Genomic DNA, 121,896 nt, shown 5'->3' on the forward strand with positions numbered 1-121,896 from the left:
TCATCTATGTATGTATAATTAACATACCTTTATGTAAATGTCACATGTCTTATATCTCAAAAAATAAACATATTTTCATTTTGTATCATTATTTATATTCTTTGCTTTGTCTGATTATTATAAACATCGAAGATAAAAAGAAAAGATGAAAAGAAAATTAATATGAAAGCCTTAAATATGAATAATTTCAGACATAGTTGTTACAGAGTATAACAAGGAAATGACAAACAGTAACTATATCTTTGTTATGATGTATGAAAACCATAAGATTTACTTACTATTAAGTTGCAATAATGAGGATGCTGTTCATTTCAAAAGCGGCCTTGAATTCATGAGGACAAAAAAAACCTTGCATGTCTGAGGACAAAAAAGAATTTGACATTATTTAAAATCATATCAAGTTCTTATGGTCTCTTCCATAGTTAAATGATTTTCTATCCATTTTTTCATGCCCTGCCAGACCTCGGAATGTGACTTGGGTTGACTTTGAATGTGTCTGAGTTGAGTGACAGGTGGGGGAAAAGGGCAGCCTTTTGATTTCTGCTGCTGGGCAGATTGCCTCAGAAGTTTGCCTGCCCCTGAGGCTCATGGCTGAAATATCACAGCTCATTGCGCACTTCAGAGAGGCACGCCAGGGCAAACAAACAGCGGTATACACGCTTTCTCGTTGCACCCTTTTTTTGTATTTGCTGAGGTGCAAAAATGGATTTGGGACATTTCCATCATGCAACCTTGTGAGATCAAACAACAGATAGGACACACACACCTACAGAGGCAAACAAACTCCTTGGGAGTCCTCCGGTATTACCTGATTTGAACTTCGGCATTGATTCGTCTGACATTGTACTGGGTCACGATGGCGCGTTCTTGCTCTGTTGGGCTTTGCTTTGGAGTTGTGTCAGCGCTGCTGTTGTCTGCGCTGGACCTGGGCAGTGGAAGAGAACACCAGAAGAAAGACTCTCTGACAGAGAAGTCCAGAGAGATGGATGCACCATCTCAGTGTGTGCTTAGCTGCACTGCGCAGACCTATAAACAGATGTTGGGCCGAGGAGATGCACGAACGGTGCGGTTCCACACTTCAGCCGCAGGTGGGTACTTTAATAATTACTACCTTTAATAATCAATTTAGGATTTAATACATTTACAGAAATCTGATTGGGGCTGTACCCTTGATTTCAGTTGTTATTGTAATGTGAGAGACATGAAATGAGATGGAGGCAGCAAAATTTCAATCACGTTATATACACTTTTCTCCATTTTGCATTATATGTTGCGAATTGCAGTTGGTTACAAAAGGGCAACAACCAAACTGTCCAACCTGAAGGCTTAATAACATGAAAATGAGGGATAATATATGTGGAACGTGTCTCTATAACGCACAGTTTTATGTTACTATCATATGTTAAGATTTAATTATGTGGTTAAACTAAAATGCTGACACCAGAAAAAAAATGATTACAAGACAGTTTTAATATCATCAGATTAGTTTAGGCTTTCAACCTCCAATAATGCAACGGTATTAGTGACTCAGATATTTTATTATTATTATTTGCAATGTTAATAATGCCTGTGAAGTGTCAGAAAAACTGATATGACTTAAGCCTTGGTCTGTTCCACATTGTTCTGCAGGCGAACTTGGAGAGCACTGCTGGCACACGCAAACAAAGCATGGTTCGGGCGAACGGCTGCAGAGCGCCTACGTTGTGCTACCTGTCGACGTGGCGCACGCCGCAAAGGCGGCTTTCGGACTGCAGCCCACCGTCCCGTTCCGGGAGGGCAGACTGGAGCCGCACAACGGCGAGTCGGCAGTCAGCGACGAATGCGGCCTCCGCTTCGACGCCACAGGATCCTATGCCTCCGGAAAGAATCCGTCGACGTTTTGCGCAAAGATTGTCCCGCAGCAAAACGACCTTGTAAGAGATTTGAGGTGCCCGCCATTCCTTGTTACTGTCTGGTTAAAACAGCATCACGCTCCCACCTCATAAGGAGGTGACAGGTAGATCTGAACAACGCACACAGGGCAGTACGCAGAAAGTGAAGGGCGCATATGGTTAAGTGTAAATACTGTTTCTTCGTGTTCTGTTTTGACATTATGTCCATAGATCCTTTACAGACACTAATAATAAGCTACATATAGGCCTAACTGACTCGGGGTGACCGGATATGACACCTTGATGAGAACACGACATCAAGGTAATCTTTGTCCTGTATACGCTTGAGCAGGGGAAAAAAGCTGTTTAGCTCGCTGTGTAAAGTGTGAGGTTATTGTTGTCAAGTAAGCTAACAAGTTGTCCCTACATTTTTGCTGAATATCACCTGTCATCCCACATTTAACCAAAATGTATTCCTTCCACATTTATTGCATTTTCAGTTGCAACACTAAATATCTAATTTATCTTCCAAAGGTATTATAATTAATGTCACAAAACAAAAACTATAAAACTATAAAAAGAGTAAAAACGTCAATGTAGCCTTTTGTACTGAAGAGCCTTATGAGGTTTTTATTTATGTAATCTTGAAAATTTTATAGCAAGTAACTGTATGTGTATCAAAGGCTTCTGTTTCAAATAAACATTCCATTTATTTTGTTAATCTTGATATGTGTGGTATCGTTTTGCGCCATGTTCACTGAGGAAATATCACATGACGTCAAAAAAAGAACACATGTAAGTAAATTATTAGTTTGCCTATATATGTATATACACAGGAGGGAGGGAGGGAGAGAGAGAGAGAGAGAGAGAGAGAGAGATGCACGTCCTGAAAGAGAGAAAAAAAATGATATCATGATGATTAGACAACAGACTTTACAGACTGCATTGAACCTTTTTCATTTTTAAACCCAAAAATGATGAAATATGTGCACTTTCTTTGTCATATCCACTTTTTGGTTGCTGTTTAAGCAGGGGTTATGAATAAATATTGAGGGCACTACGCCATATAGCTGTAATCTTATCTGCCTAAAATACTGTCTGACTATAACTGTATGTGACATTGAACTAATCAGACAACCTGACACAAGTCCATACATTCCTTAATTGCATTCACTTGCTAAATATCTTTGTATGTAGGACTGTAGTCTTACTAAAGCGTAAGGTTGCATAATAAAAAGAACTGAACAACCAAAACAGCAAACAGGTATACATGATAACACTGTATATGAGATAAATGCTTAAATACGAGGATAGACAATTCGTCTGAGCAATAGACAAAGTCAAAAATGTAAAATAAAATTGAAGATAGATCGAAACTTGCATCATACTGAATTGTATGACCAGCAGTTATTTATTTGTTTATTTTTAAGTATTGCTAAAGTTCATTCCAGGCAATTATCAATAAATTCTACAGCGTTATTTTTTTCTCAAATGTTATTATTTCTCAAAATATAACAGGGGCTCTCGGGTCAGTGGTGAAGGTATGTGGGTTTTGATCGTGTTTACATTTCCATGTTTACACTGGTGCAGCAAATCTGTTAAACTAGGACATCCTCTACCACTAACACATAGAGAAACGCTGATAAAAATGTCATTCATTATATACCTTTTTTGAGTTACACACAACCAAACATTGTTAATGATTCTACAGCCAAGAAAAAAAACATTTCACTCCCTATTTGTTATAAGAGGACATTAGAATTTTCAAAAACTATTTTTCCTTCTATTTCATTCCACAGGGTTAGGAATCACATAATAAGCAGCACGTAGAAGTATACCGCCGTGTAACATTTATTGCCTTCTGTAGAACCGTCTCATATCTTTGCAACAGTCGGAGTTGTTTAATTGGTGGCCACATGATGGCGACACAGGTACATGTTACATGCTGCGTTTTACCATCCATTGCTCTTAGTCTGATGTCTGTTGGATTAGTTTTTCTGTCTCTGTTCAGCAGTGTTGAACCTTCCTTCCACTGGCACCAGAGACCAATCAAGTTAGCTGAATGACTGCAACTGAGGCTGTTGATAATAACTGGGGCAGAAAAAAATGCAAATAGGTGTAACAAAAAATATATAAAAATTCATACATCTACATGCAATAAAGACTGAGGGTGAGAAGGAACAGGTTAATTCAGACTTTCTGCCATTTAATGGCGAAGGAGAGAAGAGAAGGTTCGGCTGTGACAGACACACTGACAGACATTAAACCCGAGGGGCTCAATATTGCTGATACACGCATAGTAATCCTGATCACTAACATCTACAAAGAGCAAGGCCAGTAGCCTTGCAATAGCAAGCAACAGGGAGAACTGATTTATGATTAGCTGAGGTGAACCCATAAAAGATAAAATGTTATGTACCAAGATAATCCTCAGAGTTCACTTCCTATTTGTACGGTTTCTGTAAGGATGTTTGAGTAAGACCAACAAGTAACCACTTGTCGAGATTAAACCTCTGATTTAAACTTTTGGTACGTAACCTTTTGGTACTTTTCTTCTTTACTTTCTGATATCTTTTAGACGCTTGACTAAACCAAATATTGTAGTGTTTTGTCACCAGGTGTTACAAATACCGCTGAGGTTACCGAAAGCCTTGCCTTATGGTAACATGTGTAAAGAAAATAACATCGTAAGGATGGAAATATGTGGCAGAGTGGTTGAAAAGTTGATCTTTATCATTACAATCCATTTTCCAGCACGAGAGAGAAATAACTCTCAAAGTGCCGGCCATATGATTCTTGACACTCTACATTGTTTCTGTCCCAAAAATATGCTGCTAATTTCCCTTTTCATGTTCATTCTCCTGCCTACTTGCATAAAAAACCTCAACCAAATGCTCCAGGATTCCACTCTAGAAAAATACTGTTTTCATTTTGCATGTGTAATACAGTACAAATTAATCTCTCAGTTCTTCTTCAATGTGAATTTCTTTGGGGAGTAATCATAAGCTTAATTTGCAGGAATGTACAATATCTGTGAGAAATAATATAATCTGCAATGTTCCTTCCTTCCTGGGAGGAATCTGTATCTGAAGAGGGGTACATTTAGGGACATGTGAAAGCACCCCTATCCTGAAAAAGACCCCAGGGAAACCAGGATACACGTATTTGAAAATAAGTGTTTGAGATAAGCTTAAAGCTGCTTCAGGAAGACCTATGCATGAAATATTTGCATTTCAGTGCATCTCTGTCTTCTACTCTGATTGGATAAAAATCCAGAGTGCAACACTTCCTGCTTATTGCTACTGCTGAGGATATTTCTTTGTTAAAAGAGCTCCTATCTCTGAAGACAGTTAGTCTTCAGCGACAGGAGGCCAGGTTTTATTGGAGCTGTTTTCAGGCTTTCTGTCTGGACACTCCCACTTCTCATATTTCCTGCTTTCAGAGATTTGCTTTGGAAATATGAATATTTTCCTTCAACAAATCTTTTTAAAACTGATACAATACCTGAATCAGTAGGTACTATGAGGATTTTATATTTTCTAATATGGTTACAGTAGCCATCTAAATGTGGCTAGGACATAACTGGACACTGAGATATTGATTTGTGTGTTTTAATCAAAGAGAATTAATTCATTTTTGATTAGCAGTAAGTAAACTATTGCATTGCAATCAAAGTTAATTAGTGGTAATTTATTGTATGTGTGTATGATACTATTATATCTACAAAAAGTACTTGAAGGGCCATATATTTTTATAGACTCTATCAATATTCAAGTTTACAAGAACAAATAAAGAGCAACTTCTGCTGGTACCAGGTTTTCAGTCATAGTCCTAGCTATGTTCTGAAATGGGCATAGACACACATGCTATGTGTTGCATGCACAGTGCTATGAAAAGTGTAAAAGAAATGCGACGGCAAATAGAAACTCCCCCAACAAATCCCCAAACCATTTAATCAATAATCCTATCAGTGATCAGGACCTTTAAAAATGCATCCTTGAAGACACAACAATTGTCAATAGGAGTATAGAGGATTTGTTTGGATCTGTAGTCCTATAGGACTTTTCTGTGAGTAGAAGCTTGATTGCATCGGAAGACTTTACAGAAGTGCATTCACGGCGTGCCAACATTCTCGAGAGAATACAGTGAGCCAATGCACGCTTTCAGGATGGATCAGAATCTGTGGACATGACCCAAAGCCTTACAAGGGGAGTCTTTAAGGACAAAGAGCAGGTCGACATTACAGGGAGGTGAAAGGGGGAGAGTTGAGGGCCAGCGTGAGAAGAGAGGAGAGGACAGGAGAGGAGGGAGTGTGGGAGAGCTCAGGGAGGAGTGTATTATGTTTACATTTTGCTGCTTAGCAGAGGCTCTTATCCAGAGTGATACATTTAAGAATGTATATTTAAGAACATTCATATTGCTGACTTCAGATACACAATCTTATCTAAGCTGTGCAATCTTTTGCAGACGGAGTACGTATAAAACAACATTTACAATGTTGACATCCAGTAGATGCTTTTATCCAAGGCGACTCCAAAAGTCAAGCGCAAAGGGCATCCAGAAAAATGACAGAAAATATTACACAAAAAAAGAAAACCATCATCCACATGTAAAACACAGAAATGCACTGCAGTGCAGTGAAGGGGTCAGCAATCCCACAGAGAATCACAGCAGACTTGGAGCGGTACAAACAGCTCAACAAGGAGGCACAGGTCAGCCTCTGAGGTGATCGACCTGGGGCTCCTGAAAAGACTTTCACAGTAGTAAACAGAGACAAGAAAGACATAGTTATAAAATTACCGCGTGGGTAGGGACAAGTCCCCCAGTTCTTCAGTTATGAAATGATCATGCATCCACAGCTTCTCCTTTTAGGAACAAAAGGCTACAGTGGGCCAGAAATGTAAATCGGTGAACTCAATCAAGACTGAATCTTGAATATCGTGACCTGACTGGACAAGTCAGGGTAAAGAACTTCTATTTGTGATGCACCCTCAGTGGATAGGCAATGGAGGAGAACCCCCCCCTCCCCCCCACCACACACACACACACACACACACACACACACACACACACACACACACACACACACACACACACACACACACACACACACACAACACATGCACACTTTTTTGAAGTGGCGTAGTTAAAAAGATCCTGGCACCCTTTCACAATCAATTTAGAGTGGCAAAAAAAAGGAGGGCGGCAGGTTTTTTTCTGAGAGGAAGGTTGGTTTTCTCTTTCCACTTGGCCGGCTGCCAGAGCTCGGGAGAGTGTCCAGTGTCTGACCTTTCTCCTTGGCTGAGTCACTGCCGTATTAATGACTGCACGTGTCGGTGCCCATGCCTGCTCTGGCGGGGGCCGCCTGACATATTCGTCCTCCTCAAACCAGCTGAGGCCAAAGCCGGTTGCTGATTCGCTGTCCGCGTGCAGAGGAAAAACAAACATTGAGCAGAACAGGTTTTACCCAGCGATTGCTTTGCCTTGTAATCTGAATGCACATGTAACAACATTGAATGCAGCAATCCAGCACCAGTCAAAATGCAGTGCTTCCTTTTTACTGTGTTTCAGCTCACAAATAATTACTAAAATTACTGAAGCTCTAACATAAATCTGACTGTCTTTCAGGAAAAGAAGCCTATTGTTAACTTTGCACAGGAATTTCATAAAACTTTGTTTAACTCATTTTAAATGTTCTAAGTCCCCAAATGCATCCACTGCATCAAACAGTTCATGCTCTAATATACTTCATAATAAATTAAAAATCAGTCTACAAAAAAGGTGTACAGATTACACTGTCTATCTTCAGTTCTGTGTGGTTGGCTGGTGTTCCAGCCAGCCAAAAGGACCTTTCATTCTTGAGCTATCATGCTGATTATGATCAAAGCGTCTCCGTGACAAGCTGAAATGAGGCTCGCTCCGAAACAATGGGAAATCTTCCCTCAAAAGTAAAGTCCCTGGTCAGACTGAAGTGGGCACCAGGGAATTCCCGTGCTGTTCATTGTTGCTGCAGGGAAAGATGTGTGCAAATCCGTCGTTTAATGCGGGGGCGGAAGGGAAGGGGCGGTGCTAGCCCTGAGCAGGGAGCCCCTGTCTGAGGCTCTGGAGCCAACGCTGCGGCGGGACGCTAGCTGTCCGGCTTCTGGGGCTTCCACACCTGCACTGCGCAGGATAAGCGGTGGCAGGGGTGCGGGGAAATGCGGGGACTGGCTGCACACCCTTGTCCTGGCAGGGGTGTGGGGAAATGCGGGGACAGGCTGCACACCCTTGTCCTGGCAGGGGTGCGGGGAAATGCGGGGACAGGCTGCACACCCTTGTCCTGGCTGATATTCAGTTCCCGGGGATGATGCGTTCCTAACCCAGGATTTTGCGTGTAAACACAATATTTTGTGTGGCTGTAATGATCACCCTGTTGTCTCAGGTCATTGCGAGAGACTATGGCAGGGTGAGTTCAGTTTCAGACCCTATCGATGTGTTCTGACTGTTACACACAGTATGAGAAGACCTGCCTGAAATATCCCATATTCGTAACTGAAAGCGAATATGCATGCTTTCTCCAGACTTCTATGTATAAGGCTATGCATGTGTTTTTAACACTCCAGGCATAAATTCCAGACAAAAGATGGCAATTCAGCTTTATATCGCTGAGTTGGCTTAATTTTGTCTCATAGACGGTGCTGAAATATTGGTTAGTGTTGGATTAGTACCATGACCTTCGTCACCTTCAAAGGTCAATCACAGAAACACAACTATTACAAGGTGCTCCTTCCTGTGATAGAGATGACATTAACCTTTATAGTCCCCATCTATCTTTCATAGCTCCATATCTGTCTTTTAGGAGAGCTATGAAAAAGAATACACCCCATTACAGACAGGAAAGGCTCAGGTCAGACAGATTTATGAGCAAAGGTTAAATACCAAAGTATTTCAATAACCTTTTATGTAGAAATAGCTCAGAAACTGTCTGGCCCTACAGGAAATGTAGGGGCATTGGTAATGTATTTCATTGGTGTAGAAGTTTCTACAAGTAACATATGGCTTGTCTGTTCTGTATCTCAGCCACGGAGAACATCAGAAATATTAGGACAGTTATATCTCGGCCCCTGAAAATGTCAGGAATATTAGAACAGCTTCCATACACTGCATGCACGGAATTTGAATTAGGTTCCCTTTGTCATGGAAGAATTAAGTTTAAGGACCATCACAAAACTAATTACAATTTTTTTTTGTAAAGGCAGCTAAGAGAGAAAAAACCCTGGATAATTCCATCTGTACTGTCTGTACTTGACATTCTGACATTTCTGACAAAAATAAACGACCAGAGAAAGAGAACGCCACTCTGTGCGCCTGTCCTTTTTATTTTTCTGTGCGAGTTGCAGTACGTGCAGACACAGCACTGGCAGGTTGTGTAATGAGTGCGCTGTGTGGTGAGAGCGGTTGGGGTGGGTGGGTGTGTGTGTGTGTGTGTGTGTGTGTGTGTGTGTGTGTGTGTGTGTGAGTGGGGGGGGGGGGGGGGGGGGGGGGGGGGGGGGTGGGGGTGGTTATGTGTTAACCTGTCCCCCGAGGTCCACTGCTGCTACGATGCTGGGATCTGAGTGTGCGCTCGGAGCCCGCAGCTGCCAGCAGCCCCAGAGGCGCGGGAATTTCAGCGGGATGCTGGGAAAGGCTGGGGCTCAGCTGCTTTCAATAGGACGCCTGGACTAGCACAGGGCGAAAAAAAAAAAAAAACAACACAGCCCGGCGCAATCCAGCCGCACGTGTTTGTCCAGCGTGTAGTCAGTGATCTGTCGCAGGGCGTCGCTCACTTCAGTAAGGCCCTTTTTGTGAAGACAAAAGCCAAAACGCAGACGCTTGCGACTGATCCCAGAACTACAGCACAGAGACTTGCTCCGGAACGTATAGTACACGCGGGCCTATAACAGTAACACATACAGATTTGGGTTTTACTGGATGCTGCTGCCCTTGTTCGCCTGGGGCTAGAACCAGAGCGGCTGACGATAGCCGATGTTAGCCAGGTGGTGGCCGGTGAGGGGCGAAAGGCTTACTGGCAATCCTTTCTTGTGCCCCTGCCAAGCGCCTGTGGACTTAGACTGACGAAGTACATTCCCCTTATCTGTTGTATTGCCATAATTGGATTGTGTGTGTGCAGATGAGGGCTGGAGCGCCTCCCGTGAAGCGACACAGCACATCACAAACGTGTTGCGCACCACAAAGCTCCATCAAAACTGTGACCAGCTGATTATCTTGGAAGTTCACCATTTTGCCTGAACATATAACTCACCTTACTCTGTCTGTTGTTGTGGGGAGTTTTGCCTTGAAAGCCAAAATGAATGTTGGCACGATGAAATTGACCTCTCGATTATGAATCTATAGAGAGCAGCTGTCTTTTCACCTTTTGCTTATCTTTTCCTTTCTCATACACAGCTGTGGACAACACTACCAACGTTCAAGGAGGAAGCAGACAATCTTACTTAGTAAACTGGGTGAAACACCATGTTTCACCATGGATCGTGTTTAAAGCAAGTCATCAACTCAGAGGCCACTGCTGATCAGATAGAGAGCTGCTGCTATGACTAAACATGCATGCCACCTCTGTAACCCTTACTTCAGGGTTCCAGAATACTGGTGGAAGTATAACTGGACAGATCAATCCCTGGTATCAGAGTGCAAAGGAGGCTTGGTGGCAGTATCACCTGCTGCCAACTGCCATGAATAGAGCCATGCCACCTCGCAATTAACCCAATAAGGCTCTGAAGACAGTCCGTAAGACCTGTGGAATAGAGAAGTCCATTTGAGTCTTGCTGGGGACAGAGAGTACTTACTCACCTGACACCAAAGAAGCTTGCCTGATAAGAGCCCCATGGCAAATCATGTTACTTTGATTTTTCCTCTGGGCCTGAACTCAACAAGATCTTTATTCCTTCTCTGACAAACAGGCTGTTTGTGCCTAGAGTTGGAGACATGATGCCATACAACTGGAATAATTACACCTGCTCTGTGTAAGTTCTGTTGTATCCTAATTATCGTGTAAACACAAAGTTTCATTGCGTGTTTGTGTGTGCGGTGGGCTTTATACTACAACAAGGTTATGGACAAATGCGTAGTGCAACCACAACATTTGAAAAGGTGAAGTCAGAGTTGGACTCTCTTTGGTCCCCTTCCCACTCTCCAAACTCTTTCTGGAAAGATATTTCATCATTTTAAATGCAGGACCATCTGTCTTTCACCAGCAATAACATAAATATTATCTTGATACAGAATAAAAATCATATACCATGGCATCCTCTGTGTGTCTCATTAATATGGGCTTCATAATCACCCCTGGGTTGAAGAGACGAAGGATCTTTATGATTGTTAGTCAACAAACAGTAGTGCTTCAAGAGTGTATGCGTGTGGCCTGGTTTTGTTATTATTATGGTTTGGTATTTTGCTTTGCCAATTTATGATTGTATTGGCCTGTATCCTGACACTTAATTAGCTGGCTGGGGAACACTCTTGATTATAGATAAAATGTTTAATAGAACACATTGTGTCAGGTCGATGAGTGTAAAAACCTCTAAATGAGAGAATAAAAACATTTTTTTAGCATGTCTTAGAAGATGTCTTCTGGTATTTTTCTTTATTTATCCAGACCGGTCCAAATTATTGCAAATTGAAACCACTGAAAAACTATGAATAGTCATTAGTTTTAACTCAGTGTCATCACAGACAATTCAGTTACAGTGATCTGAAATGCCATTGTTCAAATTTAACAAGATTCCAAATAGGTTTCTGTTTTACAAAAAAGAAAAGAAGAAACAGAATTATTGACTGAGAGATTGTCTACTTCTAGACACACTTGGCAGAGCAAACACTCTCAAACAATATTTTATTTCTCCATTGCACGTCCATTGTGGTATATGAGTAAACTGCAAAACAGTTTCTGTCCAGTGTCTCTGCCACTTGATGGAAGAGAAAACAGAGACTCTTTTGTATAGGAATATACAGAGGCACTATATAGACCGTTGGCCATAAACGGTTTAGTACGTTTGGGGTGTAAAAATCTTTTAAATCCTAAATATGAGATATCATTGTCATCGTGGGAATTGGTGACATAGTTCTGGAACATACAAATTGTGTGAGATTAATTATCAGATTGTGCCAAACCATGAAAATACCCCCCTATTCAGCCTATAATATATAAAATAGCATACAGTCCACATATTTTCATCCTTGCTCTGTCAACATATATATGTTTGTTCTATGGACAGGTAGGTGCTGTATATCACTTAGCTTATACTGTTGTTCAACAGTTTTTCATTGCAGCATATCTACTTGACAGACACCTGGCATCCTTCCCAGTTTTTTTCTGTTCGGAGGTAACACAGTATACAAATGCATTGTGTTACACCTTTCACTAAAGTATTTACCGTGAGGGTGTAACTCAGCTCATCCACCAAAAATGTGTCACACCCACCTGGTTGGCGTTTTGAGGCAGCTTATCATAACCAACGCGGGACTAAAACCATTGCTGTGAAAAATGATTGCAATCAGCAAAAAAATATTTATAAAAAAAAACACTAAAGGTATTCCTCTTTGTTCATGCCTGCCTTTAGTTTTTCTCCATAGTGTGAATCGATAAAAAGCACTTCATCATGCACCATGATCGATCTGTTTTTGAATAAATATAATCACGTTATCAACAGGTGAGAGGGGGCTGTCTTGCATTTCGCTGTCCATCTTGTCTCCCAGCACAGAATTACATCACCCCTCTACCACTAACTGTTAGTCACATATCCCTTCTGTATGAGGTCACTGAGATTGGCAGGCAGCAATGGCCCATGTATGCTGCCGGAGGTGGTCTATCACTTGTTAACAGGAGAGAGAGTGGTTGGTCTTGTTACCATAGATCTCCACTGCAGCCAATAGCCCTTAGAACCAGCCAGCCATTTGTGCTTAGTAATTACATTTTTTTTCACATTCAGTGTATATGATGAGAAATGTGTATAGATGCAGTGAACTTCTACTTCCCTATCTCTGACAGTCTTTTCTCCAAAACATATTCATTGTCAAAGTCACCTTTTTCTGTTAGTGCACAATGACAGAAGTGAAACTGGCTGAATATATTTATCAACATTTTACTACAAGCCTAGAGGATTCATGGTCACCCTCCAAACAGCACATATACAGACAAAAGATGGACACATCAAAGTGGGACACGTAACAGAAACGAAGGCTGTGGGTAACTTTGGCATCTGATTTTGGCCAAACCTCTCTTGACCGCCTCTCGAAGCTTTTGTATGCACAGTGACTTTTTTTCTTTGCAAAAAATATGCTATTGTATTAGCTAACATTAGTTCATGCATTACTTCATGCATGGTTGCACACTGTTAAAGGCATGAACAAAAAACGTTTATTTATCACTGGAAATCCAGGATTATTTTCTACTGGTGTGAAAGGGGTAGGCCTTTCAATGACAGTGCCCAACCTGTGTCAGATACACGTCTCCAAATCATTTACCACTTATTAACACATTTTGAACACAACTAATAGGGTTTCATCTGTTAAGAAACAGATCTGTGAAACATTAAACATAATTATTGATTTGATGTGCCAAAAACACCTTTCAAAAAGCGCATTGTGGTCAGATTAAAGCACAGAATTAGCCCCATCCGGATTGATATTATGCATTATTCGTAAAAACAGCATCGCTTTAGTTATTAGTTTTTTTTTTGCAGAAAGGGCAACAGAATGCTCAACGTTACTCATTTCTATAGATTCGTAAAGCGATCTGCACTACCCCAGCTGCCCGGCAATAGTTTTGCTTGCTTAGACAGAATAACATGTCCATAATAGGAACGGAGTGACCGTACCATTTTTACTTGCAGGGGTGTTAGCTACAGTACAAAACTTTGTTTTCAAACTCAGTTTGGAAAAATTGGTGTGTTAGCCACGTACTTTACTGTACATATTTGCACGAGTCGTTGTAAAACTGGCGGAACATGATTTTACTTTTCGTTTAGTCTTCGCTATTTGTTTATTGCTAGCTGCCAATCTGTTTTTATTACTAACATAGGCAGCAGATTAGAATCAGCCGGAACCCCGGATGGCTGTCTGAATAGAACACCCCTCTCTGTCCTAGCATTGAGATGAAGAACCTACAATAAGTGGCAAGCTATGGAGAGATCAAAAATAGTTTGAAATGTGGAGGTATTTATTTCGATGATATTCGTCTCGGAAACGATGTGAAAACAAAAGGGGTCATCCATTTACGGACTGTCAGAAGCCCATGGCAAGCAGCTTTAAATTTGGCTTATAAAGCGTACCATGGCTGCTCGATCAAGGTAAGTAGATGGGCTAGCGAGCTAGCTAATAAATCAATTCAGCCAGCAAGCTAATTGATCACATCTATGAAGTTTTAGTTGCACAAGCAAACATACTTTCCGATTTAAAATTCTAAACGGACAGTGTGCGAAGTGGCCAGAATCCAGCAGGTCCGTGACAACGCAAAGCTTTCAAGGCGATCGGAGAAATACATTGCTGAAACGAATCGTTTGAGAGGTGGCTAGCTTGCTAGCCTGCTAGTTAGCTTGAAGATAGAAGCACCTGGAAGCTAGCTGGCTGGCTACAGTTCCAGCTGTGACGCTGTTTGATTTAGCTAGCCTGCTAGCAGTCAGTTTGAAACTATTAGCTGGATAGGAATTTCTCAGTCTTGAAAAAGCTGTACCTAGACGTCCAAACTGAGATACACCATTATCTTTATGTAGTATACAATGTTGTATTGTGTGTTATCTAGTAAAAATTCTTGATTGCAGTAACGCTAGATGCGTTGAACTTAGTTATGATACAGCAGCTAGCTGGCTAAAACTGGGACATTGTTACGTTAACGTTGTATCTTTTGTAGAAGTTGGTGGGAAAACATTTAGCCAGTTCGACAGCTGCTTGTTTAGTGCATGAATATATCTGTCTGTTATTTTATAGTTTGCCATTGAAAAGTGGTGTTAGAAGGCCGAGCAGCACAAAAATAAAAAATGCGCAAGTGAGGACCGAGGATGACTGCCAACGCCGTCGATTAGTTTTCATAGGTGACCTGTGGTGCAGTTCTTTGAAAACATAATATAAATTGCATTCTGTGGTTAAGAGCTTGTAACTAGTTAACATTAATGACATTATAAATACATGCAACTAAATGTCCGCGAAAATTGCAAATATTTGTTAGGCTAGTATAAGAAATTATTGTGTGCGTTGAAGCCTCATCCACTTAGCAACAATATATCACATACCGATGATCTTCGTGAAAATATTGCCAGTCCTAAAAGTTTTCGTACGGAAAATGTTGGTTTTGTGTAAAGGAGTAGTCTGCCTGTACAAATAAGTAGCTACTGGTGTCTAGTGAAATGTGAATTGATTGGTAAATACACCGAAGTGTCGAAGCAGCGGATCACCTCGTCTTTTCAATTAGTTGAAAATTTTACGCTGTCGTAATTACAGTTAATTGTATAATTTTTGGGAATGCGTGCACGCGTGTTTTTATTTCGACGTCAAGGCGCACTTTCGTACGCGTCCCTGCTAAGAACACTGTTATGCAGTTCTATTGCCGGAGCTATCATAAAGTCCGTATATCCAGTCGTCCAATTATAAAACTAGAGTTAATGTGTTGTTCATCCTGCTGAATGAGACCACTGTAGAAATTTTTATCAGAAACAAAATGCAGCATAGATCACGAAAGGATAAAGTATCTAAATGGAAAATGATTGCTTAAGGTAGGGGATGCAGAACACACCCATTTAGTAGACGGTCCAGATCAAAACAGTTTGGTGAATGACACAACATGTTTATGGCATGTGTCTAAAGATATGGATACGAAATGAGAACTCTGTCATTTGCTATTTAATGAAATATCATACTTAAATAGAGTTTGCATATGAAACGGTTAAACACCTGAGTATGTTCTGAGCAGAAGCAACAACTGGAGAGAAATAGTACTCTCATTGTTTAAACATTACACTTTAGGAACTTGTTAATTGGTGGGGCGGGATCTTTTACAAGTCATACTGAATAGCCTTTTGGGGGAGAGTGAATCTGGCTGTTGCAGATTGATGTGCCAGATTTTATTAATTTTCATTGTTTTTTCCAGTTTGATTCCTGTCATTGAATATTGGTTGACAGTACCATATAACAACATTGTTCTTGTTTATTTTATATTGGCGTTAACAACCTTTTTTTTTGACTAGCAAAAAAGATTTCTTTTTGATTCTTTTGTTTAGGGTACCTATCCTAAACCCACCTCAACCAATTTTGAAGACCACCCTGACTTGGGCACTTCTGAAACATGTTGATGCTTTTATTTTCAGCAGGTTTAAAATGTATTGTTGACTGGGGCTATAGTGGTAAGCTGATTAGTCAGAAAAATCCACTAAATGTATATAACTGTTTTTTTTTTGGTTGTTTTTTTTAAAGACGTTAAATATTGTAACATCATGTCTGTTCCGGGCCTGCACGGCTGTAGCCACCTAGTTCCTGGTTTGTTTTGTCAAATAGCCGTGATGCCAGATGAAAACACACAAGGCTGGATCTGTGCTGGTGGCTCTGCTCAGTGTATTTGCAAATGAATAACATTAGCCAGCTGGCTAGCCGCATCTCTGGCTAGCAGCATAACAAAGAGGAGTGCAAACTGCTAAATGTTGGACGGCGTCTAGAAAGTAACACAAACAGCTGAATTAGACCCCTCAAAAACAACCATGATAAGTAAGAACTTTGCCGGTACTACAACATGCGAAATGTTATGCTAGCTAGACAACAAGTTACAATGGAAAACCCCGATGAAATTTTGTAAACAAATGGGGACCATCCCTCTGAATGTTCAGATGCACTTGTACAACTAACATAAAAAGACGTGGTGGATTGTTGAACTAATTCATTAACTAATGAATAAAAAATCTACTTAATTTAACATTTTTTACAGCCCTATTATCAACCGGAAAATCTTAAATGTGGAATTTTTTTTTTAATTACTTCTCCAAGTGTTGCTGGGATTTCTTGCAAGTTTATTGGTTATTTTTCATGCCTGAAGGTAGACTGGTAGCATACTGGTGTTTTGATGTGGATATGAATAGTAAATTGAATAGGCCTGGGCAAACAAAAAACAATAGGTAATTCAATTTCAGATTTAAAAAGATATGGATCAACAGTTGATGGGGGGTGGGGTTGGGGTGGATTTTAGCAACCTTTTCACTTGTTGTGGTATGAAATGACCAGGATGAATATATAACCGTCTAGCTGAGATTTTACCTAGCCTCTCCATTTAACACTGTCCTTGCCACAAGGGAATGAAGCCTCTCTTTCCTTACTATTGAGAAAATACCCTTGTGTAAAAAGCCAGTAATGTAGAAGGCGATGGTGCTAAAGCTGTCTGTAATTTTAGTCAGCTTTAGTCATTGCTATCTGTATCTCACTGTCTAGCTAGCTACCTAGCTTGCTTATTAATGTTTGCTGTTATTTTTGTTTTGCAATAATGCGTAGGTAGTTAGCAATAGTTTTTCTGACACGTAATTCAGATTTTGCAGGGATTTATCATGTCTTGCATTAGCTAGGTAGGTACCCATCACTTCCAGCTGTATTAGGAAACAAGGAGACTGAAGCCTGAAAATTAAATCAGTTGAGAAAGCAAATTAAACATTACATGTTAAATATCTCCATACTTAAATTTTTTTTTGTGTATGTTCAGTTTTTTCCTGTTTTGATAAACTGTCAGACAAGCAAGGTATAACTTTCAGAAAAATGACAGCTTAATCAGAGCTTTATGGGAACATGGAGTGATGGTACTTTAATGCTTGACATTACTTGACAGTGTATTGCTCCACAATACAGAATTAATCAAAGCTGAACCAGTCGGCGAAGGAAGTAATCATTTGCATGTCCTGTTATGCGTTTCAAGAGGACAGTAGGAGGCAGAGCAGATGACCTATTCCGGCGGTCTCAACTCAGATTCCAGCACAGCCTGGCAAGAGCCACCTGCTAATTACTCTTGAGTTCACTTTTACGTCTGCCTGCCGTCTCCTAATGTCTTTTTCTGCATGAAATTTCCAAGCTTGAAAGGGATATTGAGCCTATGCAACCAGTCCGCTCCATGCCCTCCTCTAGCACTGAGTAGGACATTAGATAATTTCCCAAATGTGTTAAATAGGGGTCCCAGATCATTAAAAATAAGAAGTCATACTGCACTTTCAACCCATTGGGCCACACTTTGGAGCTTTGGCAGGCATCACCAGCAATAATGCCCATCTATTAGTCACAGACAAATGTTTTAATCCAGAATTTACCTGAAATATTTTCATAGAGAAATTGGGATTTAGACTGTAGGTTAGCATTGAGAGGTGTAGTGACATTGAGACTTCTCTCAAATGTCTTATCAGTTTCCGTAAAACATTTCCCCAGCATGGCTCAATGTATGGTCATTCTTGTTTGCAGTGCAAGTATTTCTGTTCACCTTTTATGTCAAGCTGTTTTATTGTATTTTTTTAAATAAATAATAATCAATGAGCCAAAAAAGTTAATTTTAGTATTTTTAACACTGGCTACCATAGCTTAAATTTCCATTGCTTATGTTTTTATAATCTTGAGCACCATATGAAGGCTGGGCAGAGAGGAGTTCTAGTTCAGGTGGATAGTTATTTTTTGGGTTTAATACTCACAAACACTAAAATAACTGGCTTGAGTTGTATTTCAGAGTAGAAATATGTCTAGTTAGTCCTTTATCTAGCAATTAATCCAAATCATAAAATAAGTCAAATGGAGCGTGTATGTGCATGTGTATATTCTTGTAAACTAGCCTATACAATGATATTTTTACGTTCACATCAAGTATAGCATGGGTTCAGTTTTTCAAGTTTTTAAGGCCAAATTCTGTAATTTTTTTTAATAAGATGAAATTATTAAATCAACATGGCCAATAAACTGATAAAATAACTAGTGCAGTTGAAGGGGTTACATTTATGGTAATGTGCAGCTATTATTTACTGCACCCGGCAATAGGAACTATTAAAATGTTGAAATTTACTCAGTTTAAATGGAGAGGACACCAGCGTAATGTGGTTTAAACCATGTGGTGGTTGCTGTTTGTTTGAGCTGAACATTTTTCAGTTTTTATGTTTCTGCTTGATGAGGTAGCCTCCTTCCACCAAAGAGAAGGAAGGGAGGCTGTCCTGTGGGTTCCTGAATCAGCTGGAGGAACTCCTCATGTTTGTAGGTCAGGAGACTATATATATGTGTGCGTGCATGTGTGTGTATGTGAAGATGAATGTACTTTTGTTGCTGGACTTCAGATACATTTTATTTCCTTATTCTAATATAATGGTACAGCTGACAATGCATTAATGAAGGACACTGCACTTTCAAAGTGATGAGCAGTTACAGTACTACATGACTTTGTTCATTTGTGGACATTTAATGCTGTCTTACTTAACTGTTGTGCAAATTTCTCATCTGCATTTAGGTAGGTGTCCAGTAAGTTTACTAGCTACTCATGCATGTAGTTAATAGTAAGCTGTTAATTTACACAGTGAATAGAGATAATCAGCTAGCCTTGTCAACCTTACTGAGATATGTATGAATGTATGATAAGGTGGAGCATTGCTTGTTATCAGCTTCCTCCTTACGTAAGCAAGGCCAGCACCGCGCTGACCTAGCAGGTAGAATATCCGCTGCTTTTTATTGCTTGCCTTTGTGTGCACATTATCTCAGGTAGCAGCTTGTTTGTCACCGGACATGTTGTCAGGTCTGACACGCTAGTCCAGTAATTATCTGTATCAAAAGTGAGAAAGATCCAGGAAGCTCTACAGGGTTAGAGGCATCGCTGATTTTGCAGAAAGGAGGCCAGCAGGCCCTTAGTGGAGGGCTTTTGCTGGAGTGACCAGCTCAGAACGTGGACAGTTTGGGTCCAGCTGATTGTTGTACAGCCTGAAAAATGAAAGCTCTTTAAAGGCATCCCATTGCAATTATTTTGTGGTTTGATGGGAGAAGGGACACTGGGCAATAATTTAGAATACATAAAGGATTAAAGTTGCCCTTTTGGGAGAGATTTATGCAAGCCTATTTGAATGATGACCAGAGCTGAGAGAGAAGTTGAGGTTGTAGGAGGGGATGCACATAATTCAGTACAATTTAATACATCCACTCAGTGTCACACACTGCCTAAATGGCTGCAACATCACTAAATGATCTCTCCATTATGGCTGAAAGGGGAATTGATGTGCTGCTAACTTGGTGCTTTTTCATGACCACTTGATGTCAACCAAGAGTAACATTCTTGTACCTCCCTAAAGTGGGTTCCTGGTATTTATTTTGTTAATGTGTATTCCTTTATATTGACAGACAGTCTTAACTAAGACAGAGTACAGAGTGAAGAAGTCATAAGTGTGAAATGCAAATAACCATTAGTACGTGCAAGTTCTGAGCACAGTTCACACTTACAAGGTGGTATCCACAGAGCATAGGAAAAACTACATAAGTGGATAATTTTGTTTATGATGAGTGGCATAAATATAATATTGTGTGTTAGACACTGACATTTTGATCCTTTTTATTAGCATCAAGTCTGTTCATTAGCATCTATATTTGTATGTAAACTTCTTTGTTGTAGCTTCATAGTCACTGCAGGAAGAACTAGAATGTTAGTTATTACTGAGCTAAAATGGTTCAGATGACAGAATAAATTCATAACAATATGCTAATAACTGGCCAACAGGTGGCTGTGCCTACTACTGTGGCACAAAAAACAAACTGATCTCATCTACGGTCAATGTAGTCATCAAAACACAAATAACAAAACACAAGTGTAGAGCTTGTATTTGTAAAAGGCAAAACGCTATGGCAACTGTTGTGTCCTGAGCATGAACAGCTAGGTTAAGATGATTGGATTTGGTAGTGGAAGAGTGGATTGTGAGTATTGCCTGGATAACAGGGAAGTGAGTTCATTTTGTTGCAGGTCAAGTACTGCAACAAGTGGTGCATTGTGGTATTGCGGATTTGGCCAAAAAAAACTCCAGCTTCTTTCAGATTTATGGCTTACTGTAGATGTAAATAGAAATCCCCATGTTCCCTAGATGTATCACAGCACAAGACTGTCCTGTGGGTGTGTCAGTTATTGCCACAAAACTGGTACATTCTCCAAGATTTTTTTTATTTCAATGTGGGGGTATTATGGCATATTTGAAGGAGGAATTTTAGAACCTGTGAGTACTTGACTCAGTATCTGTGGTCTATCTAGTCGCCTCTCATACCTCATACAGCAGCACATTGTTTCATATTGGGTGATGACAGCAGGTTCTGGTATCATATTGAACTTGGAGACACTTTCTGTGTCTGTTTAATTTCCTCCTCCCACCTCAGCAGGTAAACAGATTCAGCTCTTTCATTGACTCGAAAGAGTGGAGGTAGCGATACCCTTTGATGTTTAGTAAGGCTGCACAGTGCTGTAGTTTTTAACTTTGATACTGTTCATTCAGAATGTTAGCCTGGTAGTCTGTTTCGTTCTAATTAGGAACAGCCTTTTCAGTTTGCTGTTGAACGCTAGTTTCTGGGTATCCCAAAGCTCACTGTAGAGTCCTGGATCCCTGCATGGCCGTTCCCTGTGGTCTCCTTGCCCATTTAACAAACTGTGTTTATGCTGAGTTGCATTGTTGTCACACGGACCGTCCCTCCCCATTGCAGTCTTTGAATGGTCAATGTTATGTATCATTCAGCTGCTATTCCGCTGCTAATCAGGCATAATCCCTCATGTGTCAAAGTTGTGAAGTTGAATAAGTTCCAGCCCAAAAACCAGTTTTGTACTCCGTTCTCACTTCCTCCATGACTCTAACAGAGGCTTGCTGGTTGCTTGCGAACCGTTTTGCTCTATTTAGGATTCAGATTTACTTTACCAAAATATATCCTGTGCCATACTGTGTGTGTGTTTATGTGTATGTGTGTGTGTGTGTGTGCAGGAATGCACACATACATGCAAACAATTGTGTAAATATATATACATAAAATATAGTAATTGTTCACTTCTGTAAGACACAGATTCTGGTACGTAGGGGAATTATTCTGTGCCTCCTCTGAAAGTGCTCAGCTCTGCACAACAGCGCTTGTTGTTTTAATTAGGCTAATTTATTGCAAAATTGCCTTTTCCATGTTTGTCCTCCCCGTGGTGCCTCCCTGAACATGGCTTGCGAAAGTAAGAGACAAGTCAGGAGAAGGATATTTTAGGAGAGGAGGAGATGGTAGGCTTATGGTCTAACTTCTCTGGGTGGAGTAGCCAGTGATTAATTCTATTGGTGACCTACTCTGTGACCTTTGACCGCTGCCAGCAAGAATCCTCCGTCCCGTGTCCCTTCCCCCTCGGTTCTTCGGTCTTTGGGTGGAGGCCAGTCAGCTGTTCTTTCATCCTCGCTTACTTGCAGCAGCAGCATGCCTCTCAAACCAGACATCTGCCTTGTTCAGATTGATTGATCCTAGCACAAAACAAATGGAAGCAGGGGAGCAATAAGATGATACAGTAGTGTGGAGCTGCATACAGTGGATTTTGCCCAAGTCCCAATTGCAACAAGTGATACCTTTTCTGACTTTGTTCACCTTGTGTTTTTCTGAAAGTCCTCTTAGTGGCCAGTAAGTCATATCCAGTTCAATACCTCTATAGGCACAAATATCACTGTCAAGGTAATGTACCAACACTACTGATCTGATCCGATACTGATTTCCAGCTCTGAACTGCAGCTGGTTTCATGCAAGTTGGAAACTAATTGAGTGTGAGGAATACTAAGCTCTCAGTGTTTCAGATATTTTACCTGGACAGTGGTAATTCATTATGTGATCAATATTTCAAATGCTTGTTAATTAGCTCCCGTAAAGGTCATATTCACAGTTTTAGGTGTTCAGTATCTTCTGAGAGGGCAAAATAAGCCAACTCTAGGGAAAAACAAACAGCACACTGTCTCATTAATTGCAGGCCCCTTTCTTGCATGAAAGTAATAGGAAGCATTGATTATTCTGCAGTGGGCCATTTTGACTTACTTCAGTTGTAGGAAGAGAGTCTTGTTTTACCTGTCTGTGGCCCTTGGGCATGGTAGTTTTTTTCCCCCTCCTAAAGAGGCAGGATGTGGTCATCACAATCTGGGCAGATTGACGGGTGCTCTGACATGGTCTCTGCGTGATGCCACCCAATATGGTGGTTAGTGTTTCAGCTGATTGAGTTTCAGCTGCTGAGCTGCTCAAGTGCTGCCCGCCCTGGATTGTGTGGAGTTGAATTTTTTTTGGTGCTGCCTACCCCCACTTACATTGTATGTTTGCTAATAAATTAGTGTGGTCCCTTCACCAGTGTGTTTGTTCACTAGCTCATGAAAGTGGGAAAGATTTTGATTCTGGCATTTTATGCTTTTTCCTGTTGTGGAGAGACCACAAAACAAATATGGCAGGCAGTGGTGCTGATTACATGCAGAAGCACAGTGGAGGTGTAATGTAGTGAGTCACTGTTAAGGCTGAGTAAAAATAATGTGACATAATGGGATTCAGCTGCATTGTGAGTGCAGATAGCATTAGTGAGTCATCTAGTCACTTACTGTTGAAATTGGACTACCTGTACGCAATTAACCTGTATGCAGTTAAACCCAAAACAGAGGTATGAAAAAATGTTCCTATTCATTGGATTAAATGACTTATTAGCTAAATATAATTTATCTTAAGCGCTACACTAATTTAAACAAGCGTATGTTCCTGCATATTTCAAGAGTCAAGTCAAGAGAGATTTTTATTGTCAAACCATCCATATACAAGTATACAGTAGGGTTGAAATAATGTTTCCCTGTGACCCATGGAGCTTCATTCGGAATTTCAACATCAACGCTGGTATTGTATTCCAGAAGGAAACATTAAAGACCATATCCAACCACAGATTTCCTTACTCAGACCGTGACAGGTTTTATTCAGTAATGGAAAATAACATTGTTCCCCTTTTTCTCCCAGTTGTGATATTTACCAAATTGTGTCTGAGTTGTCCCTTGCTTTCCCTTTCTCTTTCTAATAGCTGTTGTCTGTAAATAAAAAATAGTTGTTCTCCCTGAACAAAACTTTTTATGACTTCCTTGGATTACACAGGCTCTGAGAATCATTTCATAACAGATTATATTATTTTCAGATAATGAAATTGTAGCTAGCAGTTACTGCTGTGTTACAAAATAGCATTCTAGGTCAGTGTGTCCTAACACCACCAGCCAAGTAAAGTAATGTTAAAACTATTGCAAAAGGATGTACAGTTATGTAGTGGTGTCAAAAATTAAACTCTCATTGGGTCAAACAAGTCAGTCATTTTTGGCAGTTAACTTCAATGGTGAAAGAATATTATTTTGCGTGTTGTTTATGTAGCTATACCAAATCCATGCTGATGTTTCTTTCTCTCTTTCGAATGGTACAAAGCATTCTACACGGGCTACAGAAACTGCTCCAACATTGCACAAGCCTGTCACTGAGGAGCTAACACAAATGCTACGAAGTTGTGAATATTGGCATAATTTTTGTGTGCTTTTAGCTGTGAGGTTTGAGGTAGATAACCATTTCCTGCTAGCTATAGATTTTAGAAATGAAGCGGTGAGTTAATTGAAGCGAGGGAGATTCTACCATGCACATTTCTCCATACATCTTCTCTCTTGGATGTTGCTGAACAACTGAGGGTTTTTGTTGTTTTGTTTGCTTTTCTAGATGTTCTAACATACTGGTAGTGCCAGGATAGTTTGCATCACATTCATTACATTACATTGATTTAGCAGGCGCTCTTATCCAGACTTCCAGCACAAAAGAATAGATATGTGAAGTGAGAAGTGAGCTTGTTTTTTGTTCTTCATAGATGTTATTAACTGCACACTATCTGCCATTTTCACTTTCTGTCAAAAGTGTAATCAGTGACAGTTTACATCGGTATTCAAATACAGTATGCACCGTAGTACTGCTCCTCAACATAGTCGCTGCGTCCTTCCCGTTGACCCCTTGAAACAAAGTGAAAATACCTACCTTCGCAGTTATGTAAAATTTCATCTTGAGATTCATTTCCTCATCTTGCGTTTATTTTGGTGGGTTCTTACCAGATTCAGTCCTCAAGTTGTTCTGGAGCCATTTTCAGTCGCAGTGCTGAGCTTGCTGTGCCCAGTGAATGCAGAAAATCGGCTACAGACATATGCAGTCATCACTTCAGTCGCCAAGTCCTTCTGTCCACACGCGTCTGGTCATTCCTACTGCGTCGTGACCACAGGAAGCGGAGGGTAAGACACCAGAGTTGGAAAGCAGAAAAGACAACGTGCCGAGCGGTTTTGAAAGGCAGGGGCGAACTTAGCGGGAACAGGCAGGCCTGGCACGTCAGTCAGTGGCAGTGACAAATTGCTGCCCAATTCAACCCTGCACATCAGCAGATTCTGGTTTGCACAGGAAGAGACCAGCATTCAGTGGAAACGTCAGAGCGTTGTTAAACGATCGCGCTGCCGTCTTCCTGATTTACTCGGCGGAGGAGTGCGTTGCCCTACATGCTGGGCAGGGATTAGCAGCAGAGCCCTACCAGGCTCACCCTGCGCCCATCTTCCATTTTGGAATCTGTGTGGCATTGAACATGCTGGAATGGTGAGTCTGCGTGTGGCAGTTCATGTGTGAGTGGTGTCTTGAGTGGTGTGATAAGAGACGGGAGAGGAGAGAAAGTTCTACCAGGCAACTGCTGCTGGAGTTTTACTTGAGTAGTAAATAATTTGCTAGTGGAAATTGAACCTGACATGATAGGCACATTTTGGGTGCTTAAAAAAATGCATGCCACTTAGAAAGAGGTCTATGACAAGCCCTGTAATGTTTCCATTTTAATTGAATATATATAGGTAATATTTATATATGTAAGATATTTTTATATCTTTTTAACTTGTATGCATATTTTAATGTGTTTCATTTCATGTTGATGGCACTGAAAGATGTTTAGTAGAGTTGTAATAGGTTCAGGCATAACTCAGACAGGATGTTCTGTTTCCTTAGATCTGGAAATTGCAATGGCCAGTCCAAACTTTGATGTTGTGTTCACATAAGAGTCTGTTTCTTGACTTGGATGTGTGCTTTTGATCATTTTTCTGCAGTGTTAATTTTCGACCATACTAACTGATCAATTTTTGTTTTGTCTGACCACAAAAACCCAATTTGGATGCCGTTTTACAAATTCATACGATTTCTTGTGTTGTGGCTTCAGAGTTGGCCGTTTGATTCCAAGTCTGGCACGAACATCTTGCAGCTGGTTTTTCCTGTTGGTTCTTAAGAAGTTGTGTTCGACTGATTCTGAGGCTGAATGGTAATGTTTAAGAAGTTGTATTTTAGTGATTCTGATTGACTTGCAGTCCCCAGTCATTCCCCTTGGGGTTAAGTTGGGGTTTAGTCTCCTAAACCACTCCCCTGCAACATCATCTCCATGTGAAACGCCCCCCTGGTAATGTTAATGTTTATATTGTTTGTAGGTGTTCTGAATAGCACAAGTATTTGCTGTCCATTTCTTTGAATTGATGAGCCTAGTTACTGTTGATATTGTGTGTTAAGAAGTCTTGCTCATATAGGAAAAGCACGTAGATGTAACACCTTTATTTGCAGTGGGATGCTGGTTAATTGTCATTTTACATACATCATAACTAGTAATGAATTCCTGTTTGTTTTAAAAGTGTCCCTACATTAGCGTAGCGTGTAGGCCTGTAGGCACACCAAAAGCGTAGGCCTGTCATGGGAGAATGACAGCATTCAGATCTTCTCTCCTCCTCCCGCGTAACTTTACTCTCGATGACAGCTCTAAGGAAGAAGTTTTCTGCATGCTTGTGTGCTGTTTTCACTACTTGCATTGCCTTGTGAAGTAATTTCAGGTAATTATCTGGGAGCCTTATCCGACAAGTAATTTGTTAGATAACTAATAATTATCCAATTGTATATCCATTGTATTTAAATGACTTATTGTACCCATTGAATTAACTTGTCGAAACAGAAACATTCTGTTAAATCAGAAATCATTTTACAGATGTTACATTTTGATCTTTGCAGTGAAACACTGAATATTGCTAGGTAGCTCCAACAAATGTGTTTCGCTGGAGACTGGTGAGTTGGTTCCAGTAAAACTGAAATGTGCTGACACAAAGGAGAGAGCATGTGTTTTATCAAACTCGAGAAAATTTCTCCGCCTGCCAGGGCTGGTGAATCATTCACTTTGAGTAAGACTCACAGCGGGGATTATATGAAAATGTAAACACAGCAAGCACCATTAAAGGCATCGTTTTGAGGTGACATTGCACATTTAATCAGGAATATTAAGACTGTTCGCGGGTAGCTCGGCCAGTTGAGTCACAGCCATGTCGTCGGCCGACGATGACCGGGAACCCGGAGGCAGAACACATTGCCTTCCTTCCAGTGGGGATAAAGGTGTGTATGTTGGCAGGGGTTGCTCAGCCCGCTGCTCTCAGACACCCTGCAGGTTGTCAGGTGCCTGCAGGTTACTCAGATGATGTCACCAGAGTAGTGACTATCCTCCAATAAGCAGAGGACTGCATTTGTGGTGCCTGGCACTTTTGTGCAAGTGCAGAAGTTGTCGCAGTGAGATGAGGTACTGTCTACTGCTGTATACTATACTGCTACTATACTACTGTATAAAATACTACTGTTGTGTACAATTGGTGATTCCAAAATGGGCTTGCTTAAAGGGGAAAAGTGAATATTAAGACAAGAAAATACAAGTCACAGAATGCCTTTCTTTAAACATGGGAATGACACACATGCACAGATAAAGAAGACAGTGTATAACACTTTATTTAGACAGACACACAAATTAATCTCTGTTAGTGTGCACAACCATACAAAAACATTAAAAAAAATTTTCAGTGATGCAGATTAGGGGGACATCAAGGCGAAATAATGTACAGTGTGCTGTTTAGTACCATTCAACTTACTGTTACATAAACCCATTTCCAGTTCAAATTGTTCTACGAATTGATTAAAAAAAAGACCCTCCACAGCAACAGTAACAAATGAAAAAACCTAGGAAAAGCATTTCATTGTTGAGTTTGTTCCTAGAAAAACCACAGAGATCCCTCATTTTGGTACTTCATTATTGTGCTGAGAAGTAGAAGGAAGCCTAGTAATTTTCCTAACTTTCTCTTTGGTCTGGGACTTGAGTCTTATGTGATTAATGAACGCTCAGCTGCACTGCAGATTGTCTGCAATCTAGGCCACCTCACTTGTTGCCATGGAAGCATCAGGGGGTATTTTTGTGATAATGCACGGTAATCTTGTGTAGCTCAGCCCAAGCGTTTCTGCCTATGTAAGAGAGCACTTCTGAACGTCATGATTCACCTCAAGATACGAGCCAGTTTTCTGCCACGGTAGCCTCCTCAAACAACACTTCTACCACACTTCATTTTAAGCTGTTATTATAAGTTATTATAACCTTGGATCCCTTCAAATCAAATAAAATTGTATAACTCCATTTGTGCTGTTCTGAGATGCATTTCTGTAAGTGAAAGAGGTCTTAAGGCTTTGATATCCCCAGCATGCATTTCAGTACTTAAGTTATTTTGCTTCCAACACAGAGGCCTTGACGCTTTAAATATCTCCCAGAAAAGTATGAATATATTAGTACCGCTCACATGTTTCACTGGAATGTCATGTAAACCTCAGTTATTTAAATAAACTAAGTTGAAGGGCAGGCCCTGTGGTTGTTCTCTGCTTTCTGGTTTTTCAACAGCAGTGCTATAATGCAGACCGTCCCCTTCGGTTACTTTGCATATGCTATTCCCACCGACGCGGACTGTGAACTTTGTGTGAACAACAGACTAAAGCTTTGAAAAATATTTTTACTGACGCATTGCATTGCTGGATTATGGGCCTGTTGTAGTGAACTTGTAAACAATTGGGCCTCATTGCAGTAATGCCCCTGCCATGTTCAGTCATTAAATAAACTTCCCTGCAAAGCCGGGCCAGGTTACAAGGGTGTTATCAGTGTAGGTAGCGCCCGTTGCAGTGTCCATAACTTCAACATGGATCCTAGGGAGAATTTGCATTTTAATGGCCTTGGCATCATTTTCACATGGGCTAACTTCCATTGGCAGAAGTAGCGGGGATTGAGCCTCTTTGACGTGGGAGAAGCTGGACAGATAACACCGACAGCACGCAGTGTGTCTGGAGGTGGTGTTTTTTTTTTTTTTTTTTTTTTTTTTGCAAAGTAAATAATTGTTATCCATTTTCGATCGGTCCATTTTAAGACCTCGACGGCACACCAGCTGGCGTTTTTGGAACCAGTTGTTGTGTGCTGTGCGCGATGGCAACCCCTGAGGAAGCCGGCTATAATTACCCCTGTCTGCTGCTGCCATGATGGGCACACGTCCCCCAGGATACAATTAACCCGCAGGGATATGTTGCCATAGAATCGGACCAGGACAGTCCGCCGCTTAAACACAGAACTGATCCCCCGGTGTGGCGCCGTCCTAATTTATGTATGAACAGGGGGCGGGAAGTCGGAAGGACGGAGCGTTCACTGGCATTCCCGAGCGGCGGGTTTGTGATGCCGGCTTAACTTCAACAGTTATAAAATGGAGCATAACCCTTTGTTTTGCATGGCTGTTGTTTTGTTTGTTCTTCCTCCAGACAAAATGTATGGCTATCATCGGCCCACTTTTCTTCTGAGTTTAACTCTCATCTGTGATGGTGATGACCTGACTTTGGACCGGAGTGAATTGAGAGGTTTCAGTGCTTGTAAAATGTCTTCTGAGAGCTGACCCATGCCCAGTACCGCAGTGGTCTGCTCCCTTGATTTCAGCTTTGGCACGGCGGTTAGATGGCAAGTTGTGGGTGGCAGCATGGCTCAGTATTCACGCTGAACATTTCATCATTAGCCTCATTGAATTCTGAGCCCAGCAATTTCATTGGCAAATGTGAAATGCGATAGACTTCCGAAATATCTATTATCCATGTGTGCTAGTGCCTCTGTCACCAGTGAATGGGGGGCAGTCATTTTCAGGTAGCAGCTGTTCAGAGTTGACCACAAATATTTGAGACTCCCCAGCAGCTAGTGTGAAATACTGTATGCACTGCTCTTCCTCCCTAAATGTAAATTTAATCTCTTTAATAAGCACTGTTTACATGCAATACGTATGTTAAGATGTCTCATACATTCTAAAATTAGAAATGATTCTCATTGAAGAGGTGATACTTCTTTCATATTTAACAGTCATAAAAAAGAACCATTTTAATAAATCTCTGATTTAAAAATGTTAATATATTATCTCAGCTCGGGTTAGGAGTCCACACTTTACGAAGTAAAAACAGACAGGAACACAGTCCAGCAGTCGTCTTCTCTCTGTGCTTTCATGCCGCTGACACATTATAGAGTGGCAGCGATCAGCAGTTGAAACAAGTTTCTGCTATGTACCACACTGCAGACATCCCAAACTGCCCTAAGTGTTTAATTATTTAAATTAACTTACTAAAAAGAGAAGTCTTTGTTATAAAGAAGTCAGAGAGTTTGCATGCAGATGCATGCACTTTATTGTATGCTCCTCAATGGAGACGACAGTGAAATGATAAGGCTGTTGGCAGTTTCCTGTTAATGTGCGTATTGCTGTTGTGAAGCTGAATATTCTACATACGATGTTCGTTTTTAATATACACTCTTTGTGTAAATGTATCTGCTTTGTTCCAGAGAACATAGTAATGTTATCCATAACATTACCATGTGCAAATGGATAGAAAGGCACTTCTGTGGCTACTATAGGTATTACAGTTTTTCACAGTAATCTTTCATTTTAAACCTCAGTTGTCTTCGTTTAAAAGGCATGTTTTGGCGTCCAGCCCAGTATTTCTCTAGAACAGTGCATCTGAACCAATTGGAAGCAAATGTATGCTTGCTCAATGAGGAGAATATTGCACTGAGATGGCAAATGGCAGTTACTGTACATTTAATCTACAATGAAAACATGAAAGGATCAGTGCAAATGTTCACAAACTACAACTGCGTGATGTTACCAGCAGAGGAAATGTTAGTCCGTACAGTTTTTGACTAGTAACATCCCTGGCTAACATTATCAGTGAATGGTAGCATTGTAGAAGATCGTGCCGTTGATTTTTGTTATAGCTGTGTGAATTTTCCTTCTCTGTGTGTCCCCTCTCCAGCTTGTACAATGAGGACAGAAATCTACTGCGTAAAAGGGAGAGCGAGAGGAGAAACCAGGAGGCACACCAGGAGAAGGAGCTGTACCTGGAGAACGCACCCCTCTTTGGGGAGCCCTACAAGGTGAGCCTGGCTCCTTCGCTAACACCGCTCCCCCGCCCCCGAACCTGGCCGAAATGGAATGCGTTCGTCAAATGGCCCCGTAATCAAATCAGCTGATCTGTAACACTCATTACAGAGATGCATAAGCCTACGGGCAGCAAGTCAGAATCGCGGCCGATTCCATTTTGTTTGTCAGTTTGGAGAATTCTTGAACTGAAAAATCTGCATAGAAAATTACGGGGCATCTTCAGTTCGTGAGTTGAATTTCAGTTCCACCCTTCAGTTGACTGAAATGGAAGTCGCCCCTTTTCTGATTTGCCGCTCCTGAGGTTTGTCAACCCAGAAGCGTCACTCGAGATTCAGAGGTGATGACATTTTTGATTTAAGATTTATGACCGATTACGCAGTCGCGCCTGGATTCCTCCCTTCAGCGTGAAGTTGCACCTTCTCTTGCGTGCCCTGGGATGTACTCTCTTCAGTGGCATTTAAGAGGGAATGTGTGTTCCATTCCAGCTGTAGTGAGGGTGTGGCTGAGAGGAAGAACATCAGCACACAGACAAGCTCACTAAAAGTCTCAGAAGTTCCACTGCAACTCACGCCCAGGCCTAATACCCTCATAAGGCAGTGGAATCTGGGCAAGATTCACGGCCAAAATCAAGATGTGTCAAATGTTTGGAGAACCACTGTTGGCCTCTGAGAGAGCACGGCGTAGGACTTGTCTTTTATGCCACAGATTAAACAAGGATGTTGAGATGAAACAGAGGGTCGATTTTCCACTGTTATTGAGGGTCAAGTTTCTTTTTGCCAGCCTGCTTCGTAAAAGCACATACTGAATATATTATGTGGCATACCACTGAGATACAGTAATTACGTGCTCCTCATTTATTGCATGTAGGCTTCACCGTTGGCCTAATTTGTGTATTTGTCCATTTTCATTGCTATTGTTATTGAGGCTGTTTTATTACTATGAGGAATTATTATGTAAGAATTTTCCTAATGAGCTATCAAGCAAAACGGATCTCTTAAGGTTTCGAGACTAGAAGTAATTGCCTCACGCGTTTTCAGCTCTTTGTTCCTGCCCCCATTGAGATATCTCCTGAACAGAAAGCGCCACGCGAATGATGGAACATGAGCGCTAACGATAACCCTCCCGCCAGACAGGCTGTTTTCAGAACATGAGCGCTAACGATAACCCTCCCGTCAGACAGGCTGTTTTCAGAGCAGGTTTCTGGATTCCTTTGCTGCTTTTTTTTTTCATTTCAGAGGAAGATGCGCCTTGGCTAGCATGTGGGGAGCTGTCTGGGTTTTAATGAGGCCTCACGGAGCCCCTGTCATAGGGGGATCCTCAGGGGAACCCCGAAAACCTGCCGCCGGAGCGGGCCGTCCTCTCGCGCTCCCATCAGAGCCAATAATTGCCAGCAGCTTGTTATTTGGGAGCAGGAGATAATTAGGCTCGCTGGAAGCTTAAAATAACGCGTAGCGAGACTATTTATTTCTGCGTCTGCTATGGCGCGCTAAAGGCAGGCATCGGGCGCCCGGCGGCTCGGTCCGGAGAGCGCTCTTTATTATCTCGTGGGCTTACAGAGGAAGTGATGTCAGAGGTGAGCGGTCTGGGACAGAGGTTTTACGGCAACACGGACCCCGCGTTATGCGTATCAGCCATCAACACCCTCAGAGTTCGCCAGGCAGAGCCTACCGCTCGTAGCCGCCGTGCCGCGGTCCTCTGCTTTTTGGAAACAAGACAAATGACAGACCGCGACAGTAATGTGAGAGAGTGCGCTGCAGCCGAGCGATTGTTTACCTTGGCTCGTGTCTTGTTAGTCGCGCGAACAAACAACTGGCTTCAGACAATATTAAAATAGGTGCTTGATTTAGACAATAGAAAATGAGTTGTTCCGACGGTGAAACGCGACGCTACCCGCCCATTGCGGTCGTACTCACATTCTGCAGAGCACTGTAGTAGTGTGCGCGTTTTCCGTACAGTGGTGCACGCTCTCCAAGCCAAACCCAGGCAAAGACACATGAAAGCCATCTTTGTGCTTCTGATCCAGTACGGCTTGTTTTGCAAGGTTTCTCCCTTAAAGTCAGCTGGATGCGGTAACAGTGTATGCCTCTCGGGGTGAATGTTCGGCTTAAATAAGCTGCCGGCAGCCAGGCAGAATTTAATAAACTCACCTGATTCCTCACTTGTGCATAATATTTCTAGTGGAATTAATTCTGTGATGTATAGCATAGCTAATGCAGTAAAGCTCAGCTTGGTGAAACTGCTTTGGCGACGTACTTATTTGCCCCATAAATTGATGGATTGGTTAATGTTGAATTGCTGTTATTGTGGAGGAGATGTAGAGATGCATATTCTCAGGAACTCCGGGGTTCTTATTTATAGCACCCTCTCTGTGGTTATGAAACGCTGCCATTATTGTTGTTGACAGCCCCCCTCCTCATAGGTTGTTGTTTGCCATTATAGGCATAATGCATGAGCCGCCATCCCCAGAGGCTAATTCCACAGACTGCACTATTAGTCTAGTCTGTTCTCTGGTACTCAAAGGTCATGTTTGTTAGTTGTCATATTTGATAGTTGTCGTAAAAATACTAAACCATACCATGACCTTTGGGGAGGCGTCTCTGGCATGACTTGCACTCCAGTAAGTGAAATACAATGTATGGGTGAGGGGTAGGCTATTTAACACTAAACAGAAAGCTGTTAAATATAGTCCATGTTATAATTAATGACAGAATGATTTTAATAGTCTCCCTTTTGCTGAACCAAATGCCAAATAAAGAGGAGAGCATATGCAATCTTATTACATCTGACACTCAGTAACTGGGTATCTGCAAATAATTGCTTGCCTTGTTAATTTAGAAAAAAATCTGATTTTTCACCACCCCCTACAGTTAGTGTTTTGGCTGTCTTCCTTTTACTTTTCTTCTGAAGGAGAAACTACTTGTCATTTGTGAAGCTTAGGGAGTGCTGAAGGGATTTTTGTCCACCTGTCCAAATCCTTCAGAACTCTTGTGAAGTGATTCCCTGAGTTCATGCTACCATCTTTCTGTTGGATTGAGGTCTTCAGAAGTCCAAAAAGCCTAAATGTTCTGCTGTATATTTGAATATGTCTTGTCCTCTTTTCTAAAAAAAGGCACAGGGAACAGACCATGTTAAAATGACAGCAGCTGCTAAACCATAATTCCACAAAGGCAATGACGTCTCCACAGCATGAGCATCACCTTCTCGGCAGAGAACATGTCATTGATAATTGTAGCGGGAAATCTTCAAAAGAGCCTTCTCGCTTGCGACTTGCTTGCAACTCTGCTGTGAACACCAGCTTTATCAGATGCAGCCAACATCAAATGGAGGTTTTAAAAATGTAGCAACCTAGAGATCTCTGTGATTCCAAACTGTTTGGAGACTCTCCAGTCGTCATGCTAGACTTTGAGTTTGACTCCTCAACTGCTTTTTTTTTTTTAACAAAACCTCACGGTAAAATATTCTTGCATCCTGTTCTTTGCAAGGTGGTAACAGTCCTAGTAGCACTGAGCCTCTTGGCAATGGTTGCTGCTGTTGAAATTGACAAATTCTCGTAAAATCATTGCCTGTCTTGTGGAAGTCTGAGCCCCTGTTCCTGAAATCAACAATATTGCAAGGCCATACCCTAGAGTGTAGAAGATATGCACACTTACACATAACTCCACCAATTATCTGTAACGCCGGTGACTTTTGGATTACAATACAGTTGCTTGTCCTGGTGTTTGAGCATTATCTTTCCAGCGCAATACTTAATGTAGATCGATACTTGTATGCCTCATGCCACTTAAGATTCATTTGTATTTTGTAGCTTCCCAGAATTTAAAACGTTCCAAGTTGCCATGCCAGGGCTGTATAAGGATCCAAACTGAAAGTAGATCAGGAAAATGGTCAAATCTCTAAATTCAATATTCAACTGGGCTGTCATTTCAAAAAAATTGTGAAATGTCACCTGTCAGCTGTGATCAAGTTATCATGTTTTCCAACTGTGAACAAGAATTTTTCAATGAACATATTATAAACTCAAACCTCAAAGCAACAAGCAGCATGGCATATTAATAACTATATTGATGATTCTGCAGCTAATATGTGAATCCTTTATGCCACTACTACTCCAATGTTGCATCATCAAGCTATCATTTTCTACCTTGTGATATTTCCTACCATAGCAAATCACAATTCAGTTCAGAACAAGTGTCAAAGTTCAATGATTTGTCAATATTTATATCTCCATGAAAAGGTAATCCTTTGTTCATTGACCAAAGAATGAACAGTGGGTCTGTAATCACATGCTGTTTTCTGGTTTTTAGTTCAGCAAAATACTATGGGGAAAAATAATCAGACTTGTATGTTTTACTGCTGTACGGTTATGTATTACCCTGACACCGTTATCCAGAACATAATGATGGTTCATGTTGAAAATTTTTCCCTGAGATTGTTTGACCATTGGATTTAGAAGATTACTTGGTAATATAAAATGGGCATGAAGTCACACAAAAGATAAATACTGACAGAAAGCTTGAGAAGAAATGGCCTGATTGTTGAGCTGAGCAGAAATATGGCTGAGTTGACTGAGGTCAGGGAGCCATTGCTTTTTGCTCTCGCTGGGGAAAGAATAGTCTTTCCACTCAGGAGGGGGAAAAATAGTCACGTTGGCACTCTGCCTCGACCTCAGTGTGATTTTCTGATGGTAGGCTGTGGCTAATCTACGTGCCCTTCTTAAGATGTGTATCTGAACGCCGCACAATCAAATTAAATTTTTTCAATGATACCTTTTTTGCTGGCGCTCCTGGTGCAAAGAGAAATTGTAAATTTACAGCTTCACCCGTCGTTTTTCCAGCACTTTCCGTTAAGCTTTTGTTAGGTGCCCCGTTCTGCAGTTGGCCCATTGGTCGTAAACACTGTCACTCCCACAGTGCGTGGAGGGAGGAACTGAGAGGGTGAAAATGTGAAAGGAGTTAAAAGCAGGGAAAAAGTAACATCTGATTTTATGCTGCATTGTATGTAACTTCCTGAATCTACCTTAGTCAGAGTGTTTTTTCTGGTCATTTTACATGGTTGATTAATAGCCCAGTGATGTCTAGTGATGTGACAGTGTTATCTCGTCTTGATAAAAGTGATTGGATTTTGAGGTCTTCTACTGTAAAATTTAAGTGTGTACTGTAAGTCTTGTTATCTTGATCAAAGACAATGCTATGAAATTACTTCATTAAAACAGTGCAAGTTTTTTCTCTTTATACTTTTTTTTTTACTAATTTAAATAACAGCAGGTCTTTGACGTGTTGCCCTGTAATAGAGAGTGCAAAAATTGACCAAGGACTGCTGGAAGGCAGAAATGTGTGTGACAGTAAGCGTAAGGTTTTAAGGAAATACTAAAACCATATATTTGTTTGTTTCCAGACAAAAAAGGGAGATGAGCTGTCCAGTCGCATCCAGAGGATGCTAGGCAATTACGAGGAAGTGAGGGAGCTGATCGGGAACAACCCTCACCAGAGTCTGGTCAGCAGGCCCAAGAACCTCCCCCCGACCGGGTCGTACAGCAAGTCCAGTCGACCCCCTCACACGGACAAAACGCTGCCCCCATTCCAGAACCCTCCGCAGTTCTCAGCATCCCAACCTGGCCCTCCAAGCGGCGGCTCCGCCCAGGCCCTGAAGAAGCTCCCATCCAGCTATGGCCCCTCATCTCTGGGCCACGGCCCGGGCAGCCCTGACCCCCACCAGCGGAAGAGCCAGGCGTGGCCGGACCTTGGGGCGGGTGCCAGCCCTCCCCCCATCCTGCCCACCCTGTCCCCGCCGACCGAGCCCCTGTCCCCACTACATTCCAGCGATCACAGCGATTCTGAGCCCCCGGATGCCGACGACAAGGACTCCGTGCGTGGCCGCTGCAGGTCCCCTGGCCATGGAGATGCGTCCCACCCAGAGGCCCAGGACATTCCCTCTCAGGCCAGCGAGGGCGCCCCGCTCCCCTCCCAGACCTTCCCCCCGCCCCTGCCCTCCAAGCCCAACCTCGTCATGCCCCAGAAGCCCACAGCCTACGTCAGACCCATGGACGGGCAGGACCAAGTGCCCAGTGAGTCCCCGGACCTCAAGCCCTCTCCGGAGGACTTCCATGGGCAGCCTTACGAAAACCTGCCTGACCTGAAGAGCAGCACCAAGCCTGGCCTCTCTAAGCTGAAGATCCCATCCCAGCCCATTGAGGTAAGCGTACTGTGGAGCCAGTTATGTGGGGTCACTCTACTCTCCTGCTCTCGTTTGCTGGCTTGAAATCAATGCTGTGGAAGGCACACACTGAATAAACTTAAATGAACTGCCACAAACTCATCATGAGGAGAAAGTGGACTTTCAACTGAGAGTAAGGAGAGGGCCAGCAAACAAGATTATGTAAGAGATACCCCTGATGCAATTAGGTACAATAAGTGACATATTGTCTGCTGTCCGCATCTACAAAAAGAAGCAGAAGAACGCGTTTTGTATTTACAAGTAGTCTTTTATTCATTTATTTAACATAGGCACATTTAACATGCCAAAAAGTGCTCCGGCAGAACATTGTGTACTAGAGAAGAACAGGCATTGCTTTTACCTGTATACGTACAGCAACCCATTCTGACTAGGGTTGGCCTGTGTCAACAAATCAGCAAAATGTAATACGTCAGCGAGCTCTTTGATTCTAATTACAGTAGCGATTGCTGTAGCAGTGCCTCATAATGCAATGTTTTTAAGTGCCACTCGGATGGCATTTCCTCTTAGTGAGTTTTTAATACAGCGGTACTTGGTATTTTGGCTTTTGATTTTATTTGAAAAGCCAGATAGTACCCTGCTGTTTTGTGAATGTCCTACTGTGAGCGTGATGTTGTGAGCACTTTGGAAAGGTTCAAGTACGCATCTTTACTTTTTTCCAGTGTGTTCTGCCCACAGTAACTAGAAAGCTATTGTTTGTTGTCATACGTCTGACTGACAGATGAATGTACATGCTCCTCAAGGCTGATGTAAAAAAAAAAAAAAAAAAAGCTTTGAGCAACAGAGGAGAAAAAATATCTTGGATCTCTCTGTTCTCTCTCTGGTTGACCACTCCTGACTCCTGTATTGTTGTAGCTGAGGTCAGTGCAGGTTGGCCTTTCTTCATTGCTCACAGAATACCAATCAGTTTTGCTACTTGTTAAGTTGAAGAAGAAAAAATTTTCTTCTTATTCTTTTGAAGAATCTTACTCTTGGGCAGCATGCAGTTTATTGCCCATATGAGTACGTATTCTCTAAAGAAAGCCTTAAGTCAGTCAAAAGTTGAAAACTTTGAGCGGTTCTTGAATTAACTGAATTTCAGTTGTTAGTATCACGTACAGCTCCTCTGCTGCCTCTAGTGGTAGAGTGCCATTATTGCAGTAGCCGTTCACTCTGCGATATTATAATTGCATCGCATAGTGAGAGGGGACTCCTGATAGGCAGCCCGTTTTTAATTGTGTGAACCTTTGACGATATGTATAACATAGCAAAATTATAATGAGAACCAGAAACAGGACATGGAGGTCTATTAGATTGTACTTTTAAAATTTAAATGTAATGACAGAAACAGTGTAGGTTATCATTTTGGATAAGTGAAGATTTACTGACAGCTATGAACTGCATTAACAAATTATCAGGTGAATTTACAATGGGGCTTGATTTGTTTCATATCAACAAATGAACTTGAGTGATTTATTTTCATTTGGGCTTGGTTTTGTAATGCAAATCTGACATTGCAAGCAGAATACCCACTTTACTAGCCATGGAGTTAAATTTGTATATTTCAATCCATGTTCCACGTCTAGGGTATCAGATTTGCATAAATACATTTGCAAACAGTGCTTCAGTGGATACATGCTCCTCCACATTTGTCAGTGTGGACAGGGCATGTACAGTACAATTATATGCTCTGTTTTTTTAATTTTATCATCCTGTATCACACACAATATATTTTAGGTATTATCTTTTATGTTATTTACCTTTATCTTATTTTATGTATGCTATTGCAAATATTAGGACCTTTTGTAACTTTGACGTTTCAGCAATATTGTCGTCGTCATCACCAGCTACCACCTTACTATTCAGGTTGTATTATTTACTGGAACATTCCCCACGGCTATCTCATACTGTTAAAATTGGTAGTAAAATGGCTGCATTGTATTCCGTCCTTACGCAATTGAAAGTGGGCATTCATGGAAATTACCGTGTATTGTTACTAGATCTGTGGGATACACTTTCTCATTACAGCAGCAATACCAAAGTTCTTGGCGAATTTGTTGTATATTTATTTTGAGAAACGGCAACAACTGCGTTGCGTATTTCCATTTATCAGACACAGCCAGCACGTTTGGCCAAAGAATTTGTTTTCTATAAATGTAATTTTCCTTACGCAAGTTGTAATGTGGGACTGAATTTTCTAGTAGACCTCATCTTTTGCGTCCTCTTTTTGACACACCAGAAGTCACTAAACTGAACGTTTCTCAGGCTCTGAAAAGCACAGATGCTACGCTGCATAGAGCGGGAGTTCCAGAAGGCTAAGGTCGCGCAGTCCAGCTTCATATTAGTACATATTTTCTTTTTTTTTTTGCTGCCAATTGCAGGGTTTGTTTGAATTTAAATAGTGAATACATTTGGATAAGTCGGGGCAAGGACAGTTTACAATACTTTCCAGGTGGAATTACAGTCTGTTATATTTCAAATGATAATGGGAGAGAATTGGGTCGTATCAGCAACAAAAAAACTGCCCTGGTCTGCAAACTTTGAACAGCTGACTCTACAGCGGCACAGGAAATTATTCTTAATCACAGGTAAGGAGGATGGATATCAGAGATGCGTTATGGGTGTGCTTTGGAAGAAAGGAATACCCCAAACGGTTCAGTGTGTACTGTACCTAGAATCGAGTAGCGCTGAGTATTTCTTTTTGAACACGTGTGATCGAACTGCCTGTTGCCAGATGTGATTACACATTAAACAGAAATACAGGCAAATCTGAAACAACTTTGTAGAAATTGTACCTGGAAATTTGATTTGACCTAATAATTATTTTGGACACAGATTTGCACTTTACTGGACTATTTTACTGTAGCCTGCTAGCGTGCCAGTAGGAAGCATAGTTGTTTAGTAGACAAACAAACAAATCTCTTGTTTTTGATACATAAGCTTTCTAATTATTGAACACATAAAAAGGAAACGTTAAAAAAGGGGCTCCAGTACCTAAGCTGTAATGCTGAGAAATGTAATAAATGTGCACAGTAAAGTCCTGCTACCTAATTATCATCCTGAAAATGTTGCTTCAATACCTTTTTTCCAACCAACTTTAATTTCACCATTGAAGCCAGTTGTGTGTAAAATTCTATTTCTATGCTTTTAACAAACTGCACACAACAAATCAAGCTGATCTAATATTGCTATGATATGAAATTATTTTCAGTCGAATACCTGCTCTTATGATCCGTTGCTTTTTTGAAGACACAAGACACCCAGCAACACATTTGCCTTCGTGCAGACTTTTTTTTGTTACCACTCCTGTGAAAAATACGCCCTCTGAATTTTACAGTGTCCAACCTAGTGTACATGTAACGGTGTATATGTATGTACCGAATATACATATGTATGTACGTACATAGATACATGCATGTACAGCTGTATATAGATGTGTATATAATATATACAGATCTCATTAAACTGTCCTGTTTGTGCTCTTTGGTCGTTTATGAAGCTTAAATGTGAGCCACGGCCTTTGGCCAACCCCCGCTGCCACGGGCTCCCCGCACCTGCAAATATTGGCCTCATTGTTGGCAGCCCTGGCACTCATGGAAACCCTGAACGGGCCAGCGCTGCAATGCTGAATAGGCAGGCGTTTTCAGTGCGCGGCAGCCTAATCCAGGCCGGGATAGCTGCGCAGTGACTCACCTCTCCCAACCGGTACGTATGCATTACAGGGCCCATTTTGTGAGGCCTTCGCCTCACAGAATAACACTTTAATTATATTTGCGTTGCCTCTGTAACGGTGCAGAGAAAGAGAGCCTGCAGACTTTACGGCCCTCTCGGGACCCGGGTTGAGTAACCTCGCGCTCTTCCACTAAAGATTCCAGTTACCTTATAAAAGATTTAACAGTATAATGTGACCGTCTTTTACATCAATGAAGATGTTGTTGTAGGAGTAAGTGCTTTGGAGGTTTTTTTTTTTTTTTTTTCCTGCATTTGGCCAAAGACTGAGTTTGTGGCTGGTTTAACTGACAGATTGGCTCCCTTAAGTAACAACAGTACCTTCACTTTGTCACTAGATGGCGGAAAGACACTCATAAGGGAATCCACCAAAATGTTTGCAGCCACTGAACTATTCCAGTTCTAGTCACAAGACTTCTGTAGAAATTTGTGTTTTACTGGTCTCTGGGTATGAAAGTGTTAAACAGGCAGAACAGAAGCAAATGGGCTTGCTTTATGTTGAACAGCATACTTTACGTGTGGGAACCGTAAAAAGTCTTCCTTTGTCCGCCTGACCTGGAAATGTGATATAGCCTGCTGGAAGCATGAACTCACATGGGTCAGTAACGCTGTAAGGGCAGCCGGTTCGCCGTTTCCGCCCGAAGCCTCCTGAAGGCCCTCAGTGGACCCCCTCCCACGGTGACTAGCAGTCCTCCCGTGGGTCAACACCGAGGGAGCGCCGCCTGAGAAATGGGTCACTTAGCAATGGGTGTGTGTGTGTGTGTGTGTGTGCGTGTGAGAAACACCCACACTCTGCAGATGCTGGTGCCTGTCAATGTGCAGTGAGAATCAGACAGGAGAGTCAGACCTGTTCGTGGCTGATACAGATTTGGAAAGTGTAGACAAGGCATTGCAAGGTTAAATAAGCTCTCCCCCCACTTCTGTTCAGAATTGCGGATATTCCTATTAGCTTTGAGCGGAGGTTATTATGAGGAATTCAGGGTTCCTGTGGGGAGCTAATCTAAACAAACGCAGACCACCTGTGATAAGTGTGGTTAGCAGACGTAGTCGCTGTTTGCACGAAGGCCTCGCTCCCTTCTCGGCTGTCGGTACCTGTTGAAACAGCACCCCGCGCTGTTTGGCGGAGAGCCGAAGGGATGGGTCGCCTTGTGCGGAATGCTGCCTCGACGTCGTCCCTTCCAGAGAATGCCGCGGCTCTGCAGAAGGGCGTGCCGCGGGAGGTCTCTGTGGTGATTCATCCGCCGAGTGGCTATAATAACGACCCAGGGATCTGAGCGGGCCGTGTCCGAACACGCAGACAGCTCGCAGGGACCTGAAGGAGCGCTGTGTCTCGGGGCCTCCTGTACTCGGCCCTGGCCCCCCCCCCCCCGCCCTTGTGCGCTGGCTTTTCGCTCCAGCCACACTGTCAATCAGTTAAGGTTACTGAAAGCGCCCATCCAAGTGCTGCTGTGAATTTTTTTTTTTTTCTCCTTTCCCTCCAGAAGATTAACAGAGTGTAGGTTTGACACACTACCATTTGCCATGTTATTGAACTGAGCTTTACACAGACAGCAACTGTATGTCCACATGTACAGCTGTGTGTGTGTGTATGTGTGTGTATGTGTGTGTGCGTGTGTGTGCGTGTGTGTTGATCTGGTTGTTTTGTGTATAGCCTGGTTTTCGGAAGGCAATGCAGAAACGCATGCATTAGTCACCTGAGAATTGATCCGATTGATTAGCAAGTCCTCATGGCACGCTCATTTATGTCCATGAGAGTGTTGCCTTAGATGGTAAATTATAAATGGCTAATTGAGAGTATGGGGCAATTAGCCACTCCTTACACTTGGGAAATTGCAGGTTTGATCGGAACGAAATTCAGCATGTATGACGAGCAATTTCGGGAAGTCCAGTGGTGGAGGATTTGAATAAGAGTGCAGTGTTAGATGTGTGATATTGTTCTGAGAAGCTACACACACAGCCCATACTCCAGCACACTGCATCGATGGCGCCTTGCAGTGATCTGCAGATTTAGCTGGCTGAAATGCTAAGAACTGTCAGTTGCTACTTTGTACTTTTGTGCGGGTCTTTTTTTTACTCTCCTTGCTTTAAAATCTTCCATTTTTAGCTGCACCGAAATGTCGAACGCCGCTCGTCGTGACTTTCCTTTTGTGCTCTTTCGGTGTATTGCCTGCCAATAGGAAAGAAAGGCCGGCTTAACGTCCCGTAATAGAGTTGGCACGGCAGAGGTGTTTTTTTCCCCCCCTCCCTCTTCTTCAGTGTTGGCAGCCTACATTTTTTCCCCCCAGAAAGTGTCTATTCTGCTATACGGGCTGACTGCTCATTAACTAAAGGCGTAGTGCGGGCCGGACCAGTCCCTCTGGTGTGTCTCTCTTTTTCTCCGGCAGAAGATGGACTGTCCGTCTTTTTTTTTTTTTTTTTTTTTCCCCCATTCCAGCATCCCAGCTCTCCCCGCCGAGGGCAGCCGGCCAAGTCATTTGTACCCCGCTCTAATTGCATCCTTCCGTCCCTGTCGCACTGGAGGGAGGGAGATGAGTCACGCTTCTAATTCCCCCGCTGCTACGGCAGTGCAGGGAATGGTGGCTCGGGCCCGGGAGAGGCAGGCCGCCGAATGCTGCCAGGCCCTGCCCGGGCGGCACCCGCGAGTAGCACGAGCTGTTCCTGACAGAGGCCCCAGTCAGTGACTTGGGTCCCCAGGGCGCACTGTGTGGCCTTCCGCGAGCCCTCTCCTTCGCTTTTGAAAAAGTCCTGGCTTTGTGGCTCCTGGTGGGTCCTCATGTATGCGCTGCGTGTTTAAGTGTTAATCCCCCCCCCAACCTCTGTGGCTCCACCCCACAGGCGTGCAAATGGCGTGTGTCCCGCAAAGCATGACCCCAGCTGACCCCACGGGCTTTGCGCACTTCAGAAGCTGCGCTCTGTAAAGCACCGTACAAAACGAGCTCTCGGAATTACGAAGCACGCTAATCCGAATATTGAAAACACTCGGGGGTGGGGAGCCTTATATCACAGCGCCAAATATTACAACGCAGTTCATTCAGGTAGAACTCAGGTAGAACTCCTCTCCTTTGGACCCCTTGAATTCCCAAGACTTCAGCTTTGAAGATGGTTACATTGGTGGCGGCTTGCAGCGTAGTTGCTGGAGCAGTGATTTTGCGTCGTTGAAAAGCAGGGCAAGGCCTCAGAGCTTCGGCTTTAATGTTCTTCACAATAGACATCTGGTAACGGTTATGGGAGCATGAGTCACTTGTCTGATGGAGACCAAATAAAACGTAAACGGTGTTTAATGTAAAATTGAGAGCAGCATTTAACTCGCTGTAGTTTAAACCGCGAGGGCAATTGCGGGGCAGAGCGTGCAGCTCTCTCTCCGTTGCGAAAAACCTCGACACGTGTTGAGTGTGGGAGTCGGGAGAGTGAGCGAGATGTTTGCACAAGGCTTTTGCGCCTTTGTATAAGGAGGGCCTCGCTCCTGGAGCAATCTTAGTGGCGGTGGATGAACTGGAGTGCTGTAGTAGTAAGTACTATTTTTGGCACTCTTGGCAAGGTCGTTGGTTTTCGCACTGCAATTACAAAATCAAGCGCATAACGTTAAATGTCACCCTGAGTGACCTAAATGTCCCAGCCACAATATTGTGCATTATTTTCATCTGGATTTTAGGCTACATGGATTGTGCAAAATGAGTAGCCTGTGTCACGATTTTTTCCCTGATTCATTTGTTGACTCCTATGTGTAGGTTAGTCACAGTCGAATACACACAAAGACAACATTAACACAGATTGACTTCAAGGGTGACTAGTGTTGGGTTAGGATTACCATGATGTATTTTCACACTGTAGCACTAAATGTTTATTATAATAAACATTAGAATGAATCAGTTTCTGCATTCCCCCCATGCTGAAGCATGATCTAAAACTGGAATGGCAGAAAAATTGAGATGATTTTGTTGCTAAAAAACAAGCTACACAGAACAAGGGAATTGCAGCACCTGGTTGTGTCAGGTGGTGCTTCCTGGTTGTGCCTGGTAGTGTAACATGTATCAAATAGATTTTTAGTTGGATGAAATAAAGTGAACAAAGTTTTCTTTTCTCTCAACTAGAAGATGAGACAAAATCTGATATTGTTGGGTGACTGCTTCTCATGACTGCTTCATTTTTATTACAGGATTTATTCATCTTGAGTTCTCAAATATCATTTAGCTTATTAACATTTAGTCACAGAAGCCAATGCTGCACTGTTTAACGCTGACCTGTGTAACACATTAGCTCGTTTGAGTAGCAGGCTTGAAACACCGCAGGTTACACGGGTCATTTGCATTTATTGAATACGGGGTAAGAGGCATGAGTAGTACATGCAGGGGTGGTTGGCACGAGGGCCACGGCAGGCTGCGAAACTCGTGCTGCGTGCTGATGAGCCCGGGGAATGGAAACCTACGGCCGAATAAAAGGTGGGTGCCGGTGCGCGCGCCCGCTGTAGCGGTGCATTCCTTTGGAATGCTTCACAGACCTACTGGACACACGCAGTTCAGTTCTCAGCCGAGTCTTATAAAGCCACACGCTGCTCCGGGTCACAAAAGGCCCGGTGCTTTGCCGCGTGGAATAACGAGCAACTCCCAGCCCACACTTCCAGTGACCAATCGGTGCCCTTCGGCGGATCACTCCGACGTGATGCGATGTTGTTGTGTTGCCCTCAGAGTTTCTTTTATGCCTCTTCACTGTTTTCTTTCGCTTTCTAGAAATGTTTTGCTGTTGGAACATTGCTTCTGTGACATTTTTCAGATATAGACAAAGCTTTGCTTAACTGCCTTTATGTGACATCCCCAACAGGTTATATGGTGCAAATGCGTACCGTGGGGTAGATACCAACAACAGAAGATAATCTACAGCTGATATTAGCTAGCGCATACAGCGCATACAGTATTGCAAAGCAATTCAGCAACCTGTCAGGTAGTATGGGGGAGGTGAATTGATTTGGTTCATGCATTAACTTCAGTATAGCAGAGGCCAGTTAGCAGTGCAAATAAGGGATTAGATATGGGATGGTATACAGCATTTCGGTGTTTAGCGCCTGTGATATTGTTTCAGTTTGGCATCTGGTGTTGGAAGTAGTAAGTGCTCTAGAAAAGGTATAGTACATCTCTTCAGTGATATTTTCATCAATAAATGGTTGGCTTGTCCAGCCAAATGTATTCCGTGTTTATTATTTTCCAGGGAACAACCTGAAGTGTCAGCCAAAGAGCTGTTCCGGTGGGAATTATTGAGAGTGCATTACTGCATATTTATGCGACTCCACCTTCACCGGTTTCTGAATTGGGTCAAGGATGTGCTAGCAGAGTCCCCGCATGTTCAGTCCGATATGACTGCACTCGTCCCGCTGCTGATGTGGAAACAGACCGCGCTTGGCTCCACGTTCTGTCCACTCGGTGCCAGCGGCAGGTGTGAGGTCACAGCGCGTTCACTCGTTAGTGTCGTCCTCGGCTCAGGCCCCGCTTGTCCAAAGCCACGGGGTCAGAGGGGATTTCGCAATGCCGGAATCCTCCGGAGACAGAGTGTACCCATCTGACAGATCCGAGTTCAGAGTGTTCTGCTTGTCCCGCTCGCCGGTTCTGTTGACTCACATTGTTTCAATTATCTCCTTTCCAGACTTTGTCAAATGAAGCTCACTGTGTCGAGGAAATTCTGAGGGTAAGTAGGCAGTTTGTATTTTAACCTCTGAAGCAGACGGAGAAATTGGCTCGCTACCAAGCTGCATGCAATAGTCGTCCAGAATCTTGCCTCGCTGAAGATGAATCATTCTTGGCTTGGCTCTCAATGGAAAATGAGCCGCCCGTCACATTCGCAGCGAATCTATATTGCGAATCTGTGTTGTGATTTAAGGTTGTGTGTTGGGCTGCATATCGAGAGGCGCAGTTGGCAAAAGAAAGCCTTTGTTTTTATGTTTTTATGTTCGCATGACACCGCTTACGAAAGGGCCCCCTTTATGGGCCGTAAAGGTCCCTCCTCCAATAAGGTTTCTGGCCCCTGAGGAAAAGGTCATTCTGAGAGAGCGGCTTGAAGAGACCATTCAGTGGCCCAGTCATAACCATGAGGACCTTGTGACCACAAGCTGTTCTAATGCCTGGTTTTCCTTTTGGTCGCTTCTTTCCCAGGAAATGACACACTCTTGGCCGCCTCCACTGACAGCCATTCACACGCCTAGTACGACTGAGCCCTCCAAATTCTCCTTCCCAGCAAAGGTGAGGTCCTCTACCCCTGGCTTTTTTCTTTTTTTTTTTGCTTTACCCGTAAATTGTGCCATCTTTTGGGGAAGTGAAAAGATTGCCTCGTCTTCCTTTTACATCAGCATGTATAAAGTGATGTTGTAACATTCGATTTAAGGGAATCCTGGTTTACTGCCCTAAAGCTCTCGGCAAGATTCCTCTTTCTTCCACTGCAACACATGTGGGTGGCTCAAAAGGCAGTATGGCATGAAGGTTCTGTAGGCTTTTTCTCACAACAGATGAAGTATAACTTTCAGTTACCTATAAACATCTGTGTTTCTATCTAAAATTTCTTGATAAATTCATACTTTATATAATTGACCTGTGCACACTACCATGCCAGTGGATAAATGCCTCTTGTTCAGTGCATTGTTCTAGCAGTGGGTTTGCCATGGCAACTGCTGGGTCATGCACACACTTTGAGTGAGCTCCTAATATCCCAGATGATCGTTCTAGTTGGTTGTCACCGAACAGGAATGGCTCTGTTGCTGAAAAAATTATCCCAATGAAGACCTGTAATCCAATAAAACAAGGACTAGAGGATACTTTCATGATACTTAAGTGTCCATGGTAGTCTGTCTCCTGCCACGTAATTGGTCTCTCATGTGACGGAGCACAGACCCTTAATATACAATGTGGCAATTGATGAGGGAACATAGCACGTAGCATGCATCAGCTTGCACAATATATACCATTTAGATGCAGGAATGTCTTTCATTTTAATATCTGTTGCCACCTGAGTAATTATTAATTGGTCAGTTACACTGGTGGAATATTTTACTTAGAATGGCCTATGACTGTAATCCCCGTCTGCCAAAGAGGATTCATGGAAGGCAGTACATCCTGGAAAGCGTGTAGTTATTATTCTTTGAGGAGGTTAAAGAAGGTTAAAATATATGGCTGTCTAATTCCTCTGGAGCAACCATAATTGGCAGAAAGGTGTTTCACAAGTCTCTCTTGCATTTAGGCCCATCTACTGTAACTTCAAGTAATTCAAGCAAAATGTCAGGTGATTACGCAACAATTCGATCAGGTGACTTGAGTTATCTCAGCATGTAGGATGTGTAGGGTCATTTTTAATGCAAAACATCACATTAAATTTCCTTGTTTTTTTCCCCCCTTTTAGGAAACACAGCATGTCCATTCTGGTTTTTCGGGACAAAGTAAGTGAAACCCAAGGGATTTGTGTGTACAGTGGGTGTATTATGCATTGAGTGCTTTACATAATTCCAGCCCCAGCAGCATTCTCCTCAAAACAAACATGCTCTCTGAAAGCAAACTTTATTAGCACACTTGGCAGTTGACGGCATGCTCTCTCTCTCTCTTTCTGTAGCTGTACTTCCTTGGTATGCTGCAAATGCCAGCTGGTCGCCCTCTCTTCCCGATTAACACTAGAACAGAACTAAGGATAAAGATCCCGCTGGTGTCAGTTCATATCAGGCTCAGCAAAGGGGGGCGGGGGGGAGACTTAAAAACCGTCCCGAAGGCTTTTTACATCAAAGCGACCCAAAGCTCCAACTTCCTGAGCTTAAGTTACATGTTAGCTATTACTTTTTATTTATCTCTGCCAGACTGTTGAAAACACTGTAAGGTTTTTAGCTCCTGTCGTTAAAGCCGCATTGATCACCACAATATCCATTCCCACACATTGAACAGCCAGTGCGTGAATAACAAAAGCTTGTTTCTTGCGCACCAGAAAACTCTGCAGTTGCTTCAGCCTGCCTTAAAGATTTTATTGGGTTGAGATGTTCCTCTCCTTAATTTCTTCAAAGCTCCTGTAGGCTTCGGGAGATGGGATGCAAACCTTTAATAACCTGGAAAGGGTATTTGGAGTGCCATAAGGTTTATGTTTCTCTCTTGCCCCCTGCAGAACGCTATGGGTCCTCTCCAAAGGCACCGTCGTCGAATTGTCAGCAGGGATCATCGTGAGTATAAACCTCGGCGTTCACCATTAACCCCCCCACAAACACACACACACACACGCAACCACCCCCGTTCCCCATTCGGTCAGAAAGGTCAGGGGATGGGCCTTCTCGGCCCCCATAGTAAAGACAGAGGAAATGGCGGCTCATTAGGGCACCAAACCTGGAGCTGGAGTCCAAGCGCTAGAGCGGATTAGGTTACCTCACAGAGAGGCTCCTTGTAAAGGTCACATGCTGAGAGCAGACAGGAAACGGCAGGGTCAGCCTCCTTTAATCGCTCGCCATCAGTCACGGACTGGTCTCATGCTCTCTCTCGCAAAGTCCCACCAGCTATAAGGCTTCGAGCCAGATTGTGCTGCAGTGTTTCGCCGGCGGGTCACGGGCTGACACTGGACAGCATTAAATATGTAACATGCCTTAGCTGTGGCCAGCGCTGCTTCTCATAGTGTCACTCAGCTTTTGTATTTGATGAACCTCGATGGTGCATCGTCGAGTCCTGAATATGTGAATACCGAATATGCGGTCTTACATAATTAATGGCATTCCGCTCTCTGTTATTGGTGAGTGGCTGCCTTGGTTGTATTGTTTATTGCCCACGCTTTGATAGTGCCTGATGACCTGTTGATCCTTTGACTTAATTGGTAACTGAGTAATGTGGATTATCTGTGATTGATGGCAGCACTTAGCAGACACATGCTGATGCCCGCGATTATGGGCCCGTGCTCTCTTTTTGCGGCAGCCTCCAGCAAAGGCACGTGGCCAAAGTCGAGTGACCTTTTGTGCCGTCTGTCCGCTCTGTGTCCATTTCAAAGAATTATCCACCTGCCTCCGCCACCTCGATTCGGTCTGTTAACTCTGAACCCTGAAAGAGATACAAGCCAGATTTTCTCTGAGGAAACGATATGTGGTTTGGGATGAAAACCGCTGAAAGGGATAAAACCACACAAAAGCATTCGGAGTATTGTTATTATTAGAAATCTCAGCAAGGTTTAGTCCTGCCTTGTAGATGCCAAAGTCTCCATTGAGAGGATGCTGGCAGTTACACATACGGCTCTGTTTCCTCACTGCCACCTGGAAGTTCCTGGAAAGGGCGCTGAGCTGCAGGGGTTCCTCAGGAGCTCAGGCACACTGGGAGCGCCCTGTGTATTTATAGCAGGGGCAGACAGGTGAGGAGGAAGATCTCCCCCAAAAGACTCTGCTAAATTAGCCCTGCACCTCCAGGGGCCCTCTGTCTCTGCAGCTGTGTCCTCCTTACGTTATTCGGAGGGTCAAGCCCGCTTTTGTTTTTCTCCTGGCTTTTACCATTTTCCACTGCTAATTTTGTCGTTATCACCCTGCCAGTTCCATAAAATAGATACAAAACCCAGCTGTTCAATAGTGAAAGAGCTTGGCCTTCATTTTAGGTATGGGATGTGTGCTTACAGCAAAACAGGATCAGTAGGTCACAGGTTGTGAATGACATATGTAGATTTTATGGCACTATTCTTTACTCATATAATTATCATTACTCACTAGAATTGGAAAAAAAGTATTTTAACATGCATGGATACCAAAACAACAAATGACATGGCCCAGTAAAAATGTAGTTACAATTGATCCTTTTCACATTGCTTTAAAGAGCAAACACTGTTTCACCGGTGAAGGCAGTATGCCAAAACATTTTACCTTCCAGCATTCAGTTATATTGTATAGAATTATTGAAATTACTTCAAGAAATATTTTGGCAGTCGGTTATGTAGTATGGAATCAATTTCCCTATAATCGCTAGCTCCCTGAAAGTCACTTTCAATTTCTAGTCTCGCAAAGCTTTCCGTATTACTCATTCCCTTAGCGGGAGTTTACACGACTAGAGTTCCACCAAATATCTTGAGGTAATATAATAGTTCCAAGGGTGCGTGATCCTCATGTCTGGAGTGTATGGCCTTGGTAAGAAGCCCTGGTGTCAGTGTCAGCCATCACTGAAATGCACTCTGAATCTACAGCTTAAAAATTTCCACTGATACTGCGCTGTGGCTGAATTGCTTTTTGCTGAAAGACTTTGTTAGAGTAGACAGAGTGGGTGTTGAGCTGGTTGTAAGAGGTAAAAAGGCTAGAAAGCGCATAAGGTCAAATGCTTCAGCAGGCAACGCCTAGATCCTGGAGGTTTCTTTGTTTTCATTGGAAGATTGCCCTGCTGGGCTGTAGACATAAAGATTGAAGTTTTACTCTCTAGCCGTGCATCTAAGGTCAAGTACGCTGTAGTGTAAAAGTGGCTTTGTTGTTTATTAATATGACCTGGATACAGTCTGCAAACTCTATATACAGTTTTATTTTCAAAATTTCTTGTTTAACTGCTCAGGAAATTGCTGCTATTTTCTTGTCACAAGGTAGGAATACTTTGCTTTAAAAAGTTGGCTGCTGTTAGGTTAGTAAATGCTTTAAAACCTGAATTTGTTTGCTCAGGACTCAGGTAGTTCCGTGCCAGAAGAAGAGTGAGCTCTCAGCCTCTGTGTCCTTCCAGGACGGGGGTCAAGTAACCTTTCCTGAAACGTGTTGAACCATATAATTTTGACCATCCACTCAAGCTTCCAGCTGCCTGTTAAAAGATATAATGATATAGTGTGATCAAGCACCTTGTTGAGTTTAGTTTAAGACTTCGCTGTGAATATAAAAAATTTATGCTACATGTCTTGTGCATACAGTAGAAGCAGATTAACTAGTTTGGCTGTCTTAGTTTGGATGTCTAAGCAGTAAAGCAGCTAGAGAAACATTTGTGTCCCTCACTAAATCGCTTAACATGTGGCTCCCCACAGAGTAACAACGGTACCTTTGTTTGCCTCTAGATGGCACAAATTAACTGCGCTACCAAAGTAGTCGCAGCTCCTTTTCTTGCTCTTGTTTTGTGTATTTATTGGCCTCTGTGACAGTCCGTGCTGTCGTGTGCCTGATTTTGAGGGTAGGTGTTTATCGCCAGCACTATACTAGCCATATCCCGCGGTGCCTGCGTTCATAGCCAGATAAAATCTCACGTTTGAGCCAGCGAGCCCCAGCGCTGTTTACACTGGCATAAGCCAGGAGGAGGAGACCTTGGACTTCAGAGTTTTGTGCTCCGGCTTCTTCCACTCAGGAGTTGCAGGGAGAGTAAACGATAGGACCGCAGGCACTGTGACACTGGACTCTGAATGAACTCGGAGGGGGATGTGGGTGGGATTGATTGTTTTCGACGGTTTTGCAGGTGCACTATCTACATCCTGTTTAATGTAGAAAAAAGAAAGACCGCAGTCTGAAAGAATATATGGAGGAGGAATTCTCAGCAGTGGGTGTGCCTTTGATAACGGCATACGTCAGGCAAACAGCGCTGTAAATGTACTGTTTACACACCTGTATCCTTGTGGTCTGTCCCACTGTCCTAATTGCTGCCCCACCACCCCCCCCGCCTCCGCAGAGTGGTCCAGGGCACCAGCGCGGTGTCGGCACATTCCAGCGGGGGCGAGTCCGGCAGCTCCAGCGACTCGGAGAGCACCTCAGGGTCCGAGTCGGACAGCGAGAGCAGCGAGAGTGGCGCCGAGGAGGCCCCCCCGCCCCAGAGGAGCAACCCGCCGGCGCCCAAGGTACAAAGCAGGACCTTACATTACATTACACCACGTTACATTGTCTGCATTCTTATCCAGAGCAACTTACATAGGTTACAGTTTTTACATGTTATCCATTTATACAGCTGGATATTTACTGAGGCAATTCTAGGCCGAGCAGCAGCAATTGCCCCAGCGAGGCAATTGAACCAGCAACCCTCCGGTTACAAGCTCTGCTCCTCACCACTACGCTACACTGCCGCCCCCAAAATTGTTGTGCCTCTGCCCCACCCTGCAAGGCTCCTTCTAAAACCACCTGCCAGACACCCCCTGTTGTTTGTTAGCGCATGCATCTGTTCGCGGGCTGCCGAATCTCTCACGTTGCGAGAGAGTTTTGATTCGCAGTTTCCATTCAGTTGCGTTTGTGGCCAGCCCTAGAGGAGATTGAAACACTCCACTTTCGGAGTGCAAGCGAGACGTGCTCCTCCCAGCTGGGATTTTCAGTCTAAGCCAAAAAAAAAAAACTCACAGAGGAAACCAGCAAGAAGGCTGATAAACAAAATAAATAAATAAGAAATTTGCTGCAGACTCAGGATTAAAGGGCATGGCGTGTCGGGTGTGACAGAAAAATCGAAGCGCGGACCCGAGAGAGGAAGGAGGGAAGACAGATTAAAAATAAAAACAAAAAAAAAGAAGACAAAGAAAAGCAGGTGGGGATTGAGAGCTTGGGATGAAGTGTCAGCTCCTCTTTCTGAGAAGAGGAGTCCCGGCTGAGGCCGCGGTGACGTCCGCGCGCGTTCAGAGCAGATGCCTCTTTAAGGGACGGGGAGAAATGGGTCAGCCAGCGTGACACACACACACACCCCCCCCCCCCCCAGAGCCAGAGTGATTCAGACACGGTGGCGTGTTGTCATGGTGCCTCGCTCGCCCAGCTGACTCGCCACATGCGGCAGTGTGTTCTGCTCCGGCTTGAGCAGGGACAGTCACAGTTCGTGATTCCCCCACTGTGAATTCTCATCTGGACTTCGTGTTTGTTTTTATGGGTCTCATTCATAATTCATACAATTCATATAAAAGCTTTTCTGCCTTTACCATTACATTGAAAAAATAAGTTATTGGAAGAGTGAATGTTTAAATGGTGCTAGAAGCTGAAAGCCCCAAAACTGCAGTACTTGTTCATCTGGTCTGGTTATTGACCAGTTTGCAATTGTTTCTGTTTTCTTATTCCAGGCTGATGCACCTACAGCAAACAAGTGGCAGCTGGACAACTGGTTGAAACAGGTCAACCAGCAGAACTCGAATGTAGACAGCCAGGGTGACACGGCCCAGAGTCTCAGCCCAGCCACCAAACAGCAGCAGCAGCAGCAGCAGGAGCAGCGGGAGGACGACGGGGAAGCCGGTCCCGCAAAGGACTACAAATCTCAGATCCCCGCTCTCCTGCCTGAGTTCGGTAACAATGAGGCCGAGCCTGCGAAGGAAGGCCCGCACGGCCAGCCCGGCCGGCACAAGTCCCCCGCTCGCACCGACAGGGGCCAGCGGAAGACGGTGGGCAGCAAGCACCCCTCCAAGGCGGCAGCGTCAGCCCCCCAGCCTGAGGAGGCCAAGCCGGGTCTGAGGGTGGAGAGCGTGGAGGTGGCGCCCCGCGACCTGGACCGGACTTTCACCGAGAGACCAAAAGTCAAGACGAAATCCGGGCGCGAGAAGGCTGGTGCCAAAGCGGATGGCAAGAAGCCCGCCAAGCGCGGTGCCACAGACAGGAAGAAGCCGAAAGAGCCCGCCCCCAAGGAGGAGCCGGCGCCGGTCAGCGGGAGGGAGGAGGGGCACGGCGGGTCACCCAGCCCGGCACGGGCCCGGCCGCTGTCCCCCCCGCCGAAACCCAGCACGGCCAGGCCGGAGAAGCCGGCTCAGAAAAAGTCCCGGGGGCTCTCCCCGTCTGGGGACAGGAAGCGGGGGGCCTTGCGGAAGAGCGCGCAGAACCCCGCCCGCGCCCTGGTGGTGAAGATCGAGCTCAGCCTGCTCTCCAGGGTCCCGGAGCCCCGGGTCCAAGCGGCCTGCCCCGCTGCCAGGGGGCCCGACGCTGCAGAGGGGAAGAGGCCTGAGGCAGAAAAGGGAGAGGAAGATGGAGACGGCCGCAGCACTGCTCTCCAAGCCTGCAGAAAAAGACCCGTGGGTTGAGACTTCTCATACACATGTAGTCTCATACTTCTCTGAGGCTCAGTGTAGTGGTGGCCCACATCCAGGGCTATAGAGTGATTAACAATGGGCTGAAATGAGGATTACCTTACATTTTCTCCTCAGACCTCCCTCACATTCCTAGTCTGTCACTTCTAAACAGCAAGGGTTAAATTTCAGAATCTCCTCGCACGAAACGGGAAGAAAAAAAGTTTAGCACTTCAGTGTAAAATAAGTGTCTGTTTTGAAGTTTGCGAGATCCAGTCAAAGACTACTCCGGGGTGTAATTCCCTAGCTGTTACTTATCCGTTAGTGGTGCCGATGATTGCCAGTTTAGTGATTCAGTGACAGAATTACATAAATGCCCGGGGACTAGTGAGTCAGGGAGCAAATGCATCACGCTATGATAGATATTAATCAGCCCCGTGGAACGAAGAGATTGCAATGTTCTTTTAAGCCGGAGCAGTTTAGTCAGTAGCATGAAAAGATGTCATCAGTCTACAGAAAACCAGAACCACTTTGAATTACCCTTAGAACAGGGGGGTCACAAAGTTTGCAGTCAGGTGGCATTGCTAACAGCGTTTTCTGTAATGTGCCCAGCCAAGGGCCCACATTTCCCACTGGCCTCGGCTGGCCACGGCGCACTTAAAGAGAGTGTCACACTTCCTGTGTATTTGGTACTGCCGAGCGCTCCACAAGACGGTCCGGCCAGGGTTGTTTTTGTTTCGCGAGCCAACGCCTCGACAGGGCGTGCCCCTAGACCTGAGGAGCGTTAGCATTTCCCTCGCGCTCCTGCCCCAGATCCAGCAGAAGCGGAACTTGGCAGCTGGAGGTTGTTTTCTGAAGGATGCGAAAGGGGTCACCCCAGAGAAAAGCATTAACGCCGGCTGTACCGCTGCGTTATTTTACAGGGCGAGAAGGAGGGACGGGCACCTCCGAAAAAGAAGCCAAAGTTGGACAAAGAAGCCAAGCCTGCTGCCTTGGAACAGAGCTCCAGTAAATCCAAGTGAGTACATCAAACCCCCCCAAAATGAACTGCAGCCTCTGTCCTGGTCCAAAGCTCAGACACCATATTCTTAGCTCTGTAAATCCACAGTAGTGGCGTAGAGGTGCTTGTTTGTGCTGCAGTACCTTGTCTGCTATTTGATTTTATTTTCTAGTGTTCAGGATTCATTGAGAGCACTGGGCTCTGCTTTGAAATTTGAATTTAATTTGATAAATCTTATGAACAATACAATGAAACTGTTAGTCAGTTTTAAGGATTTTAGACCTTTAAGAATATCTCTAAGACAGACACAGGTGATGAGCATAACCTGCATGTTTGGACAGGAATGTAGGATCTCCGTTTGCCTTCACTCCTGTACCGGAGCCTGTATTCTCGCCTTCTCGCCCCCGCAGGGCTCCCAAAAGCGCGGGTAAGGAGCGAGACAAGAGGAAGTCGAAGAGCCAGCCCGTCACTCAGGAACTCCCAAAGGGACCCGGGCACAAGCGGCGGAGCGACGAGGCTGGCGACGCCGGCGCGTCCCGGGACAGCAGCCAGTCCCCGGCCAAGCACAAGAAGGGCGCGGCCAAGCGCTCCGAGCACCCCAAAACCGGCAAGGTGTGCAAGAGGATGGGGGCTCTCTGGGGGGAACCGTGACACACTTTACCGTAACCCAGAGTGACCCGTCGGTCACCGTCAGGCAAACTCCTTTAAAACGTACAGCCCTCTGACTGTTGAACATTCAGGGGTAAATTATTGGACCTTTCTCAGGAAAGACCCTCTTGCAGTACAGACATGTTGTACCAATGGTGGGACTCTTTCAAGTGTCTTAAAGCAGAACCTGTCAGGGTGTTGCGTATGTGTCTGTGTGTGTCTGTGCGTGTGTTTGACCAATACAGATAATAAACCTGTATGTGTGTAAATGCACTTTGTTCAGAGTTCTCCCTGCTGCTCATGGCTGGCAGTGCGTGTTGTGCTTTTAACGTTCTTTTGTCACATTTTATCCCTGACAGAAAGCCCCGAAGGGTAGCTTTGAATTCTCAGTGCCTGTCCAGCCCGCTGGAGCCCCCACTCTGTCCCGTCCCCTCCTGAAGTTTGAAGACAGGTGTGAAAAATACTTCATTTTCAGTAGTAATAACGCTACAGGAACGGGTCATCCACTCCATACAGAGGGAATCCTTTATTGGCTTCCGAGTGTTGGCCGTGGATCTGTGGGGTTGTAAAGTTGTCTGTTGATCTCCCTTACAGGCAGTATCCTGTGGAGTATCATATGAAGGAAGCCAAAAAACTGAAGCACAAAGCGGATGCCACGGTAAGCACAACCCCACTTGCCAAAACCCCCTCTTTACAGGACCCGGGGGCGAGAATTAAAGAAAAACCTAACCGAGCATGTTGTTTACTCCCTCTCTCTTTCTCTCTCTCTCTTTCTCTTTTCCTGTTTAGTCGGATAAGGTCAGCAAAGCTTTCAACTATCTGGACGCCGCCATGTCCTTCGTGGAGAGCGGCATCGCCATGGAGACGGACCCGCAGACCCCGAAGTCGGCGTACACGATGTTCTCGGAGACGGTGGACCTGATCAGGTCAGAGGGGCGGAGGGTTGCGGGAAGGTTGCGGGAGGGTTGGAGGTGGAGCTACTCATTGTATTATTCATGCGGCGACACAGTTCAGACACGGACACTGTCCTCCATGTCAGCCCTCCTGTGGCTCAGACTCACTCCCTCTGACCTCATTTGACCTTACCTTCCCCAAACTATAGTGTGTCATAATAGATATGTAATACCCCCCACCCTTTTTTTTAAGCTAATCTTATGCCCTCACCTTAAAGGTTACAAGCACGGTTGTATTCCCATTTGAAAATGAAATCTGTTGTAGTGTGTTGAGAAACATGTTGTTTAGCCCAAGAATGTGTTGCAAATACATTTAAAATATGTCAATTCAAAGCAGAAATATTGTGCAGTATACCAAAATGGCAGTAATATACATATTTTCAGCATATTGATGTAGCTGTAGCTGTACGAGTTTGTGTTTCCCAAAGTTTCACTCTTCAGCAGAACGAGAAACGTTTCTCCTCTGATGAGTCACCGTCAAATGGCGATGATGTTAAATTAGGAACAGTGCTTAACCATCCCGCTGGAACTGAAACGCAGCAGGGGGTGGAGGGGGGTTAAGAGACAGTCCCAAAAGACACTCTCTCTCTCTCTCTCTCCCGTCGCGCAGGTTCATTCTGAAGCTGAAGAACTCTCTGGACCCGTCGGCCCCGGCGTCTGAAAAAGACTTTGCCGTTTTGTGGTACGTGTCAACCTGAGGTGAACCGAAACAAAGCAAAACAAAACGTAAATGAAACGGGGAGCCTTTTCAAAGCAGCAGCTGTCGGGACACAGCGGCGTACCGAAAAGCTCCTCGAATGGGAATCCAATCACAGAAATAGCAAACGCACAAGCTTTTTTGTGGCCGTGCGGTAATTCTAAGGTGGAAGCCGTGAACTTGACATTGCCTTTCTCTCCTTCTCGTCTCCTCAGCATGCGATGCCAGTCCCTTCTGCAGATGGCCATGTTCCGCTACAAACGAGAAGCAGCACTTAAGTATTCTAGAACCCTCTCTGAGCATTTCAAGGTAGGCTTCACGGAGGCAGACGCACAGGCGTTACATATAAACACACTGTTCTATCTGCCATTGCGTGAGACGCACCAGTGCTTAAGATGCAAGATAATTTTAACAGGAAATCGTAAGATAAGATAAAGTAAAATAAACATTTTAGTGAATATATCTACTGATTTAATATTTACTCTTGTTATGAAGAAATCCATGTCTTGGTTTGAACAGTTTTGGTCAACCAGTGTCTTGGTGAACGCCAGTAGAAACCAATGTTTTTAGTATATGCTGATTATAAGCAGGTAAATGTTTAATGTGAATATAGCATTAAGAAACAATGCTAACCCTGAATGCTAGCATTATTTCATGTTCCATGAAAGAAAAGATTTCCATGGGTATACGTTTGCCATTAAAAATCTGGGTTGAGTATGAATTTGATAAAGTAACATTAAAAAACATTCTCAAATAGTAGGTAAAATCTCTTTTATAAAATGTTTTGTCTCTTAACTTGTATTTTCATTGCAGTCACTGATAATATTTTGTGTGTTATTCCATGTTGGTGTCATAAATTTAAGGCACATAATTAATCATCAAGTGTGCACTCTGGAGAATGCAGAGGACAGGTAAAAAGTGGGGTTTTTTTGTTTGTTTGTTTCCCAGAATTCCTCAAGGTCAGCCAGAGCTCCCTCACCATGTGTCTCAAAGTAAGTGTTGCGCTTCATGCCCACACAAGGACTAGGGTCCTTTTAACCGGCCTCTTGGAACGGCTACCATGTACACACGCCCCTCTCCTCTCTGTGTCATTAATACCTGCAGAATTCTGGGCAGGATTCAGCACTTTTCTCTAAGGCTGTTAGTATTCAGCAAAAAAAAAAAAAGAACTGGTAAAGCTGGAATCTGATATTGGTGCAGATGAGAGAAACAGCAGGAGAAGCCATATGTGACTGTCGAGGTGCGCCAGCTTTGTCACAGAGACCCCCCCCCCCCCGCTCTCTCTCTCTCTCTCTCTCTCTCTCTCTCTGTCAAACTCTCTGCTCCCCCTCGCTCGGAAACTCTGCTTTGCCACTGTTCTCCCTCTCCATGCATCTCTCCATTGTCCTCTCCTCTCTCATACACTAACCCTTTTCTCTCTCTCCTCCTGCTTACCTCTTTCATCCTCCTTGTCCTCTCCTCTTACTGTTTTTGCTGACCTCTCTGTCTTTCTCCCTTTCTCTGTGTCTCTCTCCCTCTCGGTCTCCTTCTCCCCCCGTCCGTCTCTCTCTCTCTCTCTCTCTCTCTCTCTCTCTCTCTCTCTCTCTCTCTCTCTCTCTCTCTCTCTCTCTCTCTCTCCCCCACCCTCTCTCTTTCTCTCTGTCTGTCTCTATCTCCTTCACCCTCCACTTCTGTCCCCCCCACACACACAGAAGTATGGGCACGCCCTCCCCGATGTCCCCGATGCCATCCCCGGCCAGCTCGGCCAGCTCCGGGCCGGGCTCCAACCACAGCAGCACCGTCACCACCGTGGCCATCCCCCAGGTGATCCAGCAGGTGGCCTCCTCCTACGTCAACATCACCGCTCTCTTCCTCAGCGCCCATGACACCTGGGAGCAGGCGGAGGCGCTGGCTCAGAGAGGCAGCGGTAAGGCGCGCCAGGAGCCACTCCTGTTTGCACCTAAACATATTTCTCCAGCTGCTATCCATGGTGTTACCACCAGAGGGTAGCACTGTACAAATAACATGTAAAGCCAGGAATTGTGAGTGCAGTTTATAGAAGAAACCCACTGGTAATAGTTTGCTTAGTTTACATAGTTTTGGGGGACTAATTAACTGGGGCAGTTTGCAGCTGACCTCTTTAAACATAAAGACAACACTGCTAAAGAAATAAATGTAAATGTAAATGTAAATACAGCCCAGTGTTTCATGCTGACTTTTCACCATTGACCATTAGTTATTCAGTTTTTATATAGTCTTTTTGAGTTTGTGGAGCGGTTGAGGTCAGTTGGTGGTGAAGGAGCCGAGATGGGGATGGCAGTCTGCCGTTGCTGAGCGCAGGGAGAGGCGAACCCTCTGAGGCGACGCGGCTGAGTCTGTGCCTGTGTTTGTGCCTCTCTGTCAGGGCTGCTGCTGGAGCTGGACTCCACGTTGGGCGCCCTGAGCCTTACCTCCAGCATGACCTCGCTGGTGCGCTACACCCGCCAGGGCCTGCACTGGCTGAGACTGGACGCCAACGCGGCGTAGCAACCGGCCTGCCCCCGCCCCCGCCCCACTCCACTCCACTCCCGCCTCACCCTGTCGAAAACCCCCCCCCGCAGAAACCCTTTCGCCTCGCGTTCAAACCTGGCCCCTCCCCACCCTCGACCTATGACCCTGACCCCCCCCAACCTTTGCACTTCGTCAATCAAGAAACCAAGCCTGCCCTGAGTTCTGCTAATATATTTTTTTTTCGCCCTGCCTGTAGAACGAAATGGGTTAGGTGTGTCTGTACCAAAAACAACTGGGTTCATTGTAATGGAATCCACCTTTATACCGTTGGGTACCAGCCCTGTGTCGCCGCACCGGTCTCCATTTACAGAAAATGTCCCCCTCCTCCGAGAGGAACGCAGTTGAGACCAGCCCTCGTGCTGTCAGAGGAACGGACCGGGTCCTTGGAGGGTCCTCGGAGCGCGGCCTTTACGGGGGGGGTTCGGAACCCAGGAACGGCACACGCACACGTTATCCGGAAACACCATGCCTACCCACCCCGCACGGGATGGCCGGAGCGTTACCTGTGGGAATGAACAGACAGCAGACCACTGTCCCCGTCCTACAGCCTGCCTCTGTCACCGTTTGGACCCCCTCGTCACCCCGAACACTCCCCCCGATCCAAGAACTGGCTGATGAAATAACGGGATGTTCATGTCTCTGGGTCACATGAAGATCTGGGGGCATTGTGTGTGAGCGGGAGGTCGGGTCAGATGGAGCACTGGGTAATTCTTTTTTTTTTTTTTCTTCCCCTCCCCCTTTCAAACTTATTTTGGGTGCCAATGTTTTTCTCCTGTGGTTATTTATTATCATTATTTTCTATTATTACTATTAATATATTGACATTATTTAATGAAATCATTAGTTTGATGAACTCTAGGTATTAACGTGAAAATGTTTGAAGCCAGCGGTCAGTTGATGACTTTTTGCCCTGCGTCCGAGTGCATATTAAAGAAAGCAGCAGTGCACCAAGCAACCAGTATATGTGGCAGGGAGTTAAAGATAACAACAAGAGTAAAGCAAGCTTTTTTTGTCCTCTCTTTCACCTATTTTATCAGTTAAAGTAATCAGACATGTTGCTGTTATAGAGGGTCCCAGGAGCTTAAAGTATATTTTGAAGAAGGCAGTTTTTTTTAATTGGCATATTTAATTTACGGAGGCCGTATAAATCTAGGCAGGAATAAATGCAAAAATGGACAATGTGTTTCAGCTTCCTTGCTTTAGGGAAAGGTATAGAGAGAGAGGGGGCAATCTCTGTGCTACGTTGGGATGGGCTCCATTGTGTTATTTTCTGCCAGAGTGGAAGGTTACGTTTAGTGGATTTTGCATATTTTGCTCATTTGAACTCCCATTCATTGGAATGTAAAAGTACTGGAAAATAATGCACAAAGCAGATATATCAGAGCCCTTGTCCAGGACCAAGTGTTCAGACAGAAGTAATTCTACCTCATCTGCCCTGCACCCTGAGCAAGATCTGAATTGGGGGCTTTTGTAGCAGTCTGAACTTCTTGATGGATTGGATTGTGCTTCCATAATTAAATAGACACTTAAATATGCTCCTGGTACATTCAGTCCCCAATAACACATTGTCTGCTTACTCAAACCAAATCCTAACCGCCAACCATTGACAATGAAATAGCTGTAACTGACCCAAGGTCAGTGTTTGGGACTGCAATTGGTCTACACCCTTTGTTACACCTGTGCATAAATTGTACATTTCCCAGGTTTTTATATAGTGAGACATTTTACACTCTAGTGAATCCTGAATGTGTGCCTTAGATTATCAAAACTGTTAAAGCTTCTTTTCCCCAACCCAGAGTAACCATTGTATATATCAACAGACCACTGTAGTTCAGTTATTAATGAACTCCAATTCATCTGCCTGGTTCTAAAGGGTGATTCTTGTGTTTGTATAAATCTGTCCTTATTTGAAGGAAAAAAAATAGAAACAAAAGTGTGGATTCTGTCATTGTCTCTGTCTTACGAATAAGAAAAATAGCATTGCGAAGCACGCAGTACTGTTTTTTACCCAAAGCATGATCTTTTTCTCCTGTATTAAAGCACAGGCACAGAGAAATCAGAAAACAGCCTAAAATGCACTTCAAATCCCCTTTTAACGTTGCTTTACTGGATTCTGTCATTGTGGCGTGTGAGGAAAGGCTGGGGAAACCTGACTGTTTGTACCGACAGGAAATCACGTGATCGATGCATTCAGTCCCACCCCTCTGATGTCACTTCCTGTAATCATGTACAGTACCCAAGCCCGGAAGACTGCCCAGACTTCAAGACATGGTCATAGTGAAATCACAAAGGTTTTTTTTTTTTTTACAGGTCTACTAGAGAATGCTCAAGTCAAAAATGTTCTTAACATGTAATCAAACTATGAGTCTTAAAACTTTTTATTTTAAAAATACTGCACCTCTCTGACTGGGCTTGAACAGCTTTAGATAAGAGCTTAAATTTAGAGGGATCATGGGGGATTGTTTCAGTGAGTGAACCTAAACATAGCTGGCCATAATCTACAGTTCTTGTGCCCAATTTCTTACGAGTGCCTACTTTACACAGTGGACTACTAAATTGCTTTGCTTAATACTGTAGTTTGAAGTCGGATATGACCGTACCCTTCATATCAGTTTTCATAGCAGCCGGTCTCTTAACTCAGTCAAGGATCAAAAAGGGGAAACAATCAGTCCATTTATCTTCAACAGCCTTTGGCTCACATTGGTCATCTTTGTTGACTTCATTACTGTGGGTGTATTGAAGGTATTATAAAGTCATATATATATATACATGATTGTGTTATTGCTATATTGAAATGCAGTTTAATGTCATGACCAAATGGATTTGTTCATTATTTATTTTGCATCACAATCAATATTCTGAAATTTCATTTCCATGTGCTACTTGGTTCTTTGCCATTCAAACTTATATTGTACTTATAGCGGGGAGAGAATTGTTCTACCTGCTCTGGAGCCGGATAATATCAGTTGTGTCAGTTGTACTTTTGGGTTAATGAATGAGCAGTTTGTTTCTTTCCAGCGTTTCTAGCAAAGGTGAGCAGTTGCACAATAAACCCTAACACCACAAAGTGAGTACGACTGACAAAGGTTTCTTGTAGCTGTGGGTAAAACACTGGTACAGAGCAATAATTTAACGAGAAAGTATATCGATATGATTCCTGAGTTATTTTTTTGTTGGAAACAACAGACTGGAGGATAGCCTAGACAGCTGTGTTGAGCCGGTTTACTGATGACTATAATTGGAGCCTAAAAGTCGAATTAGGTTCGGAACTGTGTTAGTGTACCTGCAGACTGGACTGGAAGAAGAATCATTTTGGGGTTTACTGGAAAAGACCTTTTGAAATTCAATGTGAAGACGCAGTGGGGGCTGCAATGAAGCACAAAAAGAAGGTATGTTTTTTTGTATTTGTCATTTTACTGCACAACTTCGGAAGGTATGAAAGGAGTACAGAGGTACTACGGCTTTTAGGTTCATCGTTTTTTATTGAGTTCTCCCCAAGTAAAGTGTATTTACATTTTTGCATTTTGTGTAATTAAACATACTCTGTGTATTTTTTTTTTTCTGTTTCTCAGCTTCATAGAAAATGTCAAATACTGCACATCAAAAACGAACAGCAACCAATGTGTGATAGCATTGTGTTTTTGCACCAACATAAACACTTCATTTTTCTGTTTTTTTTTTTTTTTTCTTTTTGCATTTTCAGGTTTTTGAGGCAAAATTACTGTGCAGACTGTGAGCATACTACCATAAGCAAAGGCAGTACGTTTCACACGTACAAAATATTGAATATAGTTTGGGACACACAAAAAGGACTGAAGTCATATACTTATTCATTTATGGGGAAAAGTGTGCTGAAATATTTTGTAATTTTCAGAATTTTTGCCTTTAAGATATGTAAATAGTTTGAGCAGCAATGTACAGGAATGTATAAAGACTGGTTGACAGCAAATAGAGATTTTGGTTTACTCTTACAAATTTCCCCTACTCCCCACGCCCTACCCCTTCTTTATTTTTGTCCTAAGCAGCCATTTTGCGAAACGTTTGTAGCTGGCCTGCTACAGATCTTAAGAGCAAATTGGTGTATGGCCCAACAGAAAATGTCCACCTTCGTGACCAGTACTCTGTAATGTAAAATATTTCAAAGGAAGCAATAAAGTTGGGAAAACATGCTGTCTCTGACTGTCGTCGTTCATTCAATTTACAAAAAAAAAAAATGCAGGTGGAGCAAAACTTAACCTAATAAACCACCCCCAGTACACATATTTCAACTATCTACGACATTTTGTTTCCGGTCCGTTTTAGACATTGGCAAAGTAATAATTAAGTTGATACTACAGGCTTATCTCATTGTAAACATGAACTGACTAAATGCACACCATATCTTTCTTCTTGCACAACAAAACACTTATTTACATTTGAAAAATGACTAGAGTAATAGTGAAACAAATGAATGAGCTTGTATCAAATCACATAACCTAATATTTCAGAGATGCTGGAGTTTGCCCTGAAGTGCTCAATTAAAACATGCTGATTTTTTTGAAGGTGCGACAAATACTAACTGGATACACTTATCTAGCCCTTGTGATTTACGATCAGTTTAATTTGGGAATTTACAGGAAAGCATTGAGTTCAGCACCCGAGTTCCTACGTTTCTGACTCTCCTCCGAAGTTGGGGTTCTCAAAAGCAGGCTGCAAATGAAAAGCAATTTTGTAGAATTAGAAGGTGTTGCTTCTGATTCTTCACGTGCATGTCCAGTCAAATGCTGAAAAAATGCCATCTCTTCCTATTCGGTCTAATTTGTATAATGCTACTCACCACATCAATCTTCATAGATTTGGTTGGGAAACTGATGTCGCTCAATTTAACACCTCTCACGTTAACCATGTAGTAAATCAGTCCGAATATCAAGGCGACTACAGCCACTGCCCCAATGATGGCTCCGGCAATGACCCCTCCACCTAAAGAAAAATACGTAGTGAAATTTGAAGTGGTATCGCACAAGGGCACAGTCTGCATCACAACACAGTGTGAATTTAAGCAAGTTCCTTTTGGTATGAAATGAGAAGTTGGTTTGCTGGTTGGTAACATTAATGAAATACGTTGCACAGGTTAGGAGCAAAAGACACTGCGCTTTGACTGAATGTGGGCTTTTGTGTTGAAACCAGCAGGTGACCTGAACTGACCTCACTGGCTTTCATTCCATCATTTCCAACACAGGATGTAGATATTTCCCATGGTTGAAATACAGTAATGAACAATCATGATACATTAGTTTTTCTTTCAATGCAATTTACATCTGAACACCTTAAAATGATATTACTTGTGTGACTGTGCTTTTGTTAATTTTTTTTAGAAAAACAATTACCCACGTCATCCTAATATTTAATAATAATTATTTTGCATTCTCCTCTCCATTTATATGGAATGTTTTTTTAATTCATCTCCCCAATATGGCAATTTTAGATACAAAGTATGCTAACATACTTGTTTTGATATAAAGTGTTGTGAATATGATGTAAAATGGTACTTACCGTTTCCTGCAGGGGCGTCTGTAGGTATGATTATATTCCCATGTTCATCTGTGGAGTGGTCTAAGGAGGGAAAAACAGTGGAGTCATGTGAGGTGATTGTGTTTCTCTATACACAAGTTTTTTTTTTTCTTCTTTCTAAATTTTGGAGTGTGTAATGCTTTTTTTTCCCCTCTTTTTGTCCCAATTTGGAATGCCAAATTGTATCATGCAACGCAACCCCTGCTGACAAACTGGGACAGTGCAAAGACGTTGTCCGCTGAAAAACGCGCACGGACAAGCTTACACAGACATGAGACAGAGGCGGACGTTTAATGCGCAGCTTTATACAGGCAGGCGGTGGGTGCCCAAATGGCCAGCAGGGGTCGTTGGTGTGTGAGCTAACTCCTTGAGTTGAGCTAATTTCCTTTTGCTGCCATGAGCTCCCAGCCGTCGCCAGTTCGTGACACGGCCTGGGATGGAACCCGGGCCGAAGAGCTTGGCTTGTGTGCGATTGTGGGTCTGTGAGCGGTGCGGGGGCCGACGGCGGCGGCTCACATTGCCTGTGGCGGCAGGCGAAGCCCCTCTTCTGCACGCAGTTGTTGTCGTTCCACTTCCCGTCGTGGTACATCTCCACGCAGTTCTCCCGGCCCACGTCCCCAGGGTGGAAGGCCTCGTTCGGCTCGCCCGGCGCCCAGTTCAGGAAGGCCAGGGCTGTGCCATCAGTCCACGCCCAGCCGACTGGAAGATGAGCAGCGAGACTCACAAGTTACTTTGCCTGCTGCCCCCTTTCCGTTCCAAGTCTTAAAGTCTTACAGTTTGTTCAGTGCATATAGGCTGATACCATTTTACTGCAATGCACACTGTCATCCACTGCGTACCGTATGCACATTGTTGATGATACTGTAGCACATGCAGCATGTAGGCCATAAATGAACAACTCTCACTACTGCATGTCTCCACACTTCCAACAAGAGGCATTCAGCCCACTCTGCCAAAGGACGCAGGTCCCCATTAAAAAAAGACTGACCAAGGCTCAAGGCTTCAGCGGGATGAGATGACTGCACAGTCTAACTGGATCATTATCCCAATGATTCAAGTAAAACATATTCATATAGCAGCCATATTTGGCAAAGCAATGCGTCTGTCACTGCTGAGAAAGAATAGCAGGGCTATAATGTTCCCCTACAGGGGCTTTTTAGCTAAAAAAATACAGGAAACTACAAGATGGCGAGAGGATGGCGTACAGGACTGGTCCCTGGTGAGTCCGATCCAGACGTTGTGGTACTTTGTGTAGTTGATTTTCCTGATGAACTCCACCTCGGCGCGGCTGTGGATGGACACCAGGTCCCCTTGAGCCAGCTGGCAGTAGTGTCTGGACTCCGGCCAGGAGAAGCCCGTTTTGCCATTATAGACAAAGTAGCAGTAGCGGCCGTAGGGCCACCAGCCAGGCAGGCACTTCCCGTCCCCGGGGGCTGGAGTCGCGGGAGGCTTGTCTGTGGGAGGGGGAACAGGCATGACATTGACAATTCACTTCTGGTGTACACGGGCCCTTGAATCACTGTGCTTATGACACAGTGGCATGGTTTGTAGATCTTCAGTGAAGTGAGTTTGAAGGCATTGGGTCTTTGAAACTGAATGTCTACTTGAGGTCACCATAAAAAATGTCACTAAAAATATGTACCAAAATATCATGTATTAAAAAAGCAGCTCACATAACAGAAAGCTTGATATTTAAACTCCTTCATTATTGATGTCTCTCTGATGTTACCTTAATTGTATCCTTAACCTAATAAGTTCTGACCCTCCCCACTGTGTGAGAACTGCTGGGACTACCGCACGCCTTATGCGCTTTGGGAGTCGCTGGATGTGAGGGTTCTGCTAAATGGCGACGTGTAGCGTGATGGGGGTATGGCTCCTCCCGGCGGCCTGCCGGCACGGTACCTGAGGAGGTTTTGCAGATGTAGTGCTTGGCGGAGCCGCAGGCCGTGTCGTTCCAGACGCCGTGCAGGTGCGGCGAGGCGTGCATGCTCACGCAGCCCTCGCCCTCGTGGCTCGTGGGCTCCCCGGGGCCCCAGTGGGTGAAGAACACCGGCCAGCCGTCTGTCCAGGCGTACGAGCCGCTGCCGTCCTGCTCGCGCACAGCACAGCAAGAGCAGGTTAACGCTCGCTGGGCTGGGGGTTTTGTTAGCCTGGTCTGACGCTGTTACTCGTTCAAATTAAATGGATACACATGTTCTGTTGTGCTGGAAGTCACGCTGGATAAGAGCATCTGCTAAATGAATGTAATGTAATGTAATGTAATGTAGCATAGTGACAAGGAGCAGGGCTCATAACCAAAGCTGTAGTTCAATTCTCCACTGGGATATTGCTGTTGTAACCCACAATTAACCCACAATTGCCTCAGCAAATATCCAGTTGGATAAATCGATAAAATGGTAACCTATATAAGTCACTCTAGGCAAGACTGTCTGCTAAATGACAATAATGTAATGTAAAGAGTGCACCACCGTCCCCATGCTGCCCCCTGGACCTCAGATTTTTCTGGAGGTCTCATTTTTGCGTCTTTTTTTTCCATTTGCTGCACTGTAAATTGGCACAGGTTTAATTCAGTCAGATCTCAGAAGCTAACTGTGACAAGTAGCTGGAAGGGCTAACAGGGGCATGCAGCTTGCTACTGACAGTAATGCTAACGTGAGACAGCAGTGTAGCATAGTGGCTAAGGAGCAGGACTTATAACTGAAAGGTTGCTGGTTCAATTCCCCATTGGGGCACCGCTAGTGTACCCTTGGGCAAGGTACTTAACCCCAAATTGCCTCAGTAAATATCCAGCTGTATAAATAGATAACCTTGTAAAAAAAAAAAAAAAAACTAGCTGCTGCAAGTTGGATAAGAGTGTCTGCTGAATGCCAGTAATGTAATATAATGAGCCAGAAGAGGGCACTCCATGTCAGTGGTGGCCTGTCTCAGCAAAAAGGGCCTTTGGATCCGATTTCTCACACGGGGTCCATTCATACCCTCTTCTGCTCCGTACAATCATTCATCGGCGCTAATGTATCATTAGCGTTCTTGTTGTGTTGACTTTTATTGTCGCTGTGACTGTAAAACAAGAGTAGCTGTACCTTTCGCCTCAGGCCAATCCAGGCATCCGACTTGCCCTGCAGAACGACCCCAGCCACGAAGGCCTGGTCGTAGCTCTGGTCGATGCTGGCCAGGTTGCCCTTCTCCTGTTGGCACGCAGCTTGGGCCTCCTCCCACGTCTTGTACTCCTCCACCAGCTTGTAGCAGTTGTTATACCAGGAGGTATAGCCCGAAGGGCAGGGGTTTTTGGTGGGAGGGGGCTCGGGAATGCTGCTCGCTGTGAACACGGGACACCACAGTGAGCAGCGGGGGTGCAAACGACTTCGGTGAGTCCGCAAGTTTTACTCAGTGATTACCTCTGTGTATATACTGTAGAATACTACTTGTCTCCTACCAGGTCATATCAGCTGACCCCAGTGCAAATAACCAATTCTGTGTCAGAGTAACGATCCAGATGGTAATTATGAAGGAAATGACTCAGACTGTTCTCAGCCCTCATGCTGAATTCAGTATTTGTGTTGTGGGGGGGGGGGGGGCATTAAATTGCAATTTGCACTGCAATATCTCCGGTGTTACTGGACCTGCTGCAACCAGTCAAAAAAAAAGGTTATTCAGGTTCAACTTTTTCATGATGAGCTTGTGTTGAATTGCATGCGTTTGTCCCCATAAGGTATAAAAGACATTTGCGGGTGCCACCTCTCAGCCAGGAGGTTCAAAGGGATAATAACAAGCGGTAACAAGTTTGTTAAGGCCTTCCAGCATTGTGGAATGTTTTACATAAGGTGTCTTTTGTTCAGAAACTTTGAAAAAACAGACACTTACGACACAACAAAAAAGCCTACAGTACAACCCAGAGAGCCAGGGGCAAATGGAATGTGTGTGTGTCTCAGAAGACTTCCCAGAGGGGTAGGCTCACTCACATTTCTTCCTATAGCAGACCCAGCCCCTCGCGAGGTGACACGAGTCGTCGTTCCAGCGCCCGGTGACCAGATGGCTGTGAGTCATGGTGGCGCAATGCTCCTGAGGAAGGGACAAAACCAAATCTGTTCCCCGCGTGACATTCTTTAATTCTTTCATGCGTATTTTCCATGTATGTGTCTTTCAGTGTTATGCTTAACTACCTATATTCAGCTGCTCATGTTCAATTATGTGATAAATAAGCTTTCATTCACGACACAGGGCAGAAGTGAACATGAGCTTTTCTTTCTCCTGTCCTCATCTAATTGTAATACATCAGATAGAAAACTGACTGAATATCAAGCTGTAGAGGATTTGGAAATAACATCAGCACACTACCATCAGAAAAAAATCAAAGTAATGTTTTTACAAAGTAAAAGCCCAATGGCCTACACGAGGGCAGACGATGTATTTCTGGATCACATCGGTGTCTCACCCCTTCGTCTCCGTTGTTTGGTTCTTTGTCGGCCCAGTTGGTGTACTTGACCGGACTCCCGTCGCTCCAGGCGAACTTCCCCTCGTGGAGCGTGTCCGACAGGCCAATCCAAGCCGGCAGAACCAGGTCCCTCAGGTAGCTGGAGACGAAGTCTGTGAGCGAGACGCGCGCAGTGAGCCAAATCACCACGTCGACACCCCCGGATGGTGCAGTGGGGTCGGCTGCAGCTGCCACTGTTACCTTACCATTCTCATACTGGTTGTCGATGACGGCCAGGTCTCCGCCTTGGTTTCTGCACCAGTCACGCGCGAAGCTCCAGTTGGCCCGGACTTCGTTCTCATTCTTGTGATCGCCTTTGAACATGTAGCACTTGTTTCGGAAGAGCTTCCACCCTGAAAAGAGCAACAGACTGAGGTTACCTGCTTGACAGTGCCTTTTAGGGGTGGCGTCCTTGCAGGTGGCACGTATGTCTTGCGTGGTGCAGATCTGTGAGTGGTCACCTTCCGGGCAGTTTCCTGTCCAGGGCTGGGTGGGGGGGGGCCGAGTGTGGATGTCGCCTGGGTATTTCTTACATACGTAACCCCCCGATGCCCTGCCGCAGTTCACATCATTCCACGTTCCTGATGACCAAGATAATACAACACCCCAGAGCATTACTGATGTGAAATAACGATCTCAGTTAGAGTGCAGCAAACAAAAGAACACTCAATGTTGCTCTGCCGGAATTAGCATTGCACGTTTTGTTAGGTTTGGCATTTTGAATGCATCGACAATGTTTCCAGCAATAATCCCTACAGTTGCAGAATTTACCATGCTATATTAAACATCTACACAGCTGAAACATTTACTGAATCAATGAGGATTAGTACCTCGCTCAAGGGTATAACAGTACTATCCCACTCAGGAAGTGAACTGGCAACTACCAGGCTGCAAGAAAAGCTTCTTAACCAGTTCACCGCTAATGCTAATTAGAGAGAAGCAATAGAATATCTGCAGTAAAATGACCCAAAGGCCCATAGTCCCCATAGTTCCCTGGGAGTGTAGGTCATTATTTGCTGATACATTTTTGTCATTGTAATCAATTTCATTTGAATTTTCCATGCACCGTTCTGTGGCACAGTACCTGGGTATCTGTTCATCTGCACACACTGCTCCTCCCCGTTAGCATTATTTGGCTCTCCTCCAGCCCAGTGGACATACGTCACAGGGGAATGGTCCACCCAGCTGTGGAGGGGGGAGTAATGGAATTAACCGGCAAGTCCTGCAGCGTAGTATCTCTTACCAAACTCTCACTGGTTACAAACTGCAATATTAAAGATGGCGTACATGTATTCTCCTTCTGCCACTCCGAACATCATCATTCCAATCCAGGCCGCGCTGACCTGCCCGGTCCCCACCTGCAATTACAAGGCAAGTCACAGAGGGGCCCTTTCAATCAATCAGAGTGAATCCTGTCTGACACTGTGTGGTGCTCTGTGCTTTAAAGACCAAGCTCCAGAATATCAGAATGTGATTATAAAAGACAGTCTGGTATAACGACAGTATTTAGAATCAGCATGAGATATGCCATAAAGCGTACAGTATACAGCATTTATACAGTAAATTACTTTTATAGGTCTCTTTCCTGTAGCAGGTGTGCAAGTCATTTTTTGTTATAAGCCTGTTATCTTTCATGTTTTGTTTCTACCTATGCATGTACACAATTTCTTGCCATTTCCAACATTTACAGTGACAGGTGTTCCTGTAGTATCAAACATTATCCTCATTAGCATGAAGAGAAGTTTGAAATATGAATGAAAAGATTCCATCACAGTACAAGGGTCAGGTAATACCACACAGCTAATTGCCATGGGTTGATAGTAATTAATAGTAACAATAACAGCCCTGTTTTGTTATGTGTTTTGAAATTGGAATGAACAACAGGTATGCTATATGTCATTCCAGTGCTGATTTTTCTCTTCCTTTGAATCCAGTGACCTACACTGGTCATCTTCACAAGCCTATGTTTGGAGGGGCTGATAAGTGCACCACAGATGGGGTCAATTCTATTTTAAATTCATTCAACTCTGGGAATGAACAGAAATTCAAATCATGAATTGAAAATCACTCCAGGAAGGTTTTTCTATTCATTAATTGGATCTTCATTCATTTCCTGAACTCACTGTATTGAAATGGAACTGACCCCAGCTTGTTGTACACACATCTCTCCTTATCAATCAGTTTCAAAGACAGCCCTAGCGGTTGAGAGAGAGAGAGAGAGAAGGGGGTGTGCAGGACAAAATGTGTACCATGCTGCTGACGACCGCCTGCTCGTCCTTGTTGGCAATGGAAACCAGCCGGGCCTTCTCCACATAGCACCTCTCCATGGCCGTGTGGAAGTCCACGATGTCCGTGTCGTTGTAGTAGTAGCAGATCCCGTTCTTCTTCCTCCAGCCGGGGTTGCTGCCGCAGTCAGGCGCTGCGAGAGGAGAAAGGCCTGTTACGACGGTTCTGTGGCTCATGTGTCATTTCAGGAGCCCGCCAAGCGGACAGGATGTCATTAGGTGGAGCAGGGCGGCCATGCTGTGCAATGGAGGGCTACTTGCCAAGGGGAAAACTTACAGGGCTTCTAGTTTTATGGGCGAGGAGCTTTCAACTGGAATCAACAGTGTACATATATACATGCATATTACATAATGTGACATTACATTACATTACATTCATTTAGCAGATGCTCTTATCCAAAGTGACTTCCAGCACATAATATACTGTATAATATACAGGGTATATTTATATTTTATGTTTTATATACTTATATATTTGATATAATCATAGACTTTATATTATTTATATTACTTTATATTATATAGTGTCCACAGTGCCCAGCTGATGTCAGCTCTGTTGCAGTTGTCTGCTGTATGAGATCGCCCAGCTTGTTTTGACTTCTGTTGCACTACTGTGTGATTGCTAACACACTGGGATGGAAACCCAGTGTTCTACCCAAAACCGTGTCTGCTGAACAAATCATCATAGCGGGCCAATTTTAGTATGGGGAGCCGTGTTAGGAGGGTTATCTGGACAGTAATGGTCCAGAGGGACAGTGGGACCTGAGCAGGGGGGCGGGGTCGGTCACCTGGCACGGGCGGCGGGGCCGTTGGGGGGATGATGGGCTTCTTCCCCTTGGCGATCATGCAGATCCAGTCTTGGTGCGCGTCGCAGTTGAGGTCGTTCCACCAGGACGAGCCGTTGACTGTGCTCACCATTTCCACGCAGTCCTCCCGGCCCTCGTGGTTGTTGGGCTCACCGGGGCCCCAGTTGGTGTGGCTGAGCGGGGAACCATCGCTCCACTGGTAACCTGGGCACCGAAACAGGGGTTGACAGGCTCTATTCACAGTGCCCTGCATACAGGCACCAGTTCATGCATGTGGGCAGTACTGTATTAACCTGTTCTGAAAACCAAAAAGGCGCACACGGTGTCTGGAGCCACCTGGCACTGAAAAAATGTGTAAACAGTTTGCTTGAATTTGTATAGTGTTGCTCAAAAAGACATATCATAATAATACATTTGCTTAGCAGGTGCTCTTATCCAGAGCAACTTACAGCGCTCACATTTTTACAAATTATCCATTTACCCATCTAGATATTTTAATTGAGGCATTTTCTGGTGAAGGCACAGCAACAGATTATGAATATATTGACTAGACAGTCAGTTCAGTGCATTATACATTAAAATTCTGTCTCTGCCATTGTTGAAGCTACAAGTGTTGTGATTTGCCAGCTTATTGTGGTCTAAAACAGAGCAGCCCATAGTCAACATGGGAACTGGAGCTGAAAATATGGTCATAATAAAACATATACAGTGCAAGAGCAACGTGCCACCTGCAACTTTTGGTTAAGAGCCCTGCTCCTTATCACAATACCACACTGTTTTCAGGCCTGCAAGTATTTACAGCTGCTTTATATTGAAACAGTGCTCTTTTAGAAGATGAACAGGCTCCTCCTCCCATGCTCACCTCCCTCTAAGGCGTTGTGCTGCAGACCGATCCACTTGGTCTTGCCCTTGGTGTACGTGGACAGGAAGATCTCCTCCTCCGAGTTGTGGATGCTGACAAGCTCTGCCCCCCTGGCCCGGCAGTCCTCGAGAGCCCCGCCCCAGCTCTTCTTTCCGGAATAGTCCATCATGAAGAGCTACAGGGGGGCGGCACATCAGAAGGAATAACCAGAATGCTTCCACAGGGAGCAGAAGTCAGTGGTATACAAGGGCCAAGTGGCAAAATCAGAGGTCCAAATCAGAGCTTTTGGTTCAGACTGGAATGGTGTTTCTTATGCACCATAAAACCCACGTTGATCCAAACCATCACGATTCCCTGTGTATTTGTACATTTAAGACCCTGCATAGCAGTTTTACATAAATCAAAAAGATTTTCTGGCAAATTTAGCAATCCAATGGGAAGATGTTACTATCACTGCCATTTAATACATCTCAAATAAACCTTAAAAGTTGCTATAAATTGTTACAGTAAATTTTAATTTCTGCTGTCATTCACCTCAGACTTAGAGGTGGGGCGTATCAATGAAGGCAGGCCTTGGTAAGGAACATGCTCAGTACTGCCATAGTGTTCAGACAGAATTCCAGCATTGTGAGCTTTGACTCCTCCAGAAGGCTTTGAGGGAAGTACACAGGTGGGGGATGAGCTCAGTTGTCCCAGTTGGCTAAGTGTTTGAAGGGCGGGTGTCTGCTGAGGCAGGTGCCCCGTTATGTACGGTGTGTATGTGGTTTAAATGGCTGTGACCTGTCTTCAGGTGAATTGCTTGGATGCCTGGCCACACACTGTACGCACCTTGTAGCAGTTCCTGAAATGCCGTTCGGCCGTCCAGCCCGGCTCACACCCTTGCGACGGGGGCGGGGTGGGTGCGCGCGTCGGGGGTGAGATGCCGTCCCGCTGTTTCTCGCACACGAACGGGAAAGACTCCGTGCAGCCCTTGTCGTCCCAGAAGCCGCCCACAGGGCCCGTCGTCATGGCAACGCAGGTGCCGTCTCCGCTGTCTGTGAGGATTTCGAGACAGGTAAGAGCCAAGCCAGCTGCCTCGATGCCAAAATTCCGCTCGTGTCTCCTCTTCTCAGAGCCGCTGTCCGCTGCTTGTGTGTTTTTGCATTACAGAAGAAACACTGACTGAATTGAGAAGCTACTACCTGGCTGATTTCGATCCCAGTGCGTGAAGGTGAGTGGAGCTCCGCTGTCCCAGATGTAATCCACCCCTCCGAAATCGTTCCCTTTCGCTCTCAACCCGATCCACCAGAGCCCCGTGTAGCCGGCCAGCTTCACGGTGAAGTGGGACTGCTCATAGCTGAGCCCAGTCACGACAGAGATCACGTCAATCACAGACTAGCAGACACTTCTTTATAGTCAAAGCTTTATACAGAATGATAACTAATCACAAACACCTCATAATGCAGCACCACAAACCACAAGATTAGAGGACAAGCCCAATGAGGGGTAGGCATTAGGCCAAACACTCATGCAATGTCCCCCTATAGACAAAAGGAGTCCTTTTCTCTAACTGCACTTGTGTCCCACGTGCGCACTCACACTCGCCCCTGTGATCGACAGCACACAGAGGGCCATATGGCTCACTGCGGTGCACTCACATGTCCATAATGTGCAGCAGTTTGCTGTCTTTCTGCTCGCAGAAGGCCTTGGCCTCCGACCACGTCTTTGCCGTCTCCTCCATCCAGTAGCAGGAGTATCCATAGGCATCCCAACCCTGCAGCAGGTGAGATATCACAGACACATTGTGGCGCCCTGCACAGTTTACATTCATGATTTTAAATGCAGCCCCCGTGACAGGCTACCACAGACGCATCCAACACGCAGCCAGCTGAGCTCCACTCACCTCCGGGCACCCGTAGACAGTCGGAAGGACCGACGGAGCCGGGTAGTGGTCTTTGGCCATCTTGCAAATGTAAGTGTTCAGCTCTGTGCACGGCACGTCATTCCACCTGCCGCTCTATAAGGAAACCAGCACGGTACGGTGTCTTAAATGCACTGCTCTTGGACAGCAAAGCCTTTACAGGGCTTGACATGAGCTGGTCTGTATTTCGGGCTCCTCTCGAAGCATACCTGGTGCAGCATTTCCACGCAGTCCTCGTTGAAGCCGGCGTGGTTGTTGGGCTCCCCGGGCGCCCAGTAGGTAAACTTCACCTCGTGGTGGTCCGACCAGGAGAAGAAGCCCTGGAAGCTCAGGTCGTTTAGGCCCGTCCACACGTCGCTGGTGGCTACAACAGGGCAATGACAATGTCGTCAAAAGCCGGGAGGGCAAATGGTTACTCTTCCTCCATCTACTGATGCTCGGTGAGATCACATTAGATCCATCTGGACTGGATCATACCCAAGTAGAGGTAGCTCTCCAGCCAGCTCTGTTCAGTGAGGGACATAATGGACACCAGGTCGCCGCCCAGCTTCCTGCACTCAGACCGTGCTCCATGCCATGTCTTCTTTTCGCTGAAGGGCTTGTAGCAGAAGTCACCAAATTCATACCAGTCAGCGCTCTGGCACCTCATCTCTGCAAGAGAATAGCATTAACAAGCGCAGATCGTTTTGTTTGATTATTATTTGGCTACACTTGACATCTGATGACTGTACACTGCATTTGGATGACAGAAGCATTTCAAATTAAGTAGTTGTTAAAAATAGTCAGTGTTACGCAATCCAACATACCTCCATCTGCAAATATATATGAGGCTTGAAAATTCCCGTTATACCTGTGGGGGCAGAAAAAAACAAAACGGGTGTGGCTTGATCGAGCTATTGAATGGCATCTGTTCATCTGGATTCAACATTTGCATCTACTTAAATGCAAATCTGAATTTGCTTTGCATAAAGAACACGGAGGTCAAGTCAGGAGACAGACAGATGGATTACAATCAAACTGCTGCTGACAGGGTAGAATGAAATGACCTCTGGCACTTGTCCTGATAGGAATTGATTCTGTTACTGCAGTCAGGAGGCCGGCTATCTTAAATTGGATGGTGGGAAAGAGTGAGGAGACTCAGTGTTCCCCCGGGGACGTACTGCTGGGAGACGATGCCGTTCCTGGTCGAGGCCGGATAGGAGGACAGTCCCGGCTGTTTCAGCAGCGTGCAGTCACCCCCATTCTCGTTCAGGATCACCCCGGCGTGGATCGCAGCCGCGCAGATGGTCGAGTCCTGGGAAAATGGTACAAATGCACACGTATACACTTTCAAACGAACAATTCACGCTGCGAGGATCACAAGCACGTCTCATCTGGGTTACTTACCCCTCTGTATGTTAATGATCCATAAACGCTGTATGGCTCAGATGCACAGCCAGCCTGACAATGAACTCTGAAACAAAAACACAATGCAAGCATCAATCAATGAAGCTGACCCAGCGAATGTGACAAATGTATCATATGACATTATAGCAATGTTTCTTTCATTAAGGGAGGGAACCGGGACCTAAGAAATTCCAATTAAAAAAAAAAACTTGAGAGTCTTAGGAATTTGCACCTTATACATTGCATTTGAATTGTATTACTGTATGATGCAGCATAGCAAGAAAGTAAGTGTGTGGGGAAAAAAATTGTGTCTCAATCATTTTAGTCACACAGAAATCTGCAGAATATCATATTTTTGAGCAGCAGTGGAATTGAGACATTTGCTTCTGTGAATCATCTAGCCTATTTTTAAATGGCAAGAAACATTTGGCCACAGCTGAGGGGAAAAAAAAATCTGAAACCCATAAAAACCTTGTCTCGCTTCATTTGTCTGGCAAAACTACATGAGGAACAATTCTTCCAGTCTCATCTCTATTCCGCCAGTTGGTATAAAACATGCTCCTGACTCCTGACTTATCAATCATTTCCAACTGTACTATAAAAGCACCAGTACATCTACTGTATATTACAGAATGGCATTACACATGGTAAAAAACTTTATATAATATAATATTTTTTGACATTCAGTGTAAATGAGGAGCCGTTCTTGTCGCTGACTCACGTCATCCGGTCGTTGAAGGCACTAAAGGAGGGCTTCGCGCTGCATGTGACAGCATCTGTAAAGACAGAAATGTCCAAAACATTTGGGATTTGAAAGACGATAAAGTGTAACCGAAAAGAGGGCAGGGTATTTCCTTTGTATTTGTTTGATGTTGTATCAAGTTTTATTTGAATTCAGCAAATTTTTTTTGTCTCACAGTCAGGCTTGCACCCCAGGACCTCCAAGCGAAGTCCGGCCTGGACGTTGTACTCCACAGGCAGAACTCGGATGTACTTCACGGACAGGGGCGTGCCGAGCAGCTGGGTCTCTGGTGTGCTCCTGTCCACGCTGCCGAGGAAAGTCTGAGAAATGGAACGGGAGAACGAGACTAGTGAGGAGTCGTATTTTACCAAAGCGGATGATGCTGCAATGGTTTTTGCATCGATCATTCATAGCACGAATGATGGTAGATGTTTTTTACATACTGAAAATAAACTAAATGCAAATATCAAACCCATGAATGTATATTCCAATGACGTCTGCAGTGTCATTGGAGCATATTTGATTTAATTACTCTTCAAAAAATAACTACGTTCACCTCCTTCCATTCAGCTGTATTACACACATTTTCACGCATCCGGCTTGGATTTAACTGGATACAAGATTACTCAAACATTTACGAGTTATCCCCGCTGTAGTTTATTTGGTTATAAAAGAATGCGTCACTCAAGATTAGGCCAGAGTTAGCTCAGGTGATGGTGAACCTGAACCATTGTCACTATGGGATACACAGAGATGGTTAAATATCTAGGATATCTGAGTTATGTAAGAGTTCAGCTTAGACTTGATTACATACCCCTCCATCCTTATCATAATCAGTCCACTGAACCCCATCCATACTGCTCTGGATCTTGAAGGTTGTCACCCAGTGATCTGCGCTGGGGCATCCCTGGAGAACAACGCCTGTGACCTTTTTGACCTCACCCAGGTTCACCTGGATCCATGAGTTTGCTGGTGTTGGGGGGGAAATAACAGAGGCGAGTGTCAATTATTTGTTATTACATGAAACGTTACAGGTCCACTATGAGATTTATAATGTTTCTTCCTCTGAAACACGTATTGGTATGTTACAAAGAATCATCACCCTCAAAAAAGCCACCTCCTGCAAACCCTTTGTAAGTACAGTGCAGCGGTTTGGGAAATAAAGCGAGTGGAAATTCTACATACTCTAGAGACATACAGTCAGCTGAAACTAAAGATGCTGGAGAATTCTATTGCAACTCTTTAATGATGAGGAACTGAGAACTCGGTATGTTCATGGGACAACAGAGTGTTCAGAAGAGAAGTTAATTGAGAGGTTTTGCCGGAAAGCTTATGCTTGTGAACAAGTGGAGTGCTGAGTGTGAGAAGTCCACAGAGGCTGTAATTGCATCATTTAGATTCTGGGTTATCTGGATGATTACATGCAATAACTGTGATTGTCCCTAGTTGGCAAGTAATGAAATTCATGTTGAGTTGCAAAGTGATTTGAGCATTATTGGATTTAATTACCAACATCTAATTATGTCATTGCTTTTTGTACAATTCACAACGAATTTACAATGAGAAAATGCTGTTAAATAGACCTACTGCAGGGAATTTGTCAGCAAAGTCACTTGCACTCACACATTGTTATTTCACTTCAAAATTAGGCGATAAAAATCATTCCATTCAACACCTTCCCTTAAAATGAACAATTCAGGAAGCATCCTCTAATTAATTAAGGAAACAACATGAGTGGATGGGTTGGTGCATCAACATTTTGGAGAAATAATTACAGTTGATTATTCTGCTTGTTTTAAGTGCGCCCTCCGGGACTGTGACAACAGCAGCAGTAAATGAGTGGAGTTCTGCTTCGCTTCGCAGCTGGGACCGTTTACAGAGGGAACCGGAGAAGAAAGATCATGAAGAAGGGAAAGCATAGATGGGTGGCAGGTGACCAAACAAATGAAATGAACTTGAGGAGAGAGGAGCGGCTGTTTTTTTTGGGGGTGGGGGGGAAGGGCTGTCAGGGTACATACTTGGGTTCGAGGGCATCCAGCAGGAGTTGCCGTTCAGGCGGGCGTTCTGAGGCCCGTATCCGCTACGGGAGGAGGAGGCGGAGAGCTGGTCATCGGTGATGTTGAGGTCCTCCACGCCCAGCCCCCTCACGCACACTGAAAGGTCAAAACCGAGAGGCGTTCATCTCAGCACCGCAGAAAGGTTCACCTGAAGGGTACGCTCTGCGTGTTGCTCTCGCTGCATCTCGCTCAAAGCGACTTTAATTATTGAAGGCTCGCGCCGCAAGTCCTCATGCAAGATTGAACGGATCATAAATAAAGGAGCACACAGATTCACGGCGCATTACAGGGTCACGTAAGACATTGCTCGCGGTCAGCGAGTGCAGACTCACCGTTCTGCTCGCAGCTGTACACAACCTCCAGGTATTTGGAGACTGTGGGACAGGGGTCGTTATCCGTGTGGGCGTACAGGAAGCAGAAAGTGCGATTGTTGCACATCTTCCGCACCAGTGGCAAGGAACCCTCGACTGTACATGTTCCTAGAGAGGCAGAGACCAAAGTGTTAGCATTGGAAAAACATAAACGCAGATACAAACACAGCCATTAATTACCCTGAGCATTCACACTCACACAACACATACAGTGAGCGTGTATGCACCTGTTTGAATCACAGCGGCCATTTTGATATTGATATGGAATTCATGAAGCTGATATTGGTGGAATGGGGCATTATATGGGTTAGTGCAGTGGCACATTGCACCAGACATAAGCTGATGGCCTCAGTCCCATTGCTCACCTGAAGCTCCGTCCTCGTACGGGCAGATCTTGTCGCTCCTGCGTCCGAAAAACGCCGCCTGGATGTCGATGACGCTGTTGTGGGGGCAATGAATGGCCGTGCTGGACCCCTCGCAGGTGTAAGAGGTGTAATACCCTGAGGAGAACACCGACACTGGCTCAAGAAAAACACAGTTTGCAACAGTACAAAAAACATGATTGAAAGCACCGAGAAGCACCGTAAACAACAAGACACATTGTTGTAGTCCTCAGGTTATTACCTTCATGAGGAGGTGGAGGTTCAGGTGTGTTTCCTGTGAGGTGAATAGGAAGAGGAGATATTTACTCTCAGTGAGGCAAGTAACAGTACCTTGTGTCATGATACTATGCTACAGTGGACAGCCGTAAAAGGTGAACAGGCCGTAGTTACCCCGCCGTTTGCAGATATAACCCCTTTGATGATCACAGTTGTCATCGTTCCAGTAGCCCGAGTTGATCAGCATGGAGAGACAGTCCTCTCCATAGTAGTCGTCTGGATTGCCTAAGAGAAATAAGATGAAAACAAAAAGGTGACTCGTCCCAGCAGTAACTGGGAGCAGCACAGTGTAAGCATGCTTTAAACATGATATCACAAGGGGCTCCCGAGTGGCTCAGTCGATAAAAGCACTCAGTCCGAGTGTAGACTGAACGCTACGGCTCGGGTTCGATCCCGACCGTGTCACTAGCTGACAGCTAGCTTAGGTTGTAGACAGCAGTGCAAAAAGAAGCAGCGGCTGACATCATGTGTCTCAGAGGAGGGCATGTGCTTGTCCACGCTCTCCCGGATTGATAGTGGGGGTTGTGCAATGGGAACGGACATCGATGACAAATTGGGCACTCCAAAAATTCGGGGAATCGGCCATTCCAAATTGGGGAGAAAATGGAAAAATGAGAAAAAAAAAACAACATGATATCACAAATTAAACATACAGAAATGTGATTCTTATCGCTCATAACAGACTTCTGTAATGGCAGCATACAGCACAATCAGTTAAGGTTTTAATGTGGGTCTGACAGAAAAGACTCTGATGATAGCTCATTGTAGCATTTTCTCTCATTGGGCTGTGCTCGGCTGAGGCTGCGCAAACTTCCCCTCCCTCACCTGCCGCCCAGTTGATGTAGCGGAAAGGAGAACCGTCGGACCACTCCCAGCCACCCTCCGAGATGGAGTCGTGGCCCCCCATCCACATTGCCACCCCTGTGGGGATCTGCTGGACTTGAGCTGTGAGAGAAACACACACACACATACACACTCAGAAAATGGTGACGGTCTTCCCTTTCCCCTCGCTAACGCTGCGGGAGCTGGTTAGCATAGGAGGGTGGGTTGGTCTATGAGTGGAGAGCGGGGCTTCACCTTGAATGAAGCCCTGCTCGAAGGGCTCGGTGATGCTGAGGAGATCGCCGCCTTGGTTGAGGCAGTCTGCGCGGGCATCCGCCCACTTCCGGATGGACAGGTAGTTGAAGAGGTAGCAGTAATCGTTGAAGGGGTCAGACACCCAGGAGCCGCACTTCTCATTCCATCCTGCAGGGGGGCGCAGAGCACACAAGCACAGAAAATGATCGCATTTGCCGTGGCGGATGATTCTTAATGGTGGGGAAGGAAGGAAGTCCTTATTACCTGGTCCAGATGTTGGAGGAGCTGGGGGGCCTTGGCCTTTGGCTGAAGAAGCAGAAACAACATTAAAAAGTGTAAGATATTTCAGACATCCATCTAATGGTGAAAGCACATTTACACTTATGTCTTTGTCAACAGAAAAAAATGTACAGCATAAAACAACATAACTATAAGCCAAAAAAGTTTGCCTTTCAACAGTTTTCAAAGTTTATAATTTAACACAGAGAAATTTGTAACACAATCCAGATGTATTAAAATTGCTATCTAAAAATCTGAGGACAGGCAAGAGCAGTATAAACATTTGAAAAGGGACAAATTTCACTCTTGAGGTGCGTAGTTAAGAAAAGGTTTCATCAAGTATTAGAATAACAAAAAAATTGTCTTGTGGAATTAATTAAATTTTGAATAATAATAGCAAACATGTACAAGGGACTTTTACACAGGTTATCTAAAAATATGCACAATCCAAAAAGCTTTACTAGTACAGGGCAAGAAGAGTGATGCCAAAATAAAAGCTGTGCCATCATCCCTGACCTTTTTTGCAGATGAAAGGGAAGGTGGATGTACAGAACTGATCATTGAAGTGTCCGGGGTTGCTGTGGTCCACTCCTCGCACCTGAACGCAGTCCTCGTTTCCCTGCCAGTTATCTGGCTGGTTGTTGTCCCATAAGAGAAAGTCCTGGGCCAGAAGAGAAAGCAGGGAGTTGATGTAACAGCATCTGGAGTCTTCACCTTCTCAGGTCAGGATCATCATCAGATTTTGGCTCAAATACAAATGCATTTAAGTGTAGCTAAATTATTTAAAAGTTAAATTATGAAACTATTTAATTAGTTTGAACTTTGAAACTCTGTTCATTATACAGTATGAGGTTTAGATTTGGTTATCTCAAAGTATTTGCATTTGCACTAATTTACTCTCAGACTTATTTTTGCATTTGTATTGCACTCCATTGGCATGAGTGATTGGAAGCCATTGTTTTATTTGTTATACTCTGCAGACAAGAAAGGGACAATAGTTATACTGAGAGCCTATTGGCTCTTTGCAGCTGTTACAATACCAGCTGCTAATGGTCAGTTAGGAGCCAGTCTATGATTACTGCATTTAAATGGAAAAGCAATCCATGTAAGGGGGTCCTTTGCATTTTGATTAAAGCATTGGGTGCCTTGTCTGGTCGCATGTTAGCAGATGAAAAGCAACATTCTAAAAGCATTTCATGCTCATTGCAGTTTTTTGTTTCAAGCTCACCGTATTTGGCTTTCAGCACTATAGGGTGAGAAACAGCCAGCTGACACAAAAGCAAACTGATGATTGGTGATCTGAAGTGGTGACTCACCGTTGGTGTCCCGTCAGACCACACAAAGTTGCCTTCTGACGCCTTGTCATTCAGGCCGACCCATGAAGATCTTGTCATATGAGCTGGAGACAAATTCATCATTAGGCATTGTAACACAGGGACCACATTCTGTCGTGCCTAGCAACAGACGGCAGAATGTTGGTCCCTGTACGACATTCCACATCTTGCCTCTTTCTTGCAAATGAACACGATTAGCACACAATTCACAATTCAACTCAAATAACAGTGAATTTAACTTGAATGCATTTATGTCTGTTCTCCCTGCAGAGGCTCTCCCTTTTGTGAAGAGCTAAAGATCAATATTTAATCACCCACCAGTTAAAATGCTCATCTCTTCTTGGCTATGGACACTGGCCAGGTTTCCATTTTGATTGATGCAGTAGGCCTGTGCATCATCCCAGTTCTTCACTGTCTCAGTCTCAAAGTGATAGCAGTGGTCACCATAGAGAAGGTATCCCGCATCACAGTGTGAGTCTGAGCCGGACACAGTGGGAAATGCTATCAGAAATGTTGCGCTATCACAAACATCTGAGCTTATGTGGTAAATATACAAGTGGCAAATAAACGGGGGGACAACAAAGAACCGCTGAACACATGAAAAGGGGTTTCAAAGGTCAATTTTAGATTCTGTTCACTGGCGCTAATTTCTTGCATGCCCGCAGTACATTGCAGTCCGAGTGAGCCTTCACCACTCTCACTCTAGGTTGACACCATGACTGAAGAGGTGTTGTCTCTCAGGTAAGGGGTTTCGACTGTTTTCAAAATCTGTATTTCACATGCGCGTGAGCTGAACACGAGCAATGACAGTTGGTTGTGCAGAATCCCTTAATTTTTACCAGTGCCAACACCCGGACACTAGGGGACTCCTGTTGTGGTTTGTTTGGACAAAGACTAGATCTGGGCTACACTGAGCAGTGGTATGAACACAGGCGAGTGAGGATTAACCCATACTGTTACACATGTTCACCAGTGTCAGCCTCTAACCTGGAGCTGCAGTTGGCTTCACGTTTTGGCCCCCGACCATTTTACAGATATAGCCCAGGTTTTTGAAGCAGTTGGTGGTTTCCCATTTTCCATGGTAATTTCCTGCATTCCAAAGGGGAGAGCCAGAGAGGAAATCAAACGTTACCAACTATTCAGAAATAAAATAGAATAAAAAGCGAATAAGAATTGCCTCATGAGTGCATGTATGAAAAAGTGCCTCTGTCACTTAATTAGACTCTGTGCATTCCCCATGGTCCTGCATTAGGCCCTGTTTAGCCCAGCTTTGGGAAGCACCCTCTCTCACCTGTGTAGATTTGGCCACAGTCCCAGAAATTCTGTGTGTTTTTAGGGAAATTGCTGTTCCAGTTTGCATAATTGATTGGAGTCTTGTCCACCCACTGGAAGCTTCCATCCTGGTCCTTGTCTACAGCCATGACAGATTGGGAATGACAAACCATTCTCATGCTGATTTAAAGAACACACATGCTGGAGAATGGGAATGGCTAGGGACATCATATAGCACATAAAAATGAGGAGGACATAAAAGTATTTCATTACATGCTATGAAAGAAACATATATTAGATATATATTGCATGACGATCTACTGTCAAAGGTTAGCCAGTCAGAATTTATGAATGACATTCTGAAGCTTCTACCTGAGACACCAATCCAGACATCAGGCACATCAACTTGATGCAGATCAGGCAGCTGAGCATTGATGAAGAACTGCTCCTCTTCACTGATGGGCAAATAGGTAAAAGAGAAAGTTTTTAATCAGCAAGACAATCTGGAGATATATCCCAGGGTACGTTTCAATATACAAAGGGGAGCCGCACGCCATGGGAACATGCTGAAGGACAACATGAAGGACAACAGTGTAGAATGGTATTGGGATTCCATTCAATCTGACAGCAGATGATTGATAGGCACAGAAAGGCGCTCACCTCTTGATCGTTACCAGGCCTGCTCCCATGGCAGAGCATTTGGTGTGAGCCTCGTGCCAGCTGGTCAGGAGATTGATGTTGCTCACCACCCAGTAGCAGTTCCCGCTGAAGCTGAGCCATCCAGCAGGACAAATGGCTGAAATCATCGGATAATTCAGAGTTTGACCTTTCCACAGAGTTTAACCATCGGGGAGTCACTTTCCATAGAACTACCGAGATTCCTTAGAGGAAGCATTAACCTGTGTTTCACTGTAATAACAGTGCAATAAGAATATTATATCAAGAAATGCAATGCAGTCTTGTAACATCAACCCTTGGTTGCTGAAGTCCTCTGGTCACAGGTAACACTGCAGTTCAGTAAACACAAACTACACTACATCTTGCTAGCAATTCTGTGTTAGGGGACTAAAACCTTTTTTGGTTGTTTTACTCCTCAACCCCATGTTATTCTTGTTGCTGTGTTTGACGTACTGTTCAGTGCTCGTTTGCACATGTAGGGGCGTTCGTGACGACAGAGGTGGGACCTCCACTTCCCATAATCCTGTCCGGCCTCCTTGATCGCTGCGGCACAGACCCCGTTCGCCTTATCGCTGTAGGAAGAAAGACAGGTGCTGATCCCCGGTGCGTCTGTGCTCACCTTAGGGTTCAAACTGTTTCTTGGGCGTCTGTAGTTTAACTGAGTCAGTCTTACCTGAGGTCGGGCTGATTTTCTCCCCAGTTGGTGTAAGTGTAAGTCGACGCATCTGACCAGTGAAACTGAGTGTTGTCAGGTTGCACTTGACAGGATATCGTAGTGCAGCTCTGAGACAGCAAGACAATGATGTCATTGTTTGTAAATAACTGTTTGAAAGGACTCAAATTGACTGAACCATACCTTGGTCATTTCCCTCCAATTACACAAATACACTGCCCTTTTCCATATAGGGCAAATATTATACAGATTATACAGAACTACTGTATGTGTTTATTGTAGCATTGTAGCAAGAAATTTTAACAAAATGGCTGTGCTGTTTATGGTTTTTTCACAATGTGAACATTTCTGACATTAATGTAATAATATTAATATACAGAGAGAATAAATACAACAATACTGTTGCAGTAAAGTACATGGTAACTTTAAATTTTAAAGGAACCCACTCAACATTCAGGTTTTCCTTGATCTAGGAGGTACTTTGTTTGGCGAGCGTGAATCGAATTGTAGTGAGATCTTTACCAAGGTGGAGTAGCCAATCCAGAGGTCAAAGCTGGAGGGGTCCAGGCGGCCTGTCACGTACTGCTCCTCCGCAGCGTTTTCGATGGACACCAGGTCCCCTCCCTCCCTCACACAGTCAATCCGCGCCGCGGCCCACGTCCTCCTCGTGTCTGCTTTCAGCCTGTAGCAGCTGGATCCGTACTGCTGCCACCCATTGGCCGTGTCGCACAAGGTGGGTGGGTTCGCTGAAAGGAGGAGGAGGGTAATGGGTGAGTATTTGCTTGCGCCAAATGCAGTGTGGCGTAGTGGTTAGGAAGAGGGACTCATAAAAGAAAGGTTGCTGGTTCGATTCCAGCCTGCCAGGGCACTGCTGCTGTACCCTTGGGCAATGGTACTTAACCCACAATTGTGTCTGTAAATATCCAGCTGTATAAGCAGATAAAGTGCAAGTCACTCTGGATAAGGGCATCTGATGAATGACAATAACGTACTGTAATGTAATAAACAGAGGAACACCTGTCTGTGTTAACCCTATCATCTCCTTTTACCCCTGCCACCCATGTATCCATATGTCGACAGTACAGGGGATGCGAATGAGGTCCCTCCTCGGGGGGAGGGTGAACGTACGGTTGGGCCGCTTGCAGATGTAGCGGCGTCTGACCAAGCAAGGCTCGTCGTTCCACTGGCCGTGGCTAGCCCCCACCACTTCTCCGCAATCTTCGTTGTCACCCCAGTTGTCAGGCTGTCCTGGCCTCCAGTTACTGTGAGAAAAAGGGACACCAGCTCCCTCAGAATGACACACTAAAACAGAGCAAGTGGCAGGATTCACGAGTATGCATCAATCAGCTCAGAAACCCCCCTCACACCCCCCCACCCAGTCATCTGCTTTTGGGTGCAGTTCCGCTTACGCCAGATAGGGGTAGTACACGTTCCCGTCAGTCCACTCCCACACACCCTCAGCAGCGATGTCGTTCAGCCCGATCCAGTAGATCTCTGTACCGATCTGAGTTCGCACCCATGTCTGCAGGGCCAGAGACATGAGGCCCATTATGGCCAATGACAATGTATTACAGATCAGGGGTTATGTATTTTATTTATGTTATTTTTTATGCATTCAAAAAAACAATAAATGATGCACTGAAAGGTACCACAGAATACATAAAAAAGAGCTTACACTGATCATCACAGGATAATCCAGACAGGGTCTTGTGGTTTATTTAAAAATGTGAGCACTTTAAAATCTTAGTACCCTTTTCTCGACCTGTTTATAATATTCTGTGACGTACCCGATACACAAATAGCAGCATGAGAGAAAAACACCTTTTGACCTTTTTTGGTCAAAACAGCCATCACCAATTATAGTAATTGTTTCTTTATTCATCTTCTCTTTTTTATCCAACACATTTAACACTTTAACGAACACACCGTAGCTCCTAGTGTACTTGTATTGGGACACAAAGTATGTGGGGTAGGAGGGAGCAGGGACGGCACTGTAGGGGGCCGCGGACCTGCTGTGACACTCACATAATGTACAGTGCCAGTCAAAAGTTTGGACACAACTTTCATTCTATATTTTTACTATTTTTCACATTTTAGAATAATAGTAAAGACACCAAAACTATGAAATCAAATAAACGGAATTGTGCAGTGACCAAAAAAGTGCTAAACAAATCAAAACCATATTTTACGTTCTTCAAAGTAGCCAAAATTTATTCTAAAAAAATTATTTTTCCAGTAAGAAATTCATCGCACACAGGCATCGGCCTCACTGGTACTCTATGTGACCAAAGCAATGTAAGCAGTGCAAACTTAAACACTGATCAGTAAAGTTGCCCTCTGAGAATGGGGGTTGGTGGAGTGCTGTTAAAAAAAATAAAAAGACGTGAGGTTCAGAAAGACAGAGTTGCCCTCTTACCCTCTCATGAATGTCCATGATGCTCATTAGGCTGCTGCCCTTCCCCTCACAGTCTGTCAGGGCATCATGCCAAGACTTTGTGTCGTAGGAGAAGTAATAGCATTTATTGTCGTATGGCCTCCATCCTTCCTCACACTGACAGAGTACTAAGCGTAGGGGGAGGAGACAGAGAAGAGATACGATTGTGTGACTGGTAATACTACCTTAAGGGCTCACTTCTTCAGCAGGGGTTTATCAGATGAACCTGGAATTAGTTAGATATATCCTGTGGCATTAATGAAACAAAAATATGTACGTTTGGCATCGTAGCAAGCAAGGGCTGGGAAGCTGGGAAATGATCCCTGGTCTCCCACCCTACAGCACAGTAATGTTACCACTTCACTAAAATCCATAACCCCCCCCCCCCCATGCCTTGTAGTGCGGTGGAAATGCCCAGATACAAGCTCTCACTAGTGATGTTCTTGTGTCCAACAGGCATGATTGTTACAATGAGTGTCAATGCTGCTGGGGTAGCAGTATAGCATAGCGGTATGGAGCAAGGCTTATAACCAAAAGATTGCTGGTTTGATTCCCTGTTGGGGCACTGGTGTTGTACCCTTGGGCAAGGTACTTAACCCCAAATTACCTCAGTAAATATCCAGTTGTATAACTGGATAACATGTAAAAACTGTAACCTATGTAAGTCACTCTGGATAAGACTGCTAACTGACAATAATGTAATATTTTGTAGGTTTAAGGTTATGGAGGCCTTTGTGAATTATGATGTGTCTGCACGCAAGTAAATTACTTTATGTCTAATGAAAAAAAGAATTGATAATTGATCATGCAGGACGCTTGATAAATACCTACTACATCGCAAAGTTGACTGATTTTAAGTCCTCTTTCCCAGCTTTTAAGTTTCTTTTCAAATGACTGGGGACGCTTAATCTATCGATCATCTCATGTGAATGTTGCCATAAAGGTGATATGAAGTAAATATGTGTGCAATTTATTAACACATACTCAAACCATATTGTGACTCTCAGGGTGGGTGACAAGAGCACCTTTGGTAGATCTACTCCTAGTTCTAAAATTCCCATAATGATTCAACAATGCAGAGAAACAGAAGCCTCCTCTCAGAGCAGTGGCAATGACAACCTGATAATGTTTTACCTTGAGTGCCTGTGCAAATTCAAGTGTGTCATAAACTGTCACATGTTTCATATAAATCAAGAGTCTGTGAGCTGGTTAAAAACAATCCTGATGTACAATGATTTTTGCTCAATTTGTTCCAATGTAGAAGATTCAGACGTGTAATTTGTTACAAAACAGTTTCTCACTTTAAGCACTTTGGGGAGTAAGGAATGATAAAATGAGTAAATCAACGCCCCATATTCTGAAGACAAACCAAAGACAATTTGGAATTTTTCCCAAGAAGGAACACATTTTTGATACCTGAAGTTGCATTTATCTGACTGAAAAAAGTGCTGCATTGATATGAAGTAATCAAACAGCACACAAAAGCAAAATCGAGGCAACCTAATATAGCCCATCACCTAAGATCAAACAGCCAAAGCTGGTCCCAAATTTGAGTAAACTTACCACAACTTAAGAGCGTAGCGAGGACAAGGAGAACATTCAACATGCTGTGCGTCTTGTCCATTGTATAAAGTTTTCCCTCAGGAACAAGCTGTGTACATCATGCAGTGTTATTGATGTGTAGTCCTTTGCTTGTCCCAGCTGTCACTCAGAAGAGCTCAAACAAATCCCGGGTTTTCTTTAACAACCCAAGGTTCAAAGATTGACAGCAGTAAAAACCAAAAGGCTGCTAGATACTTGGCACCATGACCTGAACCCAGACCATAGAATGAACAGAATTACAGTTAAGCTTGGGTCAAAGACTCACGGTCTGTGTGACATGTTTTGTTTACAATGTCATGTAATGACTTTGCATCTGAAAGAGTGGGAATGTAAGTGATGTTAAACATGCCAACGGATACATGGCCAAATATGAACTTAATTTGAATCAAAAGGTATGTATGTATATTAGGAATACAAGTCATATTTTTGTAACATTTATTTTAGGTTGCCGTTCAGAAAATAAAAGCTTATAAGATACAATATTTGTCTGATTTACCTCTCAAACCAAATCCAAACATGCTCTCAACATTAATACTAATCCAAAAATTGAAAGTTAGCATCAAGTCTGTTTAATGAACGTGATCAATCTTAAGTAGTTTAAGACTTACTCTTAGTCTTAAACCTCAAGTGGCTTGTAATTTAAGGTTGATTGATCTTTTTTACAGTGGATGTTGCTCCCAAAATTAAGCACACTATTAAAATTAGCCAAAACATTTGGCCCAACAAATTTGTAATGGACATTAAAGCATGTTAAGCATCACCCATGCAGAATATTACATAGATAGCTTCAGCATAGCTACCTAAAAAATTTATATCGAGAGTCTATAGAGCTTCAGCTATCAGATTTAATTTTGTCATCTGTCTTATCCTGAAACCTAAAAAATCACTTGGCGGAAACAATTGGGACCATTCTCTCCTCATCCAACTAAGCTAGCTACACTCAAGGGAGATTACACTTACCTGTACCATCTGCTACTACCTAAATATTTTAGTTGGACAAAAAATGAACATGAAACTTTTCTTTTATGTGCATTATGGATTTTAGCTCAATGTAAAATAATGCATTCTTGTTATGTTCAAGCTTCTCAACACCAAGTCAATGGAGAAGAAAATGACCAAAGTGGATTGAGAAAGTAATTTCACGCATGTTTTTGACGTGAAAATTATATTATTCATAAGCACAAGGTTGTTACAAAAACCACTGTCAGGATGAAAAGACATGTCCACACGGAGTCATTTCATTTGCTTTACAACTGCACATATTTTCAGACTGTAAACTATACAACAAATACTCAAACATGTAATTGTTACTTTTTAACCTGGTCTAGGGTGAGATTTAGTTGTTAGAAAACCATCAACAAAACAATAAAAGCAAATACTGTGATGATGAAAATGCAATTTCAGATAAAACAATTCAGGACATACAGCACTAGGAAGCTGTAATACCCTTAAGGTTGCACTTTACAGCTTATAATTTCATGATTCAGGTCTTAACCTTGGACCTTCACTGGAGGATTATAAATAGTTGAAAGGAGGAACTGTGCTTCATATCCTTCATTCTGCACTGCATCATTTGTAGTAAAAGTAAAATATGCTAAAATGTGTCTTCAAATGCCATACTGTTCTTCATATCATATGATAATACTAATTATAACAGGACCTGCAGTTTTGTTGCTACCCAATATAGACAGCACTCTTCTATTTTTTTGTAAATGTAGTATGTTTGGAACACTATTGCGGAGGACTGAAGACAACCAACTACTGCAATATATCTATAACTTCCTTTAACAAGAGAAGCATTTCCAATTAGTCTTCGGGCTAAATTTATTTTTGTTGATAGATCATCGGTAATATTAATCAGATAATGTACAGATTGCTTTTGCCTTCATCTCTTTATTATAATGTCTTCTTAATAACAGCATTACTCAAGCCATAAAGCTCAAGTTCCAAACTTTTAACACCACAGGCACAGACACAGAAAAGCGATTCAACTGTACATTGAGAACTTTATTTCAACAGAACGAACTATAAGCAAGAAAAAAGTTTTGAAAAAGTAAGAAACAGTCTAGAAGTAAAAGGAAAAAAAAAAACATGCCAAGGTAGTCAAATCTTACGCACATAAAAAAGGAAGAAGAAAAAAACCTTTAATGAAAGGCTTTGGGAAAGCATTTTCACAATTACTGCAAGGTATTAGCCCTCTTTCACCTCCTTTCATATCTCTTTGACACACCTTTAACTATGAAAAGAGGGTGCCGTATACCTCATGTCCACTACGATTGTGATTCGTTCACTGCTTTGCTCTGGAACTGGCTGAATTAGCAGCAGGTGTGCCCAGATCGGTGATGAAGACAGCACACATTTCACCCTTGAGGAACGGAGAGTGATCATTTTCCAAGCTTCAAGTCACTAACAACGCAAATACAATGAAAGTGCCACATTCCTCCATCCCTACCCTCAAGGAGGTCAATAAACTTAGACAAAAAGAATTCAGCCAAGGACCCTTTCTATGGCACTAGCTACCCCTTGTAGCTCCATTCTCTCTCCAGATCAAAGTTGTGATAGAGATGTGATAGATCAGATAAAGTAAATGCTCTGTCACTGGATAAAAGGCTAAACCCCACCCCTCTCTTTCTTGGATGACCATGAAAAGACGAGGTTCTGAAGAAAATCAACTCGCATTTTTTGTGGTGACGACACCACACAACAGTGCATTGAGATTGTACATGTGTTGTTGCACACAGACTGGCACAGACTGTCTATCACCATACAGCTGCTAAGTATAATCAATAATCACAATCACTGGCAACATTACATTAAAATACTCTTAATTAAACCAAAGTTACAGTACGCAAACGGGGTAACTCGATGTTTTCCCTAAACACAGGGCAAGTGGGTACAAAAATATGTTTTGGTTATGTAAATATAAATGACATATCTTCAATCATGTGCATTTCTTATTGTCTCTCAGTCTATACATTGCCAAATCCAACTTATACATAATAACATCGTCATTCTACAGAAACGTGTGTTCATGGCTGTTAATAACCGTGCATGCAGCTATGATGTTTGACAAATAAAAAGTGAAATGTTTCCTCACTGAAATCAATGTGTGAAGTGGTACGGCATACATTTCACAAAAGAGCAATCAGTGTATGAAGCCACTGTCAATAAAGTTGAAAAATAGCGTCAGTATTTCACTTCAAACATATTTTTTCCCCAAAAGACAAAAATATACTTCAACCTTGACTCTACTCTAAGAAAATAGTGCACAATGATATATATATATATTTTTTCCAAATCATTGATAAGAATACTACATTACACATATTGTACTTGTTATATAAAACTCCACATACAATAAAACTCTTTTTGAACCATGTCTTTCCCTGTAGTGTCAGTCTTGGTTTTGGCAGAAAAAAATGGTTCATGGTTTAGCACATCTAAAAGCACAAGCATTTACTGGCAGGATATCCTTGAAAAAACCAATAGGAAGAGTGACCCTGGAGTCCAAGCTGTAGACCTGACTCACCTGTCACCTCGTAATCTCAAGTTTTCCGCTCACGGCAGCAGCCAAGGCAGGTGAATAAATCTTACTGCATAAAAGGGCCCTTTCATCGCGTTTGGTATTCGCGACACGTAGCTCCCCAGCCTTGCCTGTCTCCAAGTGTCCACCTCAGGTTTGGAAATGATTGTTCACTCGCAAGGACAAGGTAACAACAGTCAATGCGCCCCATTAACGGGCTGACCGCTTCACTGCGTCTATTGCTGTTCAAACTAATCATCGCTGAGTTAAGATTGTACCTCCAACATCTTCTGCTTGCCTTTGGAGCATTACAGAGGACAATGGCATTGTCACGCTAATGTGGAAGGCCAGAGGCTGTTAACCTCTCTTTCGCTGTGTTTACCACCAAGGTTGTAACCGCGGAAGATCCCCAGTGTAAAGCCCGATTAACAATGTAACCTAAAGTAGCTCAAGGTGACCACCTAAAAAGGTGTGTGGGAAAGTCTCCTGTGAACCTATGAAAAAAGCCACAGCTCACCTGCCCGTTTCATAGGGAGAATGCAGGAGAGCGGAAGTGAGTTAACACAGCTGCAACGCTCTAGGGCTGAAATGATAGCATGATGCTCCTACCAACCATTTCCCCTCCATAGTATTTAATGCACCTCAAAACAAAACGAGTACACGCACCACAAAATCCAACAGGTTCACATATTAAATAGTTACTCAGGAAAAAAAAAATTTGATTTGAAAGCGAAAAAAAAAAGAATGCGGATAGTGTGCCACAGAGAGCACTTATTTTCAACTGTTCCACATTGAGCATAATTCCAATAAATAGTGACATGGTGCCTTTGTGTGGTAACCGCGAATCCCCTTGATGTGTACTGCTCTGACCCCTGCGTGTGCGTGTCTGATGCGCGCCCGTGTGTGGTGTTGGCGGCGGCGGCGTGGTCACATGCAGTCCACCACGTTGCTGGAGCCCTGGCCGACATCCCGAATCTGGCTGATGTGGGTGGAGCAGACGGCCACCCCGGCGCCCGCACGGCAGTGGGACACCGAACCGACCAGCTCCCACCTGTGGAGAGAGGGAGCGGGCACCCAAAACAACAACTACTTCAGGGAGAGACACGGTATCACAGCAGTAAAATATCATAGATCAAACTGGCTAGTCAAATCATAGATCAAACTGGCATGTCAAATCAGATTAAGAGTCAATTCACACGTGTTTGGTGCAGAATAATACTGAATAACATGGAGTTACTTACTGCCTGTGTAGAGCAAACAGGAATATTTCTTTCATATAGTTATTATTACGCTGAAACAGGCTTTCTGGGTACAGAATGTTTATATGTGAACGCTGACACACTGAATTTTCTCATTATTTTTTCATGCTTAGGGTTAGGGTTAGGATTAGAGTTAAATTTTGACTAATCATGGACAGCAGCTGACCACCCCCTACCCCCAGACTCACCTATTCATGCGCGGGTCAAAAGCCTCTACCGTGTTCAGGTAGATGTTGCCGTTGTGCCCGCCCACCGCAAAGACGCGGCCCATCACTGTGGCGACGCCCACGCCCCCTCGGGGTGTGGTCAGCTCCGCGACGTACTCCCAGCGGTGTGCGCGGGGGTCGAAGCGCTCCACAGAGCTCAGGGGCGAGTTGTCGTCGAAACCCCCTAAAGCGACGGCGTGGGGCGGAAGGACAGGACATGGAGGAAGTGAGACACAGAAACGCAACAAGAATTGCCAACCAACATTATGTCTACCAGAGTACATTGTTATACCATATTGGCATCTACCAGATTGTGGTTTTCTCTTTCCATTACAGGAGTGGATTACATAAGTGAGGCTACTTAAGCTTTTTTCAGTTGCAGTATAGATTTACAAAGCAAAAGAATGAAGACTAATTAATATCCAAACACTTGCCCTGAGAGGTGTGCCAAAATGTGCTGATTCATTTACACCAAAGACATTACACCTGCTTTTGAACAGCCTCAAATGACAGCTTCCAGACAACGCAATAAAACCCAACCTTGTTTACAACTGCTAACCATTAACTCGTAAAACTGTATTCGTGTCCCTACACATTCTATGTAACTGTGTAAAAGATGGGAATCATGAGATACAGCTGTTACACTTATAAAAGAGCAGGCTATAGTGGCGGAGCTTGGTGGACATTGGCCGAGGCCCGGCCCCTGAGGAACGCCCCCCCTCACCCACGACGTAGAGGCAGCCGTTGAGCTCGCTGACGCCGTTGCCTGCCCGCCTCTGGCCCATCTCCTTCACCTCGGTCCACTTGTTGAGATGGGGGTCGAACCTCTCCACGCTGGAGAGCGAGGCTATGCCGTCGTTACCCCCCACTGCGTACACGTGGCTCTGCCCAGATGCGGGACAACAAAGAGAGACCGCCATTTTCCACCACAGCGTCAGTCTCATTTACGTCACTGTATCGTCAACAAAGACACGCTACTCTCCATCATAGTTACAGAGATGTGTTACGTAAGTTTGACCAAGTAAAAAATATGCATTATGTTATTTATTTACATAACGTATATTGTTACATCTAACCAAAAGATGGATAATCTTATGCATTCATACAACTGTATACGTATTTACAAAACCATTTACTGTTTATAAGCATCTGTCATGCTTAGGTATCCTGAGTTTCCTCAGTGTATTTCATGGGCTTACACTGTGACCCACAAACAAGCAACAGGCACACTATGCATCCTTTTGAAACCAGATCCCCTTCACGGTCTTTAATATGGATATGACCTATACGCTATATTTGTTCATATACAGATATATAGATATAGAAGGTGTTTTTTGGCTCAACTGAATTCCGGAAACTGAGCCTCCATTTTTCAATGAGATACCCTTTCAATAACACCCTTCAAGGTAATGACCGTTACTTACTAAGCAGACTACACTGCATGAGATTAAATTACAAGCATTTAGCAGGTGCTCCTATCCAGAGGGACTTCCGTATTTCATGTAATGTAAACAGATCGCCTCACAGGGTGATGAGGGCACCCCGACAAATTATCCCACGACCCGTGGCGCTGTACGTACCCCTAAGGCCACGGAGCCGACCCCTCCGCGGGGCGTGTTCATGGCGGCCACGGCGCTCCAGCGGTCTGACTCGATATCGTACCTCTCCACATCATTGAAGCACGAGTTGTCATCCAAGCCGCCGATGGCATAGATAGGGCCTCCAAGGGCTGCGAGGGCGATGCCCCTCCTTCAGATACAACAGACATAAGCACATCAAGCCGCTGTAGCTGAATAATACATGCAATTCAGCCCACTGAAGCTGAATTCTGGCCGCATTTAGATCAGCTGTAGTGGAAACAAGTCAAAGGAACAGAACGTTCCTTTTTAGTTTGACAAATTTAAATAGATGCATAATTTGCATAGGATGTACTTTCTGTGGTATCCTCAAAAGAACAAACTCCTTTTATGTCTCCTACTTTTATAAAAGAAGATTTTCATGTTCATATTCTTTCTCGTGACGATATTTCTAAAAATGTGTTGCCACAAAACCTGAAGCCAAGGAAAAGAGCTTTCCTCAGAATGAGAGATGCTTTTTTCTAAAGCATTTTATCTTTTTTTCCCCTCAGGGGAAAGAATCAATCATTAATGTATGCTCATTTTAACATTATAACAATGTCAGGACATGTGCTTCTGTCTATCACCCCGCACTCCACCACCACCTCCCAAATGCGATTAGCGTATTTTTCCGTTACCTTTTTGTGTTCATGGACGCCTTCATCATCCACTTATTAGTGAGCGGGTCAAACATTTCCATGTTGCCTAAATGCTCGCTTCCGTCATGTCCTCCGACAGCGTAGACTTTCCCTGAGGAAAGAGCACCGAGACCTCATGAGATCACAGCAGCCAGGGCCAATCAGTTCACTTACACAGCCGACTGACTGATCTGAGTCCAGTCACGGTGTGGAACAAACGTGCATCCCTGAACAAGGCAAACTAAAAACCAGTGATGACAACGACTAGTGATATAATCCTACCAAAACTCCTAAATCTAGGACACTGCTGTTGGTCTCACACTTCAACACATTATCAATGAAGCAGTGAGGAGAGCAGACAGAAGAAAGTGGAACTTAAGAAAAAAAAAAAAGGGAGTTAAAAAGAAGAAACAGTCCATGCTTCATCCCCAAGTCCAACAAATGATTGCTGCAACAGATAAAAAAAAAAAAGGCAGAATTCCCGAACACCACTGAAACACCACCTGGGGCAGCAGTGTGGTGTAGTATATGCCAATAAATGCTGGTTTTATTCCCTGCAGGGGTATTGCTGTTGTAGTCATGGGCAAGGCAGTTAACCCACTATTATCTCAGTAACTATCCATCTGTATAAATGCATGAAATTGGAACATACGCAAGTTGCTCTGGATAAGAGTGCCTGCTAAAATGACAGTAATGTAATTTAACCTGAAAGTGCCCTTTTGAATGACCCCCCCCTCACATTCAAGTGACCTGGCCTATAGTGTGGCGACTCTGGGTTGTTCACAATATCTGCATACTTGCTGAATTTCCAGCAGCATCAGAGATCCATGATCCCTCACTCCACTATTTATATGGCCGCTCTTCATTTACAAGCAAATGTAAATTTAATTGTGCGTGAGTACGCGCTAATTAACACGGAAAGACCAAAAGTGAAACAGACGACATGATTATATTGATTATACCCTCTCTGCCTTCTCCTGTGAACATCTGAGAGGTGTTTTGTCTGTACTGATTACTAATGCCATGAAATAATTCCAATTAATTCTAGTTAAGTTGGGTGTAATAAAATGACAAGTACTTAGCAGCTAACAATTAAGTAATTTGAAATGTGTTTAAAGTTGTCCTATTTGAGAAGCTCAAAGTGTTTTTAGCAGGCTACATTGCACACACAATTAGCTACATCAAAGCTGAAATGAATGAGGTTTAACTAAGCCTTGAGACACTACTGTGTACCAAGCTCAGTTCTTCCTTCTGCGGAGCCAACAGCAGCCTTGCCTTTGAGCAGCTGTCAGCCACCTGCGCCTCTGCCAAGGAAAACTGTAGAGAGCTGCTTACACTAACACTCTCACTGCACTGCAATAACACAAAAGGCAAATACCTTTCTTTGCTGCACTGCATACGGAAGGTATCTGCTTGTGTGTGTAGCAGAAGCTCACATCCAAAGCAACTTACATAACTTGCGATTTTGTATGTTATCCATTTACACAGTTGTTTGAGGCATATTTTACTGAGGCAATTCAGGTTCAATTCAGGTTCATGCTACTCAAGGGTACTCAACAACAGTGCCACACCTGGGGAATCGAACCAGCAACCTTTGAGTTAGAAGCCACTTTACCACAATGTCACAAACAACTATACTTTATGAAAGAAACTGCCTTTGGCACAGGCTGAGGTACCCTTGGTAACAGGACAAGCACAATAAAATCTCCAACCACGATGAGGTATGACTGACTCTGGGCTGGTGTAAACACATTAAAATAATTTTGGTTTAGGATTTAGACCGAAAAAATAAACATGTGTAGGCTAAAAGATTAGTGCAATCAGACTTGAGCAAAAACCAGCTAACGCAAAAACTGATTTAAAACCCGCAGCCGTTTCTGCCACGCTTATATAATGAGGTCTCCTTCCATTTCCAGGTTTTAAGGTGGTTACCTGGAGGCTAATGCGATTTTCAGACCCGCAACAGCTGAAATCTCCCAGCGTTCTCTCAGAGTCAGCGTGACGGTCTTACAAAAGATATTAATGAGAAACTATTTCAGGAAAGCACACCAGTCAAACCACAGCCACCATTAAATGGCTCCCCCCTCCCACACACACACACACACACACACAATCAACCCTCCAGCTCCGTCTGGAGGGCTTCCTAGCAGTATGGGCAGAACTGCACGAAAGCTTAAACGGCCAGGCCTAAATAAGGCAGTATTATTGAATTACAAGGGTAGAGCTATATGTGAGCATTTGTGGGAGAAAAAACTCAGATGTGCTTATTGCAGCTAAAAGAGCTCATTTAATCAAATTCCTGGAAAAAAAAGGAGAAAAAAGAATCCTGCCCACTTCCTTGGCAGTCGGCAGTGCGACCACAAAGGCATTCTCAAAAACACTGGGCGAGCCGTTATTACAGTGGAATTTTTCGACCGCACTGTGTGTGTGGTGGCAAAGGTCTTCCCCCTTTCCCTTGAACAACACTTCCAGCCACTAAAACAGTCCTGGGGAAATGTCAGTGCGGTACCTGCCCCTGTGTGGACTATGGAGGCATACAAATCGAGTGCAATTTTGGCTCGGCTAAAGGTCAGAGGTGCCCACGCGCTGGGTTTGAAGATGTGAGGCAGGACACGTGTCTCGTTCCTTGTCCACCCCCCTCTCCCGCTCTCACCTCCCACGGAAATCACGCCCACGTGCCGGCGCCGGCTGTTCATCTCGGGCCCGAAGAACCAGCTGTTCTTGGTGATGGAGTAGCACTCGATGCTGCGGAAGGGGTCGCCAGAGCCGCCGCGCCCGCCCACGCAGAACAGCACACCTGGGATTTGGGGGGGTGACGACAAGCACCTCAGTCAGCCGTGCCCCCCTGCAGCCCCACCGCCGGAGAACCCCCCCCCACTCCGCAGCGCCACTGTCCCCATGGCGACCCTTTGGCAAGCTTCGGCCGCATTCGAGCTACTCAAAAACGAGCCTGCCTTCTTTAAACATTTATCGACGCGACTCTTAAAAGCATAAAAGTCCGAGCTGCTCTCAGGCACTCCTTGGGGCTTAGCCCATTCCCCACTTACTTGCTTAATTATACTTGTACAATTATTAAAGTTCATATTATACATAATAATTTACCGTGCCATTTGCCCTTTACATTTACAAATAAAGCCTACCTAATTTTTACAATGTCTCTGTGCAGTGTACTTAGGGGATCCCGCATCACTTAATGACACTCAAAGTGGTGGCAGATAATTGAAATAGTTAAGCTGAATGTTCGTAATTAATTTAATGGCAGAGGCTCTGAATGACAGGGCTTTTAGCCTGTCATGGCAGCGGATGCAGCTGACTCTTGATAACCGTATAAGGCTCTGGTGAGGTTATGCACTTAGGCAAAGTACGCCCCAACCTGTACTAAGTGGGGCTAAAACAGGACTGGATGCATGCTGCACAGTAAAGTGGTGCTCTTACCCGCCGTGTACTTCCTGGGCGTGGTGCGGATGGAGTACTCGAAGTCTGGCACCATCTTGTTGCTCAGGTGGAGGTGGTAGTTCCTGGCCTCGTCCAGCAGGTCGCGGCAGTTGAGGTTGCTCTTGATCATCTCTTCTTTGGCCACGGTGCCTGTGAGGAAGTCGACGGGCAGCAGCGGGAGACGCACCTGAGAGTCCAACACGTTAAAATGACCTGGTTTCCTTAGACCCTCAAATATTTCTGTAACAAGGTTCCTCATATGCAAATCAGTCGCTGTCTCTCAGGCTGTTCGCGAGGAGGTAACCATTTAAACATTGTGTAAAACTGTCACAATAGGTACAATAGTATTGTAGTGCTACCTCTGTCACTCCCAGGAAATTCTCTGTAGCTGTGTATATACATTTATAACACTCGCACTCGCACTCAGAGCACTCTAATTGGTGCATATCCTAGCGGACTTCATGTAGTTTCCTTTTAGGTAATCAAACTGTGCTTAGCTACTCTGCGTGCATTTAGCCCCAAATGTCATTGCAATGTTTTTAACAGCCGTATTGCTGTGACTGCTTCAGCTGTTTTCCACAGGCCCACGAGGCTCTCTGATGGTGGAATCTTTTCTGCTCCATTTATACTTCAATAGAGCAACACAGTACACAGTACACTCAAAGCATTAGCTATTAGCCAGCAATTCAGTGTCATTGGCTGCCTTTGCTAATTTAAGCATTTTCTTTCATTTAGCCTTCTTTAAGAGCGAGCTTTGGATATACACGGGGAATATGAGGAAAAGGCCCACAGTAATGCTCTCCTATGCAGCATGCAGACCAATGCTCTCCACGGGACCCGATCCCTTGTGCAAACACACCTGGGACACGATCTGGTCCAGCCAGGCGCCGTGGTGCTGCGGGTTGGCCCTGAGCCACTTGACGGCGGCGTTGTAGACCTGCGTCTCCGACTGGATGTTGAGGTCGCTGGAGGCCAGCAGCGTGCGCAGGTGCTGCGGCGAGACGCAGGGGAAGTCCTCGCACTCCACCACCTCGCGGAAGTGCTCGCAGGCGTAGCGGTCGGCCATGTCCATCAGGTCTACGCGGTTGTGGCTCTCGGCGAAGGTGCGCACCGCCAGGCAGTTGGACGGGTGGAAGTGGGCCTTCATGTACTCGCAGCAGGCCCGCGCCACCAGCTCCACCTGCAGGATGCAGGCGGCGTAGAGCAGCGGCTGCACGTTGTCCACCGTCAGCGTCAGCCGCGAGGAGTAGGCGAAGCCCACCAGGTCCTGGATGGCGTCGCCGTCGAAGTCGCGGATCTCAATTAGCTCCTGCTTGGCCTCGGACATCTCCGACAGGAACATGGCCCTGAAGTAGGGGATGACGCAGGCCAGCACGAGCTTGTGGCATGGTATCAGCCGGCTGCCCACCTGGGACAAGCAAAGGGAGTTAAAACATACATGTAAATGAATCTGTACGTTAACTGTTTCCCAAACTCTCATTTAAAAAAGTTATTTATTCCTTGTCTATTTTCATACATATTTTAATTCATATATAAATTTTTTTCTGTATGTTCTCTTATTGTTTACATTTTCTGTTTTTGTTTTGTATCCTTCTGTATGAAGTGTCTTCTCCTAAATGAAAGGTGCTACACAAATAAAGTTATGATTATTAACTATTCTACAGTTGCTTTTAAAATTCCGTAAAAAAAGAGCATCTGCTAAATGAATGGAATGTAATGTAATATCATTTGTCTATTGAGTAAAAAATGGATTCAGCCACTGGCACACATTGTAGTAATTTCATCATTTTCACTGGTAAATGGACAAGGGCTGCTTCACTCCCCTTTGTAAACACAGTTGGGCTTGTAAACAGTGGCGCTAAAATGAGATGGACTTGCAAATATACATTTGCTCTCCTTTCGTATCTTTTTTGAGAGCAAGCATCTACTTCAAGCCGCCAGCATCCTTCTGCTGTGTCAACTGTGCCATTTGGTCACTGCCGCCCTCCCCGCGCCCACCTTGAGCGTGACGTCACAGAGCTCGCCGGCCTCGTAGAACTCCCGCAGGGAGTTGTGGAACTCCTTCCAGGCCTCGTGGGCCTCGAAGACGTAGGAGCCGTCGGCGTCGCCTTCGGCCTCCGAGGGTCTGGGCTGTCTCTTCTCCCTGGGTTTGTTCTGCCTCGCGTGCTCCGGCACCATGTCTCCTGGCGCCATTCCCGCTCACAGCGATCGGAACCTGTGCAGGGAAGGGAAGGGGGGGGGGCGTCAGGAGACCCTGACCACAGTATCTCACCAGCGACGAAGCGAAAGGCATCAAACGGGCCTCCCTCAAGCTCCACGAGAGCCTGCTCTCTCTGTCCTGTTCAGAGTCAGTAGTGAAGTGTAGGGGAGGGAGGAGGGGGGCATCAGAAGACCTAGACCACAGTATCTCACCAGCTGACGAGGTAAGAGGCACACACCGGCAATCCAGTCCAAACACAGACTGCTCTCTCTGTCCTGCTCACAGTCAGTAGTCAGACGGTGGGGTGGGGAGGGGGGGGGGTTGGCGGCAATTATTTGTGCATGTATGACATCATTCGGACGACTGGGCAAAGGGCACCGTCACCCATTCAGTGTTTGCCGAACTGATATGGCTCCACTTGAAACGAAAGCCTCACAAAGCAAAGCACAATTCCACACAGTGCATACATGGCTTCCCCTCTCCTGCTCTGGTTTCTCTCTCTGAAAGGCGCCTGTGTGTTACACTACCTTCATTAATATTCCCCTCAGGCCTGGAGGCTGGATCCACGTATTTCATAGCCAGTGCTGTGAAGGCCCCTTTTCATGCCAATTTTTATGCAGTGTGGTTAATACTGTGGTTTCATTGTGTTTTTTCTTTTCACAGCAAAACAGAAAAACATAAGAGGAAAAATCTATTATACTTATTCCCATGCATTTAGTCACAGGTATACAAAACTCATGGTAGAAATGAGTGCAAAATAGCCATAATCCTCACTAAATGGATGTAGCCATACAAAGGTAAGAAAAACGCAACAAAATGACCTGTTCAGGTGGACATTTCAGCATTAAACTTCCCGAGGTTGATGAGGAATTTCTGGTACGACCAGGTTTACCCAAGCGTTGGAACAAAACACCGGCATCCAAACACTGATTGAAATTCAAACCTCCTACTGTTTGTGGTTTTTAGTGCCTTTGAGGGTGTGAAACAAACGGTAACAGCGCCAGACCTTTAAGGAGCCGGCTGAGCATCGGGGACTTCCGCAGCGTGAATGTCACGCCGAATTAGCGATCAAGAGATGTGGCACAGACTGGTGTGTGGTCATGGCAACCTATTTTTGTCACGTCTAATTGCTTCATCCAATTCCCTAAGGACAGAACAATGATTTCTTCAGCTTTAAGTGCCATGTCACTCTTGTAACTCTCACCGCGGTAGGTTAATTAGCTTTTTTTTTTCAACGCAAACATGCCGAGGCGGGAGTGTCGCAGGCGCTTCTATGGATACGTTCTTCGACAAATTTAAGATTTAAACTGCGGAAATTGTTTTGCATTTGAGTTACACTAGTTAGTGCCATGTTTGTTCAATCGCTCCCAGTTAACATTATATTAATTGTGTGAGAAAAATAACGTGCCTACTGTCGTAGAGTTCGATGTGGGTTCATAATACAGTCTTCACAATATTGTACGGTTGATCATTCGAAAAAATGATAACACGTTTTTCTTAAACCTGTAATGCAAGGTCGTTATGCAAAAAAACCCATAACGTTTTCGATCTAGACCACGACAGAGACGAGCTAGCTAGTTCTCATCCAAACCGCTCATGGTATCTAGTGAAATACTGTGGTGATACCAAGGTGCCTAGATATAACATAAAAAGCCAGACAGTCTAGCAAGCTTTTTTTATTTACAAGTTCCACGTGGTAAAAATATCGTGGAGGCTTGGGAGCTGTACTCGAAGATTCAGGGGGCTAAGTGTCAATTAATTCCATTGATCTCTTACGATAACGACTGAGTGCACTGACGGCAGCTATCGACCTGCCATCGGTATCGCTACTTAGCAGGCTAGCTATCTGTTGCGCATAAACAATACCGTTTGACAGCAGTTGATTACAAGTTAGCCATCTTTTTCGCTTAGCTTCATCACGTTTATCAGCTGCACGCCTGCATCAAGTACCAACAAGCTAGCAAGTACAGCTAATCAGGTAGATAGAGTAGCTATCTACCTACATGCAGGTTACCCTCTGTGAAGAACTTTCGATTTATGACACAGTGGTTTAGCCCTGCAGCTCACATTTGCTTGCGAATATTTGCACACCTAGTCTGGCTATTATAGCTGGCGAAATTACTTTAAGAAAAACACAGGTAGCTGTTCCTCCAACAAACACGCCACATTAGTTGCCTGCCAGGAAGCACGATGGATGTCTCCCTCGAAACTTCATTCAGTGGCTACAGTAGCTAAACGTTAAAACAATAGTCAGCAAAGCGTGAGGAAGTGGATTTGTAGCTGATAGTAGAATACGATCAACGTAACTATAATACTCAGACGTGTTTCCGACAAGCTAGTTGATAAACCACTGATTTCTATTGACCTACAAAGCTGGTTTATTTATATCGGTATTCATGTTGTAAAATAATTGCGTGAATCGATTTACCTCATCCTTCTAAAGGTTCCAATCTCCCATCTGCTTCCATTGGCGTAGCCTGCACAAAAATAACCCAATGCGTCAACACGCTTAGCACGTGCCCTCTCAGCCGCAAGGTTGTGTGGGAAATGAGGTTCTTCAGCAACGTAAGGCTAAACATTTTTTCCCTGTGCCGCTGAATACGACTATAATAAAAGAAGACTGGACACGGGCGTTTTAGTGTTATGTTTTTTGTAATCAGTTGGGGTCTACATTCAGAACCAAATCCATCATTATTTGATCAAAATGTATATTTTGATTTAATTTATTGTAATGTAGTAAACAGGAAAATCAGAAGCCGAATTTACTGTATTTTTAGTTTAGTCTTCGCCATTTTGTTAACTGTTATTTCATCTCTATATACACTCATGAATAGGAAGTGTTCTCATTGGCTGGCTTTGGTAGCTGGGAAGATAGCTGCAGTAAAACTTTGACTAGTTTAATTTATGGTTGTAATGCCAGCGGTGTTATACAATACCGGCAACACTATTGTGTGGGTGTCCACATGATACAGATATTTTATGAGAATATACTTGTAAAAAAATGTACAGTATATTTACAATATAAATAATAGGTACTATGTTTGATAAGTGTTTATTATTATATAGTGTTTATAATATCTGACATTAAAGAAATGACAGAATCTCACCAGCAAAAAACAATTCTGTTGGTATTCCTTGGTAGCCAAGTATGTGTTTTTCATGCAGTTGTTTCATGTAAAGGGGACTTTAATGAAATTTTGATAAAAGATATAGCAATCAGAAGACAATATACAGATTACTGTAACACATGTTCAAAACGTCATGATCTACATTGCTCTTGAAAAGGTTGTCATCTGATTTATTACATGAAATAATACACACTTAAAATAAATATGAACAGTTTTATCAGATGGAAAAAAATGTGTCATTTCAAAAAATATAAAACATTTCCAATCTTTCCAGTACTCATTTTATTTTTGAAACTGAGATCAATGCCACACCACTCAGAACTGTAACCAACACAACAGCAAGGAGGAGGAAGTTTTTAGTACCCTGGAAGAACAAAAATGAATGAATGAATTAATTAATTAAGAAAAAAAAAACTGAGAATTAAGTCTAATCACACATGCAAAGTAAAATACCTTTGTGATTTACAAAATGTTTGATCAGTTTTCACCAATAATAATTCTGCATAATAATACATAATACCTAATACATAACAACTAACAATAATTAGGTCAAGATCAAAGTCAAAGTAGTATTCAAAGTATTCTATATGTTTCTGAATCACATTCACAAGTAATTCATTAAGCATGAATAAATAGATGCAAAACAAGAAATTAAATTGAATATTGTTACAGGTTAGTTGAGCTACCTTTATTTCTCTGAAGTAGAATACACTCCACGTCAAAGACGCTAAGGATGGACCCTGTGAATACAATTACCATATTATTATTCATCATTCCATATTACCTTCTACCATTCCTCTATTACCATGCCACTTTTAGAACTGCAAAATAAATAAATAAATAAATAAATCAGGGTCATTTGAGCAAGTGATTAACTCAACATGGCAGATTTGGTGTCTGGCGAATAGTGATACTCACTGCTGTTGCAATGGGATATGCAATTACTGTTCCAAGGTAATAACAGGCCAAAAACCAGCAACAGTTACTGGCAATCTGCATAGACCCTGAGAAAAAAGCTACACACATGCAAGAGACAAAATTATGACATAGATCAGTTTTATATGCTGGCATTTATTTGTATTGGAGACAGCCATATCCAGGGAAATTCACATTTATGTAGCTGGATATCAACTGAATTAACTGATTAATTTGCTTGTTTAAGAGTACAGCTGCAGTGGCTAAGTCGGGATTTCATCCTGCAGTCTTCCAGCTATAAGTCCACCTCTTTTACATCAACACCATTTCATAGTCACGTGGCTATCAGGAGGGTTAACAAAGCTGATAGCCATATTAGTATGTTTTATTCACTCACCTGGTAATACACATTGAGTGGGAATGTTTGGTCTGTTCTTCATTGCCATGCAATACACAAAAAATGCTACAGTGCTCATGACATAAATCCCAGTGGTGAATGGAAAGATGTAATCCAGATCTGGAAGTTGAGCAGAGGCAAAGATGTGCTTACAGGATCACTCAACCACACATAAACATCTATGGTGAATAGTGCTGTAGGTATGACTAATCTCATGGCAGAGCTGGCCTCTTCTGAGTGTGAAATGATTCCAGCACACCCTCTTACCGTATTGACTGGCTCCGTTAAATGCGGTGTCATTCTTCAAGGCCCTGTTTTTAATGTAGATGTCTGGGGTGTAGGCACATCCATACAACAGGCCAGCACACACTGCAAGCGAACAGCCGCTAGAACAGCGAGAGGAGGGCATGAGTAAACTATAATACAAATGCATAGTGCAAAAGTGAAATGCACGGGCTTCGCTAAATAAATATTTAATGTATTTTAGTAAGTAGGGCCCTGCACCGGTGCAAGTGCCACGTGGAGCAGGTCTTGAAAGTTCTCTTTCAAATAAGGATGAGTTCCATACGTAGAACATAACATTACCACAATGTTACACTTCCCCAAAGTTACTGATTCAGTAAATGCAGGACCTGGGTGGAGCAGATGTTTGACGCTATAAAAAGGAGGACATAGATGAGGAGGATATGGATGAAACTTACATGATCTTCTTCTGGCTTGAACTGAGTCTGTCAATCCAGCTATTGTCTGAAGTGTCTACCAAGATGTATTCATTTGCAACAGAGTTCATCTGAAAATAAAGAGTCATCAACAAGGGCCATTATTTTAGATAGCTCTTTCCCTTAAGTTACACAATATGTTCCATTCATTTGAATGACCACCAAACATATAATGATGAAGTACAGTATGAGTATAAAAGCAATAAAAGGATAAAGTATAAAAGCAAAAGCAATCCTATAAAAGCAATGTTGGCTTATATTCCAAAGTTAAGGTCAATGCACCATCGTTCAACTGAAATTATCCCAAAGCCACATTACAATTCCTACATAATGTTACAGCTATAATGCACTTGTTACTGGACTCTATAAATTCCAGCATTTCAATGAGCTATTTCATCTTGAGAGTGAGTAGTGGCATTCAGTATAAACAGTATAATAAAGTATTTCTTGTGGGAGACAACATTGCATAGAAGTTATGGGCTCTGAACTAGCTGCCCAGGAGGTTGTTCATATGAGGCTCCTCTAACCATGAGGTACTTAGTTTAAACGGCTTAAGCCAATGTGCAGATGTATGCACAGATACTGTATGTAAGATGTAGGGCCAGAGGAAGTAAGTTGACATCTGCTTAAGAAATATACTGCAATACTAATCCAGCACAAGTTTTGTATTTCAGGTAAAGAGTAATCTCAAAGACGATTGTTCTAGATGGCTCAGTTCAATATCCTTGCCTTTGTGTCCGTTGTGGTTCTGTGAAAGAGATACCCGACCGTATCAAACAAACAGTGTGCGAATGGGTACGCTTCCCTACCTGGTTACAGTGGGTGCCCTGCATCTCCTTCTGCAGAAGGGGTTCTCGCTCCTCCCTCTCATCCTGCTCTGCCCCCATCTCCGTCTCCGCCTCCGTCTTGATCAGCATCAGAAACACAGCACTGGAGGCGAAACGGGACGCAAAGGTTAACGTGTGGTAGTAGAACAGGATCTACTTGGCAATGTGCTTGTGATTTTCTTACAGTGGACAAGGGAAAGGGTGAAAACAAGGGTGGACTCCATTTCTTTTGGATGTTATCTTTATTTCTGCCAGTGATTTTGTTTTCTTATCACATCTGTTAAGCTAGTGTAAACTGACAATGATCAAATATTTTAGGTCACACCCATATGCAATAACTGACAGCATATATTCAGTCTACAATATACTGCAAGTGAATGGTGAGTTAATTAGAGCTGAATGATGGTCTCTTCATTACACTTTCTTATGATCTTATAGTCTATTTATGATACTTGAAAACTCATTTTCTGCCAGCCAGTCGGCCACAAAGACATCTCAGGTAGTAGTATACTGTCACTAAAAGAGTTTTTAAAGCTAATTAAATAATTAAAATGTATGGTATGTCGTTTCTCACTGCAATTTTTTTGAATGTTTGCGCCAATGCATGAATTATAAAACCACACCGAACCGAGAAAGACCCACTCCTGGAAAAATGACTGCAGATCTGACCAACTGTGTTCGACTTACCTTACAGCAGCAAGAGCAGTTCCAATATAATTCATTGTTGGACTCGGAACAATTTGCTGATCAAGTCCAAACCATCCAAATCTGATAAAGCATAAGAAATATATACAACATGTCAGTGGCCTGAAACACAGACAATACAGGACTGCCCAAGATGCAAGAGGATACCCAGTAAAATATTATCTGTGTATGTCATGTCTGTTTCCCAGATCTTTTAGCATTGAAAGGCATCTGTCTTTTGCCAGACCGTATCACAGGCACACCCAAGCACACAGGGAACAGCCCGCCTTAAAACCTTAATTCAGGCAAACAAAATTGTTTAAATTTTAATTTTGTTAAAGGATGTAATATTAATTGATGAAAGTAGCACTGTCCTTCTCATCTGCTGTGGTGCAGATGTCATTTTCCTCAGACATGTTCGACCTTAGATGTTAAAATCAAGAATCAGCTGTAGGAGACCATATAATTCTTTCAGCCATAGCAGCATCAATCACATGGAAAATGGTATTGTGGTCATTTATGAAAATATCTTTTCCTGTGCCAACAGTAATCACATACACATTAGGTTAAATTCATTTCTTTGGGCGTACCTCGCAGTGGCCCAGCCCATCAGAAGAGTGAACGTCGACCAGATGAGGTATCCCATTCCGAGCCCCACAGTTTTCAGGATGGGGACAGTGGCGAGATTCCCTGGGTGTCACATTATCACGGAATCAGCAGGCACACATCAGACCAAATAATGAGCGCTTACAACTCACAGTATTACAACACGTACAACAACAACATTTTTTGGAAAACAGACAGCTTTGTACCAAATTCAACGATGCCCCCCACTGACAACCTTATGCAATTTGCAGGTAAAACTCAGCCTCGTCCCTAGACAGGCCTGAACCAGATTTAATGACATTGGTTGCTAACAGCCTTGTGCGTGGCACAGATCGAACTTGGCCTCATCCCAAGATCCCCCCTGTCTGTAGACACCTGAGGCTTTTCTCCCCTGCTCTCTCACCTATGCACCACAGAACGCCCCCCGCCGAGCTGAGGAGCCAGAAGCGTGGGCAGCCCAGGAGGGCATGAACCAGGAAGGAGCCCAGCCACAGGGTCCCGCAGAACACCCACTGGAAGAACATGCCTGGGAAGAGATGGCAGGGTCGGACGGGCAGAAGACAAAAAGCCATTCACTTCATCATTAGCTCTCAGTTCGTTTCCGGCGCAGCATTGTAAGGTGTTGAAATTAACGTTGTGTAAGCGGGGATGAAATACAATAGCTTCTTAAATTTGTCATTCGGAGACACAGTAACAATAAGCCAGCTTGATCTTTTCATTGAATGTCGGGGACAAAGCACACTAATTAGACTGAACTTGAACCACTGAGTGAGCAGTGTATGAGCAGTTCAGAAAACCAGAACTATTCTACAGTAATTTTATTAGCTAAAAAACTGGAATAGAAGTGAAGAGTGGGGGCTTAAGCTTTGCTTTATTTGTTTAGTTTTTACCACAAGTCAGGAAATCGAATGGGCCTTATTCAGAAAGTGTACTGTCAGTTTTGAATAAATCACCTGCTTTTCCTGGCTCTGAAAAGAGAAGCTGGCTCCAGACTCAGCAAAACAGAGGAATGACATGACCCATGAGCTTCTCAAAGATGTTTCTTCGGTGTTCTCATACAAAGTGCCACATTATAGCTACTAACAACAATTTATGAATATCCTCCTAGCTGCTATGCTAAGGAAATGAAACAGCACTTATTTTTTCACTAGCCTGAGAACTCTATAAAACATCAGCTAAAACATACCCAAAATTCAAGCTCGAAAAATGTGTGGAAAATGTGTTACCATCTCCTGTGTCTGCTTTCTTGATGGGGACGAAGGCGCTTCCAAAACCAACGATGCACAGCCCCAGGGAGACGAAGCCCTTGATCAGCGGCCAGTTGGCTGGTTCTCCAGGGTGCGAGGCATTAAGCGCTGTAGTTTTTAGGTCCTCCACCACCTGGCCTCTATCCTGCAGCCTAGCTGGAACAAGAGGGGCACATTCAAACTACACTTCTTTGTGAGACAGAATATGATAAGTGCATGTTAACCTAAAATGCTTTGGATACTCAGTAGGGAAAGCTTTCTTTCTAAATTCCATTTGATATCGCCTTATCACCCACTGTAGAGATAAGGGTCTTTTAAGAGCAGTGACTCATGTCATTCTCTGAAACTCATCAGTAGTTGACTTTGTAATCAGCTTTAATCATGTATGAATATCTGGAAACATACATTGACTTGATATGTCTGGCACAACCTAGCATGTTCCATAAGTTTTATTTTCTCATAAAACCACCTGATATAACATTGATATAACATACGGTTAAAAATGCATATATTATCACTAATAACCACAATCATCATCATCATCATCATCATCAATGGGAAGGGTATTCATAATACAGTGGAAACATTATGGGTGCATAGAGATACTTGTAGTGTTAGTATGTTTGTAATATAACAGCACATTTATGACACATAAAGGAAAAAAAAATGCGGACTAACAAAGTTTGGGAAGGGTCACCAAGTTTTTCACTTCTCAGTCGCAAGTGGCTTTATATGCTTTGAACATTTGTGATGTCTTGAAAATTGTAAATGTTTCACCACTTATGGGGACAGTAAAGCAACAATGTGCATCGCTCGGCACTTACAAGTGTTAAGAGTCACATGAGAGACATTCAGGTTAACAGCATCAGCCATTAAAATAATTAAACTTACTACACATTAACTATATTGGCTTATTCCGGCCACTTGCTGTCATGCAATATTCAATGCTCATCCTTTTGCAAGATGAGTCTTTTGCCAGGCTTTGGTTGTCTCACAGCCATAGTACTGTAACTCCTTCCTCCTTCCTTTGCACTTGATGTTCATTTATACAGAATTCTGCTGCTTGACTTCCCTTGTACTTCCTCAGACACGTTTCCTCATTTGGTTCCTTTTGCTTGTACATTGTTTTTCATTGTGCATCTGCAATTTGCTCTTGATGTATTGAAGTGTATAATTACTTGCTAGTTTTCTTACTCAATAAATACTATATCCCACAGTTCTGGTGCACAGAACTCTTGAGTCCTTGTATAAACACATTTCCAGTTGAACTGCAGTCACCCCCAGTCCAAGCAGCAGCAGTAAGTTACAATAAGTTACAAAACAATAGTAAGTTAAAATGTTAGAAAGGATTTTTTTCAGCAAGAAACAGAATGCCATATTTATTCATCTTTAAATGTAAATCATAGTCATAATTGGATCCATAACTATATTGACTGCCTTCAACAGTAGAGTCCCAACAGGAATTTGAACCTCTTTCAGTTTTTGAATGCCATAATTTCCATCTTAGTGAATTTCTTTGCTGGTGGAACAGGTCTTTCCTAAGCCTCAGTTGGTGAAACATTGTCATCTCACTGCTGTGAGAGAATTTTGGCCATATTGGCCTTTATTACTTTTGATTTACTAACTCTGTACTTATTAATTTTGTTTTGTTTATAAACTAAAAGAAGAAATTGGTTTCTAAAATTATAAAATAGAATAAGTAGTTCACGAATAACATGATTTTTTTTTAAAGTTGTGAAACCAATTTTGATTAAGATTAAAATTTAATTTATTTAATAATTTAATCATTTTAATCTTACTCAAACTACACGGTTTAACATTTTTCAAAGGAAAAGTAAAGGAACAAGGTACATATAAGACTGTCGGTGTGTAATTATCTTAAGAATGTAAATCCACTGTTTCATCAACACCAATATAAAATATTGAAAAAAAAATTTAAGCTCTGTGTCAGCAACTTGCAAATAGCTTTAAATGTATACATCCTTCCCCCTTTCAGTATGCACCCCAGTGCTCTGCGGTTGCTGTGGGCATGCACCTCTACCCCTCATCAACAAATCACTGTGTAACCCTCAGCGTTTCCTAGAATTCGGTTCTATTAGGAGCCGTTGCAAGGATGAATTTTGAGGAACCCACTGATGCGCATGCAAGCAAATCACCCACTTTTACCCTTCACCTCAAACCTCCCACTGTTACTCTGGTTTGGTTCACTGGTTTGGCAAACCACACTGCCGATGCAGTACATGCTGCAGCATGTCTGGGCGCGGCGAGTGACGCAGGTGAAAGAGAGCAGCACTTACAGCGGTCGAGGCCGGGGTCGAGCAGCTGGGCGGCAGCCACAGTCGGCAGCAGGAGGGAGACGCAAGCGCAGGCCTGGAGGAGAACACGCTGAGGCCCCATCTCTGCTCCCCTTTCCCCGGCAGTGACTCGCAGGGAAGACCAAGTAGCCCGTAAACTTTGCACCTTAAGAGCCCGTGGGAAATTGCCCCCGCAAGCAGAAAACACCCGGCGGGGGGATTGTATAACTCACGGACTTCGCGGGGGCCTGTCACAGTGGCCTGTCATGTGCGATGTGGCTGCTGGCTGTTTGCGTGGGACAGACCGCATTGTTTGCTATCACCACACCTGAGTAGGGACACCCACAGAATGATACTGAGGCCTTTGATCCATGCTCACTGTGAAGGAGCTTTAGATCCCATCAAAAGCAATCTGCATGATTGAATACCAGGACAGATTTGATTATGATTAAGGCACAATGAGCTTGTTTTGGCATTTGCCGATACAGCGATTAGTTAAAAATGGTTTTTCAGACAATCTTAAAGATATAGATAGAGGAAATGCAATGTAGCATACACTGCACTTACGCAAAGCCACTTCTGTCTGTGTAACAAGATACCTGAACAGTGCACTCAGGCCACAGGAAGAGCTGATAATCAAGAAAGGAAAACTCTTGAAGCATGCTGCTCATTTCTTGTGTGATATTTGAAATTGTGACGATACATCGGCGGAACTTTTCACAAAATGATCTTAAGTTGAGTACAATACAAAATACTTACATAAGATACTCACTCAGGCAATAATACTGAGGGAATTTGTCCCAACATTTAAATACCAACATCAACAAAATTGAAATAATGAGTAAAAGGTACATAAGATAAGCATAAAATATATATAAAAACTAATCAAGCTACAAAACAAATGACTGTATTTTACTAATGGATAATATACCTTTTGCCTGACTTGAAGTGTATTATCCATTATTAAAATGAGGTGACTACATACTACTAAATGAGGTGACTACAGCATAAATGATTGGTAGTAATATAAACACAAAGGATAAAATGTCTTACATACTGCATATTGTGCTACTTGTCTCATTCACGTTAAATGATAGTTTGGAGAGGAATATAAAACAGAAAGCTTTAGTGTGCTTACAGTAACAAAATGTGGCAAATTTCCTGCAGAAGCTGCACCGTTGAGGTAACCGTTTTCCAGCCACACTGTACAAACTATCGATAATTCATACATGTGCACGGTCTTTCCAGCTCACAGTTTGCTCTGTTCCACAGTGTGGCTCGGTCCGGTTTCAGCTGCTTCTGGTCCCCTCTCCTGACCTGGGCTGATGGATTGGTCATGTTCAAAAGCTGCGTTGATTTCTCCTTGGCCATTGCTCGGGCTCAGGTTGTGCTGCAGATGCTCTACCTTCTGTACAGTTATTCTTTTGAACGTCTGATACACTGTGACAAAAAAGATGATGATTACTGACATTATCACATCACATGTGACACACTGCAAAACTCTGATTTTAAAATTTTAGGGTAATAGTTCATATTGTAATGGCCCTCCTCATATTATAACTTTAAAGCAAGAAGAGCATGATAGTAAGCAAAAAAAAAGGTAAAAAGTTGTGTGTATGTGTGTGTGTAATGGCCAACTAACTAATCAGTATGTAATAGTTTTAGTACAACTTTTTAATTCAGGTGCTGATGAAATGATGGAACTGTCAAAGTCTCTTGTTGATCGGCTGAAAATAAAACAAAATATGTCAGATCACACAAAAGATTAATTTACAGACCTTAAACATCCCTCCATTAACAATGATTCAGGCCATACATAACAAAGACACGGATGTAAAAACATTCAAATTTAAATCGCCGATACATCCAACCAAATAAGAGTCCTGTGCTTGTCATGTGATTCATTCAGACCAACCACAGTGGCACCCTAACCGGGAATGAATCTGGTGCGTTCCCACCTGCGACCAGCAGGAGGCCATTGAGCAGCTGGGAGGAGGCGTAGATCAGCGGGAAGGTGAACATTTGCGCAAGCTGCTCTGGAGGGAAAGAGACCTGCAGCACAGTAGAGGCGATCTGCACATTTTGGGTCCCCGTCTCCAAGGCAATTGTCCTGCACCTGCAAACCAGGACAAGGGATTGTCATGGCAACGTGCAAGTGCCAGCAAACTTGGCAACACGCTGTCAGCGGGTCCAGCCTCCCAGCCTCCAAGCTTTCATTCACTGTTTTCTTTTGGTCAGGATCTTTGAGGTGGATGTTAAATCACAAATCACTGCCCTAAGCCAATGGCAGCCAACTAGCCCCGTGGGAACATGAGCATTAGGGCTGCTATGAGTGAACACTAGACGGTTATCTCAGTTATGAACCACACTCTTATTGCAATTCTTGGTGTTGTCGCTTGTGAGTCTGCTTGTAGCAAGGGAAGGAACTAATACCACCATTAGCTGTTGACTTTGTGTAACCTGAATGGTTAGGAGTGGTACAGCAAAGTAGTGATTTAGACTGAGGAAAGAAATTGAATCAGTTCTGACCTGGGCCATGGCTGTCTCATGATAATGGAAATGATGAACCCAAAACTGTAGCCAATCAAGGGGAAGATAAAACCAATGATCAGGAAGGAGGCGTCCACATTCCAGGAGCCTTTGTAAAGGACAGCATTGGCGATGGCTATCACCAGGATAAGGCTGGCACCAAACACAGAACCCACCTGTGGGAGAGAGAAAGAAAGAGTGAAATAGAGAGAGAGAGCATCCAGGTGTGCCTGGACCTATATTCAATTCAAACATGTACTGGTATCCATATGTACAGTCAGTGTTTTTCTTTTGATTTTTGACAAGAGACAGTTTGCTGAATGTGTTCACATGTGTTGGCTTGTTTTAGGAATTGAGGTCACTTATTTTTCATTGAATAATTTCAACTACTCCATACTCATTCTAAAATGCCAATCTTTAGATATATGTACATGAACCCTTGTTATTATTACTTAGATATTATTACTTAGAAATTCGTATTGATCACTCATTTGTTGCCATATTGCGCTGCTTTATGCTGAAAATGTGATTGTTTTTGTGCACAAAAACTTTGGTGTCAGTATGGCCAAGCAAAGTCCAATACAGTGCAGTTTTCACTCATTTTTGCCCTGACAGAACCTTGAGAATGTATCCTCCATGTATGCCAGGGGTCTGCCATGCAGCTCATCAAATTATTCAATCAAAAGTACTGATTTCACAGGTCAGGAAAATTTTACACTGCATGAACAGCAATGTCTCAGAAAGTGCAACCCATTTTCCTTGAAGATCCTCAAAGATCTCGAAAAGCACCTTCAAGATCATTTTTGCTGCTTTCGGCCATTTGTGGTTCACAAAGACGCCACAGGCAACCGGGACGACCAAGGTGACAAGGGTAACACCTAAAACAAAACAATGACATTTAATTACAGACACTGACCAGCGGGCCACAGGTATTCAGGTCAGGTCAGATTAACAGAAATTCAGTTTTGTTCAAGCAGTACTGACTAATAAGCAGTACTTATACATATTCAGCAGTGGGTCAAGCCCTGTATAAAATATAGCCAACTCTTCATGCCAATGTCTGTGTGGTCTGTTAGTCAAATAGAAAATAGGCTTTGAGGACAGGCATGCTTGACCACCTCCGTTGAGGTTAAACTGCTTGGTACCATTGTTCTGCACCTGCAGTCATGTTGGGGGTGTTTTCTCTGTTACCAGACCACACCAGACGTGTGGCTAATGAAATAATCCATGCATATTGTTTTCAGAATAGAATGTCTCTGATGCTGATGCCAGCTCTGCTAAAAACAAATCCTACAGAGAATATCCTCAAACATTCCCATGTGGGGTGTGCCCCTGCCCTTTGTCACTCTCTTATTTTTAGGATTTTGGTGTTCATTCACATGCCAGTGAGCTTTTCTTGCTGGCCCCGGCTTATGAGCAATGGTCACCACACGCTGTTCTGCCCGTGGTAAATTTCCGTTGTTACCTATGTTTTCGTAGGGGATCTTGATGCTGCCCGCCTGCACCCAGGAGTAGGAGTAGATGTAGAGACAAAGTGGCATCATGCCCAGGCCGAGCACCGTCGAGCAGGCCGTCATGGTGATGCTTCAGCAAAAAGGGGGAATATGAGTCACAAGAGCATTCATGGGAAATGAACTCGGATGACCCCACTCTCTGGACCAGGAGTCCAAGGCATAATTTGAATTGCTTTCAGGGAATCCTCAGCATATTTTGCCGCTGAATGAAACTAGGTTAATCATTGTCATCTGATTAGCCTTTATGTGGTAATGATCTATAGCACAAAAAGTACTGAGTCAGGATCCAACAAAAATAAAATTATGAAACAATTAGTGTTAGAAACTGTTAGTGTTAGAGCACTACTCTAAAATTACCCATCTACATTTGCCTGGGTATATTTAGAGTACTACAGTGAGGTCTCCTATTTCAGAACCACACTGATGCGTATCTCTGTTCTACAGCTTGCCATTAAACTGTTTCTTATCTTGCCACCATCAATTGTGTGTCACCTTTGTGAACATCAATCAATGAGAATCCTGTTTTAGAGAAAATTATTTGTGTTCACCACCAAGATGTATAGATAATATTTAATTTATCTGGATGCTACTATTTTTAGCTATGCAGAAGCACACACAGCTTGCATGTTACATATTTATATTTATCAAATTTATACAACTGTACATTTACTCAAACAATTCAGGGCAAGTACCTTGCTCAAGGATAAAACTGCAGCAACCTTCAACTTCCATGTTACAGAATCCAGGTTACTGGATTACTGCCATACAATTGGTTTTTTACCATTTTACTTCCATTTTTACAGAATAACATTCTCAAATCATGCTTCAAAAATACATTACGTTATTGTCACACTTTCATTTCATTTATGTAGCTGGATAGTTACTTGTCACACTTTCATTTCATTTATGTAGCTGGATAGTTACTTGTCACACTTTCATTTCATTTATGTAGCTGGATAGCAAGTACCTAGTCCAAGGGTACAACAACAGTGCTCCAGTGGAGAACTGAAACAACAGCCTTTTGGTTACAAGTGCTGCTCCTTACCCCTACACCACACTGCTGCCCATTCCTTTATTTTGCCCATACCTTTCTTCTGATAAATTATTAGAAGTTATATTTTGTAATCAAAACTATGAGGAGCCCCAATTAAAGGACATACTCTTTGCCTGTAACAACTTGTTTGTGAAGGCACTGCTGACAGTTATGCAGTAAAAATATCAGAGATTTGTGTGAGGTTTTAAGACATTTTTTTAAATGGTTCCTGGAAAAAATAACTCAGCATGTGGGTGGCTTCCATTAGTTCAGATAAAGGCACATGTTTGTGAGAAGATTAAAGTCTCAAAGCTCCACAAAGCCTTCTGTAATAGACTGATACTGCCTGAAGTATAGGGCAAAATGAGTCACAAACAAAATTTGAAGATGAAATCATACAATTTTTTACATATATCTGAAAAGTTTCCTGTTTGAATATCAAATGCTGTACTTTAAGCAGAACCTGCTATGCTTCAGAACCATTATCTCAGTACATGCATTAGACCAGTGTTTCTCAACCCTCTCCTGGAGTACCCCCTGCCCTGCATGTTTTAGATCTCTCCCTGCTCCAACACAGCTGATTCAAATGATCAATTCGTTTTGAACTCCTGAAGCTGCTTAATAACAAACTGAAAAGGGCAGGGGTTACTCCAGGAGAGGGTTGAGAAACATTGCATTAGACCATCAGTAGTTATCTGTAGCTTTGCATAACAATTTCACTGGGCCAAATCATCTCTAATATCACATTTATATGACAGTGCTAGTATAGTATCAGCTGTGTTTTTAGGTATCATTTATCTGTGGCCAGGGTGATGATATGAAAAAAATAAAATCCAGACATTTAGTTTATATTGACCTTCTCATTGGCTTCTTTTAGAAATAGTTTTCATCTGAAGCTCTGACAACTTTAAGCTGCAGTAGCTAAATGATAATGGTCAGGTAAACTACTGATCCCTTTCAGAGACCAGTCCTAGATGTATCAGTGCTACTAGTTTAAACTTGCTGAAAAGGATGCGACATCAGCACGGTACATAACTATAACATTACTATAATATTAACACATACAATACAAAACTGAGAGGTGCACCTGTTTTTAAGCTTTACCCGTTGTATGCAGCTATGCCTTTTCTTATTGTGTGTTTATGTGTCTTGTCATTGTCATATTCTCATTGTAACTGAATGTGCCAGGCCCCCCTTGAAAAATGTCAGAATGAATCTGCTATTTCTCGGGTAAATAAAAATAGGATGAATGAAAATAAGACGTCACCTGAGGTCCATGTCTCCGTCCAGCCAGTAGGTGATGATGTTGGAGATGACCCCCCCGGGGCAGGAGCCCATGATGAGGATGGCAACCGCCTGCACGGGCCGCACGGCCAAGCCCAGCGCCAGCAGGTGCGCCGTGAGGGGCATGACCCCGAACTGGCACAGAAGCCCCGCGGCCACGCCCCAGGGCCGGCGCAGGTGGAGCCAGACCCTGGCGCCCTGCACGCTGCAGCCCAGCGAGAAGACCACCACCGCCAGCAGGGCGTTGAGCACCACGCCCAGCGCCTGGTGGACGGGCTCCGCCGGCCCCAGGGCGACCCCGGGGGCCGTCCCGTTCCCCGCGCAGCCCCCCTCGTAGCTGTAGCTGCAGTTCGGCATGGTGCTCTGCAATTTGAGGGGGGAGAGGAAAACACAGAGAGGTACCTGCACTCCACTCTAAAGCCCCTCCCCTCCTCTCTGTTCCACCCCTTCCCAGTTAAAGCCCCAGCAAAAGGAGGGCCTAGGTGAATGGAATGCCCGTTACTATTGGCAACGATTGGTAATCTGATTAACTCTAGTTACATTTTTGTTTGGAGGGAGCAGAAATCTTGCCTGAGATGACTTCTCA

General features: G+C 43.7%; 4 protein-coding genes across 4 annotated transcripts; 1 reads left to right on the forward strand and 3 right to left on the reverse strand.

The window, feature by feature from the left end:
• The first annotated feature begins 13,958 nt into the window (after positions 1 to 13,958).
• On the forward strand, positions 13,959 to 63,540 carry aff1 (AF4/FMR2 family, member 1). The gene is made up of 19 exons (XM_036528821.1): positions 13,959 to 14,194; positions 31,041 to 31,161; positions 36,563 to 37,360; positions 46,742 to 46,783; positions 47,248 to 47,334; positions 48,485 to 48,521; positions 49,229 to 49,283; positions 52,705 to 52,870; positions 54,062 to 54,997; positions 55,915 to 56,009; positions 56,402 to 56,603; positions 56,999 to 57,090; positions 57,234 to 57,297; positions 57,429 to 57,565; positions 58,203 to 58,274; positions 58,505 to 58,598; positions 59,238 to 59,281; positions 59,981 to 60,195; positions 60,673 to 63,540. Exons 1-19 carry the CDS (start codon positions 14,178 to 14,180, stop codon positions 60,792 to 60,794), a joined length of 3,396 nt encoding a protein of 1,131 aa, XP_036384714.1. The 5' UTR covers positions 13,959 to 14,177; the 3' UTR covers positions 60,795 to 63,540.
• A 3,013-nt stretch (positions 63,541 to 66,553) lies between these two features.
• On the reverse strand, positions 66,554 to 88,769 carry LOC118777638 (C-type mannose receptor 2). Its single transcript, XM_036528744.1, has 24 exons — positions 88,630 to 88,769; positions 88,304 to 88,482; positions 87,743 to 87,966; positions 87,221 to 87,330; positions 86,530 to 86,640; positions 86,242 to 86,324; positions 85,585 to 85,686; positions 84,916 to 85,074; positions 84,580 to 84,662; positions 83,780 to 83,924; positions 82,985 to 83,152; positions 82,749 to 82,852; positions 73,913 to 74,099; positions 73,089 to 73,258; positions 72,127 to 72,197; positions 71,924 to 72,024; positions 71,046 to 71,192; positions 70,801 to 70,952; positions 70,328 to 70,427; positions 69,449 to 69,684; positions 68,271 to 68,457; positions 67,574 to 67,822; positions 66,885 to 67,067; positions 66,554 to 66,606 (listed from the first exon to the last, which is right to left on the reverse strand). The coding sequence occupies exons 1-24, from the start codon at positions 88,767 to 88,769 to the stop codon at positions 66,554 to 66,556; spliced, it is 3,444 nt and encodes a 1,147-aa protein (XP_036384637.1).
• A 5,867-nt stretch (positions 88,770 to 94,636) lies between these two features.
• klhl8 (kelch-like family member 8) lies at positions 94,637 to 106,626 on the reverse strand. Its single transcript, XM_036529043.1, has 10 exons — positions 106,562 to 106,626; positions 103,932 to 104,148; positions 102,793 to 103,341; positions 101,934 to 102,120; positions 101,152 to 101,295; positions 98,499 to 98,610; positions 97,825 to 97,993; positions 96,969 to 97,128; positions 96,227 to 96,428; positions 94,637 to 95,830 (listed from the first exon to the last, which is right to left on the reverse strand). The coding sequence occupies exons 2-10, from the start codon at positions 104,124 to 104,126 to the stop codon at positions 95,707 to 95,709; spliced, it is 1,842 nt and encodes a 613-aa protein (XP_036384936.1). The 5' UTR covers positions 104,127 to 104,148; positions 106,562 to 106,626; the 3' UTR covers positions 94,637 to 95,706.
• LOC118777639 (ileal sodium/bile acid cotransporter-like) lies at positions 106,563 to 121,667 on the reverse strand. Its single transcript, XM_036528745.1, has 10 exons — positions 121,294 to 121,667; positions 118,945 to 119,063; positions 118,269 to 118,357; positions 117,480 to 117,655; positions 116,909 to 117,066; positions 112,636 to 112,812; positions 111,813 to 111,935; positions 111,394 to 111,493; positions 110,102 to 110,222; positions 106,563 to 106,610 (listed from the first exon to the last, which is right to left on the reverse strand). The coding sequence occupies exons 1-10, from the start codon at positions 121,665 to 121,667 to the stop codon at positions 106,563 to 106,565; spliced, it is 1,485 nt and encodes a 494-aa protein (XP_036384638.1).
• Positions 121,668 to 121,896: the final 229 nt, after the last annotated feature.

The sequence above is a fragment of the Megalops cyprinoides genome, chromosome 5 (genome assembly GCF_013368585.1).
Source record: "Megalops cyprinoides isolate fMegCyp1 chromosome 5, fMegCyp1.pri, whole genome shotgun sequence".
Classification (NCBI taxonomy): domain Eukaryota; kingdom Metazoa; phylum Chordata; class Actinopteri; order Elopiformes; family Megalopidae; genus Megalops; species Megalops cyprinoides.

Excerpts from the sequence above, each read along its gene's own strand:
- aff1 (XM_036528821.1), top strand. Across the intron at positions 54,998-55,914 it reads AAGCCTGCAGAAAAAGACCC|GGCGAGAAGGAGGGACGGGC; the intron begins GTGGGTTGAGAC and ends GTTATTTTACAG. Across the intron at positions 56,604-56,998 it reads AGCACCCCAAAACCGGCAAG|AAAGCCCCGAAGGGTAGCTT; the intron begins GTGTGCAAGAGG and ends TATCCCTGACAG.
- LOC118777638 (XM_036528744.1), bottom strand. The coding sequence starts at position 88,769 with ATGGGCCTCATGTCTCTGGCCCTGCAGACATGGGTGCGAACTCAGATC. Across the intron at positions 86,325-86,529 it reads GGCCTGGTAACGATCAAGAG|TGAAGAGGAGCAGTTCTTCA; the intron begins GTGAGCGCCTTT and ends TTTGCCCATCAG. Across the intron at positions 82,853-82,984 it reads CGAGCAGGGCTTCATTCAAG|CTCAAGTCCAGCAGATCCCC; the intron begins GTGAAGCCCCGC and ends TTTCTCTCACAG.
- klhl8 (XM_036529043.1), bottom strand. The coding sequence starts at position 104,126 with ATGGCGCCAGGAGACATGGTGCCGGAGCACGCGAGGCAGAACAAACCC. Across the intron at positions 103,342-103,931 it reads TCTGTGACGTCACGCTCAAG|GTGGGCAGCCGGCTGATACC; the intron begins GTGGGCGCGGGG and ends TGCTTGTCCCAG. Across the intron at positions 95,831-96,226 it reads TTTGACCCGCGCATGAATAG|GTGGGAGCTGGTCGGTTCGG; the intron begins GTGAGTCTGGGG and ends CTCTCTCCACAG.
- LOC118777639 (XM_036528745.1), bottom strand. The coding sequence starts at position 121,667 with ATGCCGAACTGCAGCTACAGCTACGAGGGGGGCTGCGCGGGGAACGGG. Across the intron at positions 119,064-121,293 it reads GACGGAGACATGGACCTCAG|CATCACCATGACGGCCTGCT; the intron begins GTGACGTCTTAT and ends TTTTTGCTGAAG. Across the intron at positions 111,936-112,635 it reads GAAAGCAGACACAGGAGATG|GCATGTTCTTCCAGTGGGTG; the intron begins GTAACACATTTT and ends ATCTCTTCCCAG.